The 111,541-nt window shown below is 54.1% G+C and overlaps 31 protein-coding genes across 31 annotated transcripts; 17 read left to right on the top strand and 14 right to left on the bottom strand.

The window, feature by feature from the left end:
* Window positions 1–387: 387 nt before the first annotated feature.
* On the top strand, window positions 388–1,119 carry BDP81DRAFT_391797 (uncharacterized protein; the record flags this gene model as incomplete). The annotated part of the gene is made up of 1 exon (XM_060587593.1): window positions 388–1,119. One exon carries the CDS (start codon window positions 388–390, stop codon window positions 1,117–1,119), a length of 732 nt encoding a protein of 243 aa, XP_060448335.1.
* Window positions 1,120–1,140: 21 nt separating this feature from the next.
* On the bottom strand, window positions 1,141–3,074 carry BDP81DRAFT_459117 (impB/mucB/samB family protein; the record flags this gene model as incomplete). Its single annotated transcript, XM_060593502.1, has 3 exons — window positions 1,141–2,537; window positions 2,603–2,900; window positions 3,015–3,074. The coding sequence occupies 3 exons, from the start codon at window positions 3,072–3,074 to the stop codon at window positions 1,141–1,143; spliced, it is 1,755 nt and encodes a 584-aa protein (XP_060448336.1).
* Window positions 3,075–6,540: 3,466 nt separating this feature from the next.
* Window positions 6,541–7,642, bottom strand: BDP81DRAFT_313280 (ras family protein; the record flags this gene model as incomplete). The annotated part of the gene is made up of 5 exons (XM_060583879.1): window positions 6,541–6,699; window positions 6,807–6,941; window positions 7,035–7,232; window positions 7,370–7,397; window positions 7,575–7,642. 5 exons carry the CDS (start codon window positions 7,640–7,642, stop codon window positions 6,541–6,543), a joined length of 588 nt encoding a protein of 195 aa, XP_060448337.1.
* Window positions 7,643–12,313: 4,671 nt separating this feature from the next.
* Window positions 12,314–13,744, top strand: BDP81DRAFT_369632 (KOW domain-containing protein; the record flags this gene model as incomplete). The annotated part of the gene is made up of 2 exons (XM_060586592.1): window positions 12,314–12,916; window positions 13,004–13,744. The coding sequence occupies exons 1-2, from the start codon at window positions 12,479–12,481 to the stop codon at window positions 13,742–13,744; spliced, it is 1,179 nt and encodes a 392-aa protein (XP_060448338.1). The 5' UTR covers window positions 12,314–12,478.
* A 1,308-nt stretch (window positions 13,745–15,052) lies between these two features.
* Window positions 15,053–19,486, bottom strand: BDP81DRAFT_459120 (IKI3 family protein; the record flags this gene model as incomplete). Its single annotated transcript, XM_060593503.1, has 5 exons — window positions 15,053–16,733; window positions 16,785–17,127; window positions 17,192–17,980; window positions 18,038–18,969; window positions 19,272–19,486. 5 exons carry the CDS (start codon window positions 19,484–19,486, stop codon window positions 15,053–15,055), a joined length of 3,960 nt encoding a protein of 1,319 aa, XP_060448339.1.
* Window positions 19,487–21,200: 1,714 nt separating this feature from the next.
* BDP81DRAFT_313217 (uncharacterized protein) lies at window positions 21,201–22,367 on the top strand (the record flags this gene model as incomplete). Its single annotated transcript, XM_060583873.1, has 1 exon — window positions 21,201–22,367. One exon carries the CDS (start codon window positions 21,201–21,203, stop codon window positions 22,365–22,367), a length of 1,167 nt encoding a protein of 388 aa, XP_060448340.1.
* A 3,859-nt stretch (window positions 22,368–26,226) lies between these two features.
* Window positions 26,227–27,131, top strand: BDP81DRAFT_182506 (uncharacterized protein). The gene has a single exon (XM_060582299.1). The coding sequence runs from the start codon at window positions 26,571–26,573 to the stop codon at window positions 27,027–27,029; it is 459 nt and encodes a 152-aa protein (XP_060448341.1). The 5' UTR covers window positions 26,227–26,570; the 3' UTR covers window positions 27,030–27,131.
* Window positions 27,132–29,502: 2,371 nt separating this feature from the next.
* On the top strand, window positions 29,503–30,458 carry BDP81DRAFT_182703 (hpt domain-containing protein). The gene is made up of 3 exons (XM_060582300.1): window positions 29,503–29,607; window positions 29,700–29,872; window positions 30,074–30,458. Exons 1-3 carry the CDS (start codon window positions 29,587–29,589, stop codon window positions 30,345–30,347), a joined length of 468 nt encoding a protein of 155 aa, XP_060448342.1. The 5' UTR covers window positions 29,503–29,586; the 3' UTR covers window positions 30,348–30,458.
* Window positions 30,459–31,724: 1,266 nt separating this feature from the next.
* Window positions 31,725–32,480, top strand: BDP81DRAFT_447367 (kinase A anchor protein; the record flags this gene model as incomplete). The annotated part of the gene is made up of 1 exon (XM_060592175.1): window positions 31,725–32,480. The coding sequence occupies one exon, from the start codon at window positions 31,725–31,727 to the stop codon at window positions 32,478–32,480; it is 756 nt and encodes a 251-aa protein (XP_060448343.1).
* A 1,010-nt stretch (window positions 32,481–33,490) lies between these two features.
* Window positions 33,491–35,289, top strand: BDP81DRAFT_459123 (uncharacterized protein; the record flags this gene model as incomplete). The annotated part of the gene is made up of 3 exons (XM_060593504.1): window positions 33,491–34,379; window positions 34,483–34,692; window positions 34,805–35,289. 3 exons carry the CDS (start codon window positions 33,491–33,493, stop codon window positions 35,287–35,289), a joined length of 1,584 nt encoding a protein of 527 aa, XP_060448344.1.
* BDP81DRAFT_182867 (uncharacterized protein) lies at window positions 35,278–36,083 on the top strand. The gene has a single exon (XM_060582301.1). The coding sequence runs from the start codon at window positions 35,392–35,394 to the stop codon at window positions 35,842–35,844; it is 453 nt and encodes a 150-aa protein (XP_060448345.1). The 5' UTR covers window positions 35,278–35,391; the 3' UTR covers window positions 35,845–36,083.
* A 1,468-nt stretch (window positions 36,084–37,551) lies between these two features.
* Window positions 37,552–38,334, top strand: BDP81DRAFT_459124 (uncharacterized protein; the record flags this gene model as incomplete). Its single annotated transcript, XM_060593505.1, has 1 exon — window positions 37,552–38,334. The coding sequence occupies one exon, from the start codon at window positions 37,552–37,554 to the stop codon at window positions 38,332–38,334; it is 783 nt and encodes a 260-aa protein (XP_060448346.1).
* Window positions 38,335–40,330: 1,996 nt separating this feature from the next.
* Window positions 40,331–42,627, bottom strand: BDP81DRAFT_313291 (uncharacterized protein; the record flags this gene model as incomplete). The annotated part of the gene is made up of 5 exons (XM_060583880.1): window positions 40,331–40,663; window positions 40,732–41,260; window positions 41,318–41,569; window positions 41,633–42,232; window positions 42,431–42,627. 5 exons carry the CDS (start codon window positions 42,625–42,627, stop codon window positions 40,331–40,333), a joined length of 1,911 nt encoding a protein of 636 aa, XP_060448347.1.
* A 3,597-nt stretch (window positions 42,628–46,224) lies between these two features.
* BDP81DRAFT_313535 (kinase-like domain-containing protein) lies at window positions 46,225–48,658 on the bottom strand (the record flags this gene model as incomplete). Its single annotated transcript, XM_060583900.1, has 2 exons — window positions 46,225–48,426; window positions 48,485–48,658. 2 exons carry the CDS (start codon window positions 48,656–48,658, stop codon window positions 46,225–46,227), a joined length of 2,376 nt encoding a protein of 791 aa, XP_060448348.1.
* Window positions 48,659–51,867: 3,209 nt separating this feature from the next.
* Window positions 51,868–52,528, bottom strand: BDP81DRAFT_421765 (uncharacterized protein). Its single transcript, XM_060589937.1, has one exon. The coding sequence runs from the start codon at window positions 52,307–52,309 to the stop codon at window positions 52,049–52,051; it is 261 nt and encodes an 86-aa protein (XP_060448349.1). The 5' UTR covers window positions 52,310–52,528; the 3' UTR covers window positions 51,868–52,048.
* A 6,467-nt stretch (window positions 52,529–58,995) lies between these two features.
* Window positions 58,996–60,926, top strand: BDP81DRAFT_459127 (amidophosphoribosyltransferase; the record flags this gene model as incomplete). The annotated part of the gene is made up of 5 exons (XM_060593506.1): window positions 58,996–59,129; window positions 59,185–59,333; window positions 59,395–59,922; window positions 59,976–60,831; window positions 60,893–60,926. 5 exons carry the CDS (start codon window positions 58,996–58,998, stop codon window positions 60,924–60,926), a joined length of 1,701 nt encoding a protein of 566 aa, XP_060448350.1.
* A 327-nt stretch (window positions 60,927–61,253) lies between these two features.
* Window positions 61,254–62,000, bottom strand: BDP81DRAFT_421772 (uncharacterized protein). Its single transcript, XM_060589938.1, has one exon. The coding sequence runs from the start codon at window positions 61,846–61,848 to the stop codon at window positions 61,330–61,332; it is 519 nt and encodes a 172-aa protein (XP_060448351.1). The 5' UTR covers window positions 61,849–62,000; the 3' UTR covers window positions 61,254–61,329.
* A 2,867-nt stretch (window positions 62,001–64,867) lies between these two features.
* On the bottom strand, window positions 64,868–65,219 carry BDP81DRAFT_512826 (uncharacterized protein; the record flags this gene model as incomplete). Its single annotated transcript, XM_060595806.1, has 1 exon — window positions 64,868–65,219. A coding segment is annotated over one exon (258 nt), but the record flags the coding sequence as incomplete, so codon positions are not given.
* Window positions 65,220–66,191: 972 nt separating this feature from the next.
* On the top strand, window positions 66,192–67,554 carry BDP81DRAFT_391810 (uncharacterized protein; the record flags this gene model as incomplete). The annotated part of the gene is made up of 6 exons (XM_060587594.1): window positions 66,192–66,223; window positions 66,285–66,329; window positions 66,398–66,632; window positions 66,686–66,850; window positions 66,903–67,373; window positions 67,429–67,554. The coding sequence occupies 6 exons, from the start codon at window positions 66,192–66,194 to the stop codon at window positions 67,552–67,554; spliced, it is 1,074 nt and encodes a 357-aa protein (XP_060448353.1).
* A 605-nt stretch (window positions 67,555–68,159) lies between these two features.
* On the bottom strand, window positions 68,160–70,315 carry BDP81DRAFT_183009 (mitochondrial branched-chain alpha-ketoacid dehydrogenase kinase-domain-containing protein). Its single transcript, XM_060582302.1, has 4 exons — window positions 69,834–70,315; window positions 69,520–69,668; window positions 68,464–69,449; window positions 68,160–68,402 (listed from the first exon to the last, which is right to left on the bottom strand). The coding sequence occupies exons 1-4, from the start codon at window positions 69,946–69,948 to the stop codon at window positions 68,339–68,341; spliced, it is 1,314 nt and encodes a 437-aa protein (XP_060448354.1). The 5' UTR covers window positions 69,949–70,315; the 3' UTR covers window positions 68,160–68,338.
* A 1,549-nt stretch (window positions 70,316–71,864) lies between these two features.
* BDP81DRAFT_313621 (uncharacterized protein) lies at window positions 71,865–73,071 on the top strand (the record flags this gene model as incomplete). Its single annotated transcript, XM_060583911.1, has 3 exons — window positions 71,865–72,656; window positions 72,710–72,789; window positions 72,852–73,071. 3 exons carry the CDS (start codon window positions 71,865–71,867, stop codon window positions 73,069–73,071), a joined length of 1,092 nt encoding a protein of 363 aa, XP_060448355.1.
* A 1,167-nt stretch (window positions 73,072–74,238) lies between these two features.
* On the bottom strand, window positions 74,239–76,369 carry BDP81DRAFT_344072 (alpha amylase). The gene has a single exon (XM_060586067.1). It carries the CDS (start codon window positions 76,051–76,053, stop codon window positions 74,473–74,475), a length of 1,581 nt encoding a protein of 526 aa, XP_060448356.1. The 5' UTR covers window positions 76,054–76,369; the 3' UTR covers window positions 74,239–74,472.
* A 3,496-nt stretch (window positions 76,370–79,865) lies between these two features.
* On the top strand, window positions 79,866–82,240 carry BDP81DRAFT_469766 (uncharacterized protein). The gene is made up of 3 exons (XM_060594531.1): window positions 79,866–80,367; window positions 80,436–81,228; window positions 81,324–82,240. Exons 1-3 carry the CDS (start codon window positions 79,885–79,887, stop codon window positions 82,034–82,036), a joined length of 1,989 nt encoding a protein of 662 aa, XP_060448357.1. The 5' UTR covers window positions 79,866–79,884; the 3' UTR covers window positions 82,037–82,240.
* Window positions 82,241–88,205: 5,965 nt separating this feature from the next.
* Window positions 88,206–90,146, top strand: BDP81DRAFT_314051 (uncharacterized protein; the record flags this gene model as incomplete). Its single annotated transcript, XM_060583958.1, has 3 exons — window positions 88,206–88,352; window positions 88,624–89,380; window positions 89,431–90,146. 3 exons carry the CDS (start codon window positions 88,206–88,208, stop codon window positions 90,144–90,146), a joined length of 1,620 nt encoding a protein of 539 aa, XP_060448358.1.
* Window positions 90,147–90,380: 234 nt separating this feature from the next.
* Window positions 90,381–90,956, bottom strand: BDP81DRAFT_391816 (uncharacterized protein; the record flags this gene model as incomplete). The annotated part of the gene is made up of 1 exon (XM_060587595.1): window positions 90,381–90,956. One exon carries the CDS (start codon window positions 90,954–90,956, stop codon window positions 90,381–90,383), a length of 576 nt encoding a protein of 191 aa, XP_060448359.1.
* A 422-nt stretch (window positions 90,957–91,378) lies between these two features.
* BDP81DRAFT_421790 (alpha-soluble NSF attachment protein) lies at window positions 91,379–93,235 on the top strand. The gene is made up of 4 exons (XM_060589939.1): window positions 91,379–91,694; window positions 91,855–91,978; window positions 92,078–92,384; window positions 92,446–93,235. Exons 1-4 carry the CDS (start codon window positions 91,662–91,664, stop codon window positions 92,858–92,860), a joined length of 879 nt encoding a protein of 292 aa, XP_060448360.1. The 5' UTR covers window positions 91,379–91,661; the 3' UTR covers window positions 92,861–93,235.
* Window positions 93,236–93,746: 511 nt separating this feature from the next.
* Window positions 93,747–97,329, bottom strand: BDP81DRAFT_313669 (DENN domain-containing protein; the record flags this gene model as incomplete). The annotated part of the gene is made up of 3 exons (XM_060583917.1): window positions 93,747–94,183; window positions 94,239–96,542; window positions 96,624–97,329. The coding sequence occupies 3 exons, from the start codon at window positions 97,327–97,329 to the stop codon at window positions 93,747–93,749; spliced, it is 3,447 nt and encodes a 1,148-aa protein (XP_060448361.1).
* Window positions 97,330–101,119: 3,790 nt separating this feature from the next.
* On the top strand, window positions 101,120–102,185 carry BDP81DRAFT_183158 (uncharacterized protein). The gene is made up of 3 exons (XM_060582303.1): window positions 101,120–101,125; window positions 101,288–101,539; window positions 101,633–102,185. The coding sequence occupies exons 2-3, from the start codon at window positions 101,413–101,415 to the stop codon at window positions 101,998–102,000; spliced, it is 495 nt and encodes a 164-aa protein (XP_060448362.1). The 5' UTR covers window positions 101,120–101,125; window positions 101,288–101,412; the 3' UTR covers window positions 102,001–102,185.
* A 680-nt stretch (window positions 102,186–102,865) lies between these two features.
* BDP81DRAFT_183160 (uncharacterized protein) lies at window positions 102,866–103,849 on the top strand. The gene is made up of 2 exons (XM_060582304.1): window positions 102,866–103,683; window positions 103,771–103,849. The coding sequence occupies exon 1, from the start codon at window positions 103,017–103,019 to the stop codon at window positions 103,500–103,502; it is 486 nt and encodes a 161-aa protein (XP_060448363.1). The 5' UTR covers window positions 102,866–103,016; the 3' UTR covers window positions 103,503–103,683; window positions 103,771–103,849.
* BDP81DRAFT_183161 (uncharacterized protein) lies at window positions 103,850–104,912 on the bottom strand. The gene has a single exon (XM_060582305.1). It carries the CDS (start codon window positions 104,710–104,712, stop codon window positions 104,110–104,112), a length of 603 nt encoding a protein of 200 aa, XP_060448364.1. The 5' UTR covers window positions 104,713–104,912; the 3' UTR covers window positions 103,850–104,109.
* A 428-nt stretch (window positions 104,913–105,340) lies between these two features.
* On the bottom strand, window positions 105,341–110,392 carry BDP81DRAFT_313700 (uncharacterized protein; the record flags this gene model as incomplete). Its single annotated transcript, XM_060583918.1, has 11 exons — window positions 105,341–106,018; window positions 106,106–106,346; window positions 106,459–106,546; window positions 107,732–107,761; window positions 108,434–108,841; window positions 108,884–109,071; window positions 109,125–109,333; window positions 109,380–109,544; window positions 109,596–109,664; window positions 109,893–110,137; window positions 110,191–110,392. 11 exons carry the CDS (start codon window positions 110,390–110,392, stop codon window positions 105,341–105,343), a joined length of 2,523 nt encoding a protein of 840 aa, XP_060448365.1.
* Between the last annotated feature and the right edge of the window lie 1,149 nt (window positions 110,393–111,541).

A 111,541-nucleotide genomic window follows, 5' to 3' on the forward strand; every position in this document is an offset into this window, starting at 1 on the left:
CGGTACTGGGGATCACTCATGAGGTGCCCAACCTCGAGCATGTTCATAGACGGCCTTAAACCGTTCCTTAAACACCAAACTTTCCACAACTACGGCCTCTCCCGCGATGTTACGAAACCTGCTCATCTCACGAACCTGTGTACACTGTGTTATCAACACCTCTCTGGACATTGTGATTTCGATCCATGGTATATAAACAGGTGTAAGCCCAGGGACTTCCAAGAATGCTATGCTGAATCCCACTCTCTACACATACAAATCACCCGGTTACTTCTCTTCATTGACCCAACCCAACCGTTCTTCATACCACACACTTAGCCTCTCCAAGTCTGACTTACTCTCATCTACAGAGTAATACTCCAATCCCACCAAATTCAACCATCCACAATGGCCATCAAACTCGCCATCCGTCTGCACAACCGCTACACAGCCCTCAAGGCCAAGGCCAAGGGACTCCGTGTCAGCAGCAGCACCACCACCAAAAATGGCGGCCAGAAACAGTGCCTCTGGTGCAGGATCCTCAGACGCAAAAGCCCCGAGCCCCTCATGAACAACGCAGACATCCACGCCTGGATGTCTTCGGATGGGACCCTCTTCGAGCCGGGGATGCAAGTAACCCAAGACTTCAACGGCAACTTGAACCCCGAAGGAAGATTTTCTTTCCGTGAAGGGGCTAATAGTCGCCTCTCGGTCAGGTCAAACGCACCACCACCCTCTAGCGTCTACTCGTTCAGAACTTCTTCGTCGCGTTACTCTTCAGATGAGGCCTGCGTCGATAGCGACCACGACAATATCAACGACGATGACGACAATGACTGGACCACGATCTGCTCCGTCGATGAGGAGGCCTCCAGAATCTACTTGTTCAGAACCTCTTCGTCGCATTACTCTTCAGACGAGGCCTGCGTCGATAGCAACTGCACCAACACCACCAACGATGACGACAATGACTGGACCACGATCTGCTCCTTCGGCGAGGAAGAGGAGGAAACCTTCTACGACGCCGAAGATGGTCTCCCAAGGTCAACCAGAGACATGGTCCCGCTGCCGTCAACCTACTCCCCCTTCGCATCAGACCTCGACACTCTCCCGTCTGCGTACAACCTATGGGCGTTCTAGAAGAACAGACCCAGGGTTTCTTCAGTCCTCAAAGTCGTGGAACCTCGCATGAGCGGCGAGTGCAAATGGCGGGATGGAGTGGCCGCACAATGGACACCGTGCCGTAACTTCATCGCCTTCCCATGATCCGTCGTCTTCACCAAACTCTTCCACCTCAATTTCCTCATCCTCGTCATCTGAGATCGACTGGCGTTGAGCATCACCACCACCACCGATACCATCATCATCGTCGTCTTCCACAATGGTCGTATCAATCTTCCACTGTCGGAGAACGTCATCCTGCTTGCGGAACATGACAGAGATATCTCGTCCGACACCTGGTCCGGCCTCACTACCACTAGCGGCCAAATTCGCAACGCAGACATTCAGAAGCTGCAGATTCCACTTATGACCAGCCAGAAAGAACTTCTTCATCGTGGGAAGCAAGATCTCCGTCGTCAGTCGCTCCGCCAAGGCATCGGGTGTCTCCTTCGTGTTAAAGATAAAGTTAGGAATAGGCTGGGATCGGGAAATACGTTGGAAATCCGGGTGTGAATACCATGGCGTCCCCGGTGGAGGATCAGAAGAAGGCCATTGCCGAATGGAAAGTCTCAATGTCTTGGGGTGCGCAATCCATCTCTGACTGCCCGGCTCGATCGAGTCGTTGCTGTTGTCGTCGGCTAGGAGATCCGTCCGCATACGCCGGATGAGAGAAGCAGATATCTTCCGTAGCTCGCCTTCAATCTGACTCATGCTCTCCAACCCTTTGTACGTGTCCTCGATACTAATCTGTGACGGCACATCGCTCGCGTCCTTTACATCAGTGTCGTCGACCCCATGTAGGAGACCCCACACCCTCTCGCCGACGCCCCGTTCGGAACCAGGGCCGCCGAGAAGCTTCTCCAGTGCGTCGGGCGAAGTCTGCTCGTGTGTACGCACATCGTAGACTTTGAGTGGTGATGTCTCCCTGTCAGCATCGTCGGGTCCCAGGGGCGTCGCGAGGTACTTTTCCTCCAGCGCGCGCGACGTCTTGGAGCCGATACCGGGAACTTTTCGAACGGAGTGCGCATCCATGAACTCGGTGACCACAGCATCGTCAAATGACATCAGCGTCGTTTGGTTACGCGGCTTATTCACGCTCCCCACGAGCTTGCTAAGGAGCTTATTTGTTGATATACCAACCGAAGCCGTGAAGCCAAAGTCCTCCTCAAGCTTCATACGGAGGTGAAAGGCAAGGTGGCTCGCCAGAAGCAGGCGCACGTAGGCGGAGTTGTTGATATCTCTTATGTCGGGGATGTTCCCATATACGCAGCCCGCAACTTTGGTCAAATCACATGGAAACCCCTTTTCGGGATCCTTCTTCGAAAGGTGGAAGAATGACTCTGACAGCGAGGCCCGGTTGAGGCAGAACATGTTGTAGTCGATGATGTCTGTGACGTCTGCTCATAGTCAGCCAATGTTATCCCTCTTCAACATCTCATACTTGCAGCAGAAGCACACACACCCATGAAAATCTCATCGAACCCCAACCTCTCCGCCTTGCGATTCCACGAGTAGCCCCTCATGAACGCAAAGAGCTTTTTACTCGCATCTCGAAACGGCGTCAGATCCTCTCCCTCGATGATGACGAGATTCGGGCAGAGCCGTTTAGCTTCCGTGATGAGCATGAGCTTCTTGACCCCTTGCTTGCGAGCGACGTAATTGCACGTGGCCAAGATGTTCTTCTGCTTCACGCCCAAAGGCAGCGCCTTTAGCCGGGGGTCTCGGTTCTCACAAACTGAGGCGTAGAAGCAGTCATAGTCCTGTAAAGGGGTTCAGTTAGTTGGATTGTCACAATTTCGACGTTGAGAGCTTGAACATTGGATGTAAAGAAGGGGGCATTCCTGGACATCGTGAATTTCGGGGGTTCGACATACAAAGTGGAGTATAACACGGTCATCTCTTCGCCTGGGCGCCCGTTTTCTGGGCAACTCCATGGCTTTCTGACTCTAGCTATCACCCGCCAAAGAGCAGTCACCTTTCAGACGTGACGCACTTTTAGGGGGTGTGAGAACTCGGTGTGTGGCCCCCACCGCCTCCGGTCCTATCGGGGGTTGTTTGGTCGTCTGGGCTGGAACGGGATCAGGATCCGGGGATTGGGGGGCGTGTGGTGTCAACTGTGAACGGTGAACGGTGCGGCCTGGGCAGAAAAGCACGGGGGCGCGCGGGAGAAACGGTCGCTTATCTCACGCTCCGAGTCACCCGACCGACCCGACAGGTACGGAAAGTCCACACGACACCGGTGGCCGCTGCCGACAGGCAAGTAATTAACACCGGTAGCACCTGGCCCAGTGAGGTATGAAAAACCAAGTACGAAGTAACTACTGACTTTCCGTCGGACTTTCCACGTGTGACTCGCTGCCCATCTCACCTTCTACCTTGAACTACAACGTCCCAGAAACTGCATCGTTCCGGGCAGGCAGAGACCAAAACGACTTCCATCGCTGCAGAAGTACGAGAAGTGCATCTAGTTTCCCGCATGCGCTTCTCGGTGCTGCAGATATCTTTGAAAACACCCAGTCACATGGCCCTTGTGATGCACGTCGACTCTTACAGAAACTCTCTGAAACGGCCCTTGTCGACACCCGATCAACATGCATAGCTGATGCCAACAACTTTGCCTTGCCTACCTCGGCGCATCAAATGTCGCCCTACTTTCGGATGCCCAGATGGGCGTTTCCGAACCACTGTCACCAAAATCATTGGACGCCTTCGAACATCCCAAGCCCAAAGATACGCTCTGTCGTCCGAAATGTTCCAACCACCCGATCTCTTTCGCACTTCTTTCCAGTCTACCTACCTAAACCTTGACGCTATACACGCATCGCGCGCCCGCCGCCGAAGACGCCGCCCACACTCTCCGCCAACCACCTCACCTATTACCGCACACCTACACCCAAGTACACAACGACAAATCGCTCCAAGGCCCATCCCGAACCTATGACAACTAACCAAGACCGCCCCAAAGAAGGGAAAGGGTCCCTCTTCTACTGCACGACACCCAGTCCGCCAGCCCACCGCTTCACAAAGCGACCCTCTCCCCGATAGGGTAGCTTCTCAGAGTAAAGTGCAGTGCCCCATCCCCATCCCTCTTCCTCTTAGCCAACGAGAAGCCGTCCATCTCGCATGACAACCCGTCCGTAAGCTCACATAGCCCACACCACCTCCACTACCCTTCCCACTTCCGAACTACAGACTCCCAGCTCGTAGGTAGGGGACCTTTTCACAGGCCCCGATAGCTGGACAGACAAAGAGGGTCACGAGCAAAAAAAGTGTGGTATCTCAGGGTAGCTTCTGCGTTGGTCACTGGTAAAACTAGAAGGAGGGGGAATAGGCAGACTTGACTACCACGCCGCCGCCGCCTCGCGCGCGGATTGAAGAAGTTGAAGAATAATAAGAACCCCGCTTTCCACCATCGTCTGCTCCCTCTCTCTCGACTCCCCCCTCCTCCCTTCGTCTCATCTTCACAACCACCACAAACTTGCTACTCACAAGAACAAAAACACCAACAACATTTCACCACCAAATACCTACCGCAAACATGCAGCCCATGACCAACGCCCACACCAACGCCTGCCCCAAGTGCGGCGCCGCCACTGCCTCTACCGCAAAGACCTGCTCTTCTTGCGGCGCTGTAAGCCTCACCCTTCTAGACTTCTCATACTCGAACCCCCTCCTCATACACAATACCAATCACATCAGCTCAGCTCACGTCACCTCATCTGAACTTTCTAGCCCTTCGACCCCTCATTTTCTAGTTAATAAACATACACTGACATATGCTGCTCTACTATAGACCTGCCCTGCGTAAATCAGTCACGAAAGTCACGGTTTACTTGCCAAAATGTCACCTGACATGGGCCTGAGACTGAGAGCTGGACAAGACTTGATAGACGGAATGGGAATGAGAATAGGAACACCCTCACACTCCTTCACACGCAATGCTTGCGTTTTTGTCATTGCGCTTCAGCCAACAAACGCATGGAGTCCGGACGGGGGAGTCAAACTGAGGGATTGGTTGCAGAGAACGCTCACTCTCCTTCCGCCCAGCTTATCTCGAGATACTTACTCACCTTGGACCTCCACGGCTTCAATAAGCCCCCATCATGGACTAAATCCCGTCCACCATAGGCATGAGAACAAATCAAATGAAATAAAATACCCCCTTATGACCCTCAACCAAGCCGTAATGGTTCAATTCTACATACCCCCATTATACGCGTTCCCGTAGCATCGCCTAGTCCCTCCGCCCAAACGTTAAACAGGGCCATCCCCTTCACCAGAGGCGGGGCAGTGTAATCAACGTGACACCACTACCCAAATTTGAAAGCCACGGCTACCCTGGATCATTCACCTATACGTCTTAAAGTCGCCCATATTTAGAAGTCATTACCGTCATGTGCCGTCCTGTTGGTAAAGACAAACTAGGCAAAAGCCAGGAACTGCATACTAAGACTCCTTCCCAATCACATCACCGATATAACCCGCGTTACCTGGGCTACCTGGGCTACCTGGGCTACCTTACCTTTTCCATGGTGCGATCTCTCTTTTGGAGGTTCAGTGCCTTGCCTCTGTACAGTTTTCATCTCATCTTTTATAGCCCCTGGCACGTGAGAATGACGGCTATGACGATGTTGTCAAGAAGTTGTGACTGATGTCAGTGTGGATCAATTATGCACTGGGCACGAGGCGACAAAGACAATCGAGGCGAATGGCAAATGGACGGTTAGAGGCGGTTTGAGTTATCAAAGACCTGGATTGAGAGAATCGACAAGAGAGAAGAAAACGCAGCCAGGAAACACATGTCCATCTCCGCCATCTAAAGCTGCGAGGCGTCAAAAGAGAAAAAAACACGACAAGATTTATGATGTAGCCGGATTCATCGCAATACTACGGCCAGACGAGCCGATTCCACAGCTGAAGACCGTTGCCATACCGCCGTTCCCGAGGTTAACAAACAACTCACTGTCCATCGTCACCCAGCAGCTGCCGGCCGCGCCAGCCAACAACCGCTTTCCTCCCCAGAGACCGTGAGACATCCGTAGTAGAAATCGTTTCCCTCGCAGCTTCTCTCGTGAGGATTGCGGCTAGCTGTTGCTTCTCCCAGTCACCGTTCGGCAGGGAATGACATGGATTCAGTAAAAGACGCCCCGCAGAACCAGATACGGTAACACGCCGATCGATGTGGTGCCAGGTGGGTTATGAGACACAATGTTGAGCAAAACTCCAAATTCCGAGAACCTATGCAGGCAAATATTGCCCCCGCCTTCCAAACCGCCACCAAAAACCCTTTCTCATCCGAAAAGTTGGGAAAAGACAATGGAGGCTGGGACCTTGATGATTACAAATGGGGGTTGTGGTCGAAGAGGGAGAAAGGGTTTGGGAAGTTCGCCCATTGGGTATTTAGAGCATCAAGCACTTGTGCTTCTTGCCGCTGCTCCGGCTGCGGGAGAGCAGAGCAGCGCGCGTGGCGTGCTCGAAGACCTCGCGGACACCCTCGTTCGTCTTGGCGGAGCACTCGAGGTACTTGTAGGCGCCAATCTTCTTGCGGACCTCCTCACCCTACGAACAGAATTAGCATGCAATCGTAACGACCAGGGACACCTGAGGCCGCCGAGCATCTTGTAATGCCCGAAGCGACCCCTATCTCAGTGGGAAGATAAGCTTACCTCTTCAGGGGAGACGGGCTTTTGGCTGGTCTTACGCAGCTCTTCAATCGTCTTGGCGTCGTAGCGGAGATCCTTCTTGCAACCGACAAGAATGATGGGCAGACCCTGGCAGAAATGCAGGACCTCGGAGATCCACTATGGAAAGAAGTGCACGTGTTAGCGAAAGTTGCTTATCGAGTGCAATCATTCGACCCGAAAGGGGAGCAAAGAAAAAAAAAGTAAGCGTACCTTCTCCTGAACGTTGTCGAGGGAGTCGGGGGAGTCGACGGCGAAGCAGATCAGGATGACGTGGGAGTCGGGGTAAGAAAGGGGACGGAGACGGTCGTAATCTTCCTGGCCAGCCGTATCCCAAAGGGCCAGCTCGACGTGCTTGCCATCAACCTCGACATCGGCGACGTAGTTCTCGAAAACGGTGGGAACGTAGACCTGGATTAGTTGTCAGAATATTGCGGGATCGAAAACGGATTCTTGAATGGCGGGTGGAGCATCTCAGCCTGGCTTCGTGATGGGGGAAAACAGGAGGCGGGAGGCCGCGTCGGCGTGGGGGAAGAGGGTAATCTTACCTCAGGGAAGGTACCCTTGGAGAAGACACTATTAAACTGGTCAGCATGATGGAGTCTTTGATGATGAGAGGTTGCCGGTCTATGATTTTGTTTTTTTTCGGCGATGCGATGATGCAGGATTGGTTGTCGCTGGGGCCCAGGCGACAGCGGAGAGGAAGGCAGACAGACGACAGAGAGCGGGAGGGAGAGACGGGTCAATACTCACATCAACAAGCAGGTTTTACCGCAGGCACCGTCGCCGACGATGACGAGCTTACGGCGGATCTCGGCCATGATGTCTGTATTGGATGTGGAAGTAAGAAAGTGAGCGAGCGATGGAGATCGGATTGAGTTGCGGTCGGTTGAGGAGGTTGAGCTTGTTGGCGGAGACGAGGAAGATGGAGAAGGAAGAGCTGCGTCGGAAGGGGGAATCTGAAGGTGGAAGAGAATGGGATGGGTAGAAGTAAGGTAAGGTCACAGTAGTACCTTACGGGTGGAGTTCACTTGACGACGACGCGGGTGCAAAGCAATGGAACAGCAGGGCAGGTTTGTGTTGGGGGGTGTGTGTCTGGTGTGGTGGTGGTGGTGGTGGTGGTGGTGGTGGTAGTAGTGCTGGGTGGACGGGTGGTGGACGAGTGTGGTGTCAGAAGAGGCGGGAGTGAAGGTGAAAAAAAAAAGAAGGGAGCCAGCCGGGCCAGCAAGAGCGAGCGGGAAGACCTGGCAATGGCTGCTGCAGTGGGAAATGGGGGGGAGGGGAAAGGGAGACAAAGATTTGGGTGGAGGACAGGCCAGTGGACAGGGTGCAGGCGCAGACGCAGGCGCAGACGCAGGCGCAGACAAGCCTAGTTGACTGCGTAAAACAGAGGCGACTAGGGGGAACGAGGTTCTCCGTACGGCCCAGGTACCTTAGCCTTTAGGCAGGGTAAGGTACCTCGTAGGGAGGTGCAGGTGCAGACAGATGGATGCAGGACAGGACGGGACGGGGTGAGATGGTCTGGGCTTGTTTATGGCCGTGACTTTGTGGACTTTTGTTTCCCGTGTCATCTGGAGACACACATACACACACAATCACTAGATGCTGTAGAAGATGACGGGGATAGAGAGACAGGAAGAGAACAGCACGGAATAGGGGTGCCAGATACATTAGGCAAGTGAGGCAGTGATGGAGTGAGCACAGGCAGAGAGCATGATAGAAGCAAGCATATTGCAGTAACAGGCGTTATTGACGTATCTCGGATAGCAACTTGGGTCGTCGGTACCTGTTGATAGTGAGATGAGGCGGGAGTATCTTCACCTCAAGGTAAGAAGAGATGCGGAGTATCAAGTGTTGTTGTGCTGATAGCGTGTCTCCCGATACCCAAGGTAAGGTATCTAACAGAGCAGGTAGAGCAGGTACTTGTCTCTCTGCCAGGCGCATGTATATATCTGGTGTGTGTGTCGTAATTCGGTCACTGGTGGTGTGTGTTTCCCAGCTGAATATTTGAATTGAGGATACGGTAACGGTGACGGTGGATGGGGCCGGGGAACTGGATGGATCTCTCTGCTCCTCTCTACTCCGTACCTCTCTCTCTCACTCTGACAGTCTGACCTCTGTGTCTCTCACTCTGCTGATTGTTGACCTCAGTCCTCAGTCTGACTGGTTTGTTTGACCGATGACTGGGCTGGCATTCTGGCACTCTGGCTGCTGGCACTGGCAAAGGGGCGAGACTGCAACGGGGCTGTCCGACCAGTGAATCCAATGTGATGAGAGGGAGCCGGGACTGTTGCCGCGTCCTTGTTTTTTCCTTACCTGCCTACCCTGTAAGTTTTGACGAAGCAGGTATCTTTTGGCTGTGGTCTCCATATAACCAGTACTTGTTTTTCGCTGGTTGGCAGGTGAGTGCGCGTGTGTCCTTATTATTAAGGTACAGAATCAAGTCCTGAGGCAGCGACATAAGGCGAATTGAATTGCAGGTTGGAAGGAAGGGGCCGTTACGGATACAGGGGGCGGGGTGGCTTTTGGGGGGCTCCCTCACCTCGGTGTCTTTCAATTGGGTGGCGACTTTTACTACTGCGCCGTCGTCGGGCCCCCTGTCTTGCTGGCCTTGTGGGAATCTCGTGCGCTGAACCACACCTGCCAACTGCCTTACAGCAAGGTACCTCACTGTCTCTGGCACCTGTACTGCTTCAATGACGTGACGTATGGAAGGAGGATTCATCAAAACTCCTGACGATGCTGACCGATCCGCCAAATGACAGGAAATGGTACTGCATATATCGGCAGGCAGGAGAGACAGCTACTATGCTTGCGTGCCTCTGTCAGATCTGCTGCGTTGGCAGGCAGGTACTTGAGGTAGGCAGGAGGACCAGTTGCGGAGAGCGGTGGGTGACAGATGTGGAAGCCGAGAGTGATGCGATAAGGATAAGGCAGGGTAGCTGCGTCGATAGTGGTTGATCTGCAACGTCAATGTTTGGTAGCCCAGGTGTTCCAGGTTGCCAGACAACAACAAGACCATTCGCGATCAAGGGAATCGGTGACGAACAAAGCCTTCTCATTAAGTGCCGAGCTGACTGGCCTTGCCTATCCATCGTGCCATCCTCCAATCCGCGAATGGCCCCCGGTTTCTCCTCCGTCTGTTGTCGTCCTTGCCTGAGAGCAAAACCAGGTCTCATCCTCTCGTAAGGTACGGGTAGGCATCGTCGGCTTGCAGCCCCGTCGGTCCTATTCCTTACAATATCAAGGACTCTTCATCCCTTCAGGCACGGGTCCAGGCACAGGTCCAAAGACACACCAAGCAGCAGCCATCGATACACCAGCGACGTCTGGTCCTGCAAGTGTCAGCCTCGCCCGTGGCATCCCGCCGGTAGGTTCTTTGTCGTCCTATACCTTTGACATAAACCCCTTTTGCGCTGATGTACTACTTAGACCCAAGTATGAACACCTCGACCAAATCCATCTCGGGGAATCGGCCAAAATCGCTATCCCCAGGGTCCAAGCTTGGGCTGAAACCCGTTGTGCAGTGGCCAAGTCAGATTATCATTCACATATCCGCCGTCATAAGAAGAGTTGACCACGGACAAGCCAACAGTTGCCAGTCTCGTCGACGAGAAGCAGTTGGACGAGCAGGCTAAGACTTGCCAGCATCCGCCGCCTCAGCCAGGGAACTGCTCTTTTGCTGACTCCTGATGGAGCCAAACTAACGGACTAGGTACCTCTTAGTCTGACCTTCCCATCCGCGGTGAGGTGAGGCGAAGCCACATGCACTCGACACCAAGACGCCCTAGGTACAGTCATGCTTCTATTCCACTGATTCAGGACTCTTGCGGTCAAGATTACCGGGACCAGCACAGCCGACACAACCTCTTGATAACGATACGTTGCCCTGCGCAATCCTCTGGTGCGTGCTGGATCTGGCAAGTCTTAGCCTGCACAAGCTCCAAGCTATCCCTCCACACTCTGCGACCATTCGTGCATATGCGCCCACAAGGACAGGTACGTGGCGGAGAAGATGATTGTTGATCGGAACCATATCTCTGTCCGTCGTGTTGCGGTACCGAGATTCTTAACGCCGACCGCACATTGAGCATGACCCATGTGACCGAGGAGACCGTCTTCTTGCCCAAACCAGTCACTCTGTCAGTTGTTCTCTCAGCATTCTCGGCATTGCTGTCTTTTTCGGGTATTTCTCATTCTTCCAGAAAGCCTTCAATAGAAGGAATACGAAGGAGGCACGGAGGCTAGAGAGAGCCGGTGTCCGGCTTTTGTTGTCACCCGCGTGCGTATCCGTAGGTACCTCGGGATGACGCCTTGGTGGATGCTGCTTGCGCCGCAGCTCGAGGCGGTACAAACTTCATAGTCCTGGATCTAGGACTCAATCCCTGCCACTACTCCGTACACCTCAAAATTCACAGTGCCTTGCTGCCAGGGACTGTGCGTCGGGGTTGGACGCTCGGCTCCTGAGCCGCTGCGCGCCTGTGAGTTCACTAACTGACCGCGACTCTGAATCCTAACCAACGGCACTAATAACAGCTTCCGCCAGCTGACGACCAAAAATATGGAATACGGGGAGGGAGCAGCCGCACCATCTTCAGGAAGGAAACAGAGCAAGACATTTGAAAGGGTGTGCATATGTCTCGGTCACCAACCACCTTGAAACTCTTGTCCAGCCTTGAACCCCAAGATCTGGGAAATAAGGGGTCTAGCGATCAACCAACCTTCGGCACCGTTGTTGTACGTTCTGGTAGCCATGTCCCCCAACAGTGTTGGTTTGAATGTTGAGCGACCAAGATTGTACCGACAGAGACCGAGGTGAACGATTTTCTTAGTCAAGTCAAAAGCAACCATCTACTGGCTCAACCGGCAGCTTTGGATAACGATTTAACAAGCCACTCTGATTCGTCATCCGCATCTTCCCTTTCCCATGGCTATTCTGGGACATGGCGCATGAGGGATCATCGTAGGTGCTGCATGATGGCATCGTTAGCCTTGGGTGGGGCTCGGACGACGGTCATCGTCGCAGCGCAGTGCTGCCGCTTGGTGCAGGGAGATTGCAATAATTGATATTTGCAAATCGTCCTCGTTCTCTCTTTCGTCAACACCCGAGAAGCCGTGTGGTTTATACTTTGTTGCCGGAGCAAGCGCCGGCAATGAGCATGCGCATCAGAACTATCTCACCTTGTTAATGTCACCCAGCCAAGTCACACTGGATAGCGGATACTTACCGCCATCTCCCCTGGGACCGGGGGATGTGAGGTTTGTTCATTCATCCGTCCATTGCAAGCTTGGCACCGACACAATGGGATGGTCTTTCGCTTCCAAGTTCCAGGGCAGCTGTCATGTGGCCCCTGCGCTGCATCGTGGTCCGGCATATCTGATTATCCGTACCGCTCCAGCGACCCACCCAGACCCCGGTCCGTAGGTAGCTGCAGGGGCCGTTGAAGCTCCCGACCCGTCTGAAATTTCCAAATCGCCAATTCAAGGACGTCGACGACAGACCACCGCGGCTCCAGCTTCGCCGACGCCTCACACCCACCCCCGAACCCGCTACCGAACCGGCCGCTATTCCGACGACGGATTCGACAGGTCGATCGAAAGATTACCAAACCCCCCGAAACCCCTTCCCAATTGGCCGGGAGCCATATCCGCCAACGATGCAGAGACTCGTCAAGCGCACGGTGCAGGCTGAGAAGCAGGTCGCCCGGCGCATGAAGAAGCGCGCCCGCAGCGAGGGTGGTGCCGAAAAAGCCCAGCGCTTCAGGGACCAGAAGAACCAGCTCACGGAGCTCAACAAGGACATCAAGACGGCCCGCCTCGCCCGTCAAGAGAAATGGGACCTCGGCCCCCTGGCCCCGCGTCGTGATATGTTTGAGAGCTACGGAGCTCTTCAGACAAATCGCCAGGGCCGTTCGACGCCCCTCAAGCCTGACGAGATCGAGGCACGGTGCGAATGGGCCGGCGGAAGTCAGTACCTCAATCTCGCCGTCAAGGACCGCGTTGTGCTTCTCGAGGGCCCCGAAAAGGGCAAGATTGACCGTATTGCGAGCATCAACCTCGAGTACGGCACCGTCCAATTGGAGGAGGTTGGAAAGGTGAGCCTTCAAACTGATTTCTGCTCGAGCAGGGCAACAAGAAATGCTATAGAGAGAGAAGTTCGAAGCTAACCAACTGCCTATCAGGTCACCGTCCACGTCCCCGAATCCTTCCAGAACCTCCTCGACGCCCCCACAACACAAAACACATCAATGAACATCCCCATCTCCGCGGTCCGCCTCGTCCACCCCATCGTCGATCCCGCAACCGGCGTAGCCCGCGACGTCGTCATCCGCCAGCTCGCCCGTGGCCCCGTAAAGTGGTCCCGCACCACCGGCTGGCGCGCCTGGACCCGCTACATCCCCGGCGCCAACATCGCCATCCCCTGGCCCGAACGCGAGGCCGAGGTCCGCGAGGACCAGCCCGGCGACACCCTCCGCCTCGACGCCGAGACCGCCACCTTTGTGCCCACTCTCCTCTCCCCGCCCATGCCGGCCTCCGTCATCGACGAGCTCCGCAACAAGTACTCCCGCTTCCGTACCCGCCACGAGGACGAATACATCCTGCGCAAGGAGGCCGAGGAGGCCGAGAAGAAGGCCCTCAAGAAGGCGTCGGCTGATGCGCTTGCTTCCATGCGCACGCCGCTGCAGGAGCTCAACCGCGAGCTGCGCGATGCCCGTCGCGCGCGCGGCAAGCCCGAGTTGTCTACGGACATGCTCGAGAGGATTGGCGAGATTATGGCGAGGAACAAGGCTACTGTTCAAGGGGACAAGTCCGCGTGGAACGTGCCTACGCCCAAGTTGTTTGAGTCCAAGACGGCAGCGGCGGAGGCGGCGGCGGCGACAGAAGCACCAAAGGAGACTGAGAGTCATCCTCCACCTCAATAAAGGGGTAATCGACCTTCACGAGAAGAGGGGGGGATAAAATCAGGCGAGAGGCCAGGGAGATTATAACATGTATGAATAGCCATAAGAGTTGTATTTATAACAAAGTTGCGGCATGATACGTTCGGTCTAGGGCGATGGTCAAGTGAGGCAAACATGTCAGTCCCGTGGGAGTTCCAATTCAACTGTCGTCTTGACTCTCGGATACCAAGCTTGGCCAAGGTGTTCATGATTATGTCTCGCGGTCTAAATTTCTTCTACAGCATATTCCAAGCCTGTATCACCAGACCTTTCTGTCTTTCTTCCTGTCCTGTCCTTCCTATCCTTCCTGTCCTGTACCTTCTTGTCCTTCATCCTGTCCTGCTACTTACTCTCAATGCCTAATTCCCTCGCTGTTGCGAGCTGGGATGATCTGAACCGCCACCCGCCTGCCCCCCGCGGGCTACAATCTCAACCCAAATTCAATGTCGACTGGGCTGCTTCCGAGCCAAAGCCATAATCTCTTGGCACGGTCAAGAGACCACTGAAAAAAGGTCTAGGAATGTTAACAGAGAACATCTTGAAAGGGGAATGTACTAACCGAGCCATAAGCGGACAACAGCGCAGCCATACAAGCCTGTGCCGCCTACTCAAGGATCCGGCGTAGCCACGTCCGCTTATTGATCTCCTTGACAATCCGCTGCTCAGTACCTGCGGCGTCGGTGCGGAGCCCATTGAATCCAATGCGCAGTTCGGTTTGGATGATGCTGGCAAGGCCAGTAAGATTGGGGTCAGGGGTCGGATCACTCTCATCCGATGAGGTTCAGATTCCCAGGATCGGGTCGAGTGGAGGATATGGAGAAGGGATGCCTGGTGTCGAGAGGAAGAAGTGAGGGAGGCGGCCGGTTCATCGCTCCCGGGCCCCGGAGTTGTGAAGATCTGGTTCTGGTCAGCTATTGGTAAAGCGAGAAGAAAAAGGAAGACAAACTCTAGTAAATGATTTCATAATGATATTGAGTAAATGTATTGTTAACCTGGAAGTGAAGTACGTATTCGGTAGTTGTGGGGGATTGGGCTCAGGTCGGTCGTGGTCGTGGTCGTGGAGGAAGTTTGGAGTTAAGACTTAAGGTTAGGGAGTAGTGATAGGTGTTTATATAGATATCAGACCGGTGGCAGGATAGGATAAAGGACAGGAAGAAACAGAGGAAGGTAGCAGACACAGCGATGGAATTAATCATCGAGAGTAGCGTCACAATACCATTAGCCAGTACAATGACATGAAGAATGCTATGAATACATTTGCACCTGACCTGACAAGCAAGGCTCTCGTGCTCATGACCCCAGCAACGTCAACTTCTGAAAGACACTTAGCGCAGGCGGCTCCAGCTTCTTCGTCCTCGCTTCAAGGTGCTCCTGGAACACGGCATCCCCGCCAGAAGCAAGGTACGTCTCCCCATCAAGCCCGACAACGACACCGCCTTCTTGCTCAGTCTCCTTGACGGCAAACACCTCGCGCACAGCAGCCTTGCAGCCCTCAACAACCTCGGCCACGAGAACCTCCACAGCCCTCGCGCGCTCCGTCATACCCCTTCTCACAAGCGCAAACACAAGCCTTCCAACCTCGTCCTTCGCACCGCCCTCGACGCGCTCCACCAGCCGCCGGACGCTGTTGACGAGGTACTCCTCCTCATAGACCGTTCCCTTCCTACCCCTTGCGCGCTTCTTCTCCTCGCGCTTGCGGTTCTTGGACGTTGCGCGCGAGACGCCTGTCCCGGCCGTCCCGATACTGCCCTCTTTACCAGTGTACCGCGTGAACAGACTCGCAGAGGTACTCACACGCGAGGTAGCGACGGAGACATCATCAGGGATATCGACACCCGTGCCGCCGGGCCGCTCCCCCTCGTAGAACGCGAGCGGATCCTCTGCTGCCTTTCGACGGAGTTCCGCGATGCGGGGAACCTGCGCCAGAAGCTGGGCTTTACAGTCCGCGAGGAACTCCGTGCTGCTACTCAGGGCCTCGACGAGGCCGGTGTCGAAGACGGTTGGCAGCAAGTCTGCGCGGCGATCGCGTGCGATGAGGCGGAGGGCCTCGGCGAAGTGGTAGCCCTTGCAGAGGCATTTCACGGCCGTCTCGAGGGAGGCGAGGTAGTCTGCGTGGATCGTCGCCGCGGCGGCGTAATCTTTGCCTTCCCAGAGGGCGTCGGCGAGGGACGAGGCTAGCTCTGTGAGGGCGTCGTCCGACGGCGGCGGGGATTGTTGTTGTGATGCGAAGAGGGATTCGCGCCAGCATGTTACGCCGGCTGCGCGGTAGCAGCTGGTGGCTTTGGCAAAGTTTTGCAGTGTCTCGTAGGCGAGGCCGGCGTCGCGGTATTTGGAGTTGGATTCGAGGTAGCTCGCATACAGCCCCGTGAGGGCCTGGTGGCGCGCCTGGTCGTAACGGTAGAGGCCGAGGGCGTCCTGGTAGAGCGCGTGCTTGGTGGTGTAACCGCACAACTCGTCAAAGGCGTCGAGGGCCTTGAGGTGCAGCAGGGCTTTGGCCCTGCGGTCGAGGTGGTCGTCAATCTCGAACTTGCGGCGTAGGTCGGGGAGGTTGTGCAGGTTCTGGATGAAGGTGAGGTACTCCCTCGGATCGCGCTGGGACTGCTGGGCGACGAGGAGGGCGAGGTCGAGGTTGTAGAGGCCGAGGGCGTTGTCGTAGAGGCGGTTGACGTCGACGAGGAAGCAGATGTGCTCGACGGCCTTTTCGGCGAGTTTCTCGTCCTCCTGCATGAGTTCCGCGACGAGGGTGAGGCCGTCTTCGAGGGCGGGCGGGACCTTGCAGACGTGGGCGGTGATGATGTTTTGCAAGTTTGTGCTCTTCTTGGTCTGGAGGCTCTTGAGGATGGCGTCGCAGATCTTGTTGACTTTGGACTTGGGGGAGGCGTCGGCTGGCGCTGGCGTCTCTGTTGAGGGCTCGAATGATCTCGCGGAGCGCTTTGTGTCCTTGTACATTGTCTGTGTGACGTCCTCGTCCCTGGATCGAGTTAGATTTGTTTCCAAAAGTTAGAAGAGAAGAGTGACCTACCGGAGAGACGACAGGAACAGGTCAATGTAGGAAATATCCTTAAGCTGGTCGAGGAACAGACCGACATTGGACAGGAACTGGCTCGGCTGGTGATCGTAGAGGATGTTCATGTCCACCCTCTGCGTACGGCCAAAGGCGAAAGCCCTGCCGTAGTTCTTCTCGTCTACGAGCTGCCTGATGCCCGCAACGACCATGGCGCGGGGGAAGATGGTTTCGAGGTTACCTCTCGGCATCTGGAGGACCAAGTTCATGTTGGTCGGAGTGGCCGTCACGAGGCGGGCGCCGCGCTCGATGCTGCGGCATCTCTCGTCGATCTCTGGATCATCTCCAGGGACTTCCATCTCTGTGGAAAGGGGGTTAATGTCTCTGAACCTGACGTCTTCGGTATGGAATAGGGGTACACTAACCTTCAGGGTCTACCAGATGAACGAACTTGACAAAGTGGTTGTTGGTCGTGAAAATGATATGCGCAGGGGTGACGACAAAAGAGGTACAGTTCTTCGCCAGTTGTTTCGAGTTGACGTAGAGGTGGCCGTTCCTCGTCATCCCAATCCTGACACTGCGCCCGTTGATATTGTGCAGCTCGCACCACGGCAGCTGCATCGACAGCTGAGTTTCCAACAGCAGCTCGGGGGCTTGGGTACCAGTAACCGAATACAGCTTTCCAGAGCGGTCTTGGGCACAGGCCTCAACCCCGGAGTCGCCCTCACGGCTGAACAGCGACGAGATGGTCTCCGTCGGTCTAAGCTGAGTGACCCCTGAAGCGCTGATGGAGCTTGCCTCGATCGTGTAGCTCTCGAGCTTCAGGCCTCCGTCAGAGACGAGGACGCGGCACTCGGCGGCACCAGAGAAGGCAACCTGCAAAGGCACCCGGGTTTGGGCGTCCGCCTCGAACGCGATCTTGGCCCGGAGCGTGGGCTTGACTGACCGCTCCCCCTTTGTCTGCCATTCGTACACGTCCAGCCCCTTTCGGTGCAACACAGCCATGAGCTTGTTGCTTGGGTCAAAGACGACTTCCAGGACGCTGCTAGGGAACTCGACTTCGAAGAGGGCCATGGGTGGAGGCACCTGAGCCGTTCGGAAGGGCGTGAGCTTGAGAGTTTGTCCGTCGATAACTGCGACGGCTCCGTGGTCATGGGGAGGGCTGAGGGATCCGCGGGAGACGGTGAAGATGTACTCGGCTACGTTCACGATAGCTATAACCTAGTCAGTAAAACATCGTCTGGGTGTTAAAAACCGGCCAGGGAACTTACATGTGGTGGCAGCGACGAAACGCAGCGGCTTCTCAGGATGCCACGCCAACCCAGCAAACGCTGATGCCAGCGGGATCTCTTGTTTGAGATACCAGTGATAGTTGCCCGTCGTCCACAGCTGTATCCGATCACTCAGAATCACAGCCAAGACAGTCGAATCCGAGTTCCACTCTAACCGGATCTTCTCGTGTGCGCTCAGGGGCCCATCGGCAGACCGCAGCGTAAACTGCCCGTGCCGCAGCCCATTTCGCTCAAAGAAGACGACGTCGGTACGGTCCTCGAACCTCTGGATACCCGCAATCAGGTTTCCAGACGGCCTCCAGCTCAACCCGCCCTCGAGGTGGTCCACAGGCTCACTGACGCTGTCGAGCACGCCCTCGCGAGAGTACACCCTCACAACCCGCCTCGCGCCGCCAGCAATAGAGTTGACGGCAACGTACGCGCCATCTCCTCGCCAGCTGACAGCCGCGGTGCCGTCCTCGTTGATACTCGGCAGGCCCTCGTCGACCTTTTCAGGGATTGTCGGGTCGCGCATCGCCTTGGCGCCTTTGCCCTGGAACTGGGTCTCCTTCTTTCCCCAGCCGACGGATACGTGCTTGGAGAGCTTCAGGTCGTCGGCCGTCATGACCACGTCGGCGATAGGGTCGAACGTGCGGCCCATGAAGACGGCGTTGCCTTCCTTGGTCACGACGACGAGGAGCTCCTCGTCCGGGGACCACCGCGCGGCGGCGATGCCGGCGTCGATGGACCCCACGATCTCGATCTGAACGTCGACACCGTCATCGTCCTCTTGGATGGTCACGATGTCACCTCCCTCGAGGATCACGCAGGTGGTGAGGGTGTCGCTGAAGTGGTGGAGGCTGACGACCCTGTCCGCGGGTAGGTCTGGGCTGGGACTCGGTGCATCCCAGCTTGTGACTGTGTGTGATTTACTATGAGAACAATGTCAGACAGAGTCACTTCAGACTGTTTGAGTTTCTTCGGTATGTGAGAGCTTATAGCGCGTTCAAGCCACACCACGAGAAAGAGAGATATGTACCCCGTCCCAGGGTCAGAATAACCTCACAACTAGGACGTGATATCAGACCGAGCCAAAATCCAGGAAACGACCAGATGACATGGGGGCAACAAGTATTACAAAACAAGTAACATGAAAAGAGCAACAGCGAAACAGGGTATACAACAACACCAGTAGTGAACAAATTCAAGGGGTAAATAAAAAATGGCGCCACACATTTGTTGCTGGTGGTGGTGGTGGTCCGACAGCCTCACCAGCTCAATAGTGGCTTTCGCCTCCGTCGGCCCAGTCGTGCAGAGAAGCTCGTCTTTGGCGGGGTCCCAGCAGCAGGCGGTCACCGCCGAGGGGTCGACCTCTTGCTGCTGCTGCTGCTGCTGCTGCTGCTGCTGCTGCTCCCAAGCGCTGAATCGGATGTTGCGCAAGTTGCGCATCTTGGCTCTCTTTCTCTGGAGCGCTGCAAGCTCCTTAACGCATGAAAAAAGGTAACCTTGGTCGGGAGGAGCGGTTTGCGTTTGCCCGGGTTCGAGTTCGGGGTGTTACGCTCTACTTCGGTCGCGAGGAAGCTGTGAGTCGTAATGCAAGCCGTCCTGTTCGTCACTGCAACTTTTTTTTTTCTCCTTCTCTCACTCTTGGGCTCAGGTTCCCGCTTGGAAAAATCTCAATGCGACCAAAGCCCAGCCAGCCAGTCCGCCCTACGAAAGGCGGGACGAGGCGGCGGCGGCGGCGGAGGGGTAACTTGGACCCCGCCAAGGTACCGATGTACCTGACGGCGCCGGGTAAGGTACATCCATCCATCCACCTCATCCCGTCACAGCCCACCCTCCAGTCAGTCATTCAACCTGGAAGTTCAGGAGCAATCCCGCGCAAGCCACAACCTCCCACCTTTGCTCCTCAATCTACCTTTTGCTAGTGGAATGATCTCAGAGAGCGACATTAAGTGACTAACAGACGGGCCTACAGCTTCAGCTACCTCTAGGTGCTTTAGCCACTTGCCCTTAACTCATGTCTATCTAAAGCACAATTTCACCTACTAACACAATTGACGCTCATCATCCATCATCAGACGGAATTTCACGTAACGGCCATTTCCGAACACGCATAGTCCAGCACTCATGCCAATTTCAACAAGCATGAACCTCACAACTGGAAATTGGATAGATATGTGACATAAGACAGAAAACATGCCATTGAACCCAAAGCAAAAAACTCACAGGCCTCTTGACGGCGAAGGCCTTTTGCATGAAGCAAAGTGGAAGCAAAAACAATGGTCTCGCAACTTGCAAGCCTCGTACTAGAGTCAGCTCATTCCACCACCATCTCAGCACACCTCTCTCGCTCCCTCCCGCCGGAACGTCACAGTGAGAAGGGGCCTAGAAGAGGCTTCAGCACCTCACCCCCTCCTCCTTGAACCGATAACCGTGACGGGATGAGAAAGATTGCATGATCCGGGTACGGGTACCTACCCGCCGCATAGTAATACCCGATCATAAACCCATGTACCGAGGTACCTACGTAATCATGCAATGGGAAAGCCAAGCAGCCCCGGAGGACTCCGCCCAATCACCATACGATTGCCCGTCCCCGCAAGACCCGCTTCAGCAAATCACAAGTCAAAGATCCAATCATCCCCGGTCAACCTCCAGACTGTCACGGTACGGTTGTCCTCGGTATCCTTTTTCTGGACTTCCCTCTCCTCCTGAAATGCTTGCTCCCCGGATTTTGCCATTAGCGCATATGCTTTTTTTTTTCTTTTTGCGCATTCCACACTCCCAATTTCTTGCGAGTCTCTCTTTTTGCCCGTCCGTCCGTGTCACTGGCTACTTAGCTTAGCAGAAAACCATTTCCTCCTGCTGCTGCCGACGCCTCCTCAACAAGCTTTTGCTGCAGTTGCTTTCCCCCCAACCCTTTTCCTTCTTAAAGACTTGAAGCGAAACCACCCGAACTCCCACCCCCTTCCCCGTGTGCATGCCTGCCAGCTCTACCATCTACTTACCTGTCGAACCAAACTCACTATAATTCTTAACCCTTGCTCTACATTTGCTTCCCTCGCTTATCAATTGTCGTCCTTATCCCCCTGCCGTCTAGACCTACCTTACCATATAATAACAAGTCTCGAGAGGGAAAAGCGAAAAAAAAAAGTTAGCAATGGAGGAGGCATATAAGCAATACGCGAACCAAGCGCGTCGCAAGAACCGCTCCAGCACAAACCTCAACCACCTCTCCCTCGCCCCCTTCACCTCCCGCCTGCCCCTCCAAGACGACGACGCCCTCCCCGACCACCTCACCTCGCCGCACCACAACACCTCCTACCTCGAGGGCAAATCCGCCCCGACGACGCCCGGCCTGCTCACCCGCTCGCCCGCCTCTCACGCCCGCCGCGCTTCCGTGCCGCACGCCGACCTCCCCAAGAGCAAATCAGCCACCCACCTGACGCCCTCCGCCGCCGACAGGAAATCTCGCAGCCGAAAGGCCGTCTCAGGCACTACCTCGCCGACGGTACGCCGCCGGAAAGATGACTTCTCGATCCGGGACCGGAACGACAGCGATTGGCTCCTCCGCACCGGCGCCCTCATCAGCAACGAGAACCGCGAATCAAAGGGCCAGGCGTGGCTCGTCTCGAGACAGAGCTCCACGAGCCTGACGGGCATGCGGGACGCCGACGAGGAGGCTTTCGAAAGGGAATTGGCTCGCGAGCGGGAGCTCACCAGCAGACGCAGCAGCCGGCGCGGCAGTCTCGCCGACCTGGAGGGCGCAGCCTCCTACACCCATTCCGCTCGGCCCAGTCGTCCTGGGAGTCGGTCGGCGAGCAGAGTCGGCACCCGGAGCCAGATGCTGACGCCGATGGAGCGCGAACAACGTGAACGGCATTCTCTCGAGGAGGGATACTTCCCCCGCCACCACGACGGCGAAGACTACATCCCCGGCCCGGATTTCGTCAACCTCGACGAGCAGCTCGAGTCATTCGACTTTGACACCACGCAAGACGACGAGGCCGCCGTCAGGAGGCTGGTCAAGGGCGAGAGGGCCGGTGGCGCCTCTTGGGTCGGGAATATCTTGGGATGGCCGCTCTTCGCCGTCGAGGAGAACGAGGAAGAGTCCGACGACGAAGATGACGACGTTGACGGGGACGAATTCGAGGGTGAGGCCGACGAGGATGGCGGGGCGCATGGGCTCCACCGGTCGTGGTCAGCCCGGCATTTCGAGGGTGTTATCAGCGCCCCGGAAGAGCGGATTCCGCCCCCAAAAGCAAACGAGGGTGGCTGGCAGGACGCGGCGTGGCTGCTCAGTGTGGCTACCAAGGTTTTGCTGTGAATGGGGGCAGAAAAGAAGGAGATTCGGCGAGAAAGAAGAAAGACGTATTGTCACCCCCGTGAGAAGAAGAAAGAAAAAAAGATTGCACCACCACCGCGAAAGCCCCGTCGTCGGACCGCTCGAGAACGGTGAAGTGGATATCGCCAACCGGCCCTAGCAAGACTGAAGCTTCACCGTTAGACTGTTTGAGAACCCCGGCAGCCGAAAATCTGCAGGGTATATTTATTTGCTCCAACTGGGCCCCACGTTGCTTTCCTGCAGAATCCTTCGAAAACTTCGATATGCTGCGAGGAAGGAGGCGGCTCCTGTCTCCGCGTCTCGGCCTCAGCAGGGTGGCTTCTCGTACCCGTCACAGGCCAGTCACCTGTCAAATAGTATTGTCTCGCTACCTACTGTTTCCCCCCAACCCCCGTATTTCGGCATCTGAATTTGTCGCGAAGCATTCTCCAATCATGGGGAATCGGCACTGCAAGATAAACCTCGGGATGCTGGCTCCCAGGGTTATATGAAGCACTTCCCTCGTTTTAATAGCGTTATTGCTGCAAAGTACCTTACCATGTCTATACATAATCAAAATCAAAATGATTTCCTTGATGGCCGTAGGTCGGATTGATACTTGCCGTCCGTTCACGTACAACCCGCACACCACGTGACATGTACCTATCCATACACCGGTGACCGATGCGGGACCGGGCTATCGCCCCCGGTTCCGGCCATATTGACTGGAGCTCCGCAACCTCTCTTTTCATCGACACCAAAAGTATTGGCTGTTGTGTCGAAGGGGGGTGGGCGTCTAGAAAAACTAGAGAAAAAGCCTAAAACCAGCACAACGGCGCCCCATCCGGTCGGAATAGACCACCGCAAAGAGTGAGAGCGATCCGTCTGAACTATCGTCGCGAAAGGAACGCCCGCCCCTCTCTCCGCGGACAATGGCGGCCGGCCAAGCCGGCGCGAGAGGGACCACTGGCCGCATAGTAGGACCAAAAAAACCGGTTTTGGGAGTATCACCTCGCGCTTGCATGCAGCAAGCTGGCGGGAACCTCGTGTTGTCTCTTGCAGATTGGCTTGAGGCGCGAGACGGTGTGAAAAGGGCTATTGAACTGGGGTTTATGAGCTCTCGCACTTACCACACCGCAAGCTGTGGTTGCAAACCGCACCCCTGGACCATTGTTTGCAGCGTACTCTGGACAGCGATGGCGATGCCCTTTCCTTCACGATTGTCTGTGCTTTCGTGCGACTGTTGAAAGCATGGCGCGGAAGTCTCAGATCTCACTCAGACGAATGACAAGTATTCGTGTGGAGTTCACTCCCGGGTGTATTACGGAGGGTTCAAAGACCAAAAGTCATTGGTTCCTCAAACGCGACCGAGTTTTTGGTGTGGTGCTCCTTTCTAGACATTCTCCTCGACATGTCGTCTGATGAGAGACTGTTGCTCGTCTGAGTTGGAGTCTGAGATGTCTTTGCAAAGATTCCAACGTGAATATGCGAATATCGTATGGAATGGCTCGTCATTCTGTCGATACCCTACGAGCTCAAGTACCGGGTATTAGCAGGCGGTGTCACTGTTGTGGTGGTGATCAAGCTTGCCAACCGTGATCGAGTCTACAGCGGGGAAGGCGGATATACCGGCTATGAGTATGAGGCTATGATCACCTCGGTCCTCAGCACAGTAGCTAGCTCCAAGATGATTTGACTGACGATGTGAAAGATGTCACCGTATATTGACCATTGGCCGTGCGATAGTCGGCTTCCCTCCACTCATGCGACGATCGAAGTTTTGATGGGAGGAGTCAGAGACTCAGAGATTCTTACCAGTTCGGCCTTGTCCCCCGCCTCGAGGCCTGCCGTTTTGCCTGGCTTGGCGCATGCGTGACATCAAAGTTCAACCGATCCAATGATCAGATGGCTAGCCGAGTAATAGCGGCTTGATGATCTCTTCCTTCCTGCAATTAATTGTCCAAGGGGTCTAGAAGGCGGAATGAGGGTGAAATATCTTGGCCAGCAGCTGTCTCTGAGTGAAAGTGCTCCGAAAAAGGTTGGACCAAGTAGTGGTGGAGACGGGCGTGAACGGAGGTCGTGGAGATGAAGTGGTATGCCGATTTGCGCTCACTTGCACCGACCGTCGAGGAAAGTGGATCTTCCGTAAAACACGGGATATTTCACTGGCGTTACGGTTCCGTACTGCCGGAGTCCAAAGTCTTCTGACACCTGCAACTCTTTTGTCTCTAGCAGAGCCTCAAAGCCGTATAATCAGCCCTAGTACGTCGTGAGGCTTACTTTCCCACAAAGAGTAGACACGAATCCACTGTCTCTGCACTAAAGCACAAATGCCGATATTTGGACTGCTGTAGTGCCTCGAAGGGGTGGTCATGAAGAGAGAGTTGTTGTCGGCGTTGGGCTGGTGATAGAGCGAGTGTCGTTGGCATAGACCCTGAACGGAGGGCGACGGACCAAAACGGAAACGTCGTCCACTCATTACACCCTGGTCCATGCAGGCTTTGCAGTGTAACCCACCGATGACGTTCAAGCGCGGTATGACGTCTGGCAGAAACCCAGCTCCAGCCCCCAGACCTGAGTGCATATGCAGATGCTCCACCCTACCATTCCACCCTACCATTTAACCACATAAATGGATCCTGGTAACACTGAGTTGTGGTGGACGGGACCTTCTAAACCGGCCAAACAGAGTAGGAAAATCCTTTTTCTCCCGCTGGAAAAAAGTATGCCAAAGTGGAGCGTCAACTGTCGGCCGAGAGAGTCTAGCCTCTGTCGACCTGGCTGTGTCCGAGATGATTCTGCAGCGGTGTGGGACCGTTGCTCACCGGGCTCCATGCCACCTTGTTGGCGGCGGGAGTGGTACTGACTGGATTGTCAGCATAGCTTTAGACTTGAATCAGGTACAGATTGTCAAAGTAGTTAGACGGGTATGGACCCTGCATTCCAACCTTCTCCCCACCTCTCGGCGCTCCTCTTAACGTGACCATTTTTATCAGTATTCGACGGTCGACCTGGCATATGCCTTCAACCCTCCTGCCTTATTTGGGTCCTCCCATCGGTGTGGAGCGGTGAAAGTCTTCGTCGTGAAATCTGATGGTCGTGTTGAAAGTGTGTTATCATCGATTTTTGCCACACCATCCATGATTTGGGGTCTTCTCGGCCGGCGTAACAGGAATTGTAAATTAGCCAAGGATCGTCACACCAGCTCACTTCGCACAGCGGAAACATGACTGGATCCTCGTCAGCCTTGAGGTACGCAGTGGACCGTGGGCAAGTCGGATCGTCCGCTCAGAAGGAGAGAGTTGTGTGTTCGGGCGGTCAAAAACATGCCTTACCGACGAGGGCTTGGATTGCCGAATGATACAAAGCTTTGCTTCTATGGTTGGTTTGCTGAAAAAGAGTGCTATAGTACCTGGCCTACAGTCGTAAGGACGTCGCTGGCAAAGGAATGTTAGTAGAGAACCGGCCCTGGCCAAAGGTGTCCAACCCAGAATAACGACGCTGGGATGAAGGCACATCCGAGAATCCAAGTCATAAGCTACTGTTCAAACAGTCCGGCATGGCGGATGTCGAATGAAGCCAGCGGGAGGTGCCGATCTCTACTTCTCCACGAAAATTAGAGGGTCGGGAGAGACCGCCTTAAACTTGCAAATGCAGGGCAGCGGTCTTGCATCGTCAAGGTGAAATAGCAACCGGCGGTGGTGTGCAAGGAATGGACTCGAGGAGGGGTAATCCGTGTTGATACTCGAGAGTCTTGTACTGTGGCACAGCGATTGGTAGACCCACAACCCATGACCGGTGGCTCTTGGTCTAGAAGCTTGTCGAGGGAAAGGGATGAGAGCTGCTAGCACGAGAAGTGCGTGTCCGTCAGGTCATGGCGCAGGAGATTGTACGATAAAGCAGTGGCTCAAGGCTGAATATCGCGGTTGTCTGACACCCATGGAACCGAAGCAGGGCTGTCTCGTGACGTGTAGATGGAGGATATTCCCTTGTGTGGGAACGAACTCGAGGCATGGGTTGTAAAAAAGGTATTCGAGATCCATGACAAGAAAACCAGTGGTTTCAAGGAAGATAGAGCGGAGGTCTTGCTAGAGGAACAATATTCCAAACCATGGTCAAATGGAGGAAAAATGGTCGTGTATGTATGGGGACCGAGCTTGACCAGATGTCTTCCAGGGCAAGCCTTTAGTCGCGAGACGGGTTGGTATGAAAATCGTGGAAAAGCTAACCATGGAAGCTGCTCGGAACTGGACATACAACGAAGCTCTTTTCACTGTGCGGTCCTCAAGAACGACTCAAGCAAAGTTCGGTAGAGAAGTTGGCTATTTCCTCGGTCTGACAATGCTCAGAGTGCTCTTTGTTCCTTTGGGGAAGGAGCGCCCCGTACGTAAGGGGATGCTTGCCGGGTGCCCGTTGGCTTGGAGGTTCTTCCCGGCAGGAGGAGGTCGCCCTGCAGATGTACCGCCTTCTAACCTTAGCTACCCGCCCTGCATGAGACTTCAACTCAGGCTTCTTCTACCTGGGGAGGTAAGTTGCTTGACTTGCTCCCAGGTCTTGTCTGGAAGCAGTAAGCATGGTAAGGTAGGTAGCAGGAAGGGCGAAGAGAGAGAAAGTAAGGTACTGTGTAAAGTAAGGCAAGGTACCTTATGTCAGGGTTGGCTCTGATGATGCAACTCTGGCGACGCTCCAATTAGTTTATCAGGTATGAGGTCAGGTAGACACGTCTAGACCGCGATTAGTGGGTATTACAGCCGCCTGTCTCCCGGTTGTCATTGCCCGAGCCTCCAGTTTTATTTCCTTCTTTTCCCCCTCTGCATCCTTTGCATCCGCCAAACCTCAGCTGTCCGTGTGTGACTGACAAGAAGATCCCATCCATACCTACCTACACAGTGAGAACCAATCCAAGCCATCCCAGTGCATCAGGTCGTTGCGACTGTTCATGTCAAAGGCAGGCAGCATATCTCCCTCCATCCTGCCATCCCCTCCCCTCTTACCTTACGGATAAGATACTTCCTTCATCCTGTTTCTTGTTCGTTACCGGTCCGAACAGTCGCAGTCAAAAAGTACCAATCTGCTACACCCCGCCGCCCGCCGCCGTCGCCGCCTCCGTCCGTATCCTCGCTTGACCCTGTCTTTTTAGAAACCCTGGCTCCTGGCTCCCCTCCCCCTCCATCGTCACCCCTCCATCGACCCTCCCGCGCTTCTTCTGCTGCTGCTTGGGCAATAACGGACGGCAACCGCTCGCATCCTGAACCGCGCTGCCAGGTACCTTTGGGTGTAGGTAGCCCTCCACAACAGCGACAGCTCCCGCAACTTGCAAGATTCCAGGGCAGCAGCGGCATTCGCTTCGCTGGTTCAAGGCTCCAAGGCCTGCTCTTCGCTTGTCTCGCCTGCTTATCCGTACCTTACCTAAAGGTACCTCAGTATTCTCCTGTCCTATCCTGTCCTGTCCTGTCCGCTGTCGTCAAGGCCCGACTCTGGCAAAGGGTTCGCACCAAGGGGCCCCCCCCAAAGTCCCCATCTTCCCAACCAAAATTGCACTAGAGATCAGTTCCAGATTCGCCCTTTCCCTCTTTGAGATACCAAGAAGGGACCATCTCCTCTACCACCACCACCATCACCCCTCCTGCTCCTTCTCTCTTTCTCTTTTTTGGTCCTGCCGCCCTGGTACACGCCCTGCCTGCCCCCAGCCGTCACGCCTTCCGCTTTTAATCGCTGTCCTTAGGCCATCATCACCTTCCCTGTCTTGCCCTGCTTTACTACCTTACTACTTACTTAGCTCACCTTACCTTGCCTTGCCGCATCTCTTGGAGCTCAGGTACCTTGACTGTACTTTACCTCAACTCACCTCACCTCATCTCACCTTACTTCCCCCAACTTCCGATTACATATCATCCGTTTCTGACCTTTTATACATCAGCAAGTACTCGACGGGTCTTGCTCCGGTCCGTCTTCACCTTTGGTCGCTTCACCTCGACTTGTCAGAGCAACCTCCGTCCCGCCGGCGTGTACCTTATTGCCGCCGGCTTCACCTCACGGCATCCTGCAATTCGCCGGGTCTCATCCTCCGTTGTCTCATCCAACCAAACCCGCGGCTTCGACTTTGAATACTTCGCAACTTCATTTCAACTTTTCTCTTCCTTTTCCCGGCCTTATTCCACGCCGGTGTAAAGGAAAGACAAGACGGAGGAATTATTCTTCGATTTTTCTCTCCGTCTTTCGTCGTGAGGTGACTGTCTCCTCTGACGCTTGACTCTGTCACCGGTATGTACGATTCGTCTCCTTTCCTTACCTAAGGCAAGGTACCTACCTATTTTACCTTGAAGGTCGAGGTACCTGAAGCCGGGTACTTTGCAGTCAGCAGCACCGCAGCGCAACCCCACCACGCGCGGTCTTCCCCTCCAAAAAAAAAAAAAAAAGCCCACCTACCCACATCCACTTACTGCATCCCCCGCCGAAAAATTATTAGACACATCGGAAGCCCTACCTGCTTCGTTGCCTGCATCTTTTACACCACCAACCAGCTCTTCCCGACGTCTTATTATATGCGCGCCCATAATCGGACCCGATAGCTTACCCTTTCTCATTCTAGTCCGGAAAACACTTCGTCGTCCCCTCAGACCGCAGTCTCCATACCTCTTTGTAAGTTATTTGTCTTGTGTGTGTCCGGATCTGCTGCCCACGAACACCAACCCCTTCCTACCTCCTCTATCCCGAATATCCACCCTGAGCTGCATACTCCCTGCGGTTGCGGTATATCTCCCCTTCACCATCATCACACCTGCAGCACCGCACTGCTGGCGCTGGCAGCGGAAGCACCAACGGCGGCAACGGTACGCACTGGCAGCTTGGCCACTCTCCTCATCCTTACACAGGGCATCCAGATTCTAGCCTATCCCCAAGAACCGGGCGCAAAGAATCCGAAGCCTTTGTTCCACAGTCCACACACACTCCATCATACACATCGTGGGATCCACCGCCGCCTGACTGAACATTTGCTTTGCTGTCTTGTGTTGGCTCGTTGTCTTCTAACCAAAATCTTCGCTTCAGTAGCCTCTCTCTCCTCTCTTCCTGTGCCTACCTGCTGTCGCCAATCACACAGCCCTCTCATCTCGAGCGCCCTTGGCCAATACCACTTCAAACTTTATCCGCCCTGCTTTCACGCCCACTTACGCTACATAAACACAACAACTCTTAACGAACCGCATACTCAACCGCCAAAATGCCTGCTTCAGAAGACAAGGTATGTCATTGAGTTTTACCCCCGTGTGATGCTTTCGTGGTGATGTGTTTTGGGCCACAAGGGCTGGGCTAACGTGGGGTGTTTGCACACAGAGCGACGATGGTCCCCTCAGTACCCCCGACTTTGGCGATGCGATTGACTCAGTCACCTTCGGTCAGATCCTGGAGATGGATGAGGACGAGAATGATCGCGACTTCAGCCAGTCAATCGTTTTTGGCTTCTTCGAGCAAGCAGAAGAGACCTTTGAGCAGATGGACGACGCCTTGTGAGTCGCATCATCATCATTGCCCCCACTCCTCCACGCTGGCGCCCCTCTCCGCCATCCTCTCCTGCCCTCTTTCCCCCCCCTCACCCCTGAAGTACCCTCAACAGCAGATATGAACTCTTTTCGCTGGTTGTCCTGCACAGATTCCGATTGCACTGGCTCTGGACAAGGCTGACTTTGGTTTCTTACTCAAATCTACAGAAAGGAAGAGGACCTCGAGACGCTGTCGTCGCTCGGTCACTTCCTCAAAGGCTCTTCGGCCACGTTGGGACTCGTCAAGGTTAGAGACAGCTGCGAAAAGATCCAACGTTACGGCAAGAAGGAGAATGAGGATGGAACCCCTGAGCTTGACGAGACGCTGTGCTTGAAGCGAATTGAGACGACGCTCAAGGACCTCAAGACGGAGTACGAGGACGCCGAGAAGCTTCTGAAGAAGTTCTTCGGCACCGAAGAAGAAGAAGAAGAAGAAGACTAAAAGCCGCCACAGATGACTTCTGGTCAACGCCGCCGCTCCGTGTCTTAGCACCAGTCGTTCTGTCGCCCAGCATTAGAAACGATGGCTGTGACGACAAGAAGGAAGTGGACCACGACGGAGGATGCTCTACACCCATCGAGGGCTGCGCGGCTCTCCCAATACCTTGGCCCTTTGACACTTCGCTTACGAACCCATTTCTCCTCATACCCCCTTCTCTACACTTACGAATTTGATTCACGAAGAAAAACTGGCATTTTGGCATGGTGACCTGGATTGGCTTTGCATGGGAGACCCTTTTTTTGATTGCAAAGGGGAAAGCCGAGTTGAATAGCTGGATGGCCGAGGCAGCCAACCGACTCAGACGACGGAAAGATTCTGAAGGCTCGTGCCATGGGCTCCCCCATTTACGCCTGCCATAGTCCTAAATCAACAGCATGCTCTCACGGTCTTTACCACCTACACTGGGTAGACGGACAATAGCATTATCTGCGTTCGTTTATAAAGAGGCACTACCGAAACGTCTTGGCGGGACAAAGCCATCGATCCCACGCGAGTAATGGCAACGAAAGCCGCTCTGTGAATTAAATCTTCTAGTTCCTTGGAGACGATATTCCTCCCATCAATTCGAGCAAAACCTTCTTGCGCACTCTTGACGGATGGACGGTGTCAAATTTGTAGCACTTCTTTCCAATCCCCGGGGCGGTAGTTTGTGTTCCGGGGATAGCAGACGGGCTGACAAGCAGGATTCCATCCTCGGTGCGGGCAGCGGGGAACCCATCAAAATTCTACCCGAGCGTACCCTTTCAGCCTTGATCGACTGACATCATTGCGAGGAGTGACGAAGCCCAGGCCTAGAGATCGACAAATTGACGCCATAGCTCGAATCTGGTACGTCTGCATCTTCTTCTTGTGGCACTGGGGAGCATCCTGACCCGCGAGTCCTGTGGCGGTGCGGTATCTGCTGGAAATGCATCCCACGTGCTGCGCTCCAAATCTTCCCGCTATCATGCCCATCTCACCAATATCGCGATATCACATCGACGATGGATCGCATTTGCTCTACCGCCACGCGAGTAATGGATATTTGACAGGGCTTTATTCTTGCACCGGTTCTCGGGCCGGCGCGACAGGACCACGTTGTTTGAATGCTTGTTGACTCCGTTCGCGGCACCGTCCAGGAACTAGGCTCTGACGTGCTTCGTAGATTCAACCGGCTCACCGGAACGCCTACAAGCTTCCTGAACACAATTCTCGCTGCCAGTCTGCCTGGTCTTCGCAAGTGACGAAGTCTGCCGGATCTGGAAGACAACATTGGAACACACGCAACGCAGCATCAAGACTTCATCGACTTGCCCCCCTTTCTTCGAACCAGCCACCATGCCCCCTCGTCCCAACGCCAGGCCTTCGCCTACACACTTCTTGTGCATACCTTTGGTCACCCCGGCCTCAAGACCTCAGCTATCGAAGAGCCTGGCTTCCTTCAAAGCAGATGTCACCAGCCCAGACAGCTTTGCGGTTCAACCAGATGCCGTGCGGCCGCTCGGCACTCTGCACCTCACCCTTGGGATCATGAGTCTGGCCAAGGGCGAGGGCATCAGCAAAGCAACCGAGGTCCTCAAGAACCTGAAACCGCGGGAGATCTTGGCCGGCATCACACCTCTGTCGTCCACTACCCCGTTGGCCGGTAAAGCGCAGTCGTCCACTAGCGCTCCCGGAACCGACTCGCCGCTCCGAATCACGCTCCGTGGCTTACACTGCATGAAGTCGGGCCCTCGAGCGGATCCCAGCAAGGCATCGGTTCTATACGCGCCACCCGCACAAGGCGAAGGTGTTTTCCAGACATTCTGCGAGAGGATCAGGGCTACGTTCGAAGAGGCCGGAGTCATGGAAAAGGATGAACGGGGCTTGTTGTTGCACGCCACCATTGTCAACACGATCTATGTCAAGGGCGGTTGGAGCAAGAAGGGCCCCAAGCTGACCATCGACGCGAGGGATATACTTGACCGATATGATGACTACGTCTGGATGGAGGATGTGCCCCTGGAAAAGATTACCATCTGTCGCATGGGGGCCAGGAAAATTGAGGGGACGGATGACGAAGCATACGAAGTCGAGGCTGAGATCGACTTTTAGTCATCTCGCAGCCTGGATCTGTTGAACAACTTGTTCAGAAGTCTACGAGTTTCAACGGTCCCTAAAGCATAGGATGTCCCTCCTAAGGCCAAATCTATGCGGATATGTTTGTGGACGTTTGTGACAGGAATCTTAAGTAAACGATGTTGAAGGTATCAATAGTGACAAGTGATCCATAGCCAAAGACCATTAGGCATGGAGACTTGGTAGTATAGATAGGTCAGAGAGAGAGTTACATGATGTTAGTTGTTTGTATGTTAGAAGGCGTACATGAGCCAGGCATTCAAGTAACCATATCCAACAAACGCCCCAGAACCAAGCCTATGTTCTGATGTAAAAGCGCACACGACGCCTCAGGACTCCCTGGCAGCCGAAGAAGCACCGTAAAGCATTGCACCACACCACACAGCCCCCACGGTTCTGCCCCGAGCGCGGCCACAAGCGCCGGGCCGCTAAAAATACCGCTCCGGCGGGAAACTATGGGACCCCCCTCTCCCCAATGACAGAAGGGACCCTCGCCGGCCCCCAATGTCGACCTAACATCCTGGGCGGACCGACTTGCGACGACGTCCCCGACCCAGCTCGCACGGGAAGGCTACCTTAATTGCCTCGCCTCACCTTACCTCAAGCTACCTCTGTTTGACGGCACCCGATCAAACAGCTCCCCGAAGCTTCGATTTCCGCGCATGTGTTTGCCTCCCGCCTAGAGGCCAAGGACTCGGGACCAGGCAGCCAACGAACGCCACTTCGTACTTCTCTCGCCAACCCACCCCCCTTCCGAAGCTGCGTAGGCACACCAAGACCTGTCATCAACGAGGGGAAAGGTCAGCTTTGGCGGGAAAAACAAGGGGAGAGGAGTAGGTCGGAACATAAAGACAGCCCGACAGATCTCCCCTTCATCGCGAGCGGGTTAGAAGAATAAGCGAAAACCCGCCACGCCCCAAACTCATCGTCTTACCTCCCCATCATGCAGTACCAAGCCAGCCGCATGCTCCTCCCCCGCCGTCCCCATGACGAAAGATAAAAAGCTCGGCCGGATGTCCACGACACCGGCGGAGAAGCGCCGCTCCTTCATCCCAGGCGGCAGCAGCAGTAGCAACAGCAAGGAACATACCAGCAGCGGCAGCGCCTCGAATAGCAACGCTGCCGGCGGGCCCTCCTCGTCCTCGTCCAAGCCGCCGTCCTCATCGTCGTCACAGCACGTTGGCGGGTCGTCAAACGCCCATCACGTCCTGCACACCTCGAACCCGCGCACCAGCACCGCGAACATCATTGCCCCGCCTCCCCGCGCCCACCACGCTCCCGCGAACTCCTCCTCTGCGAGTCCGAACCCCGAGGACGGTGTCGCGGCGGCGGCCACGGCGTCGAGTAGCAGCAAAGATGCCAAGGACAAGGAATCAAGACACAAGGAGGCCGTTGGTGGCAACAGCAACAGCAACGCTGCCAACTCCGTAACCTCCACCGGGCACGGCCACGGCGGGGCCACCTCCTCCTCGGTCCAAATCAAAGACAAGGACGCGCGCATAGCGCACCTGGAGCGCGAGCTCGAGATCATGGAACGCGAGTTTACCCGCGAGCTCGACAAACTCTCCGCAAACGAGAGCGAGACGGCCGTCTTCTGGCAGGCGAAGCACAGCGACGTCAACCAGCAGTTCCTCCGTGCCGATGCCGACCTGCGGCTCCTCCGACAAGAGTCCGAGGCCCGGGACGCCGACCGTGATGCTTTACGGCGCGAGGTCGGCGAGCTGAGGGTGCAGGTGCGCGGGCTCAAGGAGTTTGTGAGCACGAGCACGCGGACGAGCGGGCAGACTTCTGACGAAGTGTTCTGTGACGGGATGGCGAGGTTGAGTAATGGGTTGCAGAATTGGGTTATTGTCAACTTTCGGAGGGCAAAGTTGGGTACGTTTCTCCTTACATCTCCCCTACGAATACACTTTGGACGAACCCCTGGAATACGCCCTAGAGGAGACACAGTATGATGTAAACTAACAAAACATGCCAGACTTTGCTGCAGCAAACGACGACGTGCTCGAGGAGCTCGGCCAGCTGGTACCAATGTACGCCGACCTCAAGCCCTCGGCAAAAGTCCACATGCTGCAGTCCGTCGTCTCGCGCGTGCTTGTCGAGACAATCTTCGACTCGTACTTCTTCGGCCTCCCCAAGGAGCAGGCTGAGCAGCTCAAGGCTGTGGAGCAGACCCTCTCAGGCTATGGTGAGCAATACTCTTCCCATCTAATTTTTCTCCCTTACCCCTTACCCCCTTATTCCTGGGAGCAAAAGAGAAAAGAAACGGAAAACGTTCAGATGCTAACACCCCAAAACAGTCGACTCCCCAGAAGCAATCAACAACTGGCGCTCCACAACCCTCGCCCTCCTCCACCGCGAGGCGGACTCCGAAATGCAAGCCGAGACGTCAGCAGCAACAGACCGCGTCATCGCCCGCGTAAATCGCATCCTCGACGCCGTCACGGACGCAGCTCCGGCCCCACCAGCCACGGGAGAGACCACCAACCCCCGCGACGCGGGTCTCCGCGCCCTAGTCGGCAGCGCGGCGGACCTCGCGCGGCAGCTCGCCGTGCAAAAGGCCGTCTTCCGGGTCCACATGCCCGACATTGTCCCGCACCAGCAGACGAAATTCGACGCCGCCACCATGGAGGATATCGGTGGCGAGGACGAGGAGGCATTATCGCAGCGCGATATCGCGTGCGTCACGTTCCCCGGCATCATCAAGCGCGGGGACGAGAACGGGGGCCACATGCAGTATCAGAATGTCATTGCCAAGGCTAGGGTACTATGTAGTCCCGAATGAGACACATTCTGGTGCTTTTACCGATTCAACTCCTCTTGATTTCTTCCCAATACATTAACATCTGATACCCCCCATATTCAACCCATAACATATGGTTTCTTGATGACGCAGAACCTCTCATCAACCGTAGACGCAAGTGAGATTTGCACATTACCTCTTTCGCAGCATCACTTTTCATTGCTTATCCCCTTCGTCAGCCACCGCCGGCGGCCCGTCCACATGATGAGTCTGCAGACGGCAACAGAGGCGGGAAGACGAACCAACCCTTTCCCATCCTCTTCCCGCGCGGCGCGGACGGGAGGGCTCAACCGAGCCTTGCTAAGGTATGACCGCTCTGGAAGCTGGTTCCATCACGGACGTCATGAAAGCTTAACAGCAGCTCTCGTGAAGAACTACCGGCAAAGAGGATTCGATATTGAACTCGGCGACGCCGTGAAAGTCGCGACGCCGGCCAATCGCAGAGACAGCGTACACTGCAATCCCCCATGCCTACTTGGTACTTACCACCCCTTGAGACATGCAGCCCTCTGCAGCTTGTTCGGCCGGGGTGTGTGAGAAGAGCGGGGTTCGGTCTCTCTCTCTCTCTCTTTCCCTTCTTTCCCCCATCCCTTCCTCCTACGGATACGGAATCCGTCAGGCCAACCTGCGGAGCCAACTTGATCCTCCCGAACAGAAATGACAAAGTTTTGGGCGGGCAGAATGGCAGGAGATGAGGCTCTGCGAGCTATTGGGGCAAGATCCTCTCCGGGTCAAGTGGATTCCCCTCTTCCTCTAGCACGATTCGACACTCGACGCATTCGTGCTGTACTGCAAATCCTCGCCCTTGATTACCATGTGTCGTGCCGCAACCAATGCATTATCGAGATTCCGCCCCCAATGGAAGGTTGACTACATATCGATGCCGGCCCGCGGGAATGGCTGTAGCACGGTTCTCAACGCAACAGCGTAGTTTGCAACTCGAGGAGAGCTGCTTCGGCGCTGTTGTATCTGCAAAAAAAAAAAAAGTCAACTTGCCCCTTTTTCGAGTAGTTTGCTAGAGCTCCTGGTGAGGGACAGGACCCATTCGCAGTGCAGGCAACTCCCGGTAATTCCGCCGTGTCACTGCAGCACGCTGTACAGCACTCGCTTGCTCTGGCAACCTTGTCTGCGAAAGCCCCCCCCCCGCTCCCCTCTCGATTCCTAATGCCGCGGACGTACACGTGGACAGCTCATAGTGGGTGGTCATCGTCATTGTATCCTTTGAGAAAAGAAATGAAGAGACCGGATATTCGAGCTGTAGACGAAATCGACGTGAATCGATCCCGTGCGACATTGCGCTGCAAGCCCAAGGGTCATTGCAGTCAAAGATATTGGTAGCCCTACGGAGCTGGAGCTGCCACAGGCGCATATGATCGGGCACCACCACCGGTCCAATGTTTCCGTTGAAACGATCGTCGATCTCCTGCACAGCGGAACACGACGTCGGAAACAGACTCCTTTTAGGATGAACCTCCTTGCGAGGGAAGGATGTCTACATCAATGCCACTCAGGAGTGAGGACATATGCTGACATGTTTCTTCTCGTGTCCGCCCGCCGCCGGTTGGCGAAATGGGACCGGTTGGAGGGGCTGATACTGGTATTGGTGTGGAGAGCTGCTGTATCTATCCGTCCCTGACGCGTGTGGGCTCGTGCCGCCGCCGGCCGTGGTTCGCATGGAGTCGTTGAGAGGGTGCCAGCCATACCCGGGCAACCGTGTGCATGTAAGAGCACTATGATCGTATAAGATCTGACGCGTCCCCAATGCGCAGGGAATAAAGCAAAGAAGGTTAGCTCTCTTCATCCCATTGCTCACAGCTTCAACATACCTTCCCTACCTGAAGTGCCCGACTGTCCTTGCGCGGACACTGTATCTTTCCACGCTTGCATTCTCGTCCTTGTTGGGTAGTACTGTCTATCCTTGAACAGTCGAAGTGCAGGTCACTGAGCTGCAGACTCACCTACGACAACCAACCGCCCACTCAGTCGCCTCTGCTGTTGGCAGCACATCGTCTCCACCTACCCAGGTCGTCCGTCAGCTTTCTGCCCCTCTGCAGCGTCTATCGCTTTTCAACTTCGACTCCTCGATCTTGCTTTGCGATTCTTGCATTTGCTGGGAACGACCGGCATATTCCCTTTTGCGACTTGCTGTCACTATTTTAATTCGTCCAAACATCAAGTCGTTCCCCAGAGTCTTGTTGCAGGTGCTCCGCATCTCTTTTGGGTTATCGGTACCCTTTGCGCAATATGTCGTCCAACGGCCAAGGGTTTGATGATCCATATCATTCTTCTTCGTGGTCTGGGTACCCCCAGCCCGGTTCTTGGAACGAAACTCCTCGATATACCCCTAGCGTGTCTTCCTATGCGAGTTCTTCGTCAGCCTCACATGTATCTGGGAGCAGTTATGGCAGCCAAAGCCGCTACACTCATTCGGCAGGCGGACTGACTCCATACGACGAATTCGGGATGCCTCAAGCCTACTCCGAGACGCCAGCTCCATCCCAGTACTCCGCATTGAGCACCTTCCATCAAGGCATCATGCAGCAGCAAAACGCTTCTCCGCCCAGCAGTCACATGCTCTACTGCGAATTCCAACCCTGGACTGGGTGCCGGGAGCAGTTCAGACTCGATGACGTCGACTCGTGGATTAGGCATACCGAGGAAATTCACCTGCAAGGCGAGTATCCTGCAGTATGCGTTTGCTGGTTCTGCGACGACTTTAATTTCAATGTTGGCCCACGTTGTCCTGATCCTGGCCAGAATTTCAGTCACCGGATGCGGCACATTGCACACCATATGCTTCATGACGCATATCGCTTCGAACAAAGACGACCTGACTTCAGTTTCGTCGACCATTTGTATCGTTCCGGCAGGATCACCCTTCAAAACTTCCAACAGGCCACCAGTGCAAGCGAAGGTCCTCGTATTGGGAATGTGTATCCGGCGGGATGGAGGCCGGCCAGAGAAGAGCCAGACGTTGTCGTGGCAGGAAGTGGGAGAAGAAGACGACAACAGGGGAGACATCGCTGATGACGATTGAACACAGTCATGGCAACACTGATGGCTGATGTAGTTGTCGTTACTGCAAGCCGTTGAAGATTCCGGAGATGTGGGTAACTGGCGCTTTGATCCGGAGCGGGCCGAGGCGACGGCGTCGATCATGGGCCGGGGATAGCGGCAGGTTTTCCGATTAGCCTTTGCCACCATCGGTTATGGTTACGCCTGTTCATCTGATTTCTCATATGTTTGTAAGGTTTCCTCATAACCGGTTAGTCGGGAATTCTGCACAGAGGTTTTCATCTTGTTGAAGGCTGTGTACTGCAGGAACCCGCAGATGGGGCTGCGACCCCGAGGAAACCACCCCTGTCTTGTATACCCGAGTCCGAGGACGTGTGCGAGGCGGACGCAAGGCATATTCCAAGGTCACCTGGTCACCAGCTTGGACTGGCGAGCAAGATGGCGGCCCAAGTGGACGGCAGACCAAGTCGGGCAGGGCCAATGTCTCTCGGTGTTCTGGGAGGATCGACCCCTCTTTCAGTGTCTCGCGGGCCTCTGGTGGCTCGACTTCTGCTGCTCTCTTGAGTATTGTTGTTGAGGGTTTCCACTGAGATTGTTTGTCGATTTTGCATGGTTTCATGATGTCTCTGTCGTTGAGGTGTGCGAAGGAAGAAGTCATCCGATGAGGAGCTGGTGAGCGGAGGAGAGAAACATGTTCTCTCGCCTTTCCCTCAGGCAGCTACGACCCGTAAGACTGTAAGGTCGGCGGCGAGGGCACTCCTCGTTCTGACCCGACTTGACTGCAGGGGCTGCTCTTTTAGGACTCGTTTCATGCTTTTCGTTTCGAATAGGGAAGGAACAGAACGCTCCCCCACTCCCAGGGCAGTCAGCAATAACAATGGCTGTAAGAGCGGACGAACTACAAATGGAAATTAGGCACACGATGTTACATAATCTGCACTTGGCTTACATAGCTCGCCATCGCTGTTTCGTTTCTAAATGAAATCCTCCATTTCCATGATCTGTGAATAGAGATAGATGGTGAGAAAATGGAAAGATCTGAACCTTTATCAATCCTGTAAGTGAGCGGGCCTCCCACATCCCGCTTTATATCAAAGAGTGAAAACCCGCCTCGGACACGAGGCAGCCACTCGAGGGGTTCGGCCAGCCCTTCGCCTCACAATTTTTACCAAATTCGGCGCGCTGAGCCAATAGCAAACCAGGTAAACCAAGTTGTGCAGATAAATCCAAGGCATTCGCAGTCACTTTTGAAAGCAGGGTTGTGTGGCGTGGCGAAAACAACATAATTGGAAAAGTCTCGGAGACTCTTTTTGAACCACTTAAACGCGCCGTTGCACAGCCTCACTCGGCTCGTACGGCGCGACACTTGGGACAGGACATGCCGGCGTCCCCGTCTTTCTTGTAGGGAAACAGAGTCGATGGGGAATCTTCACAGGGTCACATATCTTCGTGTTGCGATGGATGGGCCCGGAAATGCAGGCTTAGACATGCAGAACAAGAAAGTTGAACGGCGAGATTTTGTCATATATACCTTGGCCAAGCTTGGTACGGATATTCGAGACGACCGTTGAACTGTAACTCCCACCTGAATATGCGGGGCTGACCATGGTGCGCCTCACTTGACCATCGCCCCAGACCGATTGTATCAACGTCGCAACTTTGTTATAAATCTAACCCCCAATTGGGAACGCTTGTCACCGGCGCCTTAGAGAACCCCTGCCTCATCGTGCACTCATTGGACGCGTCAACCTTGTGGCGAAAAATGCTGTCTTGCTTGGCGGGATACAAATAGTGAGGTGTGTTCTCGGGACTGGATCCTCGCGAACTATGTATATATGTGACGAGACACCGAGGACGACCGCGAAAATGAGTTGTCTTCCTGAACTCACTTCATGGCCCGAAACTCCTATTTGAGCTCCATTGCCTCTTCCGTTGCCTGAGTATCCTTCCGTTCACGCTCCGTCCTTTCGTCGCCGTCCGTAGAGACCTTTCCATGGGTCGTCCATTGCTAATGGAACTCGGCATCGACACGTCCGTACCTGACGCCGTCCACCTTCAACTCGAAACCTAGACCGGCGCTATCGACAATCATTTCGAGTGTAAAGTCTAGGTTGTCAAACTCCACGCCACGCGTTGTCGTCAATCGTGTGAATAGACTCCTCGGCACGGCATTAAGGTCGGTCGTCAGCGTGCACACGTGGATCAGATCACGGGTGTAGGCAGCAGGCGGCTCATCTGCCTCGCACGCGATCAGGTCATCCGTCACCAGCAGCGACTGCCCGGGCCTGAAGTTTCGAGTATAATGGAATGCGATTGGTGACAAAGGGGATATTGCTTCTCCCTGTTTTCAGAAGGACCGGGTCAGCATTGTCTCCTGAAGCCAAACAAAGGACAGGAGTTCCAACTCACCTTTGCAATGTGCCACTGCATGCGGTCCGACACCATCCACCGTTCCCACAGCGGCGACCAGTATCGCTCGCTGACCGAGTGCTTCTCCTCGTCGTACACGGTGGCGTACGATGTGCCGTAGTGGTACCGCGCCTTGCGCGAAATCACCATGTTGCCCTCGAGTCCTCGCAGCACCGCTCCTCGCACGACGGCGGTCCAGGCGTACACTGGTTGCATGACCTCGATCGAGCTCGTCTCTTGTAGTGCAGTCACGCTGCCGTGTGTTGGCCTTTCGGTGTACGGAGGCGGTGCGGCACTGGTGAAGTGTGTCTTGAGTTTTCGGTAAAGATAGTCGCTCTGCCCGAACCCACCAACTAGCACGATGCCTGACACAACACCACCCTTGGAACGAATGCCGGTGACCTGGCCCTGGACTAAGTCGCAAACTTCTTTCACGACAGGGGCGAATATTTCTTTGATTTCGTCGGACGACATAACCATGAAACCGCAGTCCAAACCAGCCTCTTCGTCGTCAGGTAAACCTGGGAATCTGTACCGAGTTAGCCGATTACCTGATGATGTTTGAACAGCCAAGTGGTAGACCTACGGCACATTCACTTCCTGGTGCTCCTCCTCATTGAAGTTACGTTTTACAAACTCCTCGAAGTACCTCAGGCCCATTTGCCATGATTTGTTCTTCTTGACCTTCATCTCGTCGAAACGACTGTGGCCCAGTTTGTTGCGGACATGTTCTTCAAATCTGTAGTTGAGGAACGCGCTGCCGCAAAGACCACCGGTACCGACGGCGGACTCTTCTACCTTTAGCGGTTTTAATGATATGATTTTGTACGCGATGAGACTAGGTCAACCATTAGCCATGCTGCTGGGAGGAACCGCCCGGTCCGGTCACGGCTTAACTTACTCGACAGTTCCACCACCAGCATCACACACGATAAAGTTATCACCGGCGTTGAGGTGGTTGGGTTGGATGGCTTTTAATGTGTACACCGCCGCAGCTTCGGGCTCGCTGATCATCTGGATTTCTGATTTCAACCCCATGCCGGCTCGTTCAGCCGCCTGAAGTGTTGTGTTCTTTGCTGCATCGGACCACACGGCCGGACAGGTCAAGACGAAGTCGACTTTGGTAGACTGCATAAAGGACTCGCCGTATCTCCGAGTAAGGGTGTCCATGGTATGCTTATACACCTGTGTTAGATAGTCGCTTACGGCATCCAAGACGTTCTTGTTGTAGCGCTTCAGTTGGGCCGCCGTGTCGAGCGGGCTAACATAGAAGGGTAGCTTTTGCGAACGGTCAAGAAATAGTTTGATGCAGCGAAGGCGTGCCTCCTCGGGCTTGAATTGGAATCCCCATTTCACTGTGGGATCGGTGCCAGCGGCAGCATTCGCAGGAAAGTCATAGCTGATCTCGGTAGGCACCTTGTCAGAGGTGATGCCGTTGCCGCCCGGCCATGTCTTGATGATTTCGACATCGTCTGGCGTTGAAGTATAAACCGCAGCGACGCTACGGTGAGTGTCAGCATGTCATCTCATGTGGACGGGGCTCGGGCGAGGTCGTCCATGCTTTGACAGGTGCGCATGGAGCATCAAAGAGTGAGGGGTTGATGAATAAGTGCAACAGTTGGCGGTGGCCCCGGCAGGCAAGGGGTCGCCCTTGGGATGCTCGAGAAGTAAAGTGAGGCTGCATAGGGATACGACTCACCCTGAGAATGTGGTTCCGAAATCGACGCCGACAATCAGCCGATCGGTGGTGCCGAAGAGTTCCCTCGCAGGTTCCCTGAGGGGGCCGTTGATAGCCTCGGTGGAGGAACTGGGCGTGTAGTTATTGAAGTAGGTACTTCTGCTCGCCTGGTTCCGTATGCTGCTGGAGCTCGGCCGAAGAGGGAGGTTGAAGCTCATGGTGGCAATATCCGGCTGGGATATGCGCTCAACCCCATACTATGCGGACGCAGTCCCGATGGCAAAAGAAACGAAGCGAACGGGACAAGCCCTCGCTGGTGACCTAGGGGAGGGGGCGAGACCGAATAGCAGAAAAGTCGATTAGGGAGAGCAATGGCAAAGTCGTCGGGAGTTGTGCGCAAAAAGAGAAGAATCGGGCGTTGATCGTCTCTTCAGGACAGCAAAGCAAGGCTACAGGAACATGATCGTGGGGGTTTGTGGAATGGCGGAGGAGGGGTTCAGTCCTGAGGTGGGCAGGTGCGCGCGCTGGTGGGAAAAAAAGGAGGGAGGTGACAGCAAGGTCTGGAGTCTGGACAGCCCAGTGCAATGCGACGGGAGTTGGCGAGGTCCAGAGGTCCAGTAGCTCCAGGAGCAGAGGATGACACCCCGCCAGTAATGACGACGGAGCAGGAGGGACAAAAGTTTTGAATTCTTGGTCGATACGAGAAAGTCCACCTGGGCCACGTTTGAAGAAAACTGAAAGGGGGCCCTGCGTGAGTAGATCTCAAGCCTCCCGTCGAGTATTCTGCTGCCTAATCGAGTTTCCTGGTTTCCTTTGATGAAGGATGGAATGAGATGAAGAAGACAGCGCTGGCTGGTCGAGTGCTGATGGACAAGGTTCCGTAGCTGAGGTTCAAGCACCAGCCTAAGGTAAGGTAACGTAGGTCGAGGGGCGGGGGGGCGAAGGGACAGGGCGAGACTGAGAAAGCGAGGAGAGAGGAAGGAACCAGCCCAGGCAAACACTGCCCCACCAACGTCCTTAGCTGCGCAGTAAAAAGGGCTGAAAGCGTGTCCTTGGGCTGGTTCGCCAGCATTCCCTACTGGCCCTGCGCTGATGAGGCGCAGGGCGGCACTGGGCAGAATGGAGTGGTTCGCAAAGTACCGTGCTTTGGCTTCTGCTGATGTAAGCAAATCCTTACTCCAATCCTCCACCCAAAGGCAAGAGGCCGTCAGTATCATGTGACCCGGACCGAGTCTGTGCCCGAGGCCCGGACAAAATTCCCGACACACATCCTTGGCACGCAACGTTGGGATGAAGTCGACGTAGTGAGCTTCGTCAGTCATCCCAAAAGATTGGCCTCTAATACGGGCACCTCTTGATCGGCTTTTTTTTTTTTTTTGTTTTGGAAAACGTATGCAGTGACGAATGCCGGTTTCAAAATACACCGCACCGTCCTCATATTGAGTGAATGCATCTCAGTCTTTTCCGGTCTGCCCTTGGCGCGCTCTTCTGTCAGACGCAGCACATGATGAGAGTCTATATAGTGGAGCTGCCGACCTCAAGTTCCGGGCATCAATGCCGAAGAGACGGCGCCGAAGACCGCGAAAAAGCAATTTCAACCACCCCAGGCACTTCCGAGCGCCGTCACCAATTGCTCGGTTATTGAACCTGTAACCTTTCCAGCGTGGCTGATATTCCAGAATGTGCAACCGGCTTTCCCAGGTGTTAAGAGGCTTATGTAACATGGTATGGTCACTTCGCCCAAGGTTTTTGTAGTCTTCCCGAACACTTTCTAAACTAGCTCTTTTCTTTCCACCTGCAGACGTCGTTCTTGATTGTTTGTTACTTACGAGGACACTTATTCTACAGCTCCAGATGATCGCTCCCCAGTCATGAATCCCCTCTCTTAGTCGAATGTTGTTTGTTCTTGCCATATGGCGTTCTATACTAGGTAGGACCCGAGGCTATGCCCATATTCCTTAGAGGTGCCCAGATACTACTGTGAGATGCCACTCTCTGTCCATGGATACCAGTAAGTCAAATTCGATGCGAAGGTAAAGTACTTTCGGTAGCCTGCATACATTGCAGAGAAGACTACTCTTGCCCCAAACTCCAGGAAGAGACGTATTTCCTCTAGACTTCCGCTCAGAACCTAGATGCCTTTATTTCCTTCTCCAGCCAAGACAGCTAAAGAGAGACGAGACACACCGATAAATCGCATCCGCCTTGCTTGTACAAATCCAAGACTCGCCATTCAGTCCCAGACGGACCGCACCGGCGCGCGAGGCGCTGGATAAGAAATGAATCGCCACACACGAAGAAGAAGAAAGCACGAGAAACCAAACTGTCGCGCCTCCGTGTTCTTAACGGTGTACCTCACCCCCCATCGAAAACACAGCCTCGCACGCCCCGGCACTCCCTGAGTCCCTGGCCATGCCTTGCTCTACGAAGTACGGATACCTTGTCTTCCATTGATTGCCCTTATGCATCAAACTCCATCCTCTGGCCCCCAATTCCTGGCCGCAGCAAAACAGGCCAGCAGTAGCAGCAGCAGCTCCCGCCGACCGTCAACTTCTCACCCCTGACTGCGTCCAACACGCCCCCTCTGGCCAGCCCTCATTCAGCTCGCCACAGCCCGCATCCGCAGCCCAGCATTCCACAAACAAAGGAGAGGCGAGCTCCGCCTCTTTGCTTTGGCGCCCTCGAATGCCTACCGCGTCCGAACCGTACCGGGCCGGCTCACCGGCCGCGGGAAAGGCGCCAACCTACGCCACACCCCCGCGCGCGCGCGTCTAAATCGTCTGATGGTTCAGCCCAGAGTCAATTCCAAGTTCATCGTCTTTCACATGCTGTCGAGACCACACGCCTACGGCATACCTTAGTAGACAGAGACACATCACGTCTTCACAATGTCACACGAAAAGAAAATATCATAAGCGTGATTCGTAATCGATGTACATCACTTGGATGCCATCTTGTTATTATGTAGTATGGTTATGGCAGGACTTACAAGAAAAAATCGTCCGCCTACGTACAGTTTCCATTCCACCACCCTTTTGACTATATGTCTTTTTTTATCCCACCTCATCCTCAAAAATTCCAAATATAAAAAATGATAGTTTCCGCGCGATCGAGTAGAATAAACAATCGCGAGACTCAGCCTCTGAGTAGCCTTGACAGGGTTGCCCATATGTATACCATTTGTGTTTTCCGCGGTCCATATATGACAAACTATATATTGGGCGTCCTTTGGCCAGATTTGGCTTTCCTCAAAAGTCATCTGACGTGTCCAGCCCGCAGAGAATCTTAAAAGAGAGTGTGCCCTTGTCCTTCCTTGTACAGAAATGTGTGACCATGTTTGACCCTCCCTTGTCTTGTCCCCCAGTCCCTTATTGAACGAACTGTGTCCATTTTCTTCCGATTGGGAGACTGCCACTCCTCGCCCGTGTGAGCCCCAGAAACAAAAGAAATGTTATCTTTGGTATAGGGCGCCAATGGCAGCCCATCCAGTCTATAGTGTCGGGTATTTCGAAGCAGATGAGTCGATAGGAAGAAAAAAAAAAGCAGAAAAAAATAGAAATTTGCGCGATGGCGTAAAAGATGCCGCCCTATGGTATCGAAGATATCGTGGAATAGTCGAAATGCCACCCTGCTCCAAAACATCTTGGGCAAAAGAAAATAGAGATCCGGAGTCAGACTCATCTCCAATTTGGACGACGAGAACTGCACACCGGTGAACGCCAAACACCCAGCCCATGCATGTGATTACACAAAGAACTTTTACGGTGATCTCTGCTCAGCTCTGTGAGAAGATCTCTTTCAGAGGCAGCTCCGCCTTAGAACCGATTGCTAGCCGCCCAGATGCTGGCGGATGCTGATGCAGCCCACTCACTCTCCTCGTACGGGGGAGTGGGCCACTTGTATTGGCTTTCAGCTCCATGCGACTTCTTCAGATCCAAAGGTTTGGGTGCGACGGCTTCGTGGTTGTCGCCGAACAACACAGGGTTGTTGCCATTAGCTGAAGGGGACGGAGTCGGGTACGGGTTCGAAATGCCAATGTTGCTGGCAGATTGCCGCAGTCCAGGCTTTCCGTCCTTCTCGAGACGCTTCATGGCTCGGTGGGTCGAGTTCAGAACCTCATCGAGCAGCTCATCCTCTTCATCGGGCGCGTCGTAGTGCTGGACACCGTGGGCGTGGGCACGACGGGTTCGGCTCGAAATCGGTCCGGTTCCCTTGGCAGCTCCCATCAGGTTGTCAACAGATCGCGGGTGGTGCTGCGGCAGAGAGTGATGTCTCTTCAGAGTGCTGCTGGGAGTAATGAGGTGCGCTGGTGGAACAGGAGCGTTGTCGTGGTTCTGCTGAACGTCTCTCAAGGCCTTGTCGAGAGGCTCGTAGAGTTCCGTAGGCTTCGGCGGGGGAGTAGGCGCGTTGTTGTCGATCACCATCGAGGACCTGTTGCTGTTCCAGGGGCCGCAGCCAGCCTGAGCCTCGACATCGTCCGAGTTAGGCGACATAGGGGCCTGGTGCCTGCCAGAGAAACGACGTGCACGCTTGCGGAGGTGCGAAAAGAAGCTTTCCTTGTGACCACCGGGCGGCGACGCAAGGCCACTGTTGCCGTTGAGAGCGCGCTCGGCCTGCTGGCGATGAATCTCAGCGTAGTTGTTAGTGCTTGAGGCGACCGACAATTGTCTGCCAATCTTCTTCTTCTCGTCAATCTGAACAGTGCGTTGGCGACCGTTGGCGTACGAATCGTTGTACGTCACACCGTTTCTCGCCTCGGCAGTCACCGCATCGGAAATGGGCGAAATGGGACGGATCGATGGGAGTATCGGCATGGGTGCGACGTTGGATGGGCCATTCGTCCATGTCGTACGCTTTGACTGAGCAGGGCGCGTCTTTGCAACGGGGACTTCGTTTGTCGTTTGCGAGGGAACGGGAGACGGTCTCGGGGTGGATTCCTTGGAAATCGATTGAGGAACGGCAACTTCGGCGCTTTCGGAGCGACCAATAAGGGACTTCCTGAACCAAGACGGCTTGGTGGAGGTAGGGGTGGATGAGTTGGAGTTGTTGCCGCGGCCAAGATCGGACTGCTTGCGGCCCAAGATCCTCGACGCGGAGGACTTCGGCCTCAGGGGATCAACGGCATCGGCGAAGTACTCGTGGGCAATTGCCTGTGTTGAGGTCGGGCGGGTCTTGGGGTCCCACATCAGGCACCACGTAACGAAGTGGCTCAGCGCAGCGGGCCACTGAGGTTGCTGCAAAATCGTATCCATGGCATGAGGAGCCATCTTGGGGAACGAGAAGCCAAGCTTGCCGGCCAACCTGGTACCATCCTTCCATTCGCCGCCACCGACACGGGCTCCGGACTTGTTGTACCAGTTTCCGGGGCTTCCCATGATCTCGCATACCCTCCAAACTTGGTCGACCTCGTTTCCGCCGGGGAAGAGTGGCTTGAGTGTTGCAATCTCAACGGCCATGGCGCCGACAGCCCAGATATCAACGGGTGCCGAGTATTCACCGGCACGCAGAAGCACTTCGGGTGCTCGGTACCATCTCGTCGAAACGTAAGTCGTGTAAGGAAGCTTTGAGTGGGTTTCGCGTGCAAGTCCAAAGTCGGCAATCTTGACGGTGTAATTGGGAGGCGTGGAGGGGGGAGTGACGAGAGCCGAATATCTGCGGAAGGATGTGACGGTGTCTTGGTGGGATGAGGTGGAGACAAGAATGTTCTCGGGCTTGATATCGCGGTGGAAGAAGTGATGTGCGTGAATGTGCTCGAGGCCCTGCATGATCTGGAAAAGAATGCTCTTGACACTGGCGTTGTCGAGGCACTTGTGATCCCGAGCCTTCATCAATTGATACAGGTTACCCTCCATGTACTCCATGGCGATGTGCAGCTTCTTAGTGTAGGGGTCGAGGAAGATGTCAAGGGCGGGGACGAGGTGGGCATGGTTGGGGAGCGTCTTCAAGAAGACGACCTCACGAAGCTCCAAGCATGGCGTAAATGACTCGAAAGTCTTCTTCATGGTCTTGATGGCAACCTAGACGACGTTTTAGTGACCTGGTGTGGTGCAACGGGATCGATATGCAGGAACTTACCACCGTACCGCGACGAGCCACGCTAGCACCTGCGCTACGGACTCGGGCGAGAACGACACTGCCAAAGCTACCATCACCAATTTCCTTGAGGACCTCGAATCGATCTTCGAGAGCCATGTTGTTGGCAGAGTGTGATGATGAGCCTCTGTGGGCCAGTTCGTGTGAGACCGTCATTTTGTTTGATTTTTGTGTGTGGATGTGATCGTTGATTCCAGTCAAGATCCTCGTGACGACGGTGTTTCTGAGGCGGGTCAGCTGGCCAGGGCCGCTTTCTCAGGCGTATTAGCCTGGACCGTACCAATGCTGTGCCTAACTAGGAGGAGCTCTGTGTAAGAGCCGCTTGCGAAACCTGTGGCATTCAGACCGGTCTGAGTGGGAGAGCTTTTTCCAGTATGGTTGGTAGTGTTTGTTGGTGGTGATGTGGTGGTGGCGGTAGTAGTCAGGGTTGGTAGTGGTGTGTGTGGTTGAAGAAGTGTTGAAAGTTGTAGTAAGGAAATGCTTTGTGCGGATGTTGTCGCGAGTAATGGGTCGGGAACAGGTTGATGTTGGAAATAGAAAAAAAAAAAAGCGAGAATGACTGAGCTGGGATGGACCAAGAGAGCGAAACCAGATGAAGAAGAGGAGACAGCGAGGGACGGGCGAAAGCCAGGAGGTGGTCGATATTATTAAAAGGGCCAGGGAAGGGTCCAGGGGGTGGGAATGGAGCTAGAACCAGTCGATCGGGGATGGATCCTCAGACGTGGATATCCAGAGGGGACGATGTTCTCGGGTGCGTGGGTCGAGATTGCGATGATGAGGAAGCGACCCTTGGAAGGTGGAAGGGGGGTTGGGCGACCAGGTTTTGTTGGTTTGGTCTCTTTGGGAAGCGCGTTGAATTATGAAGCTGGTGACGAGGGGAGAGATGAGCATCGACGCACGAGGTGTTTGGGTGGCCGTAGTGGTCTTGGTGGTGGTGGTGTTGTTGTTGTTGGATGTCCAGTCTTTCCTGTCCTGTCTGCGCAATGCGTGTGTAGTGTGTGCTTGAATGCAGTTCAAGTAATGGCAAGTTGCTTGTAAATGCAATGCAGCATTCGCGGACCGGACGGCAGTTGATGGATGCTCTGCCTGTAGGATAGCAAAAGCTCGACGAGAACTGCGACGCGCATATGGGTTGTTAAAATAAAATAAAAGAGGGACGAAGAAATAGATGAGAGAGGAAGGGGTCAGGGAGCTTTGGGAGAGGAGGGGAGCCAGAAGCCGAGCGGAAGTGGAAAGGGAGAGCAAGAATGAATGGGTGACGAGGGTCGAGTGGACGGTACGGGGGGAGGAAAGAGAGAGTGTGTGAGAGAGTGTAGAGGTACTCCTTACGGTGCGGTACCGTGTAGGGTAGACAGACACCACTGCACCAGTAAGGTAGGTACCGCAGAAAGAGAGAGAGGCGTGAGAGAGAGCAGAAACCCACACGCGATCCAGCAGAGTGATTCACCGCGGACCCGCGTCGGGATGGGCGAAGACGAGGATTGAGAGGACGAGGGACGAGGGGTGGGAGACTTTCACTTGGAAAAGGAACCTCCAGGCTCTGTGGCTCTGAGTAGGGATCTGAGGTGCTCCCGTAATAAGATAGGTACCTAGTCCCTAGTCCCCTGAGGTACTGCGTAGGTGTGCAAAGTGCGGTACGAAATGCAGTGCAGGTGGAAGGGAAATTGAATTCTACTGACCGGGAGTAAGTGGTAAAATGGAGCGAGGAGCCGGCCACTATGCCGTCGACTCGAGAAATGGCCGGGGGCCCGTTCTTAGCATGAACGAATGAATCCGGGGGGGGTGAACGGTCGAAGGAGAGGGTACTTGGTGATAGGGGCCCAATTTCGCTAATGGTTTTCGGGGGGGAGTCGTGCTTTTTTCTCTCACTTCTTTTGCCCTTTTGCCCTTTCGCTCTGGCGGGCCAATTTGCGCTCGAAGGGTGTGTCCAAGGCAAAAGGCAAGGGGGGGTGTGATGGACCGATGGTGGTGGTCTGGGAGTCTCCTGGGACCTGGGGCGGCCAAAAAAGCCTAGGTAAGGGGGGGGCCGGCGGACCAGGGTCAGGCTGTAATGTTTGTGTGCGAGTTGTGTGCTCGTTATGTGTGTGTGTGTGTGTGTGTGCCTGAGTGTGCCTGTGTGTGTGTGTCCAGTTGTGCCAGTGTCTGTCTCTCTTGTCTTGCCCTGCGAGAGAGGGAAGGTCCACGGAGAGAAATGGTGTGTGTATGTGCGCGCGCGCGAGAGGTACCTGACTGGCTTGACCTGACCTGCCTGCCCTGAGCTTTTCTCTACGGATAGGTACGAACAGTTAGGTATCTTTTCTCTCTCTTGGTGAGGTGCCAGGTGCCTGTGGTAGCAGGCAGGAAAGACAACGGAAGGCAATGAGCGACAAAACTGTACCAGAGTCCAAAGAGTGATGACTACCTGAGAGGCGAGTAGGATTCCGTAATTCGAAAAAGGGCAAAAAAAAAAAACAAAAAAAAAAAAAAAGGAAGATTATGATGTGGACTGCAGGGTCGAGCTTGGTTTGATTATGTTCGGACGTTTGGTCGCAACTTGCGAGTGAGTGGCCTCTTGGTACACTTTCTTCTTCCTCGTTCCTTTCTATCCGGCGGTTGTCTCGTCTGCGCCTGCGGCCTGTATGAGTGTCTTTGGCAGCTTGGAGTTTGGTGCTTGGTGCTTGGTGCTTGGATCCCTGGGATGGAATTGAATTATTGGGAAATCAAACAAACTTCTGCTGGTCTCGCCTCCCGCCGTCACGGTTCACGGCCTATCTAATATGTCTGTTCCTTTCCCCCTCTTCCATCGTGCCCACACCAAATCGACCCCGTCTCTTGTTTTGGTATTCGACTTGACATACAGACCGTCGCACGGGAAGACGACGGGGGGGGCACGCCGCCGCGCATGCACAGCTTGCACACCGGGCAGGTCCTTCAACCCATCTTCACTCCAATCCAGGCTGATGGTACGTGAGTTGATGGGGCAGCGGGCGATGCTTGATGAACTGGCATACTGCGTAGCCCGACTGAGCATCTCTGCCCGGGGCGGTCGGCAGTGATGGCCCAGAAACGTAGAGGTCATTGCCCGATAGAGCTTGGTATGTATCCGCTTCGAGGCAGTTGTCAACCGATACATGTTCATCAGGTAGCCCTAGACATGGGATATGCTGCAGACTTGCTGCGAGTGGCGGCATCACCAGGTACCATGACCACCACCGTAGTATCGTACGCCGCGAACGCTGCGAGAAAAGACGGAGAGCGAAAAATAACACCAGGCTGTGTCCGCGAAGCAACTCTGCACATGCAAGCCTACCGCAGCAACATTGTCAGCATCATCAGCATCAGCATCAGCATCAGTCTCAGCTCCAAGCACCACCCGCGCCAGCAGCGCCAGCAGAAATGCAGCCTGTAGGGTGCCGAGTAAAGATACGGAAAGAACCATCCGTATAAAATGCCTCGGCCGGGTGAAGAGGGCACGGTACGACGACCGACCAGGGTTTGAAAACGGGGACCAAGCCGTTCACGCCGTTGGACGATGCTCCAGACTCCAGTGACTCCTCCCCAACCGGCTCAACGGCGGATCAAGACACACAAAATCTGCATTGGAGGAGCATCTCTGCGCGCGGGGCGCGTGCAGGAGGAACTTTGAAGAAGAGGTGAGCACATCGGCGCTGCGCAGTAATGCAATGTGCGTGTTGTGTATGTGTTGTGTTTTGATATGCCAGCACAACAACCGCAGGACCAAACAGCTTTGCCGGATGCTGGGCTAAAGTCGTGTACATCTTGTACCTGGGATTTCATGCCTTGCTGCGAGTCTGCGACCGCAGACATTCGTTATCTGTGGTGGCCAGATATGAATACCTCAGGCAAAGGTAGCGTACACCGTAACGTTCCTGACGGTACGCGCATGTAGCGTGCCACGCCCAGCAGGGCAAGACGGGGAACCAGGTCCAAGAATGGAGCTCCGCGATGGAAATCCTGCAGCCTTATTCGACGATGCTGGCAGGGGCCGACCGGGACGGGGGTCTTCGTCGTCTGGTGAATGATGCGCTCCAGGAAACGATTGGTATTTGTGTACCTATGTACATATGTGTGTGTGCGTGACTGCGTGTGTGTCGTCTCCGTCGCGACACGTAAAGAGTCCGGGTCGGCGCAAGTGCATTCGTCGTTCATTTTGGATGACGGGTATGAGAGGGAGACCCTGGGAACTGAGCAAACCTTGGAAACCTGCCGTAGGGGACCAAGAGGGGAACAATGCGGGCACAACGGCGAAGGGGAGAATCGTAGTGTATGTACGGAGACACTTGGCAGACTGCGGTGACTGGTCCCCAGCTGGCCGAGAGTGAGAGGGTGATTGATCAAGACAACCCTGAACTCAAGACGTTGAACGGCCGGATCTGGAGGGAAGAAACTGGAGATCCAAAGGCAAAAAAGAAAGTGGCCTTGTCCTGCGTGCCTGCGTCCCGCGTCTGCGAGAAGGGAAAAAGGCTGTCATCCGTGTCAGGTTGCCCGCTGTTGAATGGTTCAAGTGGTTCAAGCGCATAAAGCCTCGTTTCCACTTCTCGCACAACACGAAGAGCAGGAGAAAAGGGAAACCTGGCCAGCTGCCGCGAGCTTGCTGCTCATCACCAATGCTAGTGCCATTTGGAAACCCTGGAGGCTAGGAAAAAGGGTCTCTTGGTGGCGGGAATGATCGGAGGGGTCCAGGTCCAAGTTCCCAGAGATGCCGGGGCAAAGGACCACTGGGTGTCAGTGTGTCTTTCGTCGTCTCCATCTGGCTAATTGTCAATTCAAGCCATGAAACCGAGCTCAAAATGGTGTTTCTAGTGGTGGTGGATGGACTGAAGCATCACCATCACATCACACCTCAGAATAAGAAAAGAAAAAAAAAAGATTAAAAAGAAAAAGGGGGCCGCAAGCTCGGGGAAGGTGGAAAGGGGATGCAGCTCATGTCCGTCCGTTGGGTCACTTTTGGTGTGAGCTCAGGTACAGTACGTACCTGACATCTAGCCGGTACGTATCCGTATCCTCTTCCACATCCACAACCTCACCTCGTGCTTTACCTCCCACGCCTTCTTACCTTATCTACATGAGTACATACAGTACGAGGCACCTCGGCGAGCAGAACATTCGGTTCCATTGGTACGTATCTAGACTGAGGTGCTTCATTTTGCAACGCGACATCGACGCGATCAAATCAAGACCGGGACCTGGCAGGATGTGACGGGTTTAAGCCCGCAGCTGTGTGTCTACTTGTCTAAGAGCCAGGTCAGCGGTGTGCTCTTGTGTAGCAGCTAGTCATAGGACAGCTGCCGCGTTCCTCTTCCTACCTATTCCTTTCCCTCGGGTCTCCAAGCTTGACAGCAACAGCCGGCTCATCATGTAGTGTGCAGCAAGCGGCGCCGGCTGGCAAAACGAGTGCGAAAGAGGCAAGAAGCAAGGGGACGATGAGAAACTGTCCACGCCAGCCAGTAGATCAGCCGGGGGCCCGGGAGGCGCCACTTTAGGGCCAAAAGGCTAACGTGGAAGGCTGCCCGAGACTGACTGGCGGGCACGTTGGGCCTCACGCCTCGAATGGAATGGCACCGCGGGCGGTATCCGTACCACCACCACGCTTTTTTAAGAACATAAACGAGAAGACGGCCAGCTGCTTAGCTTTGTGCATACATAGCGTCTCCGATGGATCTGGCGCTGCCTTGGCTGCTCGCACAAGCCCCCGAAACAGCAGGCAAACGCCTACTAGGGTCAATTATGCCAGGCCCGTGTGTCCAACTACGCTGTCAAGCATCCCAGCGTCGCGATGTTCAGGTACCGGAGCACAACTTTCCCATTTGGCTGTGTGGGAGGTATTCGGTACCTGGCCCGCCTTGCATTGGTGGATTACTGCCGCATCAACGCCGTCGGCATCATTGGATGCTACTAGTTGGACAATGCCAGGGGCACAGAAGGCGAATGGAAGCATCCGAATGGTGGGGAGAGCTGATGATCCGGCCAACTAACTCAAAAATGAGCCTGAGGTACAGTGTAGCGACGGGCCTATCGCGGTAGTGGTGAAATAAATTGTCGATGAAGCGCGGTAGCTCGTAGAACACGGGTAGGCGTGGCAATGCGTACGAGTTCCATTCTCAAGTCTGCAAATCTCATCACCACCTCGGGTGGGATTGGGAAATGCGAACGCCCACCCTGCATGCTGGGAATTGTGCAGGTGTTTCTCGTCGTTTCATGTCTCGCCGTTGAGCCCTAGACGCTGGGTTAATAAGCCTCCGCATTGGTCGACACACTCATATAACTTATTAACCCACACGCTGCTAGCACGGAAGCAGAGTAAAATCCAAACGTCCTCAAGCCTCAACTCAAGGCCGCGGTGCGGAGTACGGTGTTCCAACATACTTTATTGGTATCCGCCATGTGCCCTTGTTCGTCGCCGGCTCGTTTGCCTGCCCCCAGTGCTACCTTAGCTCGGGGCCTGCGGAACGGCCCTGAAGAGCCTTCTTGCTTGCCTGGTACTGTATCTTGATTCGCTCGAGGTGAAAATGAGGACGGAGTATCAGTGATGCCGTCGAAGGGGGTCCGGGTCTCGTCAACTCGCCTATTATGTCATCCTACGAGCAAGCTACTCCAGAGACATACACTCATATCCGATCTTCAGAGACGTAGTGACATCAGCCGAAACCATACTGCGTAGCTAACAGTTGATTACCTCCTCCTTTTCTTGGACTCCTTCTCCGATAGACAGCAGAGGCGACGTCGGCGGGGTTGGGATTGTCGGTGCGAACCTGATCCTGTAGCCAGAAGCGCGTCAGTGTGGGCACGTCCATAAATCAGGAACAAGAAAAACCAGGCACAGGGGCGCAAAAAACGTGGAGGCAGCCCACCTGGGCAGGCTGGCGCTTGACATTGATGCGCGGATGGGCGAGCCCAGATTCCCAGCAGCCTGGTGTTGACTTTGGTGACCCAGGAGAAATGATGAAACACGGCGGGAAGGTTGCGGGAAAGGGAATCAGGAGGGAAGCATCCGTACGGAGTACTTCGTACCTGCCTGCCACAGAGAGACTGGATGTCGGATGATGACATGCTGCTGGGCTGGGCGCAAAGGGAAAGAATGCAGGTGGAGGAAGCTTCCTGCCTTCCTGCCGGCTCTAGCCCAGAAATGACAGGGAGCTACATGAGCACTGTACTTCGTACCTGCTTCCGCGGTGATGAACTCCAGGACCTTCCTCCGTGGCATTCGGGGGTCTTTTTGACGCACTACCGAGAACGCTTTGCAAATCTCTTGTTGATTGTCAAGAAAGAAAGGTAGCTCCCCTGACGTATACACTTTCGCACTTACAAGTGACTACAGCATGGCGCCAGTAAGTGGCGTTGCAGTGCTGCTGGAAACTCGCCGTTCAACGTTCAGCAATTCCCAGATGAAGCCACCAACTTGCAAAGTCTGTCGATATAGGATGACTCGCTCGGCTGTTTTCTCCTTTGCCGCAATACCCAATTACCAGATACTTGGGTCAGAAGTCAACCACGGGCTTATGATGGAGCACATCGCCAACCGGCCGAGGCAACAAGGGGTCGCCAAGCAGAACAGGGCGCCCTGTCCTGCGTGCCTCGAAGCTCTCGATCAAGCTCGACCCGAACACGGGGAGCCGGAACTGACAATGGAGCTTCTCTTTGTCCCCTCTCTTCAGTCTTCCTTCGCCTACGTATCCTTACTGTGACATTGGGACCTAGGGAACTTGTGATGCTTTGGGAAAGCTCACCGGTGACCACGCCAACGAACGGAGCTCATGGGGCAAAGAGGCCCTCCGCCCGTTCGTTCTAAACCATCAGCTTGTCGCAACGAGACAATCAGTGGAGATGCCCAAACCGAATGACACACTGCAATCCGCCGCACCCTGCCGGAAAAAAAAACGATCGATATTATTGCTTGGGCCATAGTATGGAAAACGTCTGGAACATGTCGGCGTATGCACCATCTCTAACAGTAACCAAGGCCCCCCCACCCCTGATCGCCTCCGTTACCGTTAACCATATGTAAGATTCCTGCCTATACAGAATCGAAAGGCTATCAGGACGTTTGGCTGCTTGGGTTGGTTTGCCGCCTTGCCGCAGGCGCACTGCAGTGCGCACGCGGGTGTGTACACCATCGTCACTGCGTCTTTGCAACTGTCACTTGGAATGACAACGTGCCAAGTCTCAGAAACATGCGGCCAAAGCAACAGACTCATGGAACGGAGGTAGCGACGTTGGTGAAGCAAACAAGTTGAACACTAACCGAGCACGTCGCAATGCGACGCCCACCGTTGTCACCTCACCTCGACGACGTCTCGAGACATGTCTTTGGCCTCCTACTCGGGGAAATGATGTTTGTCAGACCCCCGCCCACCGAGTATCCTATTTCATCACTTCCCCTCCTCATAATACCACGGGCCTTTCCGTTAGATTGGCAGCCAGAGAGGGATCAGAGGGGACCGTCATCCTTTGAAGGGGACTTTGATGAGAAAAGACGTTGATCGACAAGCTACGGAGGAACGTTGGGCACCACGCAGTCGGGGCCATTTGAGAAGCACCAGATCTGTGCCCACTGCCCGTTAGACCAGGCGTTCGACCAGGGTTTGGTCGGTAAATGGCCCACTTGTTGCATAAAACGTTGTGCATGGACACGAAAGCATGCAATTGGGTATATGTCTATAACCGGTTTCTGCTTAAGTATCTATCCCCGATAAAGGGTTGCTAGACTGCGGGTCTCTATCACGATTCACCTCCCGCAGTCTTACATGGACACTATGGTTTGCTGCTGATAGGTTGAGTGTTGGTGGCTTCTAAGGGCTTTGAATCTACCTAGGTCTAAGGAATACATGACACGCTTTAACTTTACAATGCTAGGAGAAATTTTGATTGCGGCGTCAACGACATCAAGATAGCAATGTGTTCTGACCTGAGCCCGTCCTCACCGCTGCTTGGAAGGTCATACCGATTTTCTGCAGGGAGATGATGGCTTGAGGAAATCCACATGTCTGCATATGTCACGGATGTCCCAGTCACCGACTTACAGAATTCTTTCTTCCGCGAGTAGAGAGCCTTTGCCGATGTAAGTAGGTACCAATTTCAGTCTTTCAGTCATGTCCAGTTATGGAGAGTGGTCCAAGGTTGTAAAGCCGCAATCCACTCAAGAAACTAGCAAACAAAACAGCAGTAACCACCTGTGTCTCCCTGTGGCTCTGTCTCTGACGCAAGATAAGGAACAGGAAGAAGGGTGGGCGGCTTATGCAGTCTCAACCTCATTGACGGGAAACAGACATCACGAGGGATTGCTAGCATCCTCGGTGATTTCTGGGCATACTCAAATGCTCTCCCACCCCCAAAATACATCTAAGTACCTTGTTATCGAGGAAATACAGAATAGTATTTCAGGTGACTCGCACGTACGTAAACATAGTTCAAATAAAACAACAAAGTGCCTACTTGGTATTTTGGATCGATATACGCCTTTTTAAGGTAGGCATGCTGTTGTAGAAAGATGACTGTGTTGATGACTGCTTCCCATCGACGTTCATAATATTGATGGCTTCAACCATGATAGCTGAAAAGCTTGAACATGACTCCCATTCAAGTAGATCCTGACTTCCCTGGCAGTATCTTCTCATCAACTCCATCAATTTTCATGAGCCATCAACTTACAACGCATGCAGCCAGAATTGGGGTGCACCCTCGCGGGTCGCCATCCAGCTTATCTCTTCAGGCCTAGTAACACATGCACCACGTGGCTACCGTCACTGGACCTACCCTTTTCGGCCTGCAACCATATCGGGCCTTCGGAATGCATCGGTTGAACCGGTGTGAGGGGGGAATCACACAACCTTGAAGATGCAGGCTGACCGGAGGAACGGTTCACGGGAGCCAACGAAGAGGTCCACTACTGCGGAGAGAAGGGTTCGACAAGAACCCGATGAGCGCCCTCAAGGAGCACGGGGAACGCTGACACGGAGCCTTATCCGGGGCGTAGGTACCTACAACCTGCCGCACCCTACCGCATGGTTGGGAGCACCGATAATCGGCCCCATTTATTCATTCCTTCTGAAGGTTTGTGACTGTTGGAGGAATTTTTTTCTGCTCCTACCCCAATTGCCTTTCGCCGACGACGTCTGTCAAAAAATATTTTTCTTCCTTCTTGGAGCCTCATCGTTCCCTCGTAGAAGTACGAGCGCCAATTCCCTCACTCCCGAAGAGGCCGGACTATTTAGTCCCGAAGATATCCTGTCGTTGCCTCGTTCCGACTCTCTCTTTCCTCGTCCGAAACACGAAGAAAACACGGCGTGGACCCTGTCCAACTAAAAAAAAAATACCCCGCCATCGGATACCCCGCCACCACCCACCCACGGCCGAAGCTATCTCGAACACCAACACCCACAACTACGTCGGTCCCTTTTGCACAAACTTTTGCCAAGCTTCTTTGAACAAGGAAGCATTGGATCGACCTCGAGAAACCCTGATCTACGGCAAGACACTGCAAAGAGCAAGACAAGATGTGTGGAATTCTTGGAATCTGCATGGGTCATTATGACCGGGATGAGGACAACTGCGACGCAGCGCAGGACATCCACGAAGCCATGTACCTTCTTCAGCACCGCGGTCAAGACGCCTGCGGTATTGCGACTAGGTAAGGGAGCTTCACCAAACTCTAGTGAATTACAGGCTTGTGCTGACACCAGCAGTTCTTATGGAGGACGAATCTTCATGAACAAGGATTCCGGCATGGCAGCGACCGTCTTCAAGGACGGCAAGAGGGTCGTTGACTTGCCTGGATGGATGGGAATTGGTCACCTTCGCTACCCTACCTGGGGAAGCAGTGGACGCGCTGAAGGTCAGAACAAAGCTGTGCTGGTGAAATCTCACGGCCCTTGAAAGGCTAACACAGCTCACAGCTCAACCGTTTTATGTCAACAGCCCTTATGGAATCTGCCTATCGCACAATGGCAACCTCACCAATGCGGCTGAGCTCCGTGCCTTCCTGGACAAGGACGCCCACAGGCACATCAACACTAGCAGTGACAGTGAGCTGATGCTCTCTGTCTTTGCCAACGAGCTTAACGAGACTGGAAAGGCGCGTATCAACGAGACGGATCTGTTCAGTGCGCTTGAGCGTACCTACAAGCGTATCCAGGGTGCCTGGGCTAGTGTCATCATGGTTGCTGGATACGGCGTGGTTGCGTTTAGAGACCCCGATGGCATCCGTCCCTTGGTCTGGGGTTCTCGCAAGTCGACTACTAGCCCTGACGATGACTCTTACGACTACATGGTTGCATCAGAGTCGATCGCTCTGCGCCAGCTGGGCTTCAAGAACATCACTGATGTCTTGCCTGGACAGGCTGTGCTCTTCAAGAAGGGCTGCCCTCCTGTTTTCCACCAGATTCAAGAGCCGGCTTCTTACAGCCCTGACATCTTTGAATACGGTAAGAGGGAACAACCCTGGGAAAATTTGCTGGAGCTTGCTAACGTTATCAAGTGTACTTCGCGAGGCCTGACAGTGTCATCGATGGAATCAGTGTCCACGAGTCTCGCAACCGCCAGGGCATCAAGTTGGCTGACAACATCATTGCAAGGCTGGGCAAGGAGGCTGTCAAGGATATCGATGTTGTTATCCCTATCCCCGAGACCTCCAACACGGCTGCCGCGGCCTTGGCAGAGCGCCTCAGGAAGCCCTATTCCATGGGCTTCGTCAAGAACCGCTATGTCTTTAGAACTTTCATCATGCCTGGACAGCAGATGAGGCAGAAGAGCGTTCGCCGCAAGCTGAGCACCATCGATTCCGAGTTCCAGGGCAAGACCGTGCTGCTTGTGGATGATTCGGTGGTCCGCGGTACAACCAGCCGGGAGATCGTCACTATGGCGCGCGAGGCTGGAGCTCGCAAGGTCATCTTCAGCTCGTGCTCACCCGAGGTCATCCACCCCCACGTTCACGGTATCGACTTGGCATCGCAAAAGGATCTCATCGCTCATGGACGCACCAACGCCGAGATTGCCGAGCAAATCGGCGCCGACGACATCATCTACCAGACGGTCGAGGATCTCGTGGCCTCATGCGCCGAGCTGTCTCCCCGTGACCCCAAGACGCAGACTTTCGAGGTTGGTGTCTTTAGCGGTTGCTACGTCACCCCCGTTTCCGAGGCCTACCTAGAGCAGCTCGACGATGCCCGCAACAGTGGCAGGAAGCGTAAGGCGCTTGTTGCCAGCAGCGGCCCCGTGCTTACCGGCACCGCGGACTCTACGGATGCTCCTGCTGCTAAGGTCGCCAAGACCAATGGCTTGGCGGCCCGGACACGAGCTGACCCGCAGTCCCCGGGAAACCCTGCGGACATTGGGTATGTACATTGTTTGTCCTTACAATATGGGGGAATTGTTGACTGACTGAATGGCTTGCAGCATCCACAACGCGGCTCATGAGGGGGAGAACTAGACGATAGAAAGAAGCTCACGCAACTATCCAGAGAAAGGCTGGGACTGGGGTATACAGAAAATCAAAAATTCAGGAGAGGCGTTGGGGAGGGATTGGCATTTTGAAGCTACATTGCATTCATCTCTGAGGGTTTCCCACTCAGGTTTGGAGTTGGGTACTCCATTTGGTACTCGGCTGGTTAAAGAGAGAGAGAGGTATAGTCATTCATACGAAGGGTTCTTTTCGAACGTTTTGCACATAGGCCATAGAACGATTCATGAGAATTGATCATCCAGTCACACAATTGCTCGGCGGACTTCGATGGTCGTTGGAATGTATCCGGTAGTAGCATGAAAAGTCCAGGGGGGATATGCCAAAGCACAGGGTGGCTCTGCATCAATACTGACTAGGGTGGTTAACCCGGCTAAGTGCATGGGCTCTGCTCTTGCACATCATCATCACGGCTCAACGTCGCTTCATTTGTGTCATCTACACTAATCCGTAGGCCCGAGCCCGAGGGCTCCATCAACCGGTCAGTTCTCTCCATCCGCGTTAGACGGTGACCAAATTCCGTGAAACGATCCACCGTCTTCACTGATGGATCGGAGCGTTTCTCCCTCCCCTTCCCGTTCAGCCCACAGGTGGTTAGGTTACAAGCCGGACTGACTGGTTCCCAGCCTCCAGGTAGGTAGCCTTCCGCACGGAGCCTGTCGCGACTCATATCCCAACCCTCATCCCAGTGCCTGTATCTCTTCCACCAAGGGCCCTTGATCAGTGGGGGAATAAAAAAAAGATGGAGAGAGAAACTCTCACTGTGAACTTCGCGAAGAAAAAGACGATGGAAGGAAAAAAGGTACATGACCAGGGACCTGGTGCGAACTTTGGGAAGAACAGGGCCCGGACGACCAACCGGCACATCCGCGGTTCGACGACCGGCGTCCATTTGGAATGACAGCTAGTGGGGTTATCGCCCTTGTGCCCAAGATTCCCAATTCCCAGTAATACCTAGGTAGCGTCCGTGCCAGCCCAGACGTAATAATCCCATCCAAGCCCAAAACTCTGCTGGGCAAACCCGCCCACTGGCTGCATTGTGAGATGAGGTAAATCTCATGGGCGAAGTTGCCAGAAGATGAGCGCCTGTATGAGTAAATTATTGACTCAGTGTACGGAGTACGGGCTCAGTGGCCCCCCCAGGTGGCGCCATTGCCGCCGCCGCGGCAACATCTTCACGTTGACTAAGGCTAGACAATTTCTCCACTATGGCGCCCCCATCGTACGGACTCCACGACCCCTTTCTCGCCTGCTAGATGCACCCTTTTGCCTTTCTTTAGGGTGTCTTTCGTTACTTTTAGCCTGATGGTTACTTCACACCGGTGAACCCATCAGGCAGGAAGACGAAGGAGGGGGGGGATCGTCTCTTGGTGGATTCGCAACTACGGACCGGGCTTCTCTGTGACCTGTATGCTTCGGCCTGGTAAGGAAAAACATGGACATGGTCACCTTCAATCGCCGGCCGCAGTGGCAGCGCTGGGGATGTAGTGCTGCACAGCTTTATGCTTCTCATCAGGGTCGGACCCTTGGACGAGGAGGGGGAAAGGATCCCAAGGAATGCAAAGCCCGCGCCGTCCGCCGGTCTCTTGGGACGGCTGCGTTTTGGCATTTTTTGGGCCATCAAACCCCGCCAAATGGGCAATGCCAATAGTCAATAGTTATGCCTGGCAGATTAAGCCCATGCGGATGCAAGCCGTGCGGCTGCAATGTCACCGACGTTTGCTGACGGGCATGAATTTGGCCAAGGTATGGCCGGGTTTCCGGTTCCTTTCTTTCCCAGGCGTTCCAACCCCCCAAGTATTCGGGCCAATCTGGATTGGGAGGCACAGCGTCTCTTAGTAGAAGGTATCGAACCAAGAACCATGCTCAGCTGGGCTTGGGAAGCACCGCATGGCCGCATTATCATGGGCAACTTCGAGGCATGGAACCAGAGATGATGGACGATGGATGATGCCCCTCCCTCCCTCTTTCTGCAGTGCACAAGCACACGCACAAGCGCGGGGCTCTGGCTCCGCATAGAGTGTTTCTTGTTCCGAGTTCGTTCTCAATGATTTTATTTGGGGGCCGTTAATGTGCCTTGAATATTGCCAGACAAGGGGGCCGGATGGGATTGGTTTTCCGCTTTCTCGAAAAGAAGAGCATTAACCCATTTTCAGGGACCCCTCGTGGGATTTTCGTGGTGATACAATCTGTCGCCCGTGTTTCCACTAACACCCCCCTATCCTGAATTCCCTCTGTTCCCGTCCGTCCATGAGGGGAGGGGAGGGGAGGGAAGGGGAGGGACGTGCGAATTGTCTCGTGGAAAGGGCAAGGCAGACAGACCTCCGGACCTGCACTGCATTATCCGTACGGATACGCAGACAATGCGACGCGCAACAGACTTCTTCCAGAAGCTCTGGGCCGCGGGTTCCTTGCCCGGGCCCCATGTCGTCTCAAGTTCATCCGTGGTTGCGTTGCGAAGCGAATACCTACTCCTCTCGGGCTACTCTGTCCCGCCTTGTCCGACAGCCTATGTCAGTCCCGTCTATCAGCACTTCGCTGCCGCTAGAACTCATATTACGGAGGATGCTTTAGCGATCCGTCTCTAACTCTTCATCCAGCGAATGGAGTGCCGCTGGAGGCCGGGTACTCTCGTTTCGCTAGGTCTTGGCTTCTACACGAGACTCACAGAGACAATGGCGTTGTGCCAATTTCGGGGTCTTGCAACAACTTGTGACTGATTAGAACGTGATGTCGTGATCGGTGGATATATGGATATCTATTTCCCAGAAAGCCACGCTTCACTCATCCTTGTGCTGACTCGGGGTGGGCGCGGAGATCACGATGTCGTGCTGCGGATGCACCTGTGCGGACCTAGAGTTCTGACGCTGTGCATCTCCGTTGTTGCATATCCTCCCGGGGCCCTGTGGTTCGCTGGTTAGGATGCTCCATTTTCATCATCCTCATCTCTGGGCAACGGAAAATTTCCCATCCTTTTTGCGCGATTCCATTAATTACTGCTGCTGCAACTGGACCACCAACCACCCTTGGAGACACACCCAGACATTGGAAGGGTGCTGGTGTGACCAGGGTACGAGAGAGGGCCGCCGCGGCTGGTTGGGAAGCATCCGGTTCATCTCGTCCCACGAAGTTGGGAAACCGCCGATCCGGAGCCGCCGCGTGGCCGGGCAGAAGCTCTTTTTCCCAGTCCGGATGCCGCGATATGAAAGGTGCCCGTGGCAACGACGCAGATGTATTGAAATCCTCGACGATCCCTCTACCGTAGTTAGAAAAGGCTGTTTCGTTTTAGTGTAGGGCCACCTGTTGGACCCTTGGAAAGCTTCACGCGAGATGAGCAGAACGTACGGAGTACTCCAGCACACCCTCCCCTCCCCTCCCCTTCCCTTGTGAATCTCGTGAAGCGTTAAAAAAAAAAGTCACCGTTCGAAATTTCGTTGAGACAGGCCCTGAACTGAGAATTAGAGGCCGCTGTTGCAGTAGCTCCATGCCCTGCAAAGTCTAGCGCCCTGCCAGGCGTGGAGATTCGATTCCGCTTCTGGAAGCTGTGGAATTCTCTTCTCTTTCCTTTTTTCTTTTCCTTCAGGACCCCCCGTGAACGATGGAAGAGACCGACCGAATGGGACCCCACGTTGAGTAAGACAGCGGATGCAGCGGTGTACATTTCCGGATGGAGACGAGGGCATCCACTGCCGTTCACCGGACAACAGAGTATCGTGCCGAACGGAATGTCCTCCCTCCATGTGAAGAAGACCCATATGAAGTGACTGTTGCATAAGCCGTTTTGTGAGAGCCGGAAGTGTACAAGCTTTATGCGTCTGACTGCCGGGGTTCCACAGCGCCGGTAGGTTTTTTTCTTCGGAGGTGGCTCCGGATGGTGGCTGACGACACAGAAAAAGACTGCAGCGGTCTTAGCCGGTCATAAAACCACCAAAAAAAAAACATACAACACCAGGTATTCGCTGATCGTCACCGACTCAACTACTAATCTGGCCCTCATCGGCTTGTCTATGGGAGAGCGGACGGGATCCCGAATTTTCCGATGGGTGTGGTCGTATGTGCTTGTGAGTGATGGGAGGTTCCATTATATCGGAGAGGGTGCACCACGCACCGGCTCCAGGTTGGCTTTACACCTGCGCTATTCAGCATCGTGGTAACTCCTTTATAAGCTGCTTCTCCTATGTTTATAGAGTAGTCTACGATTCTGGAAGAGAGGAAGCCGTTGAGCAGTATACTGAAAATGACAAGGTTAATGTTGATAAATGAAGATAGTGGTAGTAGCAAGGCCGAGCTTTGAGAGAGCCATTAGACTAGTTCTTCAAGTTCCCTTTCCGATACCTAGTAATGTTCTTTATTTGGGTGAAAGCTTGCTGACTCTAACTCTTAAATAGGTAAATACGTATGGTTCGTTACTCATCAACACCATCTAATTGACAGGCCGAGTAGTCGGGGTGTCCTGTTGAATCTAACGATTAATTGAAGGCATCGCCATGTTGTGGTGGGTAGCTACTGATCAAGAAGTCGCAGGCGAAAGTAGATGTCTTTTCTGAAGTAAGAACGCATCAGGTCCCTCGCTAGATATATAGGCGAAGGTAACAAAAGCAACTTACAGATACACTGGGCTTTGACGTATAGTATTTATCGTCTAGCAAGTATACATGAGGAAGAAAGAAAGTCAGCGAGTACTATCTAAGTATGAACCATTAAAGATGAGTTCACAGAAATACCAACTCTCTCTCTAATGTGAAATTATCCTATGGTGTTCTTGGAGTGATTGGTCAACCGAATGAATCACTCGATGCTTCAATTTTAGGCTGGGTGCCTGTTCAGGTGCCCTCCCGGGCCATCGTTCTTGCCTTATACCCAACCTTCATTCCTGCCTTGAAAAGGGTAGGAACGATGAGGAATAACAACGCCCCTTTTCCAGACGCCCTTGGCTGCCTAAAGGGCAGGCTGTCAATTCGGGTTTTCTTCCTCTGCATCCTTCCACTTGTCACCCCTCCCTCACTCACTCAACCCTCCGGAAGATTCCCACCGACTTCACAAAAAATCCTTCCCTCACACACATCTTTCGTCAATCCTTCTCCAGAATAATTCACATCCGGCACACAAAAGTCACTACTTATTGCCTGTGCCTCCAAGTCGAGAAGACCTTCACTCTACTTCCCACCTTCGACGCCAAAGAAATTTGGTGATCTTCTTCATACACAAGTCCCACCCGAAACCGAGACCACAGCCATGTCGTCCTACCACTCCTCTGGCCCTAGAGGGTAAGTAAATTACGGCATTATTATCTCACCGTGGTCGACGGCACTGACAAAGATTTCACAGTTCCCAGGACCTTGGCCAGAAGCTTGGCCAGAACATGGCCGAGAAGTAAGTTGTGTAAAATGAGAAGGACGCCAATTTCATTATTGTCTGATCACGCTGACTTTTACTTATAGGTATCGCTGCAAGATTGGCGGCGAGTGGAAGCCGATGTCCGGCTTCTCCAAGAAGCAGCAAAAGCTTGTCCAGGACAAGCTTGATCGCCACGCCAGAGTCAACCGTGCCAACACTGGCATGGTCTGCAGAATCCACTCGGGTGAACCCGTCAATGAGATTCCTTGCGAAGGCCCTTGTGATGAGATAAAGACCCTGGACCAGTTCTCCAAGAACAACAGAACTAATGGCGTCAACGTAAGTACTCAAGACAAACAGCATTGCCACTTGCGCTCATACCTAGTGTACAGATCTGCAAGTCGTGCCAGCACTGGATCAATACCCAGGAGCCTGGCTACACTCCCTGGGCCGGTCCCAACACTCAGCAGGACCTCCTTGAGGACTCAGATGAATACGATGCTCGTCTCCCCACCGATCCTTCTGAGATCTTTGACTTCAATAGTGAGGTCGATACGGTGAGAAAGAGCACCAATTGCCAACTTGAATAAGACTAATGTGCTATCCTAGCCCCTGGCTCCCATCACTGGTACCAACGGTATCACCACCATGGATGAGAATGACCTCCAGACGGGCTTTCAGTCTCTCGGCCTTGAGACTCGCCAGTCTTACGCTGGCGGTCTGCTCGGCCTTGCGGCTCGCAACTACCTCAACGGTGGGCGCAACGCCCCTGTCTCCCTCCTGGATAGTGAGAGCATTGCCTCTGCTGCTACCTCGGCCATCTTGGGTACCACCGACACAGCTGCTACGCGCATCAACAACCCCTTCTTGGACATCAACTACAATGCCTACGACTCGACTGGCCAAAAGCACCTCAAGACAAAGACGCCCACTACGCAGGCTGGCAGCTCTTCCATGTCGAGCTCCATGAAGGCCACTTCCAGCCGCACCCAGGCCAACGAGGGAGGTCGCCCCGAGAGCGGACCCAACGCTACCGTCTTCACTACTTCCAGCGTTGCTCCCAGCGGCCCCTGGCCCGGTGTAAGTTCATGGATCACTTTATATTTTCCAGTACTGGACTAATACAAGACTATAGAATCGTCAGGGCGACAGAAAGCAGCTCACCAACAAGGAGCACCGCGAGCTCCAGAAAGGCAAGCCCTCGAGAGTGTTCAACCCTATTCCCTACGGCGACGATGATGAATACAGTGACGACGAGTAGGGACCTTGGTGGCAGACAAGTATGAGGATGCTTAAGGGAAAGACGGGGGTTCGGGATGGATAGGGTCATAGGACGGCAGTTACGGAAAAGTTTTGCTCTTTTTATTTAGGTACACAGGTAACCTCCACAACCCTGATAATCAGTTCACTTTGCACAACGCATAACGTTCCCTATGCAGCCATGTGTATTTCAACTGTGTAACGAGAGGAGCATGTAGCAAAAAGAAACCCAAGACGCCCACCGCCAACCAGTCTCATTGCTGATGCGGCCTGTCCAATGTGTGTGTAATCCCGTGCTCCTGTCCAGCCGGGGTGATTCTTTTTGAAAATGCCCCCAAACCATACCCAAAAGAAGAAAACAAAAAACGATGTGTCCCTCCGCATGCCGCAACGGGCGCGGAGATGATCCTATCCCAGATTCCAACATGATGCTGGCTTATAGTACTCCCGCCCTCAACTGCGTGACGTTGACCTTGTCGTAGATGCCCCTAACCTTTTTCGCCTTGCCCCTGTGGATCAAGTGAGGGAAGGGGTTCAGCTCTGCGACTTGGTCTCGCTCGCCGCACATTAAGGAGCGATTAATGACCTGTTTCAAGACAGGCTAATCACAAGTCGTTGTCTTGCTTGAAATACCCAGGATCTGTGTCGCCCCGATTCATCATCTCCTGAGCGTCTCCCACCTGCCGACGCTCCGTGATCTCGCGATCCTTGAGCCTCTTGTGCAGTGTATACCTTAACCCTAGCGTCAATCCTCGAGCGTTCCTGTCCCTCATGACTGCTGGTCCCTATTGGAGAGGTTCCGATGAGCTGGACAGACGATTGAGATGCAAGTAAACATCCGTGCCATATCTACATCAGGGATTAGCTTGAGGTTGCGTGAAATCAGTCCGAGGCGTGGCGCGCAACTTACCCTTCCATGCTGATAAGTTTCAAGTCACCGCCAAAGTATCGCGCGTAAAGTCGTGAAATAGGCAATCCGTACCCAAAGCCGGCCATAGGCGCCTTGAAGTCGTTCTTATCAAAATCCGGGTCCAGATTCGGTGTGCGATCCACAGTGGTATACATATATGTCCAAACGAGAGGTATAGAGCTTCGGGGAATACCACCACCCTCATCCGAGATTTTGATGGTGATATCCTCCTTGCCCTCGGCAACAATGACCTTGGTCACAGGGAATTCCTGCTTATCCTGGCCGTGCGTTTCGACAACGGCGCGAAGAGAGTTTTTGAGAGTTTCAAAGAGCATATGCGACAGATGCCCTGGAACGTACATGAAGTTCAGGTTAGGATTGCAGACGAGCTGGATCTTGGGTGCTTCGAAAAGTCCGTAGTGGTCCTCGCAGACAAAGCGCGCATTCTCAATGGCTTCTTGCGCGAGATCCTGAACGTTGGTCTTGGTACAGATGATACCGACGTATGTGGGATCGCGGTGATGGCTTTGGTCTGTCAAGGCAATGTGCTGACCGATGAGCATGCGGATTCCTATACGCGACATGTAGAACCGATCGAGGAATGACTGGATGTTGTTATCAATCTGCATGCGCTGTCTTTTGCGCTTGTACTCCAGGATGCCCTGTGCCATAGTGGTGACAACTCCGTCGTGGCGCCTCTTGATGCCGTGCAGGGCTTTGGCGAACCGCTCGTTGTACAAGCGCAGCTCGGGCGGCCAATCGCCGATGTCGTCCACCATTGCAAAATATCTCCGTGCGGCGACGTTCTTCTGCTTGCTCCAACCGTTTCCATTGGATTGCGGCAAAGATGCATATTGGCCTTCCTCGATGCTTGGGTTTCGGGTCGCCTCGGAGAGCATTGGGCCTTTACCATATGATTTGGCAGGCCTCAAGAGCCTTTCTTTTGTCGATTTGTCCAAGTCAGGTCGGGGAAGTTGTGTGAGTTCCTGCGCGGACGGATAAGTGTCAGTGAGTCATGTCCGTCATGCATTATGCGATAGAAGAGCCTTGACGTACCTCGAATGACTGTGCGTACCAGTCCTGCACTCGCTTCACGGAGGGCATATCGTTGAGGCCATCTGGAAGTTCGTCGAGCTCTTGTACGCGATGGGCAAGGCGGATTGGTAGCTCCTCGGCAAGGAATTGTGAGGCACGGAAGAGGGTTCCTGAGAGCAAAATGGACAGTCAGCACTATGGCACCTTGAACGAAAAGCTAGTCAAGTGGGAATTGGCGCATTGCTATCGCATGTAGGCTGAGCAAGCAACGGAGCAGAAGAGAGGCAAATGCAAGCCGTTAGGGAACGGAGGGGAGCTGCCAAGGGTTGACGAACCGACTGAGGGCTTCTCTCCAAACTGGACCATCTGCCTCAAGCTCACGCCAGTTGCCGGGAAACTGGCGTAATGCCTGATGGTATCCATCAACCTATCCGTCTTCCTCCACGACATGTTGGGCGGCTCTGAATTGGTGATCTACTGTTGAAATGAGGTATTCGAATCGAACCCCGCGTGACCGAGTTGGGGCGGCCTTTACCGAGGCTGTATGACGCAGGGCAACATGGAACAGACACGAGCGGGCGAAATGCGGAGGAAGAGAGGTCGAGGGATTGCGAGACGAGGTTGAAGATAAAAAGCCAGATCTACTGCCGCATAGTCAATGGGAGTGAGGAGAGGTCGCGTGCAGCGTGCGAGAGGTGTTTCGTGTAGGTTTATTTCTGGTAATGGAGACGGAATAGGAACTGGGACCTCAAGAAGGTGAGAGCTTGGGATTGCCGGGGGCGACAGGAACAAGGCCGGGCCAGGGCTCCTCAGTGGAGAGTTCCTGATGCTCTGGGCGGACGGCAATGGTACGCAGGTACTTGCCCCGACTCGGTCGGCGTCATACTGCCTAGGCCCATGGTTCGATGATAGCATGATAAGTACCTTGACCCGGCTTACATAGCCGACCGTAGAGGTGCGCTTCGAGCGAGTTTCCCGCCGGTTCTGGCCGTAACAACGGTTCGCAATTGTTTAGCCCGAGGTGCGAGTGTGTCTGTTCAGGTCCTTTATTCGAACAAGTCTTTGCTAGTTTGAGAATGGCTATTCCAGGTGTTGTTTCGACGGTATCACGGCAAGAGTCTCTGTGCGTTGCCCGACTCTGTCTCACCTACTCTACAGTATGGTCACGCGTACCTAAAGCTCTCCTACAGCGTGTGATTGTGGGCTTGATTGATGCCATGTAATATCTCCAGAATAAACATTGGGTATGGCGCAGATAGTGAGCAGTTTTGCTCTGTCATCCAAAGATATGCTTCAGATAGAAAGCTCCAGAATAACGGGAAAAGGACCGAACCATTAAACCACGGAGATGAAACAAAAAGAAACATAACCAAATAGCCAGCAGGCGTACCGAATGGCAACTTGGAAGTATATACCAATGAAGAGTCACGATTATATGTCGGGCATGTGACGGAGTGACGGGCGGCGGAAAGGAACGGATCGTGGCATTTGATGTGTACTTCCGTCACTATCAATCTCCTTCTCCAACTCTGCAGCACGCGACGACAGTCAACCGCGGCGGAGGGGCTCTCGTTCAGCGTCTGCCCTTGCTCGTAGCCGAGAAAGCTGGGCCCGTGCCTCGACTTCCCCCACACTCACACTGAGAGGTGAATGCTGACGTAAGGTCTTGAGGAAGCTCCCGTGGCCGCCAAAGTTGCGAAGCACTTGCTTCGTACGGCACCGAGGCCTCTGAGGTATAGGTAAGGTAGGGGCACCTCCACAACAGCACCCCAATCACTTCCCGGTCGCGCCCTTCCCTTCTGGCAAAATGGCCCTAGGTAAATCCGTCTCCAGCGTTCACCTATTGTCGCCGTCCCAGCTTGACCCCTGTGGTCACATGCAAGGCACCACAATTCTTCAAGCCCCCAGAGTCGCTCGTCCAGCCTTCACCAGCCTCCCACGCCTCCTAAAGCCACCTCACGCGTCGAACGCGCCAAAGACAAGACTCGACGCATCGCCAATTGGTCGGCCTCTTTGACCAAACAGCGCCCGATTCTCCTGCAGCTGACGCCCGAAATCCCCCAATCTTTGGCATTTGCACCAGAAGCCGCCCTTTCGGATCGTCTTCGGGAATACTACCTCCCACTAGCTTGCCGCGCCGTGCTGCTTTCATCCGGTGCATGCAGAGTCGACTCGTCGCATTGCAATCGAGCCCAAACCGGCAGTTCTTTGCCTTGTCGCGCGTCTTTTCCGTTCCCCATACCTCTGAGAGGAATACCTACATACACACGGGGACCATTTGTATAGGAGGCCAAAGACCCGGTTTTTCGGTTGGCCGGCCGCCGCCCTATTAAACATTGTCCAAATAATTACTTCAATGACCAGCAATGTCGGACGGCAGATCGGATTCGGGGCTGGGCCTACGTTTTCTCGATTTGAATGACGATGAGGACGACAACAGCCCCTGCAAGGGCCGCTTGCGCCGTTCCAGAAGTCAAACGAGCAAATCGGTCCCCGTAACGCCGCATGCCTCTTCACCGCAAATCTCAACGCCCTCTCTACCCTCACCGATGAGCTATCGGGGCTTCTCACCTCTCTCACCGACTCCCCGCCAGCAATTTTCAACGCCCGGTGGCTATTTCTCAACGCCGGTGGCTAAGAGCCCCCTGGCGCGCTCATGGACCGAGGATGATCTCACTGCATCAACCCATTCACATGGGACTGAGAAGACGAATGAGAACACCGAAAATACTCGAGATACTCTCGGTCTGATCCAGCGGCTCAATGACTTGGCGCAAAAGCTCCTCGCGGGCGAAGACGTCCCTGACACCAACGTTAGCGCCATGCACGGAAAGCTTGATGAGATCGATACAGTTTTAGCCGGAGAGCCGCCTCAAGCAACACCACAGGGCAAGCCAAAGAACTGGCCGGCGGACGCTCGGAGTGTCGAGCACGAGTCCTTGTGGACTTCGCCTTCGCCGTCATGGTTCCGGTCTGGCCTCTCAGAAACCTCGCCGTCCTTCCGCAGCTCATTCAGAAGAGATACGCCCTCGCCCGAACCTACTGTCGAAAAGAAGCCTGCGGTTGATACTTTCCGCATCGCATCCGAAGCAGCAAAGCTCAACAATGAGCTAGAATCCCTCGTCACAAACCTCAAGGCCCGTCAAGAGGAATCCGAGGTGAGACATGACAATACCAAGCTCGGAGAAGGGGTTCACTGACTAGAATACAGCACATCCACCAACTTCTCGTGACCCGCGCAGAACGCGCAGCACAAAGAATCATCTTCCTCCAAGGTCGAGTACAAAGCTTGTATGTCTCGGAACAGTACCCTTGAGGTGTATTTGTACGGCATTCATACTGACTCGTCGCAGGGAAGAGGAACTCCAAGAAAACGACTCAGAACTCAGCTACCTGCGCCTAGGCCTGAAGGCTATAGAAGTGCAGTGCCCAACCGATATTGACGACGACCTCGCCCAGAGCATTCAAAACTGGAAGACTGACTGGACCGCTCTGAAACGAAAACGCTCCAAGCATAAGAGCTACGACCGCTCCGCTTACAGCACACCCGCGGGCACGCCGTTACGGCGGTGACCCTTACCTCGACTTTGTTTTACAGCCTTCGTCTTTTATGCGTGATGACTATAGAGATTTGAACGAGTGATGAAGCCACAAAAGTTATCAAGTACGGTTACGACTGAAGCATAGCAATGGTGTTTGGAAAGACAGCAGGATACCCAGTCCATGCAATCTCGCATTTCCTCTTAGGTCCCTTTACTACAGCATAGCGGATACCACCAAAAGTCACGAATACAGTTTCTTGCTTTACCTTTGGGCAGTTGGGAGAGGAAAGGAGAAGGAGGATGAGAAAGGAAAGGGACCAGTTTTCAGTACATCTTTCCATGACCAATTATGAAGTTCAAGCCCAAACGATTCTACTCTGTTTGCACAAGTGAGACCATCTAGTACAGAGCGGAAGATGAAGAAGAAGACCTAGATTCTCATCGCCCGTCAAGAAGGATAGTGTTAAGTAGCAGGGCTTGTGAACCAGACAAAAAAGGTAGGGTCTCATTCGTTGGTCTATCAAGATACCAAGACTGATTGGTTGTGAACGTCTCCCAGGGCAAGCAAGGCATGTCGTTAGAGCTGTCATAAGTGGTTTTGGTCTTGATGAGGCACGTAGACTATCTCAAGGTATATAAAGGTAACGTCAAAAGGTTCAAAACACATGAACCAAAAAGAGTTCACCACCGGTGTGGCTACATCTCTGGGTGCTCATGCTGGGATTCGAACCAGAGTCGTAACCTGGCGAAGGCTAAGCCAGTTGGATAGGCTCGCCCGTGACCATCCCGCCAAACGGCAGTTTGACCTGACCTCACAAGCCTGTGAGGCGCCTGCTGCCGTTGGTGACGAAATTGGACTTGAGGGGGGGGTATATACCTTAGGCTTCTCTCGCGACAGGTGTGGAAGGTACGGTCAGCACCCGCCTGCTCCTTCCACCAAGGCGGGCAGGCGGACAGGCGGGCAGGCGGGCAGGCACGTCCCCTTCTCATGATGCTACTCGTGGGAAGGCAAGTCCATCCCACCTCAGTCCCCGAACGGCCGATGACAGGACCCACCAGGAGCTTTGGCCCGTCTGTTGACATACCCTGTCCGCCGCTCCTTGCTTACTCGTCACGCTTGTTTACCCTTTTTTAAACGACATGCGGCTCGCTTTACATTCGAGTGGGTGGCATCAGAAGTCGAAGCCAGCCCGGCCAAGAGCTACCCAGAGACTGAGTAGCACGATGCTTATTGTCACTACGGGCAAGGCAGCACGATCAAACCAGATGGCTTCGTATTACTATTAATTATTACGCAGACAACGCTCTACATTCAGGGGTCATCTACATGAAGCACGATCATCAGGTTCACATAACAGCCTGATGATCAGGCCTGTTCCATACCGCTTCAAGTCTACTACACATTCGCACGCACTCCCAGCACACAATACATTTAGTTCAGCATCACCGCCCGTCTGCTGTAGCCAGTGTTCTTGTCAACACCAACCTTGACAGTGGCATCCGCAACAGGCGCCTTGACATCGTTACAAAGCCCCTCGGTCTGCTCCTTGGGCAGGAACACGCGCGGCAGGCCACCGGCGGGCATCTGCGCCCACAGACGGCCCTTGGAGGCGACAGTAAAGGACTCGCAGTTCAAGACGTCGACGACCTCGGCACCGATGGCGAAGCCGTGGACGTTGCGCGCAATTGAGAACATGACGCCGTTGTTGGCGGCGGAGCCGCCGTTGGTGTACATGGAGAAGAGCTGGCCCTTGCGGAAGCCGATGACGCGGCTGCTGTCGGTGCTGCTGTAGGAGAAGACGGCGCGGATGCGCTCCTTTGTGAGGAAGTCGGCGTTGGCGGTCGCGGCGTGGACGCGGATCTTGTTGGTCTGCTGGATCCAGCCGTAGAGCTCCGCCTTGTCGTCGTAGCCGCCCGTCCAGAAGACCTCGCGATTGTTGGGGTTGGGACCGCCGTTGAAGTGCTGCTCCTGGCCGTAGTAGACGATGGGGATACCGTCGCGAAGCATGGTGAGGGCGTACATGTTCTTGGCGAGGGCGATGTCGCCGTTGAGGTAGGGGAAGCGGGGCTGGTCCTGGTTCTCGACGAAGGAGCCCCAGACGGAGGGGTCGATGGAGGACATGCCGGCCATGATGTTGGCGCTCTCGTAGACGCCGTCCATGTCGCCCTCGAGGGTGGAGAAGACGGTGGCGAAGAGGTGGTAGCTGCTGTAGTCCATGATGCCGTCGAGGTAGTTTTGGTAAGGGGCGAGCAGGGTCAGGGAGGAGTGGCTGACCTCGGCGAGGAGGAAGACGCCGGCGGCCTCGCGGAAGCCGCCCTCGGTGAAGAACTCGGGCTCGATCTCGAGGGCGGTGTCGACGCGGAGGCCGTCGATGGAGTACTTTGTGACGAGGTCCTTGATCCACTCGGCGTAGATCTTGCGGACAAAGTCGTCCTCGGTACGGAGGTCGGGCAGACCCTCGAGCCAGCAGAGCTGCTCGGACTGGAGGTTGTTCCAGTTGATGGCGCACTCATTGTGGTAGTACTCGGGCTTGTTGAAGGGCGTGTACTTTGTGTAGTTGCCGGGGGAGTCGTTCAGACCAGAGTGGTTGGGAGCGACGTCGACCATGAGGTACATGCCGCGGGCATGAAGGGCGGCGGAGAGCTCCAAGAGGTCGGCCTCTGTGCCAAAGTGCGGGTTAATGGAGTAGAGGTCCTCGGTCCAGAAGCCGTGGTAGCCCTCTCCGTTGCCGCCAACGTTGCCCTCGACGTTCTTCACGACGGGGGAGATCCAGATGGCGGTGGCACCCATGTTCTGGATGTAGTCCAACTTGCTGGTGATACCCTTCCAGGTGCCGCCGCAGTACAGGCCCGGAGTGATATCGCATACCGGGGTCGAGCCGTCAGAGGTGGCGAAGCGGTCGGTGATGATCTGGTAGATGCTCTGGTTTCTCCATCCGGCGGCGTCCAAGGCGGATACGCCCTGGAGAGCCCCGACGGCCAGCAAAGAGAGTGTTGTTGCGAAGGAGCGCATGGTTGTTTATTTGAGGAGAAGATTAAGGTATTAGGATATAGTACCCAAAAGAAGGAACAGCAAGAGAATATACGATGTAAAGAGAGTCGATTGGTGAACGATTGGAGTATAATGCCCAGCAGGGATCAAACGCATGACAACAGCACAAAGCAGAACGAGTGATTACTTCGGCTTCAACTGCGGCACCTACAGAGAGAGAGGGATAGGAGGAAAGAGGGAGGAGGAAGAGAAAGGACTAAGCTCAAGTGCAAAGACAGCGGCTGAACAGCATATATTGCATCTTCGCACCAACAAAGACCATGAGCGGTTTACGCCCACATACCACTTCTCCCGAACCTTTGACGAGGGCCTCGTTCGCGAACCCCGTCCAAATTGCCCCTGCCAAAAGGGCTGTGCTATTGGCAGAATACGAACATTTTGCCAGATCGAGTGGTCCCAGCCGATTGAGGTGAGCTCACGCTGTCCCTTTTGAATCAGATCCCGGCCGGCGTCCCCATCTGTAGATCCACTATCGTCCCTACCCATGCGGTGGATGGAGGTCTAGAGTCCTAGACGTAGCATCCATCGACTGTTCGGATACTGCGAAACCCATCTTTAGTGGGAAGAAGGATTTAAGCGAGGCAAAAAGTCGGAAATACGAGAGAAGGGGGACAACAAGGCTCCTTGGAGGAGGATATCAGAGTCCCAAGAGGAAAGCGGTGGTGAAGAAAAAGGCTCCTTTTTTGCGCATCCTGAACAGGGTGTTTTGGGCGCTAACACAATCTACATTAGACAGTCAACCCCGGCTCCCGTCCGAGTCGGCTCGAAAACGGCAAAGCTCCAAGTCGGATAGTTTCCGGCGACCGGGGCTCTTCTCCACTTTAATCCCGATCGGTCAATATTCCACTCTCCTATAGAGTGCTTTTCTGATTGATTGCGTTGGCTCTTCCGGCGTGAATGAGCGAATGGATTCCCGGCTTTTCCTAATCGGTGAGCTTGCGTTTGGGAGAGTGTAGAAGTTACCCCTTCTGCAGCTCTGCAGTGCTGGAGCTTTTGTTCCTGGTCCTGTTTGGGTTTAGTCCATCGGTGTGAGCGTGTTTGTCACTTGTGATGTTCCCACGTTCCGACGCAGGAGCAACGGGGTCTTCCGTGAGGCTGCGAGCTCGAGCTTGAGCTCGACTCAGATTCAACGAAGAGGAACCAACCGGCGGATTGAATCTCTTAAGTGCGGATAGCTCCTGAGGTGGGTACCTAAGTGCTCAATTCGGTGAACGGGTGGGGCAGACTAGCGCGACTTCCGAAGGTGTTTGGTTCACAGCACCTTACCTTCTTCTTTGAGTGGACAATGGAGACTTCAACATCGAGCCAACGTAGTATCGCGATGTTGTAGAGATTAACTACAGATACAGATATGTTTATCAATATCATGCTGTCGAAGAAGCCTGAAGGTGAGAGCTCTTTGGACGAAGAAACCCCCCTTCCATGAATCAGCTCATTCTCATCCATTTCCTCACGTGGGCTATTTCCCAATTCCTTTTAGTAACGGACTGCTGATCGTCTTCGTATTGCAGCGACATACTTTTACAATTCAACGTAATTGACTTTTCGTTGATTTGAATTGGTCGACTGAGCTGTATCGCTGTCATTCTCGGACAATTGACGAGATTTGAAAATGGAAGAAAGATTTTGCGGAAAGCTTGGGTCAAAGCCGAATGTTGGCAGCGGCACATGCGTTCGCAGGTGCAATCGACTTCTCCCGGTGCTTACTGGTTCAAGAAAAGCCTTGGAACTCTCTATCCTCGTATATCCTCGTAAGATGCGGCCTTCAAGTTAAGGTAGACACAGTCATCGCCTTTTCGGCTATTGAAGCAGCGGACAGATGGATCAGTGCTCGCTGCCCAGCATGTTCGGTGCCAACGGCCCGCCTCTTTCCCCGGAGAACCGAAGAAAGACCAGGTTCTCAAGATTTGTGCACCTAGGTAGGTATACGTTATGGAAATGAAGACACAAATGACGACAGAAAGTGATGAGATGTCCCATGAGGCACCTACGGATACACAGTAAGCAGGTGAGCACGGGGTGGAGAACCCACTGCAGATGCAACCTCTTTAGGCGGCCCTTGTGGTATGACGTAAGTTTGCGAGACGGCACATGTCTTCTAGCACACAGAACGACGCGATGTGCTTGTGGCCGCATAGCAGTCCGCCACATGATACAGGGTAATTTTGCACTGTTTTCTTTCCATTCGTGCTGCGGTTGTCATGCAGAGTACAGCGTACGCGCATTGATTTTCAGATGGACCCAACGGCGCCGCCGTTGAAGTTTGAACGGGTCCCCTCAACCTTTTTTAATGGGCACTGCGGCATGTCTAGTCTCAACCTTAAAAAGCGTACCTACCTTACCTTACTAAGGCAAGCACGCAAGCTCCTTCCACGTGAGAAACGAATTCGACTACATGTCTTCATAACATTGATGGGAAGACGAAGGTGCGCATCGCGGAGATACTCCGGATACAAAGGAAACCGCCGAAGCGATAACAAGCTGACATCTCACTCGCGGATGCATCGCACAAGATGTGGTGAGACCTGAGGAATGATGTCAATAGGACCATCGACGGCCAAGAAATGCGGCACAAATCCAGCCGTGGCAGGATCGCTTAGCGCTTTCTGGGCACAGCATTAGGTCCCAGGCACTGAATCTTGACTTTACTGGGCGATGTCCCGACTGCTTGGCGGTCGGGGAAGGAGCAGAACGGCACCTCAGGCACGTGATGCCAAAATTCGAGATCTAATCAAGGCAGGCGCAAGCTCCGAGTTCACCTCACCTCCATCTCACATCACATCACATCACATCACAGGCAGGGACACCCAGGCGTTCTTTCCGCACTAGTTTACTTGACAGGGGCACACTTTCCCTCCTTCCTACCTAGCGAACTACGGCAGAACCATTTTACTTCTGCAGATTCAACGTCATCCCAAGCACCTTCTCTCATTCTTCTCACCACAAACTTCGCGCGAAAGCAGACCAACCTGCCGGCGGTCTCCAACACAACCTGTCATCTTTGACCGATCTGAGGTCGACCCCACCCTCTTCACATTCGAGCAAACCCTCCAGCAATAATTTACGACCGAGGGAACGCGTGCTAACTTGTCTCTTCACACCCAGGTTTCGAATCCTTCCTACCTGGCACGACCTGGCCACCACTCGAAATCAAACAAAAGATCTACATTCAACTGAGATTTCTCTCTCCGCACCCTACCTTACAAGCACCGGCCTCCTCTCGCTCCCTGCACCAACACAACCCCTTCTACGAATATGAAGCTATCACCCCCGTCACACCGTCTGCAAGCGCAGACGTGGGAAGCGTCATGACGTCGTTCAAGATCCTCCAACGCCTGTCGGTAAGTGCAAACGAACTTGTCGATCTGCGGCTCCGGTTCCATTTCCTATTGTCCTAGCATTTTTCCAAATCCTGCGGGTTTCTCCCCCGCACTCCATTCAATCCACAGATGCGACCGCTCTAGCTTTCCACCTTCTCGGTGTCGTTGGAGGTGAAGCTCGACGGAGAAGTCTCCGATTACGTCGTTGTACACAGCTATCTTCAATGTTCAGTTCTTGGCGAGTGTCTGGATACATAAGGAGCTAAGCTGTCCAAGCCGGGAGGCTACCTTGGCTGTCTTGGGATTCAAACCCATCCACCTATTTCTCCTACAGTCTCTAATCTGCACCCCTTTGCCAGGAAGTTTCTCCCTCGTGGCGGTGTTCCGACTTCACTTGGCTCCATCCCCCAAACGTACCGGCATACAACTATCTTCCCTACCAGGCTGAGGCTCAATTGTCGTCGCCATCAATATGGCTTCGGATCCGAAGCGAGAAAAGATTGGCGACCAGTCATCGTCAGACCATGCCGAGACCGAGTATGCTCACATGGACCACCCGGGACGGCAGTCCGAGGCCACAGCGGTGGATGAGGAAGAGAGAAAGCGCCTAGAGGCTTCCCGCAAGCTGGAGAACCCTCTTGCTGGCTTTACACCCGAACAGTTGAGTCAAAAAGGCGAGGACTACTGTCGAGAACATGGTATCACCGACGAAGAAGACATTCGAGCTTTTCGCCTTGGCGCCATGATCGCCGGCAATATGAACAAGTACGACAGCATGACCGAGATCACTGCGGATGAACGCGCAGTGCTTGACGGCGAGGCTACTCACAAGTGGCGGAACCCGAAGATGCTCTATGGTGTTGTTGCCAGTCGGTCTTCCAGTCTCTTTACTCTTTTTCCTATTTTCACCTTTTCCTTGTCTTTTCTTCTACATACCCCTCCAGCCTCTCTCTGTGTACGATTTCCTCTTCACGTGCAGAGACTGACCCTCCCCAAGTTTGTTCATTCTGCGCCGTCGTCCAGGGTATGGACGAGACCGTTGTCAATGGCGCCCAGTCTTTCTACAAAAAGCAGTTCGGCATCGGAGGAGAAACTGAGCGAGACACCTGGCTCCTTGGCCTGACAAACTCTGCTCCCTATCTCTGCTGTGCCGTCATCGGTTGCTGGCTTACAGAGCCCATGAACAAACATTTCGGCCGCCGTGGCACTGTCTTCATTTCTTGTCTCATCTCTGCCCTGGCCTGCTTTTGGCAGGCTTTCACCAACACTTGGTGGCACATGTTCATCGCTCGCTTCTTCCTTGGCTTTGGCATCGGCCCCAAGTCTGCCACCACCCCCATCTTCGCCGCCGAATGTGCGCCGCCTCGCCTGCGTGGCGCTCTCGTTATGCAGTGGCAGCTATGGACGGCTTTTGGCATCATGATGGGTTACGTTGCCGACTTGGCATTCTACTACGTGCCTGACAAGGGCGGTATTGTCGGCCTCAACTGGAGGCTGATGATGGGCAGCGCCATGCTGCCTGCTGTCCTTGTCTGCGCATGTTGCTACATGTGCCCTGAATCCCCCAGATGGTGCCTCACTAAGAACCGCCACTTCGACGCTTACAAGTCCATGTGCCAGCTGCGCTTCAAGAAGGTGCAGGCGGCTCGCGACCTCTTCTACGCCAACGCCCTCCTTCAAGCTGAGAAGGGGACTCAAGGCATCGGTAAACAGAACCGTTTGAAAGAGTTCTTCACCGTCAGAAGGAACAGGAACGCCATGATTGCCTCGGAAATCTGCATGATTTTTCAACAATTGTGTGGCGTGAACATTATTGGTAAGTGCTCTATAACGATGTCTTATCTGCTAGCCGTATGCCATGAACGAGGACATCAGCGAAGGTGCTTGGAATACTTTGCTGACTCCGAACAGCCTACTACAGCTCCGAGATTTTCCTGGCTGCTAAATTCACAGAAGTGAGCGCCCTATCGGCATCTCTTGGCTTTGGCATCATAAATTGGCTCTTTGCTCTTCCGGCCTTCTATACGATTGACACTTTCGGACGGCGTAACTTGCTCCTGACGACTTTCCCGTTGATGGCGATCTGTCTGTTCTTCACTGGCTTCTCGTTCTATATACCTACAAATCCCGCCAAGATTGCCTGCATCGCCCTGGGTATCTATCTTTTCGGCATGGTCTACTCTCCTGGCGAGGGACCAGTTCCTTTCACCTACTCAGCCGAGGCCTACCCGCTGTACATCCGTCCCATTGGCATGTCCCTGGCAACGGCCACGACATGGTTCTTTAATTTCATCCTCGCTGTAACTTGGCCCTCTCTCCAGAAGGCCTTCACACCGACGGGCGCCTTTGGGTGGTATGGTGGCTGGAACATCGTTGGCTTCTTCCTGGTGTTGTTCTTTCTCCCGGAGACAAAGGAAAAGACCCTCGAGGAGCTGGACGCCGTGTTCAGCGTTCCTCTGCGGACCTTTGCGCGGTACGGACTCGCGCAGTTCTTCTACTTTTGGAAAAGGTACATCTTTAGGCAGGATATCAGCCCGCCTGCTGTGCCGCATGCTGGAGGGATCGATTATCACCAAGATTCATTTAAGCAGGAGAAGCAGCATAACCCGACTGCCCGTATTTAAAGAGTTTTGTCAGAAGTGTATTTGACCATCGGAGACAAGTCTTGCTGCTGTTCAGCCAGAGCAGCGGGTAATTGTTCAAGGGGTCCAGAAAGAGATAGCCGCTGTATAGTAATGAGTGATGATACCGCTCTCTATTTTTTAAGTATAACGTACCTGCATAGCGAGCGACGCATCATAGCGAGCGACGCACTCTCTCAAACCTTTCTACCTTATGTATAAGTTAACTTAGCCACAACGTACGAAATCAATTAAAACTATATATCACCCTCTTCCTCATTACTATCCCAAACCACTTCACAGGTTCGTGCGTTATGTCCAGGCTTCCCGCAATTACCACATCGTCGCGCGCGTGGTTCAGCACCTTCCGTACGACCCTCCTTCTGAGGGTTATTCTCTCCTCCAGCATTAACACCACCCTTCTCTACTTGTAGTGCCTCTGCTTCAGCACTATTAAGTGACCCTCCAAGACGTAGCCGGGTCTTTTTTGCCCTCCGGCGCTTACTTAGTACCTCTATCCCCGTACGAAGCTTACGGTTCTCAGCCTCAATAATAGCAAGCCTATGGGCTAACTTGCTAATACCTCTGGCCTGGAAGTCAATTACTTCGTACATTGGTGTTGGTGAGCTACCTTGACGTGCTTGGATCTTCCTTTTAAGGGAGGTAGCACTTCGTACGCCCTCTAGTGCTGTAATTGGTGTCCTTGGGTCCCAGGAGCCTTGGCTGCTTGGCCGTGAGTTTGATGGTGTTGGCGTCTTTGGCTTGAAATCCAAGCGAGAAATAACCACTTCAGGGTTAAAAGGTACAAGGCCTGCCTGCCTAAAACCAGCTCGTACGTTATTTTCGCCCATGGAAGTAAAGAATGCTGCTTTAAAGGCAGGAAAGAAGTCATCCTTTGTAATATGGGAAATCTGTATCCGCATCATCTTCTCGATTTCCTTGCCGTACGAGTACTTTAACGGGCTAAAGCACCCAACATCAAGAGGCTGAAGCTCGTGTGATGAATGGGGAGGCATACAAAGAGCAATAATGTTTTGTTCCTTGCAGTATTCGTCAAAGTCAGTCGATTTATGGCTATTATGGCCATCAAGGATCAAGAGGCGATAAGAGCCCTTCGTACGAGTCCTTGTACACTGATTAAAGTGCTTTAGCCAATCTAGGCCAATATCATTTGTCGTCCATCCATTTTCGCTTGGATGGATACGCCATGTGGCTGGAAATTGGCCATTACTATACCACGAGAGGAGGTGATATTTGCCCTTTACGATGACGTACGGAGGCAGCGCCCAGCCATCCGCACATACACCCTGAATGACAGAAACCCATTCTCGATTGCCAGGCTGTTTCGTACGAGGCCTTCCCTTACGGTCAGAAGTCGTAACAACCTTTGCGTGCGATAGCATTCCCATCAGGAAACCAGTCTCGTCAAAATTATAGATATCGTTATCCTGTATCCCATACTTTGCAATTGTGTTTCGCACAAGTGCAAACCAGCCTTGTATAATCGTAGGATCCTCAGCTAAGGCCCTCTGATAGTCGATTCGACGTTGAAACCGCATTTTCAATTCAGGGACGCGTCGTACGAAGTTCTCTGCCCATCGCGGTCCAGTACGCGTCCCATCGCGTGCGTTTAGGAGTTGGTCGGCCATTTCTCGTACGTCTTCTTGTCGCGGAGGGAACCCTCGATCGATTAGGTCAATAACTCGTTCAAGAATCACCTCCTCTTCTGTTATAGTCATCTTCATCGAATTTGGTCGTGTTTCACCTCGTGCGACGCGTCCAGCGCGTCGGTGGCGGAGGGTTGATTCAGGGACCTCATAGATAGAGGCAGCTCTTCGTATAGACATTTTCGGGTCTTTTTCAATAGCTTGGAGGGCAAGGGTAATTCGACTTTCAATTGAGGAGGATTGCATGTTCGTACGTGGAGAAAAGGTGACCTAAAGATGAAGAGGGTAGAATTGGGAGGACGTGCGTCGCTCGCTATGATGCGTCGCTCGCTATGCAGGTACGTTACTTGAAAGATATAACGCACATTGGGGCAAGAACTACTTGCCTGAGTAATACACGTTCATAAAGACCAATTAATCTGAAAATACCTCCCGGGCTGCACCACAACCGCCTGTCTGTTGCGACTAGTGTGTGCCATTCTTTGCTACCTGCGATGTAAACTGTGGTCGCTATCATACCAGATTCAAGCAAGCAGACTCGTAATATTCTGTCTGGCGACCTCTCGTTGCATGGAAATATACTTTCCCGACCCCAAAATCCGAGCCTGTCAAGGGCTGGACGGGGCAGTGTAAGTTGAGGCCATTAAGGAAGGAGAACTGTCATCTGATTAAATGTAAGATTTGGTCTCTAGTCGATGTGGAAGCTGCACAATGCTATCTTTAGTAGAGGTCTTGTGTCTGGAATCTTGGTAATCCCGTATAATCATGTCTTGGGGGACGGCACTGCGATTCAAAAAACGTGGGTATATTGCGCTCCGTATCTATTGACACACGCGACTTGCTATATCTCGATTTTCTATTTTCTATTTTCATCTCTTCATCTCAACCTCCCACGCCGACTACATGCCGTTTTGATCGCCAAGGAGGCAGTCGAATCTTCTCGTTGATGCCGGCCAGGCTGTTCACGCTGTCGCCCAGTCGGATTCCGCACCGTCGGAAGGCTCTGCGCCAGCCCTTAGGCGTGCCCTTGTTGGCCATGATCGCCTCGGCGTTGTAGCTGGCCGAAGAAGGCGCTCAGCCCGAGAGGGGCAGACTTGTCGATGGGCATTGCTGGGTAAGAGATTCTCAGCCCGCTGAGTGCCGACTGTGTGTTGCTTGCAGACTGGTGGATGTTGTGGTGTTTGGTTGGTGGTTTTGTTTGTAAGTGGTGAAGTGCGATGGAGCTTTTATTTTCAATGTTTTTGTCTTTTTTTCTGTTTTTGGTGGGTGATGTGGGATGTGATGAGGATGGATAGAATCCTCGTCAGCCCTGATGAGCAGTACGATATGTGCCGTTTAGTCGTTCTCGAAGGATCGCAGTGTTGAAGCATTGTGGTCTTGGCGCTTGCCGAAGCCCCCCTTCAACTTCCGCCTACCATTCGATCTCCCACTCCACCAAGGTCTCCTGGAAAGCCTTGTGGATTTTTTTCAGGTAGTATCGTGTCTCGTGGTCGTCGACAAAGTACTGGGAGTGGTCTGCCTCGGCCGACGTGTGGTTGTTTTATTCGGAAGTTATCGTGATGTTGTTGGAACTCTTTCCTTAGGGCATTGAAATCTTGGATCGTCACCCTTTGTCGCTGAGTCGACTCTTTGGGTAATAGTGCCAGCACTATTTACACTTTGTCGTGTATGTTCCATTCCTCTTCACGAAGTGCCTGCATAATCTCCTGCTTGTCGCAGGCTGTCTTATACGAGGTTTAAGAAGGAAAGTTAGATCCTTTGCTGGGCCTGCGTAATCTCCTGCTTGTTGAGGGCTGTCTTACGCGAGGCCTGTGTTGGGTGCATTTGGGACTGTCGCAGCCCCTTCCCTATAGCTCAAGGTTGCCGAAAGATGGACCATCTCGATGATCGTGGTGGATTTTTTGGAGACATCCGCGGTCGGTGGGGAGATAGTCATAGTGATCCTTGGGTCGTCGGTCCTTGAGTCGTAGGAGGAGAGCTAGGCGCGACAGTGGTGGCGGGTGCACAAGAGGGTGTCATTTGTGCTATCTGACACGCCCTAGTCTTATGTGAGCATAAGGTATGTGTGTAACCGTGCAGATATTATATCAGTGGCCTGTTGAGGGCTTAATATGCTGCGTTGTCGATGTGGTTCATGCTGAACCGGTGTACAATTCTGCCCACCTAGATATTTCTACCGAGGCAGGCAGAAATGGTGATGGTGGTGATGGAGGTGGGATGAGACTATGTCTGAGGAGAAGAGAGATGGGCTTAGAGGGGAAAATGGGAAACATCAAGGTGCCTGGAAGGCCATGACCCAGGGTATCTCCGCTTGCTACAAGGTCACGAGTCTTCTCGAATTATGGCCCTTGAGTTTCGTTTAATGGAGGTTGACGACCTTGAGGGTAAAGTTACAGAAAAAAGCCAAAAGTCGAGAACTGCCGCATGAACCTCTTGAACAGCCGGATCGCGACCTTGTGAGAAGGTTTATGGGGAGATGGTATAGAAAGTCCCTACCTCAAGGACTGGCTCTGTATAGAAGTTTCACACCTGACAGAACCGTCTCTGATTTAGTTGTACTTCAACCTAAAGATGGCAAAGAAAACTCTCAGGAGTCTGGAAAAGTAGGTAAGAAGAACCGGAAGTCGTGCTGTTGGTTCTCAGACTCAGGCACGCGAACAGTTGCAGGGAGAAAGCAGGTATGGTGTTGTCATCTTAGTTTGTAATGTCACGAATAGTTCAACGAGACGCAACTCAGTTTCCACGTGAGAATGACACTGATGATTATGGCGTTCTTAGGTTTTTGGAGATACGCCATTGTCTCTTCTGGTTGTGCAATGTGGCAGATCGCTCTATCGGAGATTGAATGACCGGAGAAACGTCTTACCGCAAGTGAGAGACACGTGGTTTTGCATCGCAATAGGGACAGAAGTACGTAGTGCCCGCCCTTACAAGAGTGTTTGAGCAACACTGTAGTCTTAGAACCCTAGTGAAGTACAGATATCCCTTTCTGCAACAAACCGACTGAAAGGCGATGTGACTCAAAATATCGTCCACATCTTGGGACGGAAATAGAGTTGACAGCGGACCAACAGGGGCGAAAGCAAACGGGACGGCAGCCATCCAGTGGATCGGGTCTAGGCGGTAGTTATCGGACGTCAAGTGCCAGGGTACCTACCTTAATGGAAGGTAGGAGCTCCGGAGCTCCAGCTTGCCAGCTTCCAGAAAGAGGGCCGAAAAACCGTGCATTAGCGCAACTGCAAGCGTCCGAGAGGGAGGCTTGGGAGGGGCGGCCGCACGGGAAGGACGCTGGAGACGTTGCAGGGCGCCGTGGTGGCTGCCAATCAGACCGGCCGGAGCGGTGATCCTCCCCCAGGCGGTTGTCTATCGATAAGATCGGTTCGTACCCCGGAAGCAGCGTCTGTGACCCTGCGGTGCGCCAGTGATGCGGTGGTGCATCACTGGGTGCGACCTGACAGCTGACGTCAGGGGTCTGAGATGGACGCGGCTTCCCGCGCGACTACAAACAGAGCTCACCTTCCCGGTTTCCCTCACACGATGCTGCCGTTGCTTATGTTTGCTTCACCTATTTACTGTTTCATCTTTGCTCTCTCTTCGTCCCCTTGTGTGTATGTGTGTCTAATAAGGTAGACACAAGGTACAGGCAGACAGCCATACCTTACAGACAGGCTGACCGACTTGTTCACCGTCCACATCATTTGCTTGGTGTCTAATCATAGCCCGTGGTTTCTTTGTAGCTCTTCACCGTGTAGTCACCGTGCCCCTTTCCCGCCTTCGCTTAATTCCAGGGTGGCAGTTGGTACCTCGAAATATTGCCCAGTATGGAAACCGCGCCTGGCTCTTCGCCCTCCCCGGCAGCACCTGCCGTGGGGCAGGATGCGGTTGTGCAGGAGGCAGTGACGGACGTACCACCTCACAATCACCCAAGGAGTACAAACACAGAAACCCCTTCTGCCAGCTCTCACCCTGCTGCCGCACCTGATTCGACTCCCAATCCTGATCTCAACATCAACACCTTACCTTCGGAAAACGACGAGGACCAATACAACTACGCCTACTCTGAAGAGGAGAATTTGGACGCATTTTCTATTTGCTCCTTTGAAGAAGAAGAAGACGGTAATTGGGAACGAGACCCAGACGACCCAGATACCATGGCCGGCTCGAGACGCCCTCACGGCCAGCGCCGTCGTACCCAGACCGATCTCACCGGCGTCCTCACCCTCGAGGAGAAGAACGAGCTCATCAACCTGGTCAGCAGCATCTTGGACAGCATGCAGGACCAGATCAGCAACATCTTTCACTCCCCTCCCATCACTCCCGCTACCACCGAAGACCCCCAGCACTCGTGGCTTTCCCTCTCGCTGCTGAAGAAGCCTGCCGCTCCTCAAACCCAGCCCAGCGCCAACAAGGAGAATGCTGGCCCTGCTTCGACTTCGAACCAGCAAAAAGGCGGATTGACGTACAACAAGGCCCATGAGATTGTCGAGAAGGAAGAGAAAGAGGCCATGACACCTCAGCTTCAGGAGCTCAAGAAGGAGTGTCTTGTCGTTTTCAGGAAGTGGCAGGGCAATGTCCTGACGCGCGCCAAAGACATTTCGGTCAAAGATCCCGAAGCTTCAGCCGCCCCAGCCGGCCGTGGAGGTCGTGGTGTTGTTCGTGGAACCCGCGGCGGTCGCGGTGATCGTGGTGCACCTCAGGGAGGTCGAGGCACCACCCCGCGTGGCCGTGGTGGCAGAGGCGGTACCCTCAGCGTCAAGACAGGAGGTACGTCGAAAGCTGTTGAGCCTATAATCCCTAGCTTTTATGCATCGTTCCATGCTGACTTACAAAGGCCCACCGGCTACCCGTCAACCCGAGACCGACCTCTGGCTGATTCGACGATTCCCTCCGAGTGCCACACCGCTGACCGCTCTGCCCATTGAGCGCCGGAAGTTGTTACTGCACACAATTCTCCTGCTTCTCCTGTCGTTGGAACAGTACACGGCCTTTTCTCGCGTCTTCATGCTCAAGTTGGCGTCATCGCTTCACCTAACTCTCCGCTTTTTTCAAGAGGATGAGGTTCGGGTTGCCCGAGGTCTCGGCAAGACTGTGCAGGAGGTCAACGCCGATGAGGTAGTCGAGGACAAGTCTGCAGAGAACAAGCCGACCAGACGCTGGAAGGTTGGCCTTGCTGGCGCTGCCGGTGCTGCCATCATTGGTGTCACTGGAGGTCTTGCCGCTCCCTTGGTCGCTGCTGGCATTGGCACCGTTATGGGCGGTGTTGGACTTGGTTCCACGGCGGCAGCCGGATTGCTCGGTACTCTAGCCCAGAGTGGCGTTGTCGTTGGCAGCTTGTTCGGCATTTATGGTGCTCGCCAGACTTCCAAGATGATGGACCAGTACGCCAGAGACGTCGCCGACTTTGCGTTTCTACCTCTGCATGGCGAGATGCGAGACGAGTATCGTGACGCCAAAGAGATCCCGTCCAAGGACCGACGCCTTCGAGTTGTCCTCGCCCTCAGTGGTTGGCTTACTCAGAAGGAAGATGTGGTCAACCCCTGGCGTTGCATCGGCCACCAAGGTGAGGTGTACGCTGTACGATGGGAAGTTGCCAACCTGATGAATATGGGTAACTCGCTCGAGACTGTCATCAAGAGTACCGCCTGGAGTGTTGCCAAGAAGGAAATCATCACGCGGACCAGTAAGATTCTCGCCACGTAACGCGAGATCCCCTTGCTAATCAATGATCAGTCTTTGCCAGCCTCATGTCGGCCATGTGGCCCATCGGCCTTCTCAAGGTCAGCAAGGTCATTGACAACCCCTGGAGTGTCGGGATGGTTCGAGCCGAGAAGGTCGGCATGATCCTAGCGGAGGCCATCAGCCGAAAAGTGCAGGGTGATCGACCTGTCAGCTTGATTGGCTACAGCTTGGCTGCCCGAGCCATTTACACCTGCTTGATGGTCCTTGCCGAACGCCGCCAATTCGGTCTCATTGAGTCCGTGGTTATGATTGGCACCCCGGCGCCATCCGAAAGCAGAGTTTGGCTTGCTTTGAAAAGCGTCGTTGCGGGCAGACTTGTCAACGTCTACTCGGAGAACGATTATATCCTTGGCTTCCTGTACCGTACGTCCAACCTCCAGTTCGGTGTTGCAGGCTTGCAGCCAATCCAGGGCGCCGAAGGCGTGGAGAACTACGACGTGAGCAGCATGGTTAGCGGCCACCTGAGATACCAATACATGATTGGTACCATCCTCAAGAACATCGGCTGGGAGGATCTCGACTACGCGCAGATCGAAAAGGACGAGCAAGTCCTCAGCCTCATGGATGAGAAGTACGGCCGTGACAAGAGCCAGAAGCCGACCTACGTCGACATGGACAAGGAAGCTGAGCACATCCAGGAGGAGGTCAAGCACAAGAACGACGCCAAGCTCGATTCGAAAATGAGCAAGATGAAGATCCAGGATTAGGCTACGGAGAGCATCTTAGCTGCGGTGATCGGCAGAGATATGGTTAGACATGAGCCATTGTTATTGGACGTGGTAAACGGCGTGGATTATGGATGGATGGACTATTGCAACGTTATTAGCTATGGCACCGGGAAAACGGGCACACACATTTGTAACATGACGAGATACGATCAATGGGAAAACGAATATGTTTATCAACGGGATGTCTCACCGGGGTATCCTAATTTAGGGGTATCATGCCTCCTCTTTCTTGCTGCTCTGAACGACAAAGTATTTTCCAGCCGTCCTCGACGCGGTCTCTAGAGTATTCCAGTCCTCAATTCCCTGGGTATCAACCTTTTCTCCGCGCAGTCTCTTTGGCCGTTTCTTGTGACCGAAAGGGATTTCTTTGCCCAACGCATTCTGTAGCTCTTGCAAGCCAATCGTTGCTTCTGTTACGCCCTCTGTTGTCTCGTCGCGTAGTGAACGAAGTGGTTCAACGCCAGTAGTATCTACGCTCTGGACATCGCGCACAAAGTGTAGTTGCGAGTGCAGTGTGCGCAGCATCGCGGTCTCTTCCGCCTCGGATTCGGGGAGCGGTAGGGCGGACAGGCGAAGGAGGTGATAGAGCTTTGCGCGAGAGATTGGCTCCCTTGTCGACTCCTCTGCAGCGGCGCCTTTTGAGGAGGGCGGGAGGAGAGAGGCGACGGACCATGTGGGCTTCGAGAGGATTGATGATGCTGCTTTCGGGGTTGAGAGGCGGACGCAGGAGGATGTGAATGTGCGGGTTTGGGGGGGGAGCGCGGTGCAGCGGCTGCAGAGTGGACGCATCGTGGCCATGACCGTTTGTAAATGGTCTAGGACTGTAACTTTGGATTGTCTAGAGCGCTTGGAGTCGCGATCGTTGGTTTGGTGTTGTTGACCCAGGAATCAACCTATTTTGGAACATAGAGCTTGAACCCTGGTGTTTCTTCCAGAGCAGCCAAGGGACCAGGGAAAAGGTACCTCAAACTCTCGACGAATCAGCGGGTATGACCACGGCTCCAACAGAACCCCACCACAGGAACCTGCAACAACTGACATGGGGATTCGCTAGCAAACGTAAGCCACCCTCACCTTGGTTTCCGCTAAGCCACAGCGACTCACCCCGCGCGTCATAGCTGGGTTGCTGGCTGGTGCCACCGACACCTCCCGAAGAAGCCAGCCCAAAACGCAGGGCCAGCCGAAGTGGGCGGGTTGGGGGTGTCGCGCTGCTACAGTTTCGAAGCGCTGATGCCAGCCAGCAACCACCACCACTGCCACCTCTCACATCCTGAACAACGACCAAAGCGACGCACACCCTTCCTTTCTCTTCCTACAACCCGCGACCTGTCCTCTCGATACACCTAGTATAAAGAGAGGTTTGCGATAACCTACCCGACGAACGCACGTATACGACGGCACTGCAAGCCATCGAGACCCGATACTTATCGATCGAGAAACACATATACAACCCACCCCATAACCGTAGCCTAGTGCTTGCTTAATTCCGAAACCATGGCTCAGGACCCTCGCGCTCTGCTGCAAAAGGTGCGTTGATGTTGGACTTTTCCTTCAACCGCGGGGCTACACTGTTCACGGTGCAGACGACGGGGAGAAAGACACCGCTCAAGTGACCCCGCGATGCATACCGATGCTGGTTGTTATCGATATGGCAGCACACGATCGCTGACGTTTCGTGATCGCGCAGGCAGACAAGACGCTCTCGAGCGCCGGCGGCGGCTTCAGCTTCTTCGGCGGCCGGGAGGACAAGTACCAGAACGCCGCGGACCTGTACATGCAGGCAGCCAACGCCTTTAAGATGCAGAAGCTCAGTCAGTCAATCCCCCATCCCCTCCTACGAACAACGTCTTCCTCGCAGCTCTCGTGGAGCAAGCAAGACTAACAAGTGGCAATATCACCTATCTCTACAGACCGCGAAGCAGGCCAGGCTTTCGAAAAAGCGGCCCAAGTACAGACGTCCAACCTCAAGGAGCCTGACGACGCCGCAAACACCCTCGTCGACGCCTTCAAGGCTTACCGCAAGGAGGATCCCGAGGCCGCCGTCCGTTGCCTCGAGGTCGCCGTCACGCAGTACTGCTCCAAGGGCAACTTCCGCCGCGCGGCGGGCCACAAGGAGGCGCTCGGCGAGCTGTTTGAGACGGAACTTGGCGACTCGAAGCGCGCGCTCGAGAGCTACGAGGCTGCGGCGGGGTGGTACGAGGGCGACAACGCTGCTGCGTAGGTTGACCCGTCAGTTCAGACAAATGTGCGACTTAGCTAACACCACATAAAAAACTAGCCTCGCCAACAAGCTCTGGCTCAAGGTAGCAGACGTGGCCTCCATCGACGGCGACTACTACAAGGCCATTGAAAACTACGAAAAGGTGGCCTCCGTCTCCATCAACAACAACCTGATGAAGTACAGCGTCAAGGATTACTTCCTCAAGGCCGGCATCTGCCACCTCGCGACGGGCGACATGGTGGCCGCCCGCCGCGCCGTCGAAAAGTACGCCGACATGGACCCCGGCTTCGCCAACCAGCGCGAGGCCATGCTGCTCAACGACCTGCTCGCCGCCGTCGAGGGCGGCAACCAGGAGGAGTTTACGGATAAGCTGTTCCAGTATGACCAGGTTAGCAAGCTCGACAAGTGGAAGACGACGATGCTTGTGCGGGTGAAGAATGCGATTGAGGAGCCCGAGGATGAGTTTGCCTAAGTTTTTGGTGGAGGTAAGGTCAGAGGAAGGGAGTTGTTCAGCATCGTTGGCGTTGAGCACGATGGACGGCCGGATGTGCCAGTTGAGAGGATGAGAATTTCCCTAGGAAGGAAAATTGCCGAAACATGGTATGCTTACACGGATGCGTTGGGGATAGGGGGCGGAAAGTAAGAGAGGCTGCAACAGAGAGGACTCACTACACCAGAAGAATCGGCATGGTCTGCTTTTCCCGTTTGAATAGAAATCCATATCCACCACATTTAGTGAACCATGGCGTAGAGAGACATGTGATAACACATTCCATGATATGATAATCACTTGGCCGCACCCCATAGAGATGCCCGGCATCCACTTCGGGTCAGAGTCTCACGGTGGTAAGAGTCACGATACAGGTGTTGAAGAATCATCAAGACCTTGGGGCCTAGTTTATTCGTCGTTTCCTCCTTGTCTTCTGAATCTAGTATTTGCGCAAAAAAACGACCAAAGAGGGGAAAGTTGTGTCGCGGCTGCGACCAACGAACCCCATGCCACCCGCCAATGCTCTCTCTCTCTCTCTCTCTCTACCTGCTTCTTTTACTTGCTAGTTTGCATTTCCTGCTCGACAGCAATGCAGTTATCCGGAAATGGCTAAAGGATCCAAGTTCTGGCTCGCAGCTGGAAATTGAAAGACTCGCAAAACATGAACGACTTCTTGATGAGGAACCCCCTAGCCCTCTTTTAACCCCAGACTCCCCCCTTATGCCCGATATGATTTTATACAATTCTGCCCCCCTGCCGTTTATTAAACATACAGTCTCCCTATCGTACAGTGCAGAGAGGCAGAAGTCGGATTGGTCGTTGAATTATGACCGGTAAATCGCCGGCAAACGTCATCGTCGACATTCGTTCAGTTTGGTGGACTACCAACCATGCTGGGTACTTGCTTTCTCATGAAACCGCGCGTCCGTTGCTCGGCCCGAGGGACGCCCTGGATCGCTCGAGGCTCTCTCATCAGACTGGGATCCAGCTTGGTAGGAATCCGGGTGACCACGGTTCGGTACTCGCCCGGGAACTTGGCACTGGGAGCAGGCACCGAAGCCGTCCGCCACATGTGGTCCGAAGTATCGCCCAGATACGTTGGAATCTTGAGCTTGGATGGCGCAGAAAACCCTGAAGCGTTGCTTGATGCGCCGTGCGACATACGGATGGTCGACAGACGAGAGAATCCCGTCGAGAGTCCCGGCCGTCCGCGAGCCTTCTTGGCCATGATGATCTCGTCAAAGAGACGGATCGACTCGTGCGTTGCCGAGTGTGTCTCCCGCTCGTGAATGAACTCGTTGAAAGCTGATGATATGTTAGCATTGCCAAGGCATGTGATCTTAAGGGGCACACTTCTTACCTTGAGTTTCTCTCAACATGGTGGCATACTCTTGTTGATCGTATGGAAGACTCTTAATGAAGCTGTTCATGTCGAAATTGTAGAGCTGGCCGTTGTTCTTTTGCTCACGAGTAGGACGGCCCAGATGCTTTCTGTACGTGTACAAGAGACTAGCAAGGCATCGGACGAAAGCAGCTCGAACTCGATCAGGGTGGAACGCTTCACTGCATACCACAGAGACCTGACCCAGGCAGCGGTTGTGGGAACGGGCGTTGCAGTGAGAACACTCGTAGATGCCGTCTCCTTCAGACTTGTCGTCGCAAACGGAACATGTCGAGGACAAGTCATGGGCCATCCAGTTGAAGCAATGACCCTCGACCCACACCATCGTGTCGGTGTTCCGTACGGGCTGAATCAGCATGTTGGGCATAATCGTTGATGCCGCCAGAGTAGACTGGGCATACGTGGAAGGAGCATATCCGGGCGTGTACCCATTGTACGAAGACTGCGAATCGACCGAAATGGCGGATACCGACATGCTGGGATTGTGACCGCTGAGGAAGGGCAAGCTTGGTCGATGAAGAGGCGGGTGCTTGTCCATACCAAAGGACGAGCTGCGCCGAGACTTCTCATCAAAGTGGCCCGACTTCTTTTCTCGCAGAGTCTGTGCAAAGCCGGAGTCGCTGCGTGACACAGGTGTGGTCGGCATGGGTGGGAAGTTCATTGAGACTGGTGAGATGGAAGACTGCGGGCTGGTTTTACCGGACTTGCTGGTAGTGGGCCGGTCCTTGTGATCGCCAGCCTTCGAATGCAAGAAAGCATTGAAGATTGGTGGTCGCACCGAGTTCGGAGGTGCCGGCTCTCCGAAAGACGAAGAGTTTTGTGTAACCCACTTGCCCAAGGAGCTCGAGGCGACACTGGCGTTGTACAGCGTATCGTTCTCGACTGAAAAGGCGTCATACGGGTACGACTCCATTGCATATGGAGGGGGTCCAGTAGTCACTCCGTACCGAATGTGGTGCGGCGCGGCCACATGAAGTAAGGAAATGAGCTTACGACGATGTTGCCGCGGAAGGCGAACGGGCTGGTTGGTGGCGTCGATCGTATCAAGGTCCAAATCAACCAGCACGTAGTCATCCTCAGGAAGCTCAATCTTCTCATATCGCCGCTCGATGCCGACGATATAAGGGCAAGGCGCCTCAAGTGCCGAAATCAGACGCGCAGGCAGCACGGGAATAAAGATGCTCGCCCATTTAAGGGGATACAGCAGATTGACCAGTGCGTGGCATGCCAGGTGAAGCATGCCAGTGTGGGAGGAGAGGAAGATGATGCGAGACTCCGACATTGCATACTCGAACAAAGCAACAATGTTCTCCATTGATAAACACCTGAAGAGAGCGTAGATGTCAATAGTCCGGGCCCCTGGGATCTCGTTGATGGCCTCCTTTCGACAATATAGTCGCAGCTCTCGCACGCCCAGCTCGACCTGCGTCTTGGATTCCAGCGGACTGAAAGCCTCGGTGCAAAGATTGACGACATAACGCTCAAGAGGCTGCCAACGACCAACCTTGGGGGAGCTGGGTGGCACTCGGAGGACTGCGCTGTCTGTCATGGGCACAACGATGGCTCGCAGCCATTCCTTCCAGAATGACATTCTCGTGGCGTCTCTTCCCAAGATGCCGTAGGCTCTTGGGGCCCATAGTCCACTCTCGCCAGCAGTCAAGCCGTCGATCTTGGATGCAGCACCGTGCCGAAGTGGTCTCAGCATTTCTGTCATGAGACTGATCTTCTCCTCAACAGCGCTAATCTGGTCATCCAGAGTGTCACGGGCGGAAGACCCTGAGGGAATCGTAGGGAGCTTTGCAAGCAGCTGGGAGAGGTGCGCACGCTCAGCCGCGAGTCGCACTCCCAGGCTGGCTGCCAACTCCCGCTCCTCGTTGGACATGTGGCTCTGCCGCCACTGCTCACATTTCTTCTCCACCTCGTCTGCAACCTCGGCCGTCAGGGCAACCCAGATGATGATGGTGATACCATATATCTTGGAGTTATCGTCCGAAGTCATTGTGAAACCATGCCAGGTGGAACGTGGTCTGTCATCGGAAGACACGATCTGAATATCGTTCGGGAAAGCAAACATGGGTACGTAGTCTGGGAACCTCCCACGACGGGCGATCTCGTCTGTCGCGTCTTTGGCTGGGTATCTGTCCAGCAAGACAGGCTCGAATCGTCTCTTGAGGGGATGCATGTCTGGATCCGTGTTCAGGGGTTCCGGGGGAGGAATGACCGAGTTATAGTTGCTGAGTCGCTTGGCAGTCCTAATTGAAGCTGGAGCTAGCGTGTTAGTTGACCGGAAAGGACTTGAGGATTGCGCTACAGAGGAGGGTGGACCTTGTCGGGGGATCGTACCGGCTCCTGGTGTGCTTGCTCTAGGAGTGGTAGGTTGCTTGCGCATGCTGTTCATGTCCCTGAAACTCATCTTGCGGCGGATGCTGCCCTTGATGCTCCGCTCGATGCTGCGTAGAGGACTCCTCCGGCCGCTCGCGTCGGCCTCGTCGGCCTTGATGCGCTCAGCTCTGGGGTTGACCATGGGAGCACGGGCTTGTGTTTTGGCACCGGCACTGAAGGACAAGTCTTCCAAGAAGTTCTCTCGTTCTGAAGCGAACTTGAGCAAAGCCTTGTCGAAGTCGAATCCTTCGATGAAAGGGCCTTCGCCATTGAGGCCTGGGGGGAGACCATTGAAGACATTGAGGCCGGCGCCGCTGCCGGTGCCATTGATCTGGTTCGCCTGGGAAGGTCGAATGGTAGCACTGCTCCGGTTGCTTCGCGTGTTGCCATCTACCTCTTCGACGGTCTGGATGGAAAAGCGACCATTGGCAGCGCGGCCACCTCCACCTGAATTCTGCCTGGAATGGCGACCGACGCTGGAATGACGAGCAACGCGCTTGCTCGGGGTGGCGTTGAACTCGTTATCGCTCTCCTCATACTCGCTGTCCTCGGCGATGGTGGACTCGACGTTGTTGGAGGGGGGCTGCGGGGTAGAGTCCTGATAGGAGACGGACTCTACGCCGGCGATCCAAAAGTAGTCGGCGAGCGGCGTCGAGGAGCTGTCCATGACATGTCACTTGCTGGTGACCAGCCGGATTGGCGATTTGGCGATATGTCTGGCCGGCGAGGATATTTTTTTCCCAGCGTCTCGTTGCTCTCGCACGGGGGGCTGGCCCGGGCTTTTTAATCGCGAGAGGGTCTCGGGGTCCTTTGGGTCGTTGGGTGGTCGGTCAGGACTGGGGGGGTACTTTGTGGTACAAGTTGAACTCGGTGCGGTGCGGTGGGTGGACAGGGCAGGGGTGCCAGGATCCGGGAGGTTCTGATGGAAAAGTCTCAGGCGACGACCTGTAGGGAATCGGGCTCGTTTAGCTATGGGATCCTGTCGAGGTCTCCATCCAGGACTGGAGAAGAGGAGGGGGAACAGAAGGCGGTGAACGCACGAACCAGGGAAAAATGCGACTGCTTCTCGACCAGCGACAGCTAAAGCGCCCAAGCAGCGGAGCAAAAGGGGCAGGTCAGGCAGGGAAGCCGGAGGTAAAGAATCGAACCCGGATCGGAGAGGGGTGAAAGCGTCGCGTAGCGCGAGGCCAAGGTGAGGTTGATGGCGGTAGGTAGGTGTGGTTGTGATGTATGTTGCAAAACAGGAGCCGCGACGTGAGATAAGGTAGGGTAGACAGACGGACGGACCAACAGTCGAAGGGTGAATCAACAACAAAAAGAGGAAGCCGCCAAAGGAGTGGATTCTGGGAGGATTGGCTTTGGGTGTCGAGAGGTGGAAGTGAAAGTTGACGAGTGAGGAGAGGCGTCAGCCAGGTCGAGATTGGTGCCAGAACCAGGCTCGGATCAGATGTCGCCCAGGTTTAGGTAGGTAGGTTGGTCGTGTCGGGCAAAGATAACAACAACGAAGGAGAGAGGGCGATGGTGTAGTTTTTTTCTTCTTCTCCTCTTCTCTGCTCGGCATAAACCTTTTCCCCCTCTTCGTTTTTTTCGGTGGTGACAGAAGAACAGACGCAGAGCCTCCAAGAAAAAGAAAGGAAAAGGAAAACAAAAAAGAGATTTTCCCGGCGACAGGCGACAAACGACCAAACAAGAGTCGAGTCGTTGGATGGAGAGAAGTAGTGGAATAAAGGCAAAGGAGAGAGAAACAAATAATCAGGCGCAGCAGGTCAAGTCAGGTCAGGTCAGGTACCAAGAAGCCACGCGCGGACGGGAGTTTCTATTCTTCTTCTGGCCGCGTCGTTCGGTTTCCCGTTTTACGGAGGTGTGTATTTTATAAATGCAAAGATATGGAAGGTACTCTGTGAGTGTGAGGTACCTTAGGTAGTCCGTATCTTTGTGTGTGAAGAGTGAAGAGTAAAAGGCCAGGCACAAGTCAAGTCAGCGCAACGGGACAACGAACAACAACAGCCATGGCACGGTTTGGGACAGAATGGGAAGCTAATATGGTGATCGGGCTCAAGTCGCTCGACGCGAGAGAGAAAGAGGGCAAGCACCAACCTTTGGGCGCCTTCATTCGCTACTGCAGTGTGTTGGCGCTACCCGTTCAAGGACGAAGGAGGTGGTGTGCGGTCACTGCCCGTCCGGATAGCGTCAAGGTGTGTAGTTTGTTTCGGCGGGAAGGTGTGGTGTGGTGAGGTGTGCAGGTGCCAGGTGAAGTGGTGTGGGAGAAGGAAAGAGTGGATACCGACACGGGGCGGCGGTAGACGGGCGGACAGTCAATTGGGAAGGAACACTCTGAGGCAAGGTAGGTACTCCGTACGCCAGTTGCGGACGGGTGCAAGTGCATACGGGGGGGAAACAGCGGGCCCGGGGTGGCAGAAAAGGGCAACCAAACCTGAGAAGGCCACGAAGGACAGGGGCATGGGGGGAGGACAGAAGCCTTCTGCGGGATGGTCACTGGAGGAGGCTTGCAAGCGTGGGAGGGCCCCTGACAAGCCTGGGAGACTTGAAAGGTCGCAATGCAGCTGTTACAGGGAAGTGCAAGCCGCAAGACCACAACAAACACTGGGCCCAATGGGACGCTGTGCTCAATTTGCATCTAATTCGGTCGGGATTGGGAGACGAGACGCCTGTTCTGCTGTGAACCGAAGCACGACGCTTTTAGAGCCCCAGTTGCGACTGTATCTTCTATACCACTACCTTATTATGTGATGGATATTGCCTTCGCCTTGAGAGTATATTACCATAGTACCGTGTCTCTGTCTACGTTACCCAGCGTACGGTACCAAGTATTGCCGTAAGGCTGGTGTTTGAAATGGGGAATATCCAATCTACACTGCCTGCCATCACCCGTCCAAGACCAGGCAAGGTACCTGAGGTGACCCAACAATTCTATCGAACTTATCTTTATACTAAGGTACATTATGACGCTAGTCTGTATGGAAACATACATCACAACGGCCTCGACTCACCTCACGTTGACATTGTCTCTGGCCAACCTCAAAGAAGCGAACCTGGCAAAACTGGTGTATCCGTCCCCTCCATTCCTCGAAAAGCTGTTGAACCGGGCTGACGGATAATTGACGTGTTTCATACCGGCTTTTTGTCTCGCTTTCTTTTTCCTAGAACCGAGATCTCAGAGGGCGGGAAGAAGCAATGACATATGCACTAAGACCCTCACATCCCCATCGAGTAATGTCTCTCGATTGCCGCTGCCGTGTCTCGCGCGCGCTGTGACCCTGTGTCCTTTCAGACTTTCAGCTGCTCGTGTGAGTCTGGCAAAGAAGAGAGTACCTACCTACCTACCTACCCCAAGGTACTATAGGTATCAAGTCTTGTTCCCGTTGTTGTTCAACTCTGACTTCCGCGGTCTGTAATCTGTGACAGAATCATCTAGCGGTGCCGTCTTTGGCCTTAGTCTCCAATGCGACATTCTTGGCCCCTATCCTCTCCTTCAACCGTCTTTCTTCTCATTTTCGGTCTAATGAGGCCAAGGCTCAAGCTCTTGAAGAATATCACCTCGTGTTTGCCCCTTGCATAGTCGGCAGTATACTCTACGCCATCACATAGTATACTCTCAACGGTGGCTACAGAAGCCAGACTTGCGAGATAAGGTAGACCAGAGTTGGTGAAGCGTGGAAAGAGTGTCCAAAGCCACCCTTGTGGTCCCTGAACTAGCGTTCCAGGCATGAGCCTAGCAACGTAGACATCCACCTGTTCACTACCTAACATCTAGGTACCTAAGCATGTACACGCTACCCTCGGAACGGGCAATGACAGTCGGGCCCTGGGCTTCTTTCCCCTGGATCACTAATACCGTCGGGGGCAACCGCTTGTCGATCAACTATTCTTACCACCTCAGTGACCATTAGGTAGGTCGAGGAAGGTACTCGTACGTACAACAATATCCGTAAGCTGGAGGTTACCATCGGAGCAAGCGCTGGGGGGGGGGGAGACGAGGGAGACGACTTCCTTTTTGCGAACTGTGGATGAAGTCCCATAATCCATTGCCAGAGCCCACATTCACCCACTATCGTCCACAGCTGCTGCCACTCTGATTCTGCCCATCAGACCCTTTTTTGACCCTTTTTCATGCCCTCCCATGGACTTCCTTGGACTTCCATTCCTTTTCGTGAATTCGCTCCACCGTCATGACCATCCGCAATCCACCTTTTGCTATGCAATACATACGCAGTATCCGTACTCCATATCCGTAGTGTACATACGAATACTCCTTGCTGAAGCAGCACCACAGGCTCCGCAGCGTGCTCCTCCTCCGCCAGCATCCACTTTCAACTCCTCTTTGCTCGGCGATCTCCTCTTCAGCTCCAATGCCATCACGGAATATCCCAAGGTAAATCGCTCTTCCCCTTCACTTGCTTTTTCGCTGCTGCCGCCAGAGGCCTAGCATCGTGTACCTTTGGGTAAGTACCTCTTACACACTCATAGTACCTTACCTTTCTACCTTGGAAGTTAGCAGTATCTTTCTCAGCTCTGCCTTCTCAGCCCGCCCTCAGCTCTATCCCTCCCTCCCGCATCCTTTCTTCTCTCCTTCAGGACGTCATGTAATTAACAGGTAGGTTCAGGCCAGTCAGCAACCCGAGAGCCCCCCATGATTTCCATTGTCTCCAGAAAGTCTTGGGACCTGCTCCAACGAGGGGGGAAATCTGAATTGTGAGCGGCCCAGCGCTAGCCCACGACACCTTCCAGGATGAAGGTCCTGTTCAATGCACCCAGCACCTGCAAAGCAACCTCGGGGGCTGCCCAACTGGAAAGCGCCCGTCGTGCAGAGTGCAGATACACGGGTATCCCACGCCTGTTTTCTTCAAGACGCACGTGTAAGAAGCATCTCACCCACGAGGACCAGCCCACCCCGGCCTGCGCCTTTCGCTCAATGCGTCCACCACTGCTTACTTACCTTGCGCCATCAGCCATGCGCAGGCGGGCAGTAGAGCGACGAACTCCTTTTCTCACTCTATCAGGACACAGGACACACTGCGAGTGCCCTGTACACGCACCCAGAAAGCACACAATATCGAGAACAAGACGAAATAGGTTCTTAACCCGCAAATCTGCAATTCCCAGCTCAGGACAACCAACAAGCCTTTTCTCTATCTATTCAATGGAGATGACATCCAGCCATTCGTTAGCTCACGGCCAAACCCCCAAACTCCTGTCCCGAGATGCCGCGAACCGGCGCTTGGCTCATGTCCAACCCCGTCCGCATCTCCATCCACGTATCGCCCGACATGAAAGAATCTACCGGATCCAAATTTCTCTCGGAACAAAACCATCATAAGGATAATCCTTGGCTAATTCTCTCTCTTGTGGACCCTCTCCACCAACCCATCGTATCCCATCCTCATGGATGTTGACAGTATCGATACCCTCGTCATTGTCTTTTCTTGGCCGCCTGCCTAACACTGGACTCTGCTCATCGTCCAGCTTCCCTGTCATCGAGGCCTGTCGTCTGCCCTACCTTATCACGATTCGACTCATACCTGCTTCGCACGAGTCTCTTTACCATGGCGGTCAAACGAATCTGACCACTTAAAGACTTCATCCGGCATCACGGCGAAGGCGAGCACAAAGCCTTTGCCAACCTGGTAAACTCAACCCCAGGTCAACCAGCCAACCATGCGCGCCGCCCAGGACAGGCCAGGGGTTATCAGGCTTCTGCATCACACCCTCTTGGGCTGTGGGTGACCTCCAATTGCCCTCTTACGCAAGACAATCCATGGAGCTTCTGCAGACTGCAGCATACAAGCGCATTTCCACACGTCTGGCGTTCTGACGAATACGAATGGCTCAGCGAGGACAGGACAGGGCAACCAAGCAAAGAAGCAGCAATTTGCAAGCACTCAAGGCGGTCTTCAATCTGCATCCCAATGCTCGCTACAGACTCCGGAGCATTCCTCGCCCGCCTCATGCACTTTGCCTCGAGTCGGCATCTATCAAATGTCATCCTGATGGTGTACCTGCTTGTCGACAAGCTTGTCGAATTGTCTCGCATGCTGTAATGGGGCGTCTACCTTGGTGTGCAATCGCACGTTTCAAGAGCCTGTACAGCAATCCGCTCGAGGCTTGTCACCCTCATAATGGGTCTCTTTCCGCTTCTCCGCGACGCCCATCGCGCACCAAGCAGCTTCGATGGGCATGTTTTCGCAATCTCTGGTTACACATGTAAACCCCTACCTGTCTCTTGGGAAGAGTGCCGGATGAGGACACGGCTCAGAAGTTCTCCCAGGACAGTGTATTCTGACGCGCACAAAGCAAAATATCATCCCGTTCCATAAAGGCCTGATATCACGGCCCATGGCCGATCGTGGGCCCGAGATGTCGAACATGACGGACAAGGATCGGCGCACAGCTTCAAGTGTCTGTGGGTGGTGCCGGTGCTCGGTGCTAACTGGCCGCCATACCACCCCCTTCCCGAGAGCTCTTTGCGGACCACTTCTCATCGGCGCCAAAAGCAAATACCAGCCCCGGCAGATGCCCGCCATGGCACTCTACGGTGTACTTCGTACTACGCACTTGTCATGCCCAGGAAACCCATGTCTTCTCTTGAGATATTCTCAGAGTGAGTCGATTGCGTCGCCATATGCCCAATCCTTGAACCTAGGTTACGCCGCGAATTGTTGCTTCCCAGGGACCCGCCCGCATCGTGACATTTTCGGAGACTGTTTGGTCGGTCTGGTATGGACACATCAGCGGTCTACTACCGGTACTAGGATTGCAGACGGCTCGACGGGAAGGACAGCCACCGCAGACTCCTGTTTCTGCAGCCAGCCAAAGAACTGAATAAATATTTGTTTCGGATTTCGCCTGCATACCGACTCAACCCACGCGCTAGGCACTTTACGGTGTACAAAATTCTACTAGCTGGAACCTGTCGGTCTTGTCTGCTTTCCCTGGCCCCTGGCCCGCGATAGCGACTCATCATCTCGCCGGATTTGGATCGTCCGGAGTTTTTTTTTCGAATGTACGAGAAGATGGTTGTATCCAGCATTCAACTTGCCAAGTTCAACGACTCACAAGTCATGACTCTTCCAGCTGACGTACGAAGTAGAGCCATTCTGCTTTCCGTGCCAGTCAACGGATGGCGGGCGCGTCTATTCTGGTTGTCTTCATCTACCCACCCATGCCGCCCAGAAATATCCTCCAATCTGCGTCGTGCAGTTGCAGTGGCTAATCCACACCTGAAAGGCTGAGAATAATGAGATTCAACACAGTTACAACACTAGAATCAAATTACTTGACGAAGCACTCCTTGCAGAAACCCCCGTGTTGGGTTGGACTCTTGAAGAAGCTGAAAGCCCAACGTGTCTACTTTAATTCACTTCTTTGCTGCAAGCTACCCAAACGAGATGGCCGTCTCATTCCGGCAAATACCAACCGTATTCAATCCTCAACAGCGGCCGAGCCGTGGCAAGGGGAACCGCTCAAATGTGGTGAAGTCACTTGTCGATCCCATGCAATGCGACTGCAGGAGTGCAGAACTACAAAACCAGGTTCCTGTTTCGGACGGGAGACACGACAGGAAAAACGCAGAGCAGCCAAAGCCGCATGGCACTTCACTACTGCTCCTGCTCCTGCTGTCCTCATGCGGCCCTTGGCTATTAGCTATGTCACTCGGAGTACCACAACAGTAGGTATGTAATAACAAAAAAGAGAGAGAGGCTAGTGAGTCGTAATGAAAACGAGCAGGAAGGATTGGGCGCTGTGACCACGGATTGCCTCTGTGACCCCTTTTATTTAGCCATGTCCAGCCTTTTTGTGACAAAAGGACCGAAGTGTGTACTAAGGTAGACAAATGAATCTTGAGAGGGAGGGACGCTAGGAGCCGTTCGTGCAATAGTCTCAGGACGTTCTTTAGAGTTTTGAGATCTAAGATTCGAGCCCGCTGAGATATGAAGGTGTCAAAGGTCAGCCACCTGGTGGGGAAAGGGGAAAAGACTGCCTGTTTAAGGCGGAATCGTAAGAACAACACATTCTTAAGATGATATGACATATTGGTGCGGGTTTAGTGGCGCATCCGAGCGTTGTGAGGGAAGGTGGACTAGACTCCTACGCCACGGCCTATGGGATCTCACTCTAAGGTATCTTCAACAAGACTCATCTCAGCTGCTGGCATGCCAAGATGCCTCAGGCTCCTGAGCACCGACACGCTCTTTCCCCCTTCCTTCAACGTAGAGAGGCGTGCGAAGTCCAATAATATCCCCGCGCACATCTGGGAAACGAAGGATGCTGCCCCCTCCTCCTCCATCGTGATGCGGCGTTTGCCCCGGAAACACGGCTCAACGCCCCGACCGTGCGGGCGATCCAGCCGTGCCAGCTTTCCGTAATTAGTTCCCTTGGGATTTGATGGGATCTCCAGCATCAGCACGGCTCCTCCCAAGGCGTACTGTGTATGCTGATAGACGGATACTCGGACGGGGAAAAGCTGCGTTGGTCTGACATTGGGTTGAATCCGGGGGAGCGCCTTGAGCGCTCTGCGTCGCGTCCTCAGCTGTCACCGTCGCCGGGGCTTCATCTCACCAGCTTCTCACCAGTGCTTTCCCCCCTTCTTCAACAAAACGCCTCAACTGGTCTTGGGTCTCGACTCTTTTTTTCGTGAGTAAAAAAAACCCCCCTCTCGCTCACGCCACGTGTCGCGTGCCCAGCTTCCCCGTAGAAAGAAAACCCCTATTCCCCATCTCGCCCCTCCACCCGATCCCGAGAACCCCAAACATGATCCTGCCGTCCTCGCCCGGCTGCGCCCTCGTCCCCTCGGCCTCCTCCACCACGAAGCACACCTGCTCGACCTCGCCCGGGTGCAGCACCGGCCGCGCGCCGCCGCCCGTCTCCCAGTTGCAGTCCGTGTAGCCCAGCCCCTCGGCGAGGTCCAGCACCACTTTTTCGAGCTGGATCACGTCCTCGGAGCAGTTCTCCAGCTGGGCCTCCATGACCCACCGCCGACCGCCGCCGCCGCTCTTTGCGCCGGCCGGAGCGAGCGGGCCGATTTTCGTGCGGACTATGAGGGAGGATTTGCAGATGAACTGGTACAGCTTCCGAAAGGTGCGCGTCTTGCCCGAGGTCTCGGTGGCTTCGTAGTAGCTCACCGTCACGGCGAGGACGTGGTTGCCTTCCTCTTTGAGATCAAAGTTTACGATGCGCTGGAGGGTGTCGCCGGCTTCCAGGTCCGTTCCCTTCATGTCGTCGCCGTCGTTGTTGTTCGCGGCGGAGGAGGAGGTGTCTGGAGGGGTGAGGTCGAGCTTCTGGATCGAGTTTGCGCCGGGGGTCTTCATTTCCGCTTCGATGCGGACATCGCGGATGCTCTTCCGCTTCGTCGGGGCCGCGGGTGCTGCTGCTGCTGATGGTGGTGGTGCACCGGTGGCGCCGAGGGGTCCTCCGCCCCCGGGGACGGCCGCTGCGGGTTCGGGGACATCGTGGTTTGCGCAGAGGGTGCAGCTGAAGACTTCGCCTACGTAGGCGGAGCCGAAGCTCAGCGGGAGGTTGAGGATCGGGGAGAGGAGGAAGGGGGAGGGATTCGTTGAGGCGGTTGTGTCGTAGGCGAGAGAGGCTGGGGTCGGGTCCGCGGGGAGGTTTGAGGGCGTCAACGGGGGCCGGATCGGGTGCTGGATTACGAGGGAGGGGCGGGATAGTCTATTGGTTTGTTTCCGTGTTAGAGAGGTTTATCCATTCTGTTGGGCATGGTGTGTAAGGGTGATATGTGAGAGGAAGAGGCACGCAACCGCGTGTAAGTCGGGATCTCTACCTGAGTACTTTCAAGGAGACGGAGTGAGGCTCCTTTAGGGGGTCGTGTGACGGGTATCTTTGATGGCTCATTGTTGCCGTATCCGCGTCTCGCCGGCCGATAGGGAGAGTTTGAATACTTGGCGGGGTTCGATGTATCGTAGGGTTCGGGTATTGGGGGATGCGCCGCGCGACTTGATGTGACAATTGGAGATATGGAGAGATGAGAGAAGCGAGAGATGGGTTGGTGGGACGAAATGACGATTGGGGGTCTTAGCTGTGGTGGGTCCCGAGATGTCTATATCGATAAGGTAAGTGAGAGAGAGAGTGGGTGTGTGGAATGAGCCGGGCCCGCGTGCGGAGCTCTTCCCCGCATGTGGTGGTTCCACTCGGGGTTCCGGGTTGGAGGTCCACGGGAGGGCGGACGGACCCGCGCACTGTGGATGAAGTCGTCCAAAGTTTTGTTTCTGGCTGGGGATTTACAACTCCGTTGCGGAAAACAGATGGCTTCACGAGGTTTCCTCTATCATAAATGGAAGGTTTTTGAAAACGACTTTCAACCTCCATGTGAGATGGCAAATGATTGAAAGCGCCGTCATGCATCAACAGAAGCACTTATCCGCCCTTATTTGAAATCATCTACACGTATACATACAACAGGCCGAGAAATACCATGGATATCTAGAAGGAGTTGGAAGCCTGCAATTATCACGAGACGAATGGACTGCAAGAGTATTATTGAAGCGATTGTGGGGGGGTTGACCAAGACCTTGTACTATCCCCTGGTTCCGGATCGGCATCAAGCAAGAATATCGGCCACAGGTGACCAGCGTCTCGGGAACGACACAAAGAAATATTGGTATAAGCTCGTTGGTACTTTCTTGTGTTTGTGCAAGAAAGGTCAATGAGAGACAGCCGAGAGCGATCAAGGGTATGCTGAGAAGTGGGAGGAACAAAACTCTTCTTTCGGCGTTCTGGAGAAGATCAGAGCCAGTGACATCCCCTTCACACCTCCAACCCAATTCCTGGGGAAACTAAAGAGTCAAGATTGACTCGAGGGGTTGTCCGCCTCACGCCCGCAATGCTGGTGAGAGAACCTATCTCCATATAGGATGCCATGCTTTCGTTCAAAGATAATCCTTGGAAGAACCCAGCAGGTGCTCTGTCTACAGTCGTTCCTTTAGAAGGCCGTGTGGCCTGATACCGATAGATTTCTGTCCGGAGTAGCCACTTGGAGCATCGTGTCATTAACGAGGCTAACCACCTCAAAAATCTTGGACTCAAGTTCTGAGGACTACTTCCGCTATTCTTCGTCCGCGCATTGGCTGATGGGACTGCTTAATTGCCATGATTTGGGGTCCATATATTGTAGTCAATCTTCCTGGTACAAGTGTGGTCATGTCATTCCCTCCAAGGATGGCTACAGAGACGTAGAACGAACTGTTTGGCTACGTAAGTCTCGACTGGTCAAATGCCAGCTCGAAGGAAACCGCGAGTACGACGATCTAGAGTTGTCCGCCGACCTAGACGGACGCTGCTGTGCTGGTGACAGGAATGGGATTGAGGGGGGGTATATACCCTTGGGTGCCCAAGGTAACTTAGGTAGGTAGGTAGGAAGGTCAAGGTAGGAGGGGGACCTAGAGGTGGGAAGGAGCGAGGCAGGCACACGCTACCTACAATGCACAGAAACTACAATAGGACCCATATCACGAAGCCCTGACAGGATTTTGTGTGAGTATACCGTCATGGGTGTTGTTTGGTGTTCGTATTACTATGTCTGTTGATTCATATACAACTTCATCTGTATCTCCTTCACAGCGCCGCTCACATACGACAGTATTGAATCGCGCCTCTCATGCTTCTTCTCACCACCTCGTGGCTTTGCAATTCCAACTATGATTACTAGACCCCGTTCCTCATTTCTAAAGGCCGGGAGGAGGTGGTACCTGTCATCTGCATTAGCAAAATGGTCTCAGTCCACGTCGGAGTGAAGGTACTTACAGCACCATAACCTCCTCCGGTGCCCGGAGGCGCGCCCGAGGGAGGGGGAGGGGGAGCAGAGCTCGGAGGAGGCGGGGGAGGAGCGGCCTCGCTGGGAGGCGGGGGCGGAGGGGATGCCGCTGCTCCAGGCGGCGCAGGCGAGCCTTGCTGCTGTGCTTGCGCGGCAGCATAGTACTGCTGGTACATTTGAACGTAGGCGGCATAGCCACCATAGGCAGCGTAAGGATCCTGACCGCCGTAGTACTGTGCGTACTGAGCGGCGTAGTCTGCTCCGGCGGCAGGGCTGTTAGAGCCGCCGGGAGGAGCAGGGCTTGCTGATTGTCCAGAGTTGTGACCGCCATAGCCGCCACCGCCGCCGCCGCCGCCGCCGCCGTGACCGCCATGCCCGCCATGACCGCCGTGGCCTCCGTATCCGGAGTTATAGCCGCCGCGGTCACCACGATCACCGCCATGGCCGTGGCCTCCATATCCGCCGTGGCCGCCATCGTGGCCCCGCGAGCGGTCACCATAGCTACCGCGGTCACCGTAGCTACGAGGAGGTCTGCTCTTGAACTCTTCGTACTGCTCCTTGACATTTTCAATCAGATCTACGCAAAGCTCCTTGGCCTTCTCGACCATCTTAGGGTCAGGTCCACTACTCAGAGTCAGTACAAGGGCGTAACATCAGTAGGGTGACAAGGCACTTACGCGACGTGGAGGTACATATCCTCATCACTCTCGCGATTGGTGGCTGCCTCCAGGTATCCGGAACCACGTCCTTTGATCTGAACGCGGCACTGGGTCTCCTGCTGGATGTGCTTGACGTAGGCACCGCCATGGCCAACGACTTGGGCGCGGAGGTTGAATCCGGGGACTGACTCCAAGCCAATGGGGATCTTCTCCTCGGGCCATTTGCGCTGGGTTATGTTAGACACGTTTTACGACACAGATTTCTATACGTACTCGGCCATATTCGTCTCTCTCAACCTGCTCCTGGTCACGTCGACGGAAACGACGCTCATCAACCAGAGCGGGAAGTTCCTGTTTCATGAGTTCCTCAATCTTTGTCACGGCTTGCTCGAGGCCAGTCTTAGATGTACTGGTAACGTGCAAGTACAAAGGCGGATTCTAGGGAGAAGGTCAGTGTGTGTTACGATGCCATGGGTTTGATGGACATACCGCCGCAGTCGCCATGCTCTTGTCGGGGTAGTAGTTTCCTCGGGTAGTAACATCTTGCAAAGTCAACCTCTGTTCCTAATTAGACGTAAAAGTGGGAGGTGTTTCGTACCAGCACCAGTTTCTTCTTTGATCTAAATCAAGCAAATGGAGTCAGCAGGTGCCAAAGAGGGGTGATCTGTGCGAGCTATCGTGCCAAGTAAGCAGGATGATCTCGACACAAATCTGTTTATATGTAGGAAAGCGGAATGCGCTCGAGATGAGGCCTGGGAAGGATGTATAATCAGTGGTTTTTTGCACAGGAGTATTTACCATCTTCTGAGTCGACCCCTTGGTCAAGAGGTATCGGTTACGAAGGTCGTTGACTTCAATGTCTTTGATGAAGTCACCGTCGGCGATGTACATCTCTCCGTTGATTGTGTTGGCCGGATCGGGCGACTGGGCACCGCCTGCAGGAGGTTCGGCGGTCTTGATCGGGGGAACGTCGACATGCTGGATGCCCTTCTTCGCTTGGAGTTGCGCGTTGATTCGCGCGGCCGCAGCAGCTGCGAGTCTGTTAGCCATGTTTTCTATAGCAAAAGCGAGGCGCAACCCGTACCAGCCGCAGCAGCAGCATCTACAGGCGACTTCTTCGGCTCCGTCGCCTGATCATTGGGCAGAGGGCTGCGCTCTCTTGCCGACTCTGAACGTCTTCCTGGCGGCGATCTGGAGCGGCGGTCGAATCTTGAAGCCTTGCGAGGCTCGGGTTCGGTTTGGTCGAATCGCGAGCGCTTGGCGGAGCGTCGCTCGGTGTCGTCCATTGCGACGTCTGAAAGCAGTGATTCTGAAGATACAGTCGCTCGTGTTCGAGAGTCGTGTTCGGCGTGCGTCTGGATAATGCGCAAGCGCCTGGCAATCGATATGTGGGAAGTAAAAGATTGGGATAGTAAAATTTACGAGGTATGAAGCTCTCTGGAGGTGGAGCCTCGGAGAGACGGACGGGCCAAAATAAAGTGGCTTGGCCCGTGCGGCGAGACGACTTGTCGACTGTCGTTCCCATGCCATTTTCCCATGGCCTGGCTGTCACGGACTTAGCGCCTCAGGTATCAGACGTAGCTGCTGTTTTTAGTCTACACCAGCCACATGGTTGCATCGGAGCGAATATCGGCAGGAAGAATGCGGCCGAGGGGACCATCCTCACACTTGAGATTCTACCTATTCCTCTTCAAGCAACCATTCGCAACTAAATTTTTAATTTTTTTTTTGCTAGTCTGGGTTCTGTGGCTCGTTGACCACAGCATGGAATTTCTGGAAAGACAATTGCATCATCGTATGGTCTCTTGAATGCCTGGGTGGGAGACTGAGATGTTCTAAACTAGATGCCTTGAATCAGCAGTTCAAATCTTCTTTGCCAACAACAATCATCTCTACTGGCACTAGATAAAGTTGAGTTGCAGACTGAATGCTGTTGCAAAGTCTCTCAAGTCCAAATTAATTAGCATGACTCAAGTTACCTGGAGAGGTCTACTATGGAAGGTCATGAGAGTGAGTAACTAGTAAGTGTTAGAACTCAAATTGACTGCCAGCTGCGCTTTGAGTAGTTGCCTAGTAACAAATCGATTCATTCTCAAAGCTCAGTTCTTTTCTCAAGATATCCACGAGCCTGAGATGTCCTCACTTGAACTTGTGTTGGTTACCTGCATAAGATACTGTAAAATAACCAATGGCTACTTTCTCCCATCCCAATCCTGCCTTTCTACAAAACACATGATGATTACTTTGGAAATGCTGCTACAGGTCAGCAACTGACACAGTGCCGGATATAACCCCGCACCCTCCAAGCCGACCCCGCGATGCAGTGTCAGTTGGGAGTCCACTCTCTCGGTGAAAAACCCTTGTCAGTAGCTGATCCGTGCCCCTCTACCCCTGCGAACGGCCAGCTCCCCTGCCTCCGCGTCTCCGACTTGCCT

The sequence above is a fragment of the Colletotrichum phormii genome (assembly GCF_030913505.1).
Source record: "Colletotrichum phormii strain CBS 102054 chromosome Unknown BDP81scaffold_5, whole genome shotgun sequence".
Taxonomy (NCBI): Eukaryota; Fungi; Ascomycota; class Sordariomycetes; order Glomerellales; family Glomerellaceae; genus Colletotrichum; species Colletotrichum phormii.

What these genes read in the sequence shown, in the direction of transcription:
- BDP81DRAFT_182703 (XM_060582300.1), top strand. Translation starts at nt 29,587, where the DNA reads ATGCCTGCTTCAGAAGACAAG. An exon ending in TGCCTGCTTCAGAAGACAAG is followed by an intron (nt 29,608 to 29,699) that starts GTATGTCATTGA and finishes GTTTGCACACAG; the next exon opens with AGCGACGATGGTCCCCTCAG. An exon ending in GAGCAGATGGACGACGCCTT is followed by an intron (nt 29,873 to 30,073) that starts GTGAGTCGCATC and finishes TCAAATCTACAG; the next exon opens with AAAGGAAGAGGACCTCGAGA.
- BDP81DRAFT_421772 (XM_060589938.1), bottom strand. Translation starts at nt 61,848, where the DNA reads ATGGACGCCGGTCGTCGAACCGCGGATGTGCCGGTTGGTCGTCCGGGC.
- BDP81DRAFT_421765 (XM_060589937.1), bottom strand. Translation starts at nt 52,309, where the DNA reads ATGTCTGCGGTCGCAGACTCGCAGCAAGGCATGAAATCCCAGGTACAA.
- BDP81DRAFT_183160 (XM_060582304.1), top strand. Translation starts at nt 103,017, where the DNA reads ATGGCCGATCGTGGGCCCGAGATGTCGAACATGACGGACAAGGATCGG.
- BDP81DRAFT_182867 (XM_060582301.1), top strand. Translation starts at nt 35,392, where the DNA reads ATGACGCAGAACCTCTCATCAACCGTAGACGCAAGTGAGATTTGCACA.
- BDP81DRAFT_182506 (XM_060582299.1), top strand. Translation starts at nt 26,571, where the DNA reads ATGAAAATCGTGGAAAAGCTAACCATGGAAGCTGCTCGGAACTGGACA.
- BDP81DRAFT_183161 (XM_060582305.1), bottom strand. Translation starts at nt 104,712, where the DNA reads ATGTCATATCATCTTAAGAATGTGTTGTTCTTACGATTCCGCCTTAAA.
- BDP81DRAFT_344072 (XM_060586067.1), bottom strand. Translation starts at nt 76,053, where the DNA reads ATGCGCTCCTTCGCAACAACACTCTCTTTGCTGGCCGTCGGGGCTCTC.
- BDP81DRAFT_183009 (XM_060582302.1), bottom strand. Translation starts at nt 69,948, where the DNA reads ATGTCGTGGAGGAAGACGGATAGGTTGATGGATACCATCAGGCATTAC. An exon ending in TGGAGAGAAGCCCTCAGTCG is followed by an intron (nt 69,669 to 69,833) that starts GTTCGTCAACCC and finishes TTTTGCTCTCAG; the next exon opens with GAACCCTCTTCCGTGCCTCA. An exon ending in AAACTTATCAGCATGGAAGG is followed by an intron (nt 68,403 to 68,463) that starts GTAAGTTGCGCG and finishes TCCCTGATGTAG; the next exon opens with ATATGGCACGGATGTTTACT.
- BDP81DRAFT_183158 (XM_060582303.1), top strand. Translation starts at nt 101,413, where the DNA reads ATGAAGGTCCTGTTCAATGCACCCAGCACCTGCAAAGCAACCTCGGGG. An exon ending in GTTTTCTTCAAGACGCACGT is followed by an intron (nt 101,540 to 101,632) that starts GTAAGAAGCATC and finishes TTGCGCCATCAG; the next exon opens with CCATGCGCAGGCGGGCAGTA.
- BDP81DRAFT_469766 (XM_060594531.1), top strand. Translation starts at nt 79,885, where the DNA reads ATGGCTTCGGATCCGAAGCGAGAAAAGATTGGCGACCAGTCATCGTCA. An exon ending in CCCCTCCAGCCTCTCTCTGT is followed by an intron (nt 80,368 to 80,435) that starts GTACGATTTCCT and finishes GCCGTCGTCCAG; the next exon opens with GGTATGGACGAGACCGTTGT. An exon ending in GTGTGGCGTGAACATTATTG is followed by an intron (nt 81,229 to 81,323) that starts GTAAGTGCTCTA and finishes GACTCCGAACAG; the next exon opens with CCTACTACAGCTCCGAGATT.
- BDP81DRAFT_421790 (XM_060589939.1), top strand. Translation starts at nt 91,662, where the DNA reads ATGGCTCAGGACCCTCGCGCTCTGCTGCAAAAG. An exon ending in CTTTAAGATGCAGAAGCTCA is followed by an intron (nt 91,979 to 92,077) that starts GTCAGTCAATCC and finishes CTATCTCTACAG; the next exon opens with ACCGCGAAGCAGGCCAGGCT. An exon ending in GAGGGCGACAACGCTGCTGC is followed by an intron (nt 92,385 to 92,445) that starts GTAGGTTGACCC and finishes ATAAAAAACTAG; the next exon opens with CCTCGCCAACAAGCTCTGGC.